General features: G+C 46.4%; 2 protein-coding genes and 1 long non-coding RNA gene across 5 annotated transcripts; 2 read left to right on the plus strand and 1 right to left on the minus strand.

Annotated features, from left to right (window-relative positions):
- Positions 1 to 13,716: 13,716 nt before the first annotated feature.
- On the minus strand, positions 13,717 to 16,319 carry LOC122461857. The gene is made up of 2 exons (XR_006284072.1): positions 15,940 to 16,319; positions 13,717 to 14,329 (listed from the first exon to the last, which is right to left on the minus strand). It is a non-coding gene; the product is annotated as an uncharacterized LOC122461857 (long non-coding RNA).
- A 19,827-nt stretch (positions 16,320 to 36,146) lies between these two features.
- On the plus strand, positions 36,147 to 47,161 carry LOC102946376 (small ubiquitin-related modifier 3). The gene is given in 6 exon segments (XM_037909118.2): positions 36,147 to 36,191; positions 37,992 to 38,021; positions 38,023 to 38,064; positions 38,066 to 38,122; positions 43,531 to 43,602; positions 45,653 to 47,161. Coding segments are annotated over 6 exon segments (309 nt in total). The 3' UTR covers positions 45,716 to 47,161.
- Positions 47,162 to 52,962: 5,801 nt separating this feature from the next.
- UBE2G2 (ubiquitin conjugating enzyme E2 G2) lies at positions 52,963 to 106,338 on the plus strand. Of its 3 annotated transcripts, none has more exons than XM_037908681.2 (6): positions 52,963 to 53,358; positions 78,515 to 78,550; positions 78,645 to 78,690; positions 99,590 to 99,708; positions 101,802 to 101,942; positions 103,988 to 106,338. In XM_037908681.2, exons 1-6 carry the CDS (start codon positions 53,316 to 53,318, stop codon positions 104,098 to 104,100), a joined length of 498 nt encoding a protein of 165 aa, XP_037764609.1. In that variant the 5' UTR covers positions 52,963 to 53,315; the 3' UTR covers positions 104,101 to 106,338. The 3 variants fall into 3 exon arrangements, with proteins under 3 accessions (XP_037764609.1, XP_037764611.1, XP_037764610.1); XM_037908682.2 differs by lacking the exon at positions 52,963 to 53,358 and adding an exon at positions 54,020 to 54,065; XM_037908683.2 differs by lacking the exon at positions 78,515 to 78,550 and having other exon boundaries at positions 53,138 to 53,358.
- Positions 106,339 to 139,611: the final 33,273 nt, after the last annotated feature.

Consider the following 139,611-nt stretch of genomic DNA (forward strand, 5'->3'; position numbering starts at 1 on the left):
AGGTAGGAAGCCTGTCCTGGCCCCGGTGCGTGCCGCTGCCACCCCGGAGCCGCTCCAGGTAAGTGACACCGGGCCGGAACCCACACCTGTTCTGCACCACATTCCAACCCCCCTGCCCTTAGCCGCACCCTCCTGCACTCCACACCCCTCTCAGCACCACTGCCCTGAGCCCCCTCCTGCACACCACGTCTCCCCAAATCTGTCTACCCCAAGTTCTTAACTAGTAGCCACTTGGACTTTTCCCATCTGGTTTATTACCCCAAAGGCATGAAACCAGCCCCTGTGTTCTCAGTTCACTTTGGTGCACACACTCCACACTGTTTGCACACTAGAGAACTGCTTGGGGGTAAAAACAAAAAGTTTGTTTAATAGAAAAGCCACAGCTTCAAAGACACGAGTAAGGGAAAGCAAACCTAGCTAAGTTACACAGAAAATGAACATAAAGATGCTACTTCAGGCTTTACACTTTCAAGTTTAAATAAAATCCCTTTTCTAATAAAAGTTGCCCATTTCCTTAAAACTATTTCCTAGCATGCCCTCTACCCATAGGAGGCTGCCAGTGACCACTGGATTCCTCCTACCTTAAGTTCTGGATAAAAAAACCTCAGATGCAAGCCTGCTTTTGAAAGGCCTTTTTTCTTTTAGACCATGATGATCCATGTTCATTGAGTGGAAACTTCCTCTTGACTCAAGAGCTGGGATAACTCAGTGCTTTTCCATTCACTCCTATGGCCCTTACTTATCTCTTCCAGCGCTGGACAATGTTAGTTGGAGCTAGTTTCATGTAAATGCCCAGTTGCAAGGTACCCCTTGCTGCTGTGAGGTGGTTGAAATGATGAGCATGATTTTCTAGATGCGCTAATACCTAGATCCATAACCACAGTCCGCATGCATATTTTGTAATGACCATCCTGTTCAGAACATTACAAGCTTTCATAAAAGACCTTCCTCAAAACACTTTGCATACTGTGTTATCGTAGGTTTCAGAGTAACAGCCGTGTTAGTCTGTATTCGCAAAAAGAAAAGGAGTACTTGTGGCACCATAGAGACTAACCAATTTATTTGAACATAAGCTTTCGTGAGCTACAGCTCACTTCATCGGATGTATACGATGAAGTGAGCTGTAGCTCACGAAAGCTTATGCTCAAATAAATTGGTTAGTCTCTAAGGTGCCACAAGTACTCCTTTTCTTTTTGCGTTATCGTACTATATCAGTTGGTTCAAATTACTCATTTTGGGGGGCTTACATTTACTGTTCTTCCCTTGGGTGCCTAGAGCCTGATTGTCACAGAGGTGTGTGGGAAACAAGTTCTCTTCTGGGAGGTGTTGAGTGGTGCAGGGGAAGGGTAGCTGACCCGCGGGCCACTGTACCTTCATGCGTTGGTAAACTTAAGCTTTGTCTACACACAGGAAACTGGCTGGTATAGATACTCAGTATAATTTAGCAGCTTCCCAGGCAGCATGTACCCAGAGCCCCAGGTGGGCAGGGCTAAACTGTGCTGCCGTGGTGTCACTCTGTTGTTACTCAAGCTAACTTTGATCTAGCTAGATTAAAACATGGTTTGTGAATTGCTTGTCCCTAACACTGTTAGTGGAAAAGCTCTCCTTTGTCCATTGATCACTGGAGGGAAAGGACTACAGACTCTTCCATTTTATTTAAAAAAAAAAAATCAACTAACCTTTGCTCCTCTTCATTAGATTGTGACAAAATCATTTACTGGATTCATTTCTTCCATTTGGTTTTTTGCTACAATGTAAAGCAAGGAAATTTTCAGATTGGGCTTTTTGTGTGTCATAATCCAGAAACATAATTTGATAGTCCATATCTCCCCTCCATGCTTAATCTGGCAGCACTGGGGCCTGTGTTCCTTTGATGCTAGAGAAGCTGGGAATGGGCAGCATCAAGCTTATACTAGCAACTCTTGCCTCCTCACCTATGGTTGGGCACTCTTGTTTCATATCCAGCTATCACACTATGTTATGGCACTTTACAGGCAGAATACAAAAGGCATGTCCTAAGGAGAGTTGATGCTAACATACAATTAATTACCTTGGTGTAGGAAGATTAGAGTGGCAGATATACAGGCTCAGGAGACAGACATGCACGACTCATGCCTTGGGCACCCCTCTCCAGATATCATGCAATAAACAGGCATTTTCGGAGAGAGACACTTGCCTCCCTAACGCTTTTTCCTAGGGGAGGGTGAACTGGCCTAGGAGCCAGAGGATTTCTGGTCTTACCTCTACTACTGAGCATTGGAAATGATTTTTTTTGGGGGGGGTGTCATTCATAACTCTTATGACTGACCCTGGCTGCATCTCCCCAGCCTGGGAGCTTGGTGAATCTTACAAATGAGGTGACCTTTGTCCAGCCTGTTACTTCAGACAGAGCTGCAAATAAAACCCAGGTCTCTAACTCAGTGTGATGGGGTGTATTAACCCTGAACTGATGATGGAGGGGTTAAAGAAGTTCTTTGGGAAAGGCTGGCCCCACCTCTTCAGCCCTATCAGTCAGGTTAGGGTGAAATAAGGGCTTAAAAGCTCTGGGTGAGAGCAGACAGTAGCTGTACCACTCAAGTTTTTTCAGTGTGCAGACAGTACAAGGTGCCCATCAGCAGCCTGAGGATTGTGACACTAGCCACATAGCTTTTCAGACAGCACGTACCTGGTGTGTGCTTGGCTGTCCGGTCTGGAAATGCTCAACCATGTTCTGCTCTAGAGCCTGGCCCTGCGATCTCCACCATTCCATTGCTACCTCCTAAAGTGGTGTAAAACCACTAGAAAAGAAGGGCTCAGGTCCCCCTCTAGGGGCTGGGGGGCAGTGGATAATTGTCCACTTTAGCTACAGTTGCTCCTTCAGCATTATGGGAAGATATCTGTGCTGTGGCTCGGAAGTGCCTGGGTGCAAAGCTTTCTGATCACCCATGTGGAATGCATATGCATGAGAGGGCAGAAGATGTCTGCATGGGAAAACTTTATTTTTAGCACTTTCTACCTCTGAAGGGCTTGACTTTGCCATTTTAAAACAAACCATGTTAAAAGAATGTAATAGGACCGTGAAATCATTGTAATTATTGAAAACTTTGCTCGTGCACAATGTCTTTAGAAGTGAAGCTGGATGTTGTGTTAACACTGGGCTCGTTTAAGGGAACTGTCCTATTAAGAACAGGGTGGAGCACTTGCTGGTAGGGTTTGCAGGAGCCAGAGCAGGGTGAGTTTGCCTGTGTGGCCAGAGTGTGGGAGACTCTGCCTGGGCATACTCCAAAAAGGGGAGAACTTGGCAGAAGTTAGAAAGCAAGTGTCGTTCTTGAGGGCACCCTGGGAGCAGGAGCTGTTGTTCAGCATGTTGCCAGTAAGCCACAAAGCCTGTCCCTTCTCCTGTTGCTATCAGAATGCAGCCCAACTCAGCAGGGATTAGAAGCTGTTCTTATCCAACGGCTGGGCAGCGGCATCTCAGATGAGTTTGTCCTAGTCCCAGCTCCCATGTCTGCACGACTTGGCAGACTCGGCAGAGAAGGGACTGTGGTACCACGCTACTCCAGGGAATGCGTTCCCTAGATGCAGGCTGACAGGGTAGTGGGGGTGGTGAGGACTTGCCGTGCTAGTAAATAGGACTCGATTCATCTGTATGCAGTTCAGATTCCCCAGCCTAGCTGCATCTGGGGCTGGGAGGTCAATTCTTCCTCCTCCAAAATCTGAACAGTCTCCCCATCTGAAACCTGGGTAGGTCCAGAGGCCTCCTGAATGTCATTATGGCAAAAGCGAAGTTGGCAGTTCCTCAATCCAGGAGGAAGAAGACTACTCCTGGGGAGGCGCTCTGACTCTTATGCCATCTTCCTTGACCTTGTAAGTTTATGTATTTAGGCAGATTTCTGCTGGGGGGCATCCACCTACTGACTTCACAGAACATCATCTCTAGGGCACCACTCTGTTCCCATCCAGCCTTGTATTGACCGCGTGCCTATCCACGTGCTCTTCGATTTGACCTAGTCCTTCTTGCCCCCTACTCCCTTTTTCAGAGGATAAGCCATGTGTCTGGGGGGGAACGACCATCTTGTGGCTACTTTCTACTTGCTAGAGGTCAAATAGGCCAATGCCTTTCACCTGCCCTAAATCCAACTCCCTTGTAAAGGGTGAAGCTTAGTTATATGCAAACTAGCTTGCTTGATCTGCATGGAGTGGCCCAAAACTTGGTAGCTATGGCTACATGCATCTGTGATCTGTTCAGTCTTCCTGGTTTGTTGCACAGGGGCCCCTTGCTCTCAATTCTAGAAGTATCAGTACCTTAAGATAGTCCCGAGAGGGGAAAGAGTCTGTTACAAGGTAGGGTGTGAATCAGAAGTCACAATCTAGTACCCACCTGACCAAAAGCATCATGCCAGCACTGCAGCCTCTTGGAACACTGCCGCTTGTCCTTTTATCATTGTCATTTTCCCACCCCCCCACTTCACTCATACTCAGTTGAATTGTAACTTCCGCTCCACCGTCTTTTCATCCTCCTCCATTCCTCTCTCATCTCCTTCCTGTTTAATTTCCATCTCCATAGTACTAGACTCCTTTGGTCTCCTTGATCAGCACTCTGCCTAACCCCCTCCCTCCCCAAGCACCATTCTTCTGTTCCCTGTCCACGATTTTGTATTTACTTCCAGATCACTAACAAAAGCTACTGAATAGCATCTGACCTAGCCCTGATCCCTACAGCAACCTCATTAGAAACACCCATTCAATGATAAATCCCTACTGACAACCACTTTGAGATCTGGCAGCCAGTCCTCAAGCCAGTTAGCGTGTGTATTGATAGTATATAGTGCTCACTGTTTAATCAGAGTGCAGTGTTGTTTTTTTAAAGTTGATTTTGTTGTATCATGCACCACCAAATACTTGGCAGTATATTTTATATGTGAGCAGGAAGAACAGACCCACCAGGATATAAGCAGGAAGGGTAAAAGAAACTTAATAGTGATTAAGACAAGAACTGGAATAAAGATGCTGTATGTAAAAAAAAAAAGAGGTATATTAAAAGAATAGAAAAGCTGCAAGAAGAGATTATGCAAAATGTTAGCAGTTAAGATGCACACAGCCAGGAAATTAAGACAATCCCTCTCCACAACCTGCTGTTTGTTAATAATTTTGGCAAATGAGAGTTTAAAGCAAACTCATTTTAAGCATCACCTGAAATCAACATGCACTGGATTTAAAGACAAACCATTGAATTTTTTTTCAAGAACAAATTAATTGAATTACCCACCGAAAAGAAAACGATAAAATCTGATTTTATTAGTAGCAGTGATCCCTCAAAAGTATGTATCAAGCTAGTTTGTGCATTGCAAAAGCAGGAAAGCTAAACACTGTCAAAAACAGATTTTACTAGTTGCGAGAACTGTGGTGTTAGTAATGTTGAAAGAGAAAGCAAAACACTTTAGCCCTTCTTTCTCTATCAAGGGCCATGGCTTCACACAGAACACAAGTCATGTTAGAAAATGTCAAAGAACAACGTGTGCCTATAATAAAATGTAACCACTTCTCTGTTCTGCACTTAGATGAGTGGACAGTCATGGGAAACACTGCTAACTTTTTGACATGTGTGTAAAGCTACCAAGGCAACAGACCCGTCAAAGAAGTTTTCCTGTTTTGGGAACCTTTCCCCACTCTTACCGCTGCAGACGGTGTTCTCAAAGCTCTGAACAAGGTTGCTGCCTAGTGGGCGTCTGTGCCTGCTCTGTTGAAGTATGTACAGGTGGTACCCAGGCGTTGACTAGCTGCCACAGCGCATGGATTGCTTGTGTTGGGGCTATCGCTCCATGGGCTGAGTGGATTGAGCATTCTTATATGGGTCCCGCGATTTGCCGGGGAGTAGCAGTAGCACAAGCACACAGATCCCAGGCTGATATATTTTCTCACTGGCCTGGGTCTGCTGGTATCATAGGAGGTTCTCCCTGGCAAGTCGCCCCACAGGACCCAGACATTCCCACATCTGCTGGATGTACTGTGGTATGCTTTGGGAGTGTTCTTCTCAGCCTCCTTAAGGAGATCTAGGCTTACTTGGGCGCAGTTGGCCATACAGTAACTCCAGCGTGAAAAGCCCGGCAGTGCCTGTAGCACCTTCTGCACCCCACAGAAAGGGTACAGCAAAAGCCTGGCTCAGTGTTTGGGGTCTGTGTTCATGATTTTTTTCACCCTTTGTTTTAGGGTCTGATTAAACTTCTCTACCAGCTCATACATATGGAAGGGGCTGGACTGAACTGAGGTTTGGCAGGGTCTGACCTAGAGAGCTGCCACACTTCCTGTAGTAAGCGGGTCATGAAGTTTAATCCCTTGCTGGGTGAAGACCGGGGACAAACCTACCCATCAACAGACCTACGCCAGTTCCTTTGCTATTGGCTGGACTGTCATGGCTGACAGGATCACACTGAGTCACCACTCAGGCAGCTGGCAACAATTCAGCTAAACTGACTTACCCTGCAGTGACTCAGTTCTCGGCAATGCAGTGGCAGCCCATCCCTAAGTAGAACCCAGGTCAGATGATGCCCCAGCTCAGGTATTTTCCCCAACCCCACCAGAGCTGTAGCCAATCTGTCTAACAGCCCTACCTGAACAGGGACCTTCCTGCTACCTCGTAGGGTAACAGACTCACTAGACTTCCAACCTGATCCAGTTTCTGCTCTAGCCCTGTCCTTGCTCTACTCTGACCTTGCTCCAGCCTTCTTACTGACCCCTTCCAGCCCTGCCTCTTGGCCTCCCCCGCCCAATCCTCACTACCCAGATTCAACCTTTGGCCTGCACCTTGATTCCACCTATAGTACTGATTGAGCTTGCATATGGGCTCTGATCTTAGTTCTGACCCCAGCCTGTCCCAATTCCAGCACTGCCCTTGGCCCCATCCTAAGTCTGGCACTGACCTCTACTCAAACCCGTAGGCCTTACTACCATGAGCTAGTGCCCAACACCCTGCCTCAGTTTCCCTTTGAGTCCCCAGAAATATCTTACAGCAAAAAGGTCTTTAAAGTAATATTCCTCCTCCATGAAGGTCTAGTTTGAGCCTTTCCAGAAGCCCCTTTTGGCCCCTCTCCTTAAGTCCAGGATTTGACAGCAACTGGGTGCTGGTTGATTTCTTTCCCTCCAGCAGCTCTCTCTGGCTTGGAGTCTCCTTTTGACACCCCTGCCCAGTCATCAAATCATTCTCTTAATCCTTCCCAGGTGGGTCTAATAACCCCAAACACCTGTTGGTACTGGCTAGGCGAGAGGGGAGCCTTGCCTCCCCCCATAAAGCTCCTAGTCCTGGGCCCTCACAGAAAAAACCCAGACCAGTGTTCCTACTCCTCCCCTCTCCCAGAGGATGACTGTCCCAGGAGAACCAACTTCCTTCTCTCCCCTCTCTCCCCCCCCCCATGATTGCTTCAAGGCCTTCTGTGGAAGAAGGTAATTATCTCCTTCTGCCTTTCAGGGCCAGTACCCCATTACAATCCTGAATCCACTAACCCTGACACTGTTTGCCCCCTACATTGTACTGGGGGCCACATATGCCCGGTAACACCTATCGTCTGCTGAGGCAGTCAGAGACCCACAGAGCTCTATGGCCTCATACCCAGTGTAGTTGCACTTCATAAGGAGGAAGGACTGACTAATATGTCCTGGCTTCCTACAACAGAAACAGATCATTGAGTTGCTAGTTTTTGGTTAATCCTCCAGAAGTCCTCCACAGATGCCTGGGTATAGTTCTGATGAAATGTCTCAGGGCACCTTGTGGGATCCAGTAAGTGGCAGTCTCTTGCTCTATGGGTTCTCCTGATTGCCCATGGTGGGTCCTCTGTGCGCTGGGCCTGTGGCCATCTGGCTTGGGCTGATCAACCTTGCTGGGCCAACCTGTGGCCGGACGGTCTTTGGCAGTTTGAACCGTGACTGCTAGTGAGCTGGGATTATGCTGCTGTGTCTGAATAGGAGCCAGAAGAACTAAGCATTGCTTTAATGCCACCAAGTCTACAGTGTCCATTGCAGTGTGGGCCTTTTGACAAAGCCTAATCCTGGCACTGGGCAACAGTCCAGGGTGGTGACCTGGAAGGGGAAGACTCTGTCCAGGATTGGTGGTGATGTCCCTTGGGACACTCCTATCCTGTCAAGTATAGCGGCCTTTAGGCTATCCTCTAAAGGCTGGTAGGTGGTATGGATTTCTCTGGATTGGAAAGGTACAAGCCATACAGCCCAGATCTCCTTAGCCCACTAGGCCATTACTGCTGTCCACTTGAACATGATAGGCCTCTGGATCATCACCTGGCCCCAGCTTGGAAAGGGCCAGGCCAGTACCTAGTGTTGCTACTCTGATGGGGCTAGGCTGGCCACCTGCTGGAGCGCTGACTCTTGAAACTCTCTCTTGCTGTTGGCTATGTTGCTGCTGTTGAATCATGGGGCCTCTTGTTGTCCCTTGAGAAACAGTCACTAGGCCTCAGCCTGGGCCTGTCATCAGGCAGGAGTGGCAGGAGCTCTTCCATCAGCCCCTTCTTCCCAAAGGGGAATTCGGACATCCTACTGCTGGTACCAGTTGTCACAGGGTGGAGTGAGCCAGAGGAGCTTTTTGCTAAATGACCCTGCCTCATCTTACAGCAATCAAATGACTATTGAACCTAGGGTGGCCAGCCTTGTGTTGACTTTGACAAAAAAGGTGCAGTCTGAGTTAGGCTCTGGCCAGGCTTCTTGGGTTACAACACAGAGATCAAAGAATCATAGAAGATCAGGAGGTCATCTAGTCCAACCCCTGCTCAAAGCAGGACCAACCCCAACTAAATCATCCCAGCCAGGGCTCTGTCAAGCCGGGCCTTAAAAGCCTCTAAGGATGGAGATTCCACCACCTCCCGAGGTAACTCATTCCAGTGCTTCACCCCCCTCCTAGTGAAATACTTTTTCCTAATATCTAAACTAGACCTCCCGCACTGCAGCTTGAGACCATTTCTCCTTGTTCTGTAAAGTAAAAGAAGCAGCTGGAGACAAAAAAGCATTCTTTAAACATTGGAAAGTAAATACTACTGAGGAAAATAGAAAGGAACAAACTCTGGCAAGTCAAGTGTAAAAATATAATTAGGCAGGCCAAAAAAGAATTGGAAAAGCAACTAGCAAAAGACTCAAATTGTAGTCCTCCCAGGGTTCAGGTCCTTAATTAGTGCAACAGGGGCTTGTCACAGTATTCCTTGGCTGGAATATCTCTGTAGCCCTCCACAGGCTCAGTTCTCAGTCGAGGGGCCTATCTCAGTACCCTCGCTGGTTTCCTGTAGCTCTCCCTGGGCTCAGTCTTTAACGAGGCCCACAGTCTTTAGACAGTCCTGGCCCTGGTATGGGACCGTCTTTATTCTCTCTAGCTCCAGCTCTTCAGCTGAATCGTTCAGTTCAATCAATCTCCTTCTGAGGGTATCTCAGTTCAATCACTACCAACCCTCTTCGGGGTTTTCAATCCCTTCTCCTGGGCCTCTGTAAATTCCCCATCTTCAAGACTTATGTCACTTTCCTAATGGCTGGTGGGGGGGACCCCAGGCCCACCCACTATTCCAAGTCCCATCCCAGGGACCCCATCAGTAGCAGCCATCTGCTGTGTCCTTTTTCTGTATGCTACATTTCCCTGGGCCACTTCCCTGCAAACCCTGATACCTTCCTTTAGCCTTAGCTCAGGGCAATATTGTACTCAGTCCCAGGAGCCAGCCAGGAGCTCCTTCTTGCTCCTCCAGTCCCTGCTAGCAACTTCTCTGTCCATGCTTGTACAGGTCCTTCAGCCAGCCAGGAGCATCACCCTCACTCCTCTGGCTCTAGGCAGCAACTGACTCTCATTGATACAGCAACTCCTTTTATAGGGGCCTGCAACACTCTGACTGGCTTCTCTGTGTAGCCTCCCTGATTTGCTGCTTCCACCACAGCCTCTCTAAGCTGCTTGGAGGACGTTCCTCCACTGCCCTTTTTCTGGGAAGGGATGTGGTAGGACCCCAAGGACCCCCAGCAGGGCCCCTGGGCCTTGTAAACCCAGTCACAAACTTGTTGCCAGGGGATGTTGTAAAGGCAAAAAGTATAACTGGGTTCCAAAAAGAATTAGATAAGTTCGTGGAGTTTAGGTCCATCAATTGCTATTAGTCAAGATGGTCAGGGATGCAATCCCCTACTCTGCGTGTCCCTAGCCTCTGTCTGCCAGAAGTTGGGACTGAAGGACAGGGATGCATCATTTGATAATTGTCTTCTTCTGTTCATTCTCTCTGAAGCACCTGCCATTGGCCACTGTGGGAAGACAGTGATAACGAGATGACTGGTTCTGTGGATGAAGGGAAAGCAGTGGACGTGTTGTTCCTTGACTTTAGCAAAGCTTTTGACACTGTCTCCCACAGTATTCTTGCCAGCAAGTTAAAGAAGTATGGGCTGGATGAATGGACTATAAGGTGGATAGAAAGTTGGCTAGATTGTCGGGCTCAACGGGTAGTGATCAATGGCTCCATGTCTAGTTTGGCAGCCGGTATCAAGTGGAGTTCCCCAAGGGTCGGTCCTGGGGCCGGTTTTGTTCAATATCTTCATAAATGATCTGGAGGATGGTGTGGATTGCACCCTCAGCAAGTTTGCAGATGACACTAAACTGGGAGGAGAGGTAGATACACTGGAGGGTAGGGATAGGATACAGAGGGCCCTAGACAAATCAGAGGATTGGGCCAAAAGAAATCTGATGAGGTTCAACAAGGACAAGTACAGAATCCTGCACTTAGGATGGAAGATTCCCATGCACCGCTACAGACTAGGGACCGAATGGCTCGGCAGCAGTTCTGCAGAAAAGGACCTAGGGGTTACAGTCGACGAGAAGCTGGATATGAGTCAACAGTGTGCCCTTGTTGCCAAAAAGGCCAATGGCATTTTGGGATGTATAAGTAGGGGCACTGCCAGCAGATTGAGGGACGTGATCATTCCCCTCTATTCGACATTGGTGAGGCCTTATCTGGAGTACTGTGTCCAGTTTTGGGCCCCACACTACAAGAAGGATGTGGAAAAATTGGAAAGAGTCTAGCGGAGGGCAACAAAAATGTTTGGGGACTGGAACGCATGAGTGATGAGGAGAGGGTGAGGGAACTGGGGATGTTTAGTCTACGGAAGAGAAGAATGAGGGGGGATTTGATAGCTGCTTTCAACGACCTGAAAGGGGGTTCCAAAGAGGATGGCTCTAGACTGTTCTCAGTGGTAGCACATGACAGAACAAGGAGTAATGGTCTCAAGTTGCAGTGGGGGAGATTTAGGTTGGATATTAGGAAAAACTTTTTCACTAGGAGGGTGGTGAAACACTGGAATGCGTTACCTAGGGAGGTGGTGGAATCTCCTTCCTTAGAAGTTTTTAAGGTCAGGTTTGACAAAGCCGTGGCTGGGATGATTTAATTGGGGATTGGTCCTGCTTTGAGCAGGGGGTTGGACTAGATGACCTCCTGAGGTCCCTTCCAACCCTGATATTCTATGATTCTATGACAGGATACTAGGCTACATGGAGCATTGATGTGACCCAGTATGGCTGTTCTTATTTATCTTATTATGCCCCAGCAGATTTATGTACTCTGTTGGAAGACGAGAGCTGATTTAAGGCTCAGAACAGAGAATGGGAAGGAGTCCTTATGTCTGGCTTGGCTGAGTACCAGGAACATCCTCCATTCAGTAGCCAGAAATCTTGAAGTGGGGTAGGAGGGAAATTAGTTGAGTTGGGAATAGAGCTGGGTGCTCTATTTTGTCCATCCTGCAATAAAATTCCCATTCTGTAGCAAAATGAGTCCAAGACCTTTCCTGAAAAATGAGACTGAGGGTAAGAGAATAGCCAATAGCCTAGTGGTTAGGGCTCTTGTCAAGGTTCCTCCCCCACTCTGAACTCTAGGGTACAGATGTGGGGACCTGCATGAAAACCTCCTAAGCTTACTTTTACCAGCTTAGGTTAAAACTTCCCCATGGTACAAATTAATTTTATCCTTTGTCCTTGGAATATCCACTGCCACCACCAAACTCTAACTGGGTTTACTAGGAAACGTAGTTTGGACACATCTTTCCCCCCAAAATCCTCCCAACCTTTGCACCCCACTTCCTGGGAAAGGTTTGGTAAAAATCCTCACCAATTTGCATAGGTGAGCACAGACCCAAACCCTTGGATCTGAGAACAATGAAAAAGCATTCAGTTTTCTTACAAGAAGACTTTTAATAGAAATAGAAGTAAATAGAAGTAAAGGAATCACCTCTGTAAAATTAGGATGGTAGATACCTTACAGGGTAATTAGATTCAAACCATAGAGAATCCCTCTAGGCAAAACCTTAAGTTACAAAAAAGACACACAGACAGAAACAGTCATTCTATTCAGCACAGTTCTTTTCTCAGCCATTTAAAGAAATCATAATCTAACGCATACCTAGCTAGGTTACTTACTAAAAGTTCTAAGACTCCATTCCTGTTCTATCCTAGGCAAAAGCAGCGTACCGACAGACACAGACCCTTTGTTTCTCTCCCTCCTCCCAGCTTTTGAAAGTATCTTGTCTCCTCATTGGTCATTTTGGTCCGGTGCCAGCGAGGTTACCTTTAGCTTCTTAACCCTTTACAGGTGAGAGGATTTTTCCTCTGGCCAGGAGGGATTTTAAAGGGGTTTACCCTTCCCTTTATATTTATGACAGCTCTCATCTGGGAGACCCAGCTTCAAGTCCCGACTGCAAATCAGGCAGAGCAAGATCTTGAAACTGGGTCTCCCAGGTGAGTGCTCCTAACCACTGGACTAGTGTCTATTCTGGGTTCTTGTGTTTTCGCTCCGGTTTTGACCAGAGATTCCATCCTGGATCTGAGAAAACTTATGTTTCTGTGAAAAAAATTTAGTTTCAATGAATCAGCATTTTCTGATCAAAAAAACATTTCATCCAAAAATTCCCAACCAGCTCTAGTTGGGATATGGAAAGGATAGGTTCTGTAGGAACAGAAAGACCTGGACAAAAGAGAGAGACTATTGAAAGGGAGTACGGGTTAGGCAACTCTAAGAAAAAGACACTTTCTGTAACTGAAGCAGGGACGTTAAAACAGTAAATTTAGCATTGGAAAGAAGGCAGAGGTAAGCTAAAGAATAAAGCATTAGGTCAGACATTAGCAGGAAAAGAGGAAGGAAATTGTGGTGGGAGGGTGGGTTTTGATTTAGCAATCACAGTTAAAAAGAAACATTTGCTTGCTGGCAACTATCCATCAGCTAGAAACAATGACCAACATCATCACCTGCATATGTTCCAAATTGGTTTTCTTTCCCTGACCGGCTTTACCCCCCTTGTTCTAAAGGACTGTTTTCTGGGAGATAGGGAGCTCTTCTGTGTGAAGGGAAAAGCCCCTCCAGTAGTGACATGCTTAGAATCACAAGCTAGACTAAACCTGACTTGGATCTCTCTGTGTTGAGGTGTGGTGGAATCACTGAGTCACAGAGCACCTGCTTCAGAATCCAGGACTCTTAGCAGCAGCACTGAATACATAACAGACCATAATAGATTTTCAGCTTATCAGGTTACTCTTTTTTGTTGTAATGGACTGGGTGTGGCAGAAGTTCTCAAACTGCACCTCATGATTTGTCCAGGGAGAGATGTTTGTTCCCATCCTTGTTTCCTGCTGCTAAATTATATAAAAACATTCCTCCTATTACTCTTTTAGGTAAAAACTGTTGTAGTTGCCCAAGAGATGTTATTAGAGATTTATGAATGAAAAGTGATGCATAACAGCTAGGTATTATTTATTATTAGTCAATGGAAGGGGTGGTTTGTACAATTATGAATGGGGGGAGGTAGCTCAGGAGAAAAAATTCTTATGAAAATAACCTTGGGACAATGGTTTATGTGTATCACTAGACAGACAAGATGGGTGAGGTAATATCTTTTACCGGACTAACTTCTAATATCCTGGGACCCCCCCAGCTACAACTATGCTGCATACAACGTATGTGTGTCACTGTCCTCTACTGGAGAGAATCAGAACTGTTTCACTAAGTTATCATTTACTGCTCAGTTTCTTAATTATCTCAAGAAGTAGGGGCCTGTGCTTTTCGAGCAGCAGCTCTAGTTTGACTCCAGGAAGTTCTGAGAGGCCATGTTGTGCAACAGAGTGACAACGGCGGAGTACCTGGAAGACCACAGATTTCCTATACCATTGCTTACAAATTGTTATACTGGTTAGGGTTCAGTCTTGTCTGGCCCTAGCTATCTTCATTGCTAAAATAACTGACCTGTTTGCAGGTGACCTCTGTCATCCCATCACTAGCGGCTGTACCAATTCAAGGAATGCTTTTTAAGGATAACTGCTGCAAATCATATGGTACACATGCAGTAATTCCTAATAGAAAACAGGTAGAAAGACTATTTCTGTTAGGATCCTGGATGGTGGGAAATTACTTTGGCTGCTATACAAAAGTCATGGGACCAGCAGTCAGTCTCTCTTCCTCACCAAAAGAGAGCAATTTATGGTGTAAGCAAGCCTGGGATTGCTAACCCTGTCCCTTATATGTAACTCATATTAATTCTACAAGGGAAGTGCATTGCATTGACATGTGTGAACTACTGCTTGGGTGTGCACATATATATACATACATGCATATGTATGTGTGACGGGTTGTGAGTATACATATATTCACTCATGCATTCATAAGTATGATACTATGTATGCATTTGTGTGATTTTGTATGAAGTCTTTTCATAGATTCCATGGCTAGAAGGAACCACTGTGATCATCTAGTCTGATCTCATGTCTAACATGTCTTGTATATGCATTAGCATGTTATGCATATCCATTCCTAGGAAAATACGCCCCCAACATATGTATACATACGTGCAGTTTTTTTGTACATGAACATGTGTGCTTTTGTGTATGAGTCTGAATTGTTTCAGGGCATTTATGTGTACACATTTAGTATGCCTGTATGTTACTGCTGTATATGCACGAGTATGTGGTTCCTTTGTTTTTGTGAGCATATACAGTTGTGTGTTTTGTGTATCTGCATATATGCAAAGCTGTGTATGCATACATGTATGCTCATTCACATTTCTATGTTTTTAGGCAATGTAGGAGAAAACAGAACGTATGTATACTTTGTGCACGTTTTCTTTCATGTGCGCGCACAGGTTGGGATGTGGATACAGCTTGAGTATGGATGTGGGTTTTAAGATGGCTGTTTAGAGCATATATGTTTGTTCATGTTTTTTCATGTACAAGCACATTTGTGCCTGATTTCCTGTGTGCATGTGGTCATACATGTTTATGCAGGTACCTGCATCACTGTGTATGTGTTCATTTCTACATATATGTAGTGTCCATTAGCTATGCATATGGGTAGAGCTATACACTTCCATGAATGTAGGTGCGTGTGCTGGGGGGGGGGGGGGGGGAAGGAGTCATGAGCACACACACATAGGGATCCAAATATTTGTATACCCATATGCAGCCTCAGTTTTTCCATCTTTAAAATGCGGGTAACAATACTGATCTCAACCTGCTGGTGAAAAGTGTTATTGCAGAGCTGTTATTGCATTATCTGTACTTGTACCCCTGGGTGTCTCAGACAGGGGAGCTACCACTACCCAAACTACCACATACCTTACTTGCTGCCTCCCCATGGCAAAGGTGCTTCTGGCTAGCAGTTGTGATTGTGGCAGCCCCAGGCCGTATGACAGGCACTAGAACAGCAGGGCCCCTTTCGCCCCTCCCCCACTCTCCCTGGGGAGCTGACCCCGAGGCTCTGTGCTGCCCCTCCCCATAGGTTGTGTGGAGAGCTCTCCTGCTCCCTTTGCCCCTCCCCCAGGGCTTTTTGGGGAGCTGCCCCCATTCCCTTGCCCATCCCCCAGGTTCTGCAAGGAGCTGACCCATGGGGCTCTGGGCCACCCCTCGCCCCAGGTTCTGCGGGGATCTCCCTCTTCCCCCTTACCCACCTCGTTCTCAACACCACTTACTTCGCCCCTCCCCCCCGTTGGCGTCCTCCTCCGCCGTTTCCGGTTCCCCGATGACGCACTTCCCAGCGCTACCTGCCTCCGCCCCTAAAGCGCGCCCCCGACGAGGCATTGATCGCGAGCGCGCCTCGTGAGCGCGCACCGGCACGTGGTCCCGCCGGAGCCAATCAGAGGCCTGGGATTTGGGGGGCGAAGCGCGTTCTCGCGGACAGTTGCGGCGGGAGAGACGCGGGAGCTGAAAGCGTGACTGTGCCTGTTCCGCGCTCCCGCCAGGCCGGACCCGTCCGACGCCGCCATGTCCGAGGAGAAGCCCAAGGTAACGGCTGGGGCCGCCGCAGGCTGCGCGGGGCCACCGGGCCCACGCCGCTCCTCCGCGCCCGGCCCGGTGCGGGCTCCCCGCCGCGCCGCTCGGGCCCCGCAGGCTCTCTGGGGCTCGCCGGCCACGCCCCACAGCGGAGAGACCCGGGGTCCCGCGAGGGATGCTGGGAGCGCGGCCTGGCTGCGGGTCGGGCTTCCCTGGGGTCGGCGGCGACGTCGCCGAGAGGCGCTGCGCCGGACGGAGGTGCTGTCAGGGGGAGCGTCCGGTTCGCTTCGCTCTTCTCGGCTCGCCCCGCCCCCGCCTTCGCTGAGCTCACGCTGCCCACCTCGGCAGCGCGTTAACTCCTGGCCTGCGGGGTCGCTCCGCAGGGGAGGCAGTTGTGTAGTGAGTAGGGCCTGTTTTAATGGACCTGGGGCTTCGTGGTTAAGAAGGCAGGTCAAAGATCTACACCTTGCACTGGCAGCAGAGAGTGGTGAGGTCAGGACGGACCTCGGTTTCTGGAGGCCTTCATTCCACGGTGCTAAAAACTGGCCCCAGAGCGGAGTTGTGCACCGCAGTCTTCATCCTGGGTCTGTAGGCGGCCTTTCTAGCTCTCTTGGGCCCATGCCACAGAGCGCCTTGAAGATAAGACCTGAGACTTTGACCTTGATTTGAAAATCTGTATGCAGCGACTAGTGAGCGGAGAAAGGGTTTGAAGTGCTAGCAGTAGCCTGTGTTGTTGAGGAAGACTCATTGCAACATTCCCTGCTCGTGGAGTTTGGTAAATGCTGAAGAATACGTGCCCAAGTACGTTGCATTGCTCTAGTCCAGCTGAGAAGCGACAAAGCTTGGCCAGTTTACATGCTTTCATTGACGTGCCCTGACATCGTGGGATTGCGATGTTAGTTTGAGAAATATAACCAATTTTACAAACAGCTACTATACATCTACAAAAAATAGAATATTAACAATTGGAAAAGTGAACTTGCCGCCACTTTATCTGGAAAACCACATGACAGCTATATTGCCATTCAGGGGCTTGTCACTGAAGAAGAAAAGATTTTTACCAGAGGATGGAAAGCTGAACCGATAGAGGTGGGATCAGTTGATGAGCCAGCCTCTTCCTGGTAGTCCCAGCAGTGCCCAGGGAACATACTTGATACAGGCTCCACCTGTGCCTCTTTAGTGGAGGCATGGCCAGTGGGTACTTACTAAGTTCTTTGATTCTGAAACATGTGGAAGCTTCTGAGTTTCTTGCTCATGGTTAAAAACAAAATTGTGGTTCACCAGGACCTTGATAGTTCTTTGGGTATTAAGAAAAGCAGTTTAGTATGATTGAGCCTTCACTGCAGGTTGTCCATATATTGATAATTCTGGATGCTGCCTTGTTTAGACTCGCTATTGCTATGACTGTCATCTCTCTGAAAATGTGAGTAGAAGAGACCAAAGGGCATTACTTACCACAATCAGTTGTCCTAAATTGTGAAGTAAATATAACATGGGTGAGCTGAACTAAACAGAATTTAAAGGTAGGTCTCTTTGAGATTAACAGAGGGAAGGTATTTTTTTCAGAGATAATTCTTGAATGAGATGAGCCACAGATTCTGTGCAGAAATGGTGTTTATGTACTACCAGATTTAAGTTGAAATCCCATGTTCTTTGTACCCACAAAGAACCTTGAATAGAAACTGAAGAACTTCTTGTTGGCTGGAACTAGAACAATCATTCTTAAATAGATGATATATGAGGCACTGTTAGATTGTTACTTTATGGGTTGGTGAGGAGGCCAAAAAGAAAGGGTGTGGGAATTACTGAGAAGACTTGCGTGAATAATCTTCAGAGCACATCTGTCACGAGGTACGGTTCAGAAGGAGAAAGTTCTTCAGTCTTCCTGTGAAGATGGTGAGTTCCTTGGCTGAAAAGATTTTGTTCTCTAGAGAAGACACCGCAGAGGTGCTTTTGGCTGGTGGAGGAAAAGAGATGTGGCAGCTGAAATTTTCCCTTACATTCCTGAAAGAGGATTGGTTGGGCAAGATCTCATTCAAGTCTGAGGAATTCGTTGGTGTCTTTTGGGGGGTTCCCCTGAAAAGTGTTATCTCACCAAAGGGAGCTTGAATGACAGAGGTGAGGCTGGTGGGCAAAGGAAAGTATCCTGAAAAGCCTGCAGTCATGGTGCTGTTTCCGTTGGTTGAGACATACACCTTCAATTGGTCAGTTCAGTCCATAGTCTAGGAGTACTCTTGGATTCCTCACTGATGCTGAGTCTCACTTGCCAACATTTGCAAGCAGTGCTTTCTTCCATCTCTAGCTAGGAGACTCTGTCCCATCCTGGTGGACAAAGACCTGGCCTTAGTTATTCATGGCTTTGGCACCTCTCAGCTGGACTACACCAACATGATATACCTGGGCGTGAAACCTTCAGAACTTAGGAAACTTTTCCTAGTGCAGAAGGCTGCAGCACATCTCCTCAGCAACACAGGCTACCATGAGCACATCACATCTGTATTCTGTTCTCTAATCTGGCTTCCCATAGACTAGAGAATCAAGTTCAAGGTCTCAATCGTTATCTTCAAAGTGCTCTTTGGCCTGGGCCCAGGATATCTAAAAAATTGTCTAAAGCTCAGGTATGAAGACCGTGGTCAACAACCCCAATCCTCTGGCACAGTGGAACTCTCAACAATAAGAGTAAAGGTTGTCTGTGCGGGAGACCAAGCTTTCTCGAGGAGTTGTCTGAGACATTGGAATCAGCCAGCCCACCCCCCCCCCCCCCCCACGACTAAGTACTACCACAAACCTCACCACTTTCTGTTCCAAGTACAAGGTGCATTTCTTTCACCTTGCCTTCTCTACTATAAACACTTAACAACACATATTAAAAAAGCAGTGGGTGCGGGAGCAGACACTAACTCCTCACTTAACGCATTCCTGAAAAATGCAACTTAAAATAGGGGGGGTTAGGTTCCAGGGAATTTTTTTTTGCCAGACAAAAGGCATTATATACATAGACAGTATAAGTTTTTAAACAATTTTAAATAAGCAGTTTAATACAGCTACTATACCGTAGTTGGGAGTGCCCCTGCCTTACCCCACATGCAGACAACAGCTCACTGCAGACAACAAGGCAGCTGAAGGTGCCATTGTAGACTAGGAAGCACCTTGTACAGCAACAGGGGCAGCTTCCCCTACTGTGCAAGCACAGGCACCGCCTTTGGAGGGGGGGCTCAACCCCCGGCTCTGCCCCGGGCCCGCCCACTCCACCCCTTCCTCCATGTCCCCACCATTGCCCCGCCTCTTCCCACCCCCGCTTCACCTCTTCCCCGGAGCACGCCGCATCCTCGCTCCTCCCCTCCTCCTCCAGCCTCCTGAATGCCGCAAAACAGCTGATTGCCACAGGCAGGAGGCAGGGGAGGGAGGGAGGAGGTTGCACGCTGCATCCTCGCTCCTCCCCTTGAACGCCGCAAAACAGCTGATTACCACGGGCAAGAGGCAGAGGGGGGATGATGCGTGTTGCATCCTTGCTCCTCCTCCCCCAGCCTCTTTAATGCCTCAAGACAGCTGATTGCTCAAGGGGGGAGCGGGGGGAAGGTGCTGATCCGCAGGGTCTGCTGGCGGATGGGAGGCCCTGGGGGAGGTGTAGGGGAGCTGACGGGGGGGGGGCTGCCAGCCCACCTTGTTACAAATTGTGCAATGCTCTCTCATAAAGTCGCTGCTGTTCTGGAGAATCCTGCAAGCTGTGGACAAAGCAGGCGGCCAAACGATGTTATAAGGGAGCATTGCACAACTTTAAATGAGCATGTTCTGTAATGGAGCAGAGACGTAACATTGAAACAATGTTAAGCGGGAGGACCTTAAGTGAGTTACTGTACTCCCCTGAACATACTTCTCCCTTGTGGAGAGGATGAGAGACAATATATGACAGGTGTGTAGTCACATCACTTCGTATGCTACTGGAAGGTATTTGGATATTACCATGATCCGTGCATTTTAAGAACCTATATAGAAAAGAATGATACTGTCCTTGGAGGTCTGTGTCCAAAGCTCTAAGCCACATATTGTGGCAAGCTAGAATGTAGCAGGGAAAGGTTTTAGTGGAAAAACTAGCAATGATGTAGATAGTTATACAGGAAGCAGAGTGCTAACTTGTAAGTCTTTAGCTTTTTCTTGACTTTCGCAGGCAACCTTAGATTTAGGGTGGTACATGGACTGTATGATAAAGACATGTGAGCAAAGACTGGAGATTTAAAGTAATTTTGTAGGACAATGGGCAAATATTCAAAGCCGCATCCCAGTGTGCTTTTAAAGTTTTGGTCCACAAAATCCATAATGGTCCTTGTTCCTTCTATTGGGTTTAGAAACTTCATGTGCTGGAAGCAGTCTTGAGACGAAGAAAGGGAGAATCAATCTAGGGACCAATGAGGACTGGACTTGACGAGCTATATTTGGTATAGCTTTTCTGTGGCTCTGGAGATAGATATTTTCCTCTCTGGACTGTACCCTTCAGAACCTGGAATCTTTTCTAGAGACTGTTTTGGAGAAGATCACTTTCTCTCTTACTGCTGCTCGTTTGGAGGAGTCTGCCATTTTAAGGAAAGGGTGAAATCTCCACCTGGTAGTGGAGGATCTGACCTGAGCTATGGCACTGGCTTACTTGGAGAGCTCACCTGTCTTCTTCTGATAACTTGGGTGAATGTTTCTGATAGTTGTATGATTCTTAAGATGAAGAGCGTGATTAGGACTTTGCATTCTCTGTACTTAAAGGACAGTCATTGCTCTTTAAAAATCTTAACTGAATTTATCTGGTGCTTATCTGGTAAGGTGGTTGAACTAGTGAGGCTGTGTTTGATGGAAACGTCTGTGTTCTGCTTTGGTAGATACCAGGACTATCAGGAAAGAAAAGGGCAGGATTATGTCTTGACTGTCAGAAGTTATCTTGTTTCTAATAGTAGTAATGTTTGGCTCAAATGTTTAACACCAACAAAAGATGTGAAATAAAGAGATGACTGTTTCAAGTTTCCAAAAATATTAGAAAATTATTATAGTACCCAATTATGTGCTAAGATATTTTTGTTTTGTGATAACACCTAGATGTCAATTGAGAAAGGGGTCCCATTTTTCTAGGTAATTTACAAACATAGTAAAAAGAAAAGGAGTACTTGTGGCACCTTAGAGACTAGTCTCTAAGGTGCCACAAGTACTCCTTTTCTTTTTGCGAATACAGAGTAACACGGCTGTTACTCTGAAACCATACAAACATAGTGATAGTCCCGGCCCCTAAAAGTTTGTAATCTAAATAGACAAAGGGTAGGGCAAAGGGATATAAAATACAAATAGGGTGAATCCAGTGATGGTTTGAGAACATGTTAGTGCCTTGGAGGTTTTTAGTGGGGGGGGGGCATTGTGATTAGGTGGGTTGAGGTTAACAGAAAGAGGAAAGGAGATGGAAAACACAGGAGAGAGAGAGAGAGGGGAGTGTGGAGGGCAGATGGAGTGAGATTTAAGAGAAGAGACCATGAGGGAGGGGGGTAGAGTAAACAACTAATCAGCAGAGGAATGTCCAAAGGCAAAACTAGAAAACAGGTTATGTCTACACTACACACACCTTGTGGTGGTGTGTAGGGTATGTGTTACTACATACTGCTGTGCAAAGCAAGCTGTGTCCATGCTGCAGCGTAGCTACATATGTCAGTGAAGGCTTTGGCAGGGGTAGGAAGTGCGGAAAGGCTTGGCTCTGCTGCTTCTCTACTGCCAGAGTCTTTCACTGCCATGGGGAAGGACCTCAGCTTTGGGGAGGCAGCTGCAGGACAGGTAGTGCTTGGGCGAACAGAGAGCCATGTTGGGTACGCGCAGGGTTCAGGCATATTGTTAACTGACCTAAGCAGTGCCTGTCCATCTACGGTGCTAGTTATTAACAGTGCTAGGGACGTATGTCGTCTATGTACTTTACACGCCACCAAAAGGAGTGTGCAGTGTAGATGTACCTTTAGATGACATCATCATGTGTCCGATAGTGCCAGCTGCAGCTGCTTCTTTGTTTGTTGCCAGCTGAGACTTTAGCTGGTTCTATGCAGCTTCCCCAGAGCCACATGGTTGTGGGGAGGGATAGAGCCTGGTGTTCCTAGCGGCAGGAGTTGTCTGTCTAAGGAGTGCTGGGAAAGGGAGGGAACCTGTTGGCTTTACTTGGAGCTCATCTTCCCCTCCTCCAGTGTGTTGTTTTACCTGCTGCAACTGCTTCTGCTAAGTGCTTATCAGAATCCTGCCCCTGAGAGCTTGCAATCAAAATAGATGACACAGAAAAAGGAGTGGGGTAAATGGAGGCAACACAAGTTTCAATATTCTTTCATATTCTCCTGGTTTAGGTTTTGTACCCCTCTGTGAACTTATTTAAACCCTATGTTCATTAGCACCTTTTCCTGGATCCAATTTTTATTTGTAATTTAAGCCTGTCTCTTGATAGGAAAGGGAAATGATCCTTGCCTCCTATGACTACACCTTCCCCTAACTTTCACGTGACCACCTATTCTTATTCCAGCTCTCTCCCTGTACCTTGTAATGGTCCCTGACCTCTCCACATAAATCAACAGTTAAAGCTAGTGGTTTCTGATCTCTCATACCACTGCGTGTGCACTCCTGCTGCCACTGACACATTGCAGTGCCATAGAGCAGCTCTCTTCTCTGTCTTCGTGAAGACAGAGTTTGGCTGACCTCCTCTCTACTGTTAGCCTGCAGTACAGGGTCTTTTCTGGGAGGTGGCGAGCACTGTACTCTAGTGCCCTGAAATCATCTCCCATGTCTATCTAGGGATTTGGGGATGGGGTGGGAGGAAGGTTATGAAAGACTGCCATGAACAAGAAAATATTTGGAAATGCTTTAACTGTATATTTTCAAAGATAGCATTTAGTGAGTAACACTTCAAAGCACAGGTTTCAGAGTAGCAGCCGTGTTAGTCTGTATTCGCAAAAAGAAAAGGAGTACTTGTAGCACCTTAGAGACTAACAAATTTATTTGAGCATAAGCTTTCGTGAGCTACAGCATGTAAAGAATTATAAAATGAGTTCTCTTACTGTTGGAGTTGAAATAACGCCTTATGATCTAAGCATTTAGGGTGGGAATTTCCAAAGCACTTAGCATTAATGTAATTCTGCTTCTGTTGAAGTTAATGAAATTCCCATTTAACTTTGTAGTTGAACCTAATTAGGATTTATTAGAATTATTTTATCATATTTTATATTATTTCTATGGCACAAACAGGTGCTAGTCACTTACAAAACACGCTGACTATTTTAATGGAAAGTTAGTGAATGTTGTATAACTTGTAGATCTTTGTAGTGTCTTATAAATAGGATCCAGCTAATTATAGTAACAAGGAACAACCACCATAGTTATGGTTGCGTCACGACTTCTGTTTAACGATCGACCTTTTGAAGTCCTCTAAAATCATCATGGTTAGTCAGATTACGTGGAAATTTGGTGTGCTTAGAGGGATGTAAAGTAGGGTTAGTGACCCAAATTTGGGGACATTTGGGATAGAGATCCCGGAGATATATGCCCTGGGAAAAATAGCCATTTTCCAAAACGTTCTAGGTGGCGGTGGGGGGTGGGTTGGTGTGTGTCCCGCCCCCCCCCACTGAGCTAGATCTCAAGCTATGAGACCATTTTCATCCTCACCACATCCAATGTGTCAAGTTTTACCCAAGGTAGTACATAGCACCCATCAATCTTTGGGGCACCCAAATGTAAAACGGTATTTAAGAAAATGGACATTGTTCACAGGATGCATGCACCAGTACAGAAAATGGCTAGAGGGCTTCCATTTCCACCATTTTAATGTTAACCTTAAAATCAATTTTCTGTTTAATGTTCTAAGTGCTCTAAAATCCATATTGTTAATCAGATTGCCTTAAAATTCAGTGTAAGTGATGGGACATATGGTATAGTGATCTAAATTTGGGTCCATATGACCACGGGGTTCCCAAGATACAGACTCTGTGGGGGAAAACAACTTTTCTTAAAGTTGATACATCCTTGCAATGCGTTTTTGCTCACAGATGGAGATCTAACCAGGTCTCAGACTGTTGCACCAGTATCTCAGGTTTCAGAGTAGCAGCCGTGTTAGTCTGTATCTGCCAAACCGGACAGTCTCTACGTAAAAGAATAAATGGACATAAATCAGATGTCAAGAATTATAACATTCAAAAACCAGTCGGAGAACACTTCAGTCTCTCTGGTCACTCGATTACAGACCTAAAAGTCATAATTCTTCAACAAAAAAAACCTTCAAAAACAGACTCCAACGAGAGACTGCTGAATTGGAATTAATTTGCAAACTGGACACCATTAATTTAGACTTGAATAAAGACTGGGAGTGGAGGTGTCATTACACAAAGTAAAACTATTTCCTCCTATTTATTCCCCCCCTACTGTTCCTCACATGTTCTTGTCAACTGCTGGCTCACCTTGATTATCACTACAAAAGGTTGTTTTTGTTTTTTTCTCTCCTGCTGGTAATAGCTCACCTTACCTGATCACTCTTATTACAGTGTGTATGGTAACACCCAGTGTTTCTTGTTCTCTGTGTATATAAAATCTCCCCACTGTATTTTCCACTGCATGCATCCGATGAAGTGAGCTGTAGCTCACGAAAGCTTGTGCTCAAATAAATTTGTTAGTCTCTAAGGTGCCACAAGTACTCCTTTTCTTTTTACCAGTATCTCAGACACTCAGGGGCTACTCCAACAGAGTGCGTGGCACTCACCAGCCCTTTGGCAGAAATCACATTAAAACATTATTTGAAAAAGAGTTTTCTTTTCCAGTTAGGCACACTAAGGCTCCCAAGCCTGTTCGTACATCTAATAGATTACGTTGAGCATGTGGAGACAGAGGAGTTAATAGGCTTGTTAGCCTTCAAAGTGTCCTACCAGCTGGATAGCTCAAGATGACAAATGGTTGTCCTTTGAACCTGACCCACCTCAAGATTACATGGGTGTGTACCTTACCTCTGTATTTCCTAGTTTTCTGAAGTTTTAGTTTTGCTGAGTTCAATGGTCTGGAGAGACAAAAAATGTCACCAGGCAGCCTTAAGTCTGTGTTAACTAGGTGTTTTGCTATTTAGGGCATGGCTACACTTGCAGATGTAGAGCGCTTTGAGTTAAACCAGCCTTTGTAGAGCGCAGTAGAGAAAGCGCTGCAGTCTGTCCACACTGACAGCTTCAAGCGCACTGGCGTGGCCATATTTGGGGCACTTGCAGCGGCGTTGGGAGTGGTGCATTGTGGGCAGCTATCCCAGCATGCAAGTGGCTGCAATGTGCTTTTAAAATGGGGGGGGTGGGGGTGGGTGGAGTGTGACAGGGAGTGTGTTGTGTGTATGGGGGGGGGTGGGTTTTGGGGGGGCTGAGAGCATGTCAGCATGCTGTCTTGTAAGTTCAGACAGCAGCAGACCCTCCCCCCCCCCCGGCCCCTCTCTCTCTCTCTCTCTATCAGCATTCCACACTAATGGCTTGCTTTGTCCTGGAGCAGATAAGCAGCCGGCTGGGCTGTCAGAAACGGAACTTTCAAAGGGCATTTCTGCATTCCTACAGCCGATTCCAAACAAAGACAAGAGTGGCCACTTGACTTAAGGGGGTTATGGGACGTTTCCGTTTCCGGAGGTTGATCAGAGCGCAGTAAAGCAACACCTCGTTCACACTGGCGCCATGGCGCTCCAGCGAGGGCGCAGCAAACACTATTCCACTCGCCGAGGTGGAGTACCAGCAGCGCTGTAGCCGCGGAGTCAGAGTGCTCTACGTGCCTTGCCAGTGTGGACGGGTAGTGAGCTCGTGCACCTGGGGCTCCTTTATTGCGCTGTAACTCACAAATGTAGCCAAGCCCTTAGTGTGCTTTAAAGTTCAACTCTTGTAAGCGCTCTAAAATCCGGTTACTTTGATTGTTTTGGAATTTGGCATGCTGCATGGGGTACCATTAGTGATCCAAATGTGGGGACATTTGACTGACGAGTCCCCACGTTAAGACCCTCTCTTCCAAAACTGATTGCCCTCTGTTGCCTTGTACTGGTAAATTGAGAGGTATTAATGACTTGATGAATCACAGATCTCATTGAGATTGATGGCTATCACTTTTCAATTAACATAATTAAGGATAAGTTAATCACAAACCCTTCCCCCACCCTCCCTGGCTAAGCAAAAGGAGATTTTGAGTGCTTGGAGGTCGCTGCAATATGTGAGTTGTGGGTGGCAATTTTATTTTTTGGGGTGGGGGGAGCAATATAATCAAAGTTTTTGGAGGGAAAATTAGATATGTGAATGTGTGCTGGGAAAAGAGAGGTATTAGGAGTGGGGCAATGGGGGAGGGAGTTTGGGGCTGCAGTGAGGGGAGGGGTTTTATGGGGAGAGGGATATATGTGAATTGCTGGTTGGCAAGCCATGGATTGATTGATTGAGAAAATCTGAGGGGTAGCCGTGTTAGTCTGTATCCACAAAAACAATGAGGAGTCTGGAGGCACCTTAAAGACTAACAGATTTATTTGGGCATAAGCTTTCGTGGGTAAAAAACTTCTGTATCTAAGCTTATGCCCAAATAAATCTGTAGTCTTTAAAGTGTCACCGGACTCCTCATTGTTTTTGAGAAAATCTGTGTATTGTTAGCCTCTGGGGGAAGGGTGAGGCCAGGTAGCTACTTCATGATCTCAGGACAGATTAATGTGTTTTGTTTTGTTTTTTTTCAAAGAAACATAGCTCAGAGATTTGGAACTGACAGCATGGCTACCTTGATTGCTGAGGAAAAATATATGTGTGCTGCCAGAGATGCTAATGTGTGGTTTCTGGGCAATTCCTGGATCACAATGTTGGAGAAGTTTGCAGGAGAGTAGTAAGTACACCATGACATGGAGATTACTGATTGCAAGTTGATTTGGGTGGAGAGAGAAAAAAGAGGTTGGCATCATGTTTTGCCCACTGTGCAGTGTCTCACTGGTGACTTAAGAGGTTGTGATGTGTCAGACATGGTGATTCAGTGAGGCAGAAATTATTTGGGCCTTATTCCTGGTGTACTGCTAACACAATGTATGAGTGCAGATTTGGACTGCATCAGTGACTTGTGCCCAGGAGCTGTGATAGTTTCCTTTAATTTGGCTGAGCCTCTGAATAATCACTACAGTGACAATATGAAAACTATTAATAAGTGTTGGAAGAACATTAATTGGGAAATTGGAGGGTTCATGGCTAACTGAAAAATTTGTATTGTGTGACAGAAATATTTACAAGGTCTGACACCTCACTGTTTCTTGTAGTTGGGGTACCTCTCTTGCACAAGGGTCAGAGGATTTTTCAAATGTACAGAGGGTTTTAGGATGTATGATCAGTACTTTCTTACGCATGTTTCAGCACTTTTGAGAATGACTGTGTAGGAGGTTGCATTATTTTATTTTTTTTTAGATTTAACAGAGTTTTAAATGTTTGCTTAGAATCATAGAATATCAGGGTTGGAAGAGACCTCAGGAGATCATCTAGTCCAACCCCCTACTCAAAGCAGGACTAATCCCCAATTAAATCATCCAATCGATTTTTGCCCCATATCACTAAATGGCCCCCTCAAGGATTGAACTCACAACGCTGGGTTTAGCAGGCCAATGCTCAAACCACTGAGCTATCCCTCCCCCCCGGTATATGCTTGTATATAGTTGGTTTGTAATAAATGACTGTGACGTTCCCCTTGGGTATTATCTGGACTGGTGATCTGCTAGGCCTCTCCAATCCTTGACTCTGGGAGCCAGCCTTACCCTGCTCTGCTGTGAGAACCCCCACTCCTGGGCTGTTCACACACAGCCTCTGGCATGTAAGCTGCTCCCAGCTACTTGCAAGCGAATGACTAGCCAATATCTCTGGTCCCAGACACAACCCTGGGAACCTCTGTCTTGCAGTGTCCAGTTATGCCTGCTGGACACTGCAAGCTTATATAAGTTTGTAAATTTAACAAAGAAAAGGATATGTACCAGGCTTGTACTCCCCAGAGGAGTCTTTGACACGCTGCAAACCAAATGCACCGCTTCAGGTAGAATAAACAGATTTATTAACTATAAAGGTATATTTAAGTGATTATAAGTCAAAGCATAACAAGTTAGATTTGGTCAAATGAAATAAATGCAAAATGCATTCTAAGCTGTTCTTAACACTTTGTGTCCTTTAAAAATTTAGATGCTTCTCACCACAGGCTGGCTCTCTCCCCTTTGATCAGCGCTTCAGTCTGTAGGTGTAGGTGAAAGAGAGAGAGCATGGCAAAATGTCTCTCCCTTGTATCATGTCCTTTCTTTCCTCTTGGCTTTGCCCCCCGCCCCCTTTCAGAATCAGGTGAGCATTACCTCATCGCAGTCCCAAACTGCCCAAAGGAAGGGGGTGACTCCCTCGAGGGTCTAACAGATTCTTTTGTTGCTGCCTAAGACAGTGTCAGTTGTTCCTGTGAGGCTGGGCTGGGTTTGTCCTATCCATGCCCTAATGAGGTGTGAACTGTCTCTGTTCTTGGAGAGTTTTTGCATGGGCTTGCTTTAAGCCATGAGGATACATTTTTAGCCTCATAACTATATACATAAAATTATAACCTATAACCTTACTGTAACAATTACTATAACATCACTATAACAACCATGCTCAGAGCATTATGAGCCTTCCAAAGACATCCAACATGACAAACTTTGCATTGGATACCACATAATTATTTTATAAAGATGAACATGGGGGTGTAAGGTGTTCCCCCGAGGTACAGAGCGTCACAATAATTGTTCAGCAATTAAAGTGCTTGCGGTCTATTATGCACCTGTATAGGCGAGCATGTTCAATTCAGAGTTTGAGGACAGTGGGATAACTCAGTGAATGACAGTTATTTCACTGAAATTCATGTCATAAAGGAATGTGACGCTTAACTTTCACATTTGAAGTAGTTGTGAGCCTTAGCACAGGCTGAGTGGGCCACGTTATAAACTTTGATTTACTGAGGAGTTCCTCCATCGCCCCCCACCTTCCTCCTCCTGCCTCCCTCCCAGAAAAGTTGCATCAGGACCAAGGAGCAGCAATCCAAGCTCATAACTCATAGAATCATAGAAGATTAGGGTTGGAAGAGATCTCAGAAGGTCATCTAGTCCAATCATCTGGAGTTCTTTGCTCCAGAACTCAGAGATGGCGAGTTGCATGGCTGGGATTCTGTGCAGTGTAGACAGCATTAATTTGTTTATCTAGGCATGCAGTACTGGGTGCATTATATTATTTAGGCTTGGTAGGATTCGATTTAAATTGTTTTAGTTCTTAGTAAACGTCGTTTTGCCTGATGCACTGAACTTGACAACAAAAATCTGTTGGCCTCTCTGCACTGTTTGCTTGTAGGGATCTGCGTCACTGTTCCTGTGGCTGCACAGGGAGCCCTCTGTGGCGCTGTTGCCACAGTCCTGCTCACTTACTCACTTGCTGTCTGGGGATGTGGTGTCCTTCCCCTAGCAGGAGTCATTCAGTAGCATGGTGGCCTCCCCTGTGGCTGGGAACTCATTGTCCTTGCAGTCCAGGCTGGGGGGTCACTGCTCTCCCCTGCCGGGACCATAGTCCTTTCTATACCTTGCTCCTGCAGGGATTCAGTACCTTGCAGCTGTTCAGGGAGGCCCTTGCAGCACCACTGTAAAACTGAAAATGTATTAAATTGTGCCAAGCTTAGTGCTGTTGTAGGGGGAAAAGGTCTTTGCATAATATTTATGTGGGATCTACTCCTTTCTCTTGACTGGGACATACAGGCTCCCATAAAGCATTGTCTTATTGCTAAGCACGGTGTCTGTCCCTGAGGGATAACCATTGCCTTCCCGAAGGCGTTTGATGGGCAGTTAAAGGCTGAGGACCTGGAATTCAAGATATTCCTCACCCACTCCAGGGGACCCCCATCTGACAGCTGCTCCTACTTGAAATAGTCAAACAAATGTCTCTCTAAAGTAAACTTTAGAAAAGGGTGTACAAAATTTCTCTTACACTTTTAGAGACTTGCAGACAGCTAGACATAACATAACAGCCCAAAACAAATCCTGGATATCCACTAATGGGACATTTACCTGTTTCATATAATTCACCGGAATTCAGATTGCATGGGGAGGAGAGGAAAAGAGGGATTAGAATCCGAGAGAGAGAGATTAAGTGCTTTGGACATATTACTGCATCCTCTGTACTCCATAGCAATGGATTGCAAGGTACCAGATCTAGTTAGAGCAATAATTTTTATTCTGTTGTGATTGAGTCTTTATTTTGACTTGTTTGATAAGTAAGGAAATTTATTTCAGTGGTATACAGGGTTATGCTCAGAATAAGGAGTGTCTGCACAGCCACGGGCGTGAGGGAGACAATGGGAAATTCTGGCTGTGTGTGTATGTTTGTGCAGAGCTACTGATAAAATTATTGCTGTGATGCAGCTCAGAATAGTCTGTTGGTCAGTCAGTTGTTACCCAAGGTAGTGCATGGCATCTAGTAAGTCTTTGGGGGACCCAAGCTGTGAACAGTATTTAAGAACACATTCACTTCTTTGCTTGCATAGATGTGCAACCTGGAAGGAGCACAATGTGCATGTGCCAATAAAGAACAAAACCAAGAGGGTTTCTGTGCAGCCACTTATGCTTGTCTGGGTAGGCTGAGAGAATGCGCTAATGCCATTGCCTCTGGTGAACGCCCCACCAATGACATTTTTAGTCTGAACCTTTGTACACCTGTGCAATAAAGATTTAATTACTCATTTTGCTTGGTAGAAGCTGTCTGTGTTATAGCAGATTTATATATTATGGGGAGGTTTACTGTGAACACAGTAGGATAGTCAGTAGCCGGTCTAAACAAATTTTTATGTTTTATCCGGTGGGGGAAGAGCCAGGGACGGAGGCCTGAGTGGGTTCAGAGCAACTTTTTTTTTTTGGGGGGGGGGGGGGGGGGGGCGTGTCCTTTAACAGTGTTAGTTGGAATCCTGGGCCATGAGAGTGAATGGGTTGTTAAAAGGGAGGTGAAGAGCTTGTAATATTATTCTTACTCCTGGGGGGATTCTGCACACAAAAAATTCAAAATTCTGCATAATTCTGCATATTTTATTTGTCAAAATAATGCAGTATAATCACACCAGTTTCAATTGTTTTAGTAATTTATTTAAATTAGCAAGACAGAAAAAAGTCACAATAAACTATTCAGCATTTCCCAAACACATGGAAGGTAAGTTGCAAACAGTTGATAACTAATACCAGGCCATTCCAATTATAATCCTGGATTTTAATTTAAATTAGATTTCAGAACACCAAACAGCAAAAAAAATTTTTTAAAAAAAGTAGAATGTCATTTTAAATTGCTGAGACTTTCACACATGAAAGTCATACCGTTTTGCTAATCATTGTCCTGGACCTGGCTGGGTACTTTGGGAAGTGCTTGGTTCTGATTTTCCTGACATTTTGGGCACGTCTACACTGGCAAAGTTACAGCGCCGGTCAGAGAGCACAGAAGGAAAACCGCTGTTGTGTGTTCACACTGACAGCTGCCTGCGCAAGTAGCGTGCTCACACTTGCAGCGCTATTTGGAATGGTGCACCTCTGGGCAGGCTATCCCACAGAGCACCCTCTTTCTCTTTTGCCATTAAGACTTGTGGGAACGCGGAGCGGGTCGCGGGGCATCCTTGGTCCAGTCCCAATGCCCCTTGATGCGTTGCTTCGCATCCCAGCAATCCCTGTGCTTCTGTCCATGTTTGGCGTTATCTTTCAATGGTTTCTGTACGGCGTGCCCTGCCTCTTTCAGGCTGCAAGAATGGATCCCTAACTGCTGACCAGTAAGCTGCTCGCTCTGACCAACACGTCACGAGTGACAGTGGAGTTATTCCTTAAACTACAAAGGCAAGAGGAGTACGAAATTGATCTTGCCATACGTTGTAGCTACAACAAGAAATTGCTTGTGGCATTCACGGAGGTGCTGACCACAGTGGAACACCGCTTTTGGACTCTGGAAACAAGCACTGAGTGGTGGGATCACATTGTGATTCATGTCTGGGATGATGAGCAGTGGCTGCAGAACTTTCGCATGAGGAAAGCCACATTCATGGGACTTTGTGAGGAACTCGCCCCAGCTCTGCGGCACAAGGACACAAGAATGAGAGCTGCCCTGTCATTGGAGAAGCGTGTGGCGATTGTACTGGTGGAAGCTGGCTACTCCAGACTGCTACTGATCTGTCACTAACCAGTTCGGAGTGGGAAAGTCGACTGTTGGAGTCGTGTTGATGGAAGTTTGCAGGGCCATTTATTGCATCCTGCTCTGAAAGACCATGACTCTGGGCAACGTGCGTGACGTTGTGGATGGCTTTGTATAAATGGGCTTCCCTAACTGTGGAGGGGTGATAGATGGCACTCACATTCCAATTCTGGCACCAGATCACAAAGCCACCGAGTACATTAATCGCAAGGGGTATTTCTCAATAGTTCTCCAGGTGCTTGTGGGTCACCATGGGTGTTTCACGGACATTCATGCAGGCTGGTCCAGAAAGGTGCATGACGCATGCATCTTTTGGAACACTGGCCTGTGCAGGAAGTAGCAAGCAGGGACTTTCTTCCCGGACCAGAAGATCACTGTAGGGCAGTGGTTCCCAAACTTTAACAACCTGTGAACCCCTTTCACTAAAATGTCAAGTCTTGCGAACCCCCTCCTAAAAATGAATATTTCCAGGGATTTTCTCCTTTATCTGAGAATAAATTATAAAAGCAGTGATCTTGAAATATAAATGTATTTTTATGACATGCTTATTACACACTATTTATTATTAATTACTTATCATTACAGTATTTTTATTACATTATGAAAACAGCAACACTCTTCCAAGATCTCACTTTTGTAGCTTATATCACTTTGAAAAGCCTTTTATAAGAAAAGGCTCCTATGTTTCATCAAGGAGTATCAGACGTGAAACAGTATGAAGGTATTTAAGAAGCCAACTCAAAGAGTTCCTCCGACACAAGCATTCAGGTCTTGAGCAGTCCAGTACAACAAAGCTTAAACTTGTTCTTCATCATAATTTTAAAAACAATACTAGCTGCCTATTTAATTTTTAAAATATCCACCTCCCTTTCTTATAAGGAGTCTTGAAGTTTAAATCTCCTCAGTGTGATAAATATGCTTGCTTTGATCTGCTTAGCTCTTGGAAGTCCAGGGGCTACGGGCTGCTGGCCCCGTGCTGCCTGAGGTCACTAGGGACAGCTCTGTCCGCCATTAGGGAATTTTTCCCCGAGAACCCTCTAACATTTCACGCACCTCCAGGGGTTCTCGAACCCCAGTTTGGGACCCACTGCCGTAGGGGAAGTTGAAATGCCCATTATGATCCTGGGACACCTGGCCTACCCTTTAATGCCGTGGCTTATGAAGCTGTACACGGGGCAACTTGACAGCAGCAAGGAGCAGTTCAATAACAGGCTGAGCAAGTGCAGAATGACTGGGGTGTGCATTTGGCCGTTTAAAAGCCTGCTGGCAATGCCTGTATGGGAAGCTGGACATGGCTGATGACAATATTCCTATGCTTATAGCTGCATGCTGTATGTTCCATAATATTTGTGAAGGGAAGGGTGAAAGCTTCAGTCGGGGCTGGACCGCAGAGGCTTAGCGCCTGGAGGCTGAGTTTGAACAGCCAGAGACCAGGGCTATTAGAGGGGCACAGCATGGGGCCATAAGGATGAAGGATACCTTGAGGCAGCAATTTGAAGCTGAAAGCCACTAATATTTGCTGCTGTGCTTGGGATTGCAGTGCTTGTAATGCTAGGAGGTGGCTGGTGCACATGATGCAATAAGGGGGTTTAACATAATTGCATGTTGCTTTGCAGTGCTCTTTTTGCTTTCACTTAATAGAATAAAGATTGCTTTCAAACCAACGCAATTCTTTTATTAAAAGACAACAACCAGAGGAGAGAGTCAAATGACAAAAATACAGCAGGGAGGGGGGTGGGGGAAGGTAGAAGGGAAGGTCTCCAGAGGAGAAGGGGTCCCAGGATGGCTACAGATTTGTGTATGTCCAGGGATCATACCCAGCCTTCTCCTTTGGAGTACAATGCAGCGGGTGCTGTACTTCAGCAGGGCCAAACTGCAGAGGGATGGGTGTTGAGTGCAGTGGGTAGGGGGAGTCCACACTGCTGGACTGTGAGGAGGGAGGAGTGGAATGCTGTGGGTAGAGAGTGGAGCCAGGAGGTTGATAACAGTGTGTTGGCAGTGTGGATTGTGGGGGGGGGAGGGCATGGGAAAGAGTTTTGTAACAGCGGCTGCAGGGGAGGGCAGGCACGGAACTGCTCGGTTTGAAGAGCTAGTATCACCTGGAGCATGTCCACTTGGCACTCCATAAGGTTTAAAAGCCGCTCCATGGCTTCTTTCTGGTGTGCTGCATTCCCTTTCCGTCCCTCTTCTCGCTGTCCCACTACTCCTTCAATTCCTGTTTCTCAGCGGCAGAATGCATCATAACCTCATGGAGAAAGTCCTCCTTAGTTCTTCGTGGCCACTTTCTAATTCTGCACAGCCACTCTGCCACCAGTAAGGGAGGCTGGCCTCTCAAGATCATCTCTGTGAAGTTTAAATACAACATTTTACAGAAGCAGCATTTTTTGCAACACAGACAACACTGATTCAGTGCTTTAAAACACAGCCAGTACTCACACACCTGTCACTAACTGGCTGACCCCAGGCAAGCACACACGAAGCACAAGACCCCCAAAATGGCGAGTAACCACAGGGCCACGGTGAATCACTCTTCCCGAACCTTGCTGTACACTGGGCAGGTGGCTCCTGAAGGGGGGCTTGATGATCATTCCTGTCCCCACACTTTCCACAGGATGTGATCATTATGGAAGATATCTTGCTGCTGAGGGTGAGCAGGGAATCTAGGGAGGGCCTTCTCCAAGGCTGCAGCTTCTGCCCTGGCCCCTATGTGGCTTGCTTGTGTGCAGCAATGGTCCCCCCCCATGACGGCACAGTGGCGCGGGAAAGTCACCATTAAAGGGGCAAGAAACAAAGCAGCTCTGCCGAGGAACCTGCAGCAGTGGATTGCCCGGTATCTCCATGAGAGTTCTACTGGAGATCGCTGAGGGAGATTCCCATGAAGTGAGGGAGTCTTATCAAGAGCCTGTTCTGCTGCTCAGAATAGGCATGCAGTGGGAGACAAGCCTGCTTTCTGCAACCCTCCTGCCCCCAATAAATTGCTTCAGCAATTCTCAAAATCAGATCCACTTACCAGGGGCCTCCTCTCTTGTTTCCACTTTGGCACGATCAACTGCTGTGACTGGCTAGGCTCCTCCGGAGTAGAAAAGAAAACCTGACTGCATGCATCTCTGGCCTCCAAGCCATCCTCTGCCTCTGGGTCCCCCTCCCCCTCTTCATCCAAGATTTCCTCGTCCTGGCTCAATCCACTCTCGAATGGCACATGAGCCAATGAAGTATCCACAGGGGTCTTTGCAATGGAGATGGGGTCACCACTGACTATCGCGTCCAGCTTCCTTTGTAGAACCAGCAACTTGTGGGCGAAGCACTGGAGCAGCGGTTTGCCTCCCACGCCTTATGGTAGGCGTTCCGCAGCTCCTTCACTTTTACCCTATACTGCAGTGTGTCCCAGTCATAGCCCCTTTCTGTCATGCATCATGAAATCTGTCTGTAGGTATCCTAATTCCTACGGCTGGAGCGCAGTTGTGACTGCACCACTTCCTCTCCCCAAATGCCAGTGAGGTCCAGGAGCTTGGCATTGCTCCAAGTGGGGGATCGCCTGGTGCATGGAGCAGGCGTGGCCACCTGGAAAGATGCACTGAGACCACTGTATGTATCACCGAGGAAAGAGGAAGGGGACTTTCAAATTTGCAATGTATGGGGTGGGGATGAAGGTTGGTCACCTGAGGGCAGGGTCAGTAGAGTTCAAATCGATGACCAGAGAGGCGAGAACAGGTATTGTGGGACACTTCCCGGAGGTCAGTCACAACGCTGTAGTTGCCATGGTGTCTACACTGGCACTGCAGTGCTGTAGCCCCGGTGCAGAAAGCTCTACGCCTCTCGTCGGATTGGTTTTTTTAGAGCGCTACAACTGCGCAGTTTCTGCGCACTAAGTGGCTTGGCAGTGTGTGCACCTCGGGAGTTACAGTGCAGAAAGCTGCTTTACTGCGCAGAAACTTGCCAGTGTAGACGGGCCCTTTATTGACTGCTTGGTAAATGTTTTATTTGCCTTCAAAGTCTTTTACTTACCCATTTAAATAAATAAATAAATCCTGAACTGTAATCTAACCCCACTGTGCCACTTCAGCACAGGAAAAAAGTGAGAGAACACACAGATCTTCCTAGCTGAGGATCCCCTTACTATCATTTATAATAAGACTCCTTTACATCACTCTGGCCTTAAAACTTTCACAAAATTTTATGCTCCTGGGAGAATTGACTGAGAATGGGAACAGTTGACTAACAATAGGAACAATTTCTGCCTCAGAGAATGAGGTCAATTAACCATCAACAGCAACTTTAACAACTTTGCTACACAGTCAGGCTGCTACATCTGTGCCTCAGTGAATGAGATCAGTTAACTCAGGGAAAGTCTTCACTGGCAATGTTAAAGCATTGCTGCAGCACTGCTTTAATGTGGCTTGTGTAGTCGCGGCATGGTGCTGGGAGGGAGCTTTCCCAACACTCAAAAACCCACCTCCACGAGGGGAATAGCTCCCAGCGCTGGTGCACTGTCTACACTGGCACTTTACAGCGCTGAAACTTGCAGTGCTGGCGGGGGGGGGGGGGGGGGGGGGGGGGGGGGGGGGGGGGGGGGGGGGGGGGTGCTGGGGTGGGGGGGGTGTTTTTTTCACACTCCTGAGCGGAAAGTTGCACTGTAAAGTGGCAGTGTAACAAGCCCTCAGCAGGCTGTTTCATTTGTGCCTCTAGCGTTCTTCCTGCATAAAAAAGCCTACCCTTACATGCCAGGGAGCTGCAGTTGCAGAGAGAGGGACAGAGTGTCTCTCTCGCTTGTTGGCACGCACGTACGCCCAGCCCTGCTCCCTGCCCCCCGCCACTCCCAATGTGATCACCCAGGCACGCACGCCCAGTTTCCCTCCCCCTCTCTGGGCTGCTTCAAGCATGCTGGAAGAGGGGTGTGTCCCCCAGCAGATTTTTTTTTTTTTTTTTTTTCATTTTTCTGCGCAGGGGGCACAGAAAAATACAGGCCATATGAAGTCTGTGCTTTCACAGAGGTGCAGAATCCCCCTCCCGGAGTAATTTCAGCAGCTGTGGGGTTGGCAGAGTAAGTATGTGTGTTAATGGGGCATATTGGAGCATTACTGAAAGAGAGCAAACTTAAAGTGCCCATGAACACTTAACTATACATTTCCTGGTTTTCAGACTTTTGAGTTTTGCTCAACTCAGTGTTCTGCATGACATATCATTAAGCAGCCTTAACTCTGTATTATTAGTGTTTTGCCATTGAGTATAAATAATCTACTAACTTCCCCTCAGGATGGTCTGAGTTTGCAGACGTACATGTTGGAATTTGTTCAGTTTTTAGTAATTTGTTCTAAAGTTTCTTGCTTTTACCTCTTTGGCCTGCAAGTCTCAGAGGCAAACACAAAACTTCAGGTTTTTTTCCTTTGTGTGCTGTGGAGAACATCAAACCTTTATACATAGGAAGGAATGCTTGTTTTGCAACAGTTTGCTGAAGTACTATCAGTCTTTTCCAGATTCTTAGGGTAACTTTTATTCCTAAATAGTGATGTCCATCTTTACATTTTGTTTTGCAGGAAGGAGTAAAAACAGAGAATGACCATATCAAATCTAAAAGTAGCTGGCCAGGATGGATCCGTGGTGCAGTTCCAAAATAAAAAGGCATACACCCCTAAGCAAACTAATGAAGGCTTATTGTGAGAGACAGGTACATGTTTAACACAGCTTTTATATGTTGTGGTCCAGTATTACTAATAAATTCATCATGCTGCCTGGGAGTCAATAGGATCACTTATCTTATGAAAGACCTTGTCATTATGGAAACTTTTCTTTTCATAAAATGTGTTAAATACCAATGTTCCAGAGAATGAGTAGACCCCATTATATGGGAGTATGGTAGAATATGGATTTTGGGGCCTAACTTTCTCTCTCTGGTTTGAAAAATTTAGTTTCAGTTGTACTTTAATCAAAATGACTTTCTCCTCATCCAGTGCTCCTGGTTCTCTAAAATTGGTACTAGGGGCCAGAAACTCCTGAACTCTAATCTCGACTCTGACACTAATTCCTTCTGTTGCCTTAGATCTCTTAACCTCCATGTTATAACATATGTAAAATCCTTATGCACCTGACAAGTGTGAAGTGAGGTTTAAGAAGTTTGCAGAGTGCTTTTGAAGATGAAAAGTAGTTGTCTGTCTTTTCCTTTTGTTTTTTCACTCTGCTCCCCGCCCCCGCCCCCACCCCCCCCCCCCATATTTTTTGCTGTCTCTCTATCCCCCTGCATCACTCTGCTGTGGTAGCTTAGGCCTGGTCTACACTACGAGTTTATGTCGAATTTAGCAGCATTACATCGAATTAACCCTGCACCCGTCCACACAATGAAGCCATTTTTGTCGACATAAAGGGCTCTTAAAATTGATTTCTGTACTCCTCCCTGATGAGGGGATGAGCGCTGAAATCGACATCGCTGTTTCAAATTAGGGTTAGTGTGGATGCAATCCGACGGTATTGGCCTCCGGGAGCTATCCCACAGTGCACCATTGTAACTGCTCTGGACAGCACTCTGAATTCGGATGCACTGGCCAGGTGTACAGGAAAAGCCCCGGGAACTTTTGAATCTCATTTCCTGTTTGGCCAGGCGAGCTCATCAGCAGAGATGACCATGTAGAGCTCATCAGCACAGGTAACCATGCAGTCCCAGAATCGAAAAGAGCTCCAGCATGGACCGAACGGGAGGTACTGGATCTGATTGCTGTATGGGGAGCGAATCTGTGCTATCAGAACTACATTCCAAAAGAAACGAATGCCAAAACATTTCAAAAATCTCCAAGGCCATGATGGACAGAGGCTACAGCAGGATGCAACACAGTGCCACGTAAATTTAAGGAGCTCAGACAAGCGTACCAGAAAACCAGAGAATCAACGGATACTCCGGGACAGAGCCCCAGACATGCTGCTTCTATGCTGAGCTGCATGCAGTTCTAGGGAGGGCCGCCACTACTACCCCACTCCTGTCTGTGGACTTCGATGATGGGGTACTCTCCGCCATGCCTGAGGATTTTGTGGACAGGGAAGATAAGGAGGAGGACGAGCTTGAGGAGAGCACACAGCACACACGTTTTCCCCGACAGCCAGGATCTTTTTATCACCCTGACTGAAATACCCTCCCAACCCACCAAGCTGGAGAGGGACCTCTGTGAGTGTAGCTTTTTAAATATATGCATGTTTGAAAAGCAAGTGTTTTTTAATAATTAATTTTCCCTGAAGACTTGGGATGCATTCGTGGCCACTATAGCTACTGGAAAAGTCTGTTAACGTGTCTGGGGATGGAGCAGAAATCCTCCAGGGACATCTTCATGAAGTTGTCCTGGAGGTACTCTAAAAGCCTTTGCAGAAAGTTTCTGGGAGAGCACTTTATTTCGTCCTTCATGGTAGGACACTTTACCACGCTGCTAGTAGCAGTAATCTGATATCACTGCATGACAAAACCTGGCAGCGTATGGTCCCGGTGTTTGCTGGCATTCAAGCAACATCCATTCTTTATCTCTCTGTGTTATCCTCAGGAGAGCGATATCGTTCATGGTAACCTGGTTGAAATACGGAATTTAATTAAGGGGACATTCAGAGGTGGCCGTTCCTACTGGCTGTTAGCCTGTGGCTGAAAGAAATCCTCCCCTGCAGTTAGCCAGAGGTGTGGGGGAGAGGGAGGGCACTGGCGCTGAGCTGTTCTCGTTTGGCTAGCAGTGATCTTCCCTGATACCAGCCACGCGGTGAGGGGAGGGTAAAGCGATCATCACAGAGAATTGGATTGACGGGGGGGGGGGGGGGGGGGGGGGGGTTAGTTTGGTTTCTGCTGCTGCAAGTTAACATGAAAACCGCAGCACCAAGTGGCCAACTCAACAGGCTTTGCTTGATATGGGAAAGGAGGGCGCTGCTGTTATGAAGGTTGCAGAAGCCGAAAGACTATGGCTTATCATGGCCACCTGTAAGCCAAATTCTGTTGCCCGGCACTACATGTGTGTGATCTCTAACACCAAAGCCACAGGCACTCAATATAAGATGCAAAATGTGACCTTGTACCGAAATCACATGTGCTATGTAATGTGAATAGTGTTGTTCACTGTGAAAGAGTATAGCCATTGTTCTGTAAAATGTATCTTTTTTAATACTTCACTCCCTTTTCTTCCTCCCACAGCTGCAAATGTTTCAAGCCTCCCTCCTCCATCCCAAAGGGTATCTCAGATAAGGTGGCGAAAAAAATGCACGTGTGATTAAATGTTCTCTGAGCTCATGCAGTCGTCTGGCACTGACAGAGCTCAGCAGAATGTGTGGAGGGACACAGTAGCACAGTACAGAAAAGCGGCCAATGAACGTGAGGACAGGAGGGACAATCGAGATGAGAGGTGGCGGCAGGAAGATCAGAGGAGGCAGGATGCAACGCTGGGGCTACTGCGCGATCAAAAGGAAGTGCTCCGGCGTCTGGTGGAGGTTCAGGAACGGCAGCAGGATCACAGACTGCCGCTGCAACCCCTGTTTAACTACCCTGCCTCCTCCCCAAGTTCCATAGCCTCCTCACCCAGATGCCCAAGAACATGGGAGGGGAGGCTCCAGGCACCCAACCACTCCACCCCAGTGAACAGTCCAAGCAATAGAAGGCTGTCATTCAACAAGTTTTGAAGTGATGTTTTCCTTCCCTTCTGCCCTCCTCCCACACCCCACCCAGGCTACCTTGTGAGTTATCTCCCTATTTTTATACTCAATTAATAAAGAATATATGGTTTTTAAATGATAGTGACTTTATTTCCTTTGCAAGCAAGCTGTGATCGAAGGGGGGAGGGCGGGTGGCTTACAGGGAATTAGAGTCAACCAAGGGGGTGGGTTTCCATCAAAGAGAAACAAACAGAAGCGTCACATGGTACCCTGGCCAGTCATGAAACGGGCTTTCAAAGCTTCTCTGATGCGCAGCGCTTCCTGCTGTGCTCTTCTAATTGCCCTGGTGTCTGGCTGCGTGTATTCAGTGGCCAGGTGATTTGCCTCAGCCTCCCACCACGCCATAAACGTCTCCCCCTTACTCTCACAGAAATTGTGGAGCACACAGCAAGCAGCAATAACAATGGGAATACTGGTTTCGCTAAGGTCTGAGCGAGTCAGTAAACTGCGCCAGCGACCCCTTAAACGTCCAAATGCACACTCTACCATCATTCTGGACTTGCTCAGCCTATAGTTGAACAGCTCCTGACTACTGTCCAGGGTGCCTGTGTATGGCTTCATGAGCGAGGGTAATAAGGGGTAGGCTGGGTCCCCAAGGATAACTGTAGGCATTTCAACATCGCCAACAGTTATTTTCTCGTTTGGGAAGTAAATGCCTTCCTACAGCCGTTTAAACAGACCAGAGTTCCTGAAGACATGAGCATCATGAACCTTTCCCGGCCATCCCACGTTGATGTTGATGAAACATCCCTTGTGATCCACCAGTCTATGTACTGGCTGCCCTGGTGGTCCGGTCCCAAGATAGGGATATGTGTTCCGTCTATAGCCCCACCACAGTTAGGGAATCCCATTGCAGCAAAACCATCTACTGTGACCTGCACGTTTCCCAGAGTCACTACCTTTGATATCAGCAGCTCAATGGTTGCGTTGGCTACTTGCATCACAGCAACCCCCACAGTAGATTTGCCCACTCCAAATTGATTCCCGAGTGACTGGTAGCTGTCTGGCGTTGCAAGCTTCCACAGGGCTATTGCCACTCGCTTTTCAACTGTGAGGGCTGCTCTCATCTTGGTATTCTTGCGCTTCAAGGCAGGGGAAAGCAAGTCACAAAGTTCCATGAAAGTGCCCTTACGCATGCGAAAGTTTCGGAGCCACTGGAAATCATCCCAAACCTGCAACACTATGCGCTCCCACCACTCTGTGCTTGTTTCTCGGGCCCAGAATCGGCATTCCACGGCATGAGCCTGCCCCATTAATACCATGATCTGCAAATTGTCGGGGACCGCGGTTTTAGAGAAATCTGTCTATGTCCTCATTGCTCTCGTCACCGCGCTGCCATCGCCTCCTTGCCTCGTTTTTCAGGTTCTGGTTCTGCATAAACTGCACTATAATGCGTGAGGTGTTTACAATGGTCATAACTGCTGCGGTGAGCTGAACAGGCTCCATGCTTGCCATGTTATGGCGTCTGCTCAGGCAATCCAGGGAAAAGGGCGCAAAATGATTGTCTGCCGTTGCTTTCACGGAGGGAGGGTTGACTGACGACATTTACCCATAAGCACCCACAACAAATTTTTGGCCCCATCAGGCACTGGGAGCTCAGCCCAGAATTCAAACGGGCAGCGGGGACTGTGGGAACTGTGGGATAGCTACCCACAGTGCACCACTCGGAATGTTGACACTTGCCACAGTACTGTGGACGCACGCTGCCGAATTATGTGTTTAGTGTGGATGCATGCACTCGACTTTATACAATCTGTTCCCAAAAATCGACTTCTTTAAAATTGGAGTAATTTCGTAGTGTAGACAAGGTGTTACTCTCCCTTCCCCCACTCAACAGAAAGCTACATACTGCCAGGTGCAGGGGGCATGTGCTATTCCAAAATACAGTAGAACCTCCGAGTTAAGAACGCGTTGGGAATGGAGGTAGTTTGTAACTCTGAACAAAACATTATGGTTGTTCTTTCAAAAGTTTACAACTGAACATTGACTTAATACAGCTTTGAAACTTTACTATGCAGAAGAAAAATGCTGCTTTCCCTTTATTTTTTGAGTAGTTTACTGTATTTGTTGGGGGATTTTTTTTTTTGTTTTTGTTTTTCCCTCTACTGCTGCCTGATTGTGTACTTCCTGTTCCAAATAAGGTGTGTGATTGACTGGTCAGTTCAAAACTCTTAGGTTTTACTGTAGATGTCCTGCTCATACAGTGCCTGCCCTGGGATATCAGACTAACTTAGAATTTTGACATCTGTTTTGATTCATATACTACGACATGCGTATAGCTCTTCTGTAACTTTAAATCTTCTGAATTCTGATTTTTACACATTATAGCAAATACTTACTCCTAATCATAAACTTATTTTATTTGGATTCCATATCTCCATATCTCATGTTAATTATTTTAACTTCCAGGGTTTGTCAATGAGACAGATTAGATTCAGATTTGATGGACAACCAATTAATGAAACTGACACGCCTGCACAGGTATGAAAATACGTTGTAATAACTGTAGCAGAACTCTGTATATTTTTAGATGTGTCTGCACCTAGAGAAAACTATTTTAGGGGGCATTTTGATAGAAAACTATCTCTGTTGTAGGCAGTTCCCAAAATGTGCGGTAGGATTCCTTTTTCTTTAAAATTTCTCATAATTGTTACCACTGGTGGAGCTTGACCCAATTAGCAAGTGAGAGTACTAGTGTAGACATGGCTCCAAATAGCTGCCAGAGTTTTAAGGATTGTCTTACAAACCATGCTCAGAGTAGGTCTAGACAATACCATGATTAAAACGCAGGTGGCTGCTGGTGCCTTGTCTACACTACCTGAAAGGGGGTTCCAAAGAGGATGGCTCTAGACTGTTCTCAATGGTAGCAGATGACAGAACGAGGAGTAATGGTCTCAAGTTGCAATGGGGGAGGTTTAGATTGGATATTAGGAAAAACTTTTTCACTAAGAGGGTGGTGAAACACTGGAATGCGTTACCTAGGGAGGTGGTAGAATCTCCTTCCTTAGAGGTTTTTAAGGTCAGGCTTGACAAAGCCCTGGCTGGGATGATTTAACTGGGAATTGGTCCTGCTTCGAGCAGGGGGTTGGACTAGATGACCTTCTGGGGTCCCTTCCAACCCTGATATTCTATGATTCTATGATTCTACACTAGTGCTACCACCATTTCTGCCACTGCTGAAGCTGAATCAGTACTGGCAATAGTGATAAATTTCAGGGAGGAGAATTCCTGGTATGGACAAGGCCTGTGGTAGGGAATACAAGAAACAAAACCAAGACATATTCTGGATTGTGTGGATTGGACTAATGAGCCCTCCTTTGGGGTTGAGAGAGAACAATAAATCACTGACCAAACTGGTTTGTTCTGGCTGTGGGAATGCCCTGCAAAGCTATTTTGTAACTGGATGTGAAAACTATCAGCCTAGATTATCTCTCTCAAAAGGGACACGCTGACTGCAGCTCACTGGAGTGTACCCCAGGATGACTTGCTGAAAAGCCTAACTTTTTCTGTGCCCACAGAGTATAACCCTTGTAGAATTAATGGTACTACTCATGTGAATAAACTGTTCAGTGGTGAGCAGTTAGTCACATGAGTAAAGGGGTTCACAATCTGGCCCTTTGAGATTAGTTCCAGACCCTTGCTGTTCAGAAGACAAATTGAACTGCACAGTGGTTCAAAGTGCACTGCTGCAGAAGTTGGCTGGGAGTGGAATGAAGTTTGGGGAGATCTGTAGATTAAATCAACAGAAACCACACCTTTAGCAGTTAGAGAGGAGGAAACAGAGCAGAGAATCTTGTCCCAGACTACTTGGGGAAGTATACTGAGGGTATGTTTACACTATGGCGGCACAGCTATAGCGCTTCAGCCGTGCCTCTGTAACATTGTAGATGCTCCTGATGTTGACAGAAAGGCTTTTTCTGTTGATGTAGGTGATCCACCTCTCCGAGAGGCGGTAACTAGGTTGATGGAAGAATCCTTCTGTTAACCTAGTCATGTCTACACCAGGGTTCATTTTGACCTAGCTATGGTTCTCAGGGCCTGAAATTTTCCACTGCCCTGAGTAACGAAGATAGGTTGGTCTAATTTTTAAGTGCAGACCAAGCCTGATACTGTGGGGAGCAAGGGTGTGAATGGAGGGCCAGAGTTGTGCCTGTCGAGCAGGAACAGTCTGTGCTGTGTGTTGACGCTAAAGGAAAATCATAGACTGACATGAAGCCCTTAATGCCTTCGATCTTAGACCCCACTTTACTGCCTAAATCTGGGATCTTGTTCCCCAACGCAATGTCAGTCAGCCTGGAATGTCTTGGCTGAAGGGAGACCAAGACAACTTGTGACTGGAGCTGGGAAGACACTGTGGTGAAAGGGTGATGTTGCTTTCTAGTTGGCTGGAGAGGGGAATTTAATAAGCATTAAAGTTTAAATTTAAACACTGCTTTTTAATGAGTAATGCTATTAACAATGCAAGAACTAAATGCCCTTTTAAAATATATAGCTATGTATATGTTAAAATATTTCTGCATTAATCCAACAGCTGGAGATGGAAGATGAAGATACTATTGATGTGTTTCAACAGCAGACAGGTGGAGTGTGTTAAACGTGATCCTTTTGGGAAGAGGAATTGAAAGACCCTTGTCACACCTCACTTTCTCATCTGTCCTTGGATTTGCTATTAAATAGTAATGAATGAACATGCCAGTCACACAGGATTCTTCTAAAACTTTAGAGGACATTTACCAAAATTGTTCTGCTGTCCCTCTGACATACTGCGTGTGCAAGTCTAAACTGTATCTGCAGGGATTAACCTACATCTTAAATTGGGCCAAATGGAATTAACTTTTCAGTTTAAGTAAAATATGGGTTGTCTGTCTGCTGTTACCTTGTTTATATAAACCTGTGGCCTAAGTAACCACCTATATTCTAGGACACGAATTGTTCATTCCTGGCTCTTGTTATATTATTGCCCCACTGCATAATTCTAATCATGTAAATATATCCTCACTTCAGTAGTGAGTTTAAAATCTGCTCCTACAATAGGGCAAGGGAAGAAAAGGTTATTGATTTAAAAGTTTTTACTATGTGTTGTAAACACAGTTATTATTGTAAAACTTAAAACCTATGATACAAGGACTGTACATGCAGATATGAGGCTTAGTATAGAGTAAATGTTTAAAATATTGCAAATGTACATGTGCTTTGTCATAATCTGATAAAATAGATTGAAATTTAAGTTTTAAAAAGCAAAAATGAAGGAATTGCCCAGAATTAATGTCAGCAACCAGAATGCTAGTCCAAACCTACTGGTGTTCATGACTGAACACTAGTGTATTATGTTCTGTAAGAATAAAAAGAAAAAAGTCCATCGTCACAGCTCACTATCCATTTATTAGGTGATGGACAAAAAAATGTGTAACTTGTCCCTGTCATCCCCTTTAATACAAACATAGAAGTTGTATCATTATTACTCACTTGGTACTAGTAAATATGTGGCCTCTGGTTTCTTTCAATACGTGTTTCTTATGGATAAATGTGGTCTTATATAAAACAAACCAAAACCCCTAACAGACAGACTCTTGATGAGCTTATGGCCAAGTTGTATGTGCAGAAGAGCTATTAAAAGATTGCTAAGCACAAAAACCTTGAAAAGGTAATTTAAGGTTCTTCTGAGAAATTTCTGCTCTGCTGCTTCCCAAAATGTATTGAATTTTAAATGCATTTATGTGGTGACTTTCAGTTCTGTATGATGTTTTGGGCTCTACTCCAAATGAAATTTTTAAAAGGTCATTCTATTATCCTTCAATAGGTTGTCCATTGCTGCTTGATTAGGTCGTTATCTGCCTTTTATATTTACCTGACCAATTTGACAACATTAGATCATCACTTTGCTTGAAATCTTGCTGGGAAAAGTCCTTATTTTCTTTTTCATTTTATTGTATATGGGCTAGGGTGGGATATTCTGTTAGAGCTCATAGTTTAGTCACCAATTTGTACATTATTTGTTGTCCTTTACTACTGTATACAGTAAATATAGTTTGGTACTCTGTCTCATGGCTTATGTTTAATGCTGCTGCATTTCAGATGGCTTTACTTGACATTAGGTCACTGAAGTGCCATTGCTTTATTTGTTACCATATCTTGCATTGAAATCCTCACCTCTGATAGTTCTAATCAGCTACACTGAACATAACAGGTACAGTGAATGCACAGTTCAGGGTACTTATACTCACAACCAACTAGGATTACAGTAAAGGCACACTCGTCTGGTAATCCAAACTCTACTATGGTTAACTGGTAAGGAATATCTTTTGTGTGTTTTGTTAATTACCTGAACCAAAAAATAATCGGGCAGGAGCGTTGGAAGATTTCCAGGTTTCTCTGTAAACAGCAGCTGTGCTGAGTTGTTCAAGAGGCCAGCTCAACGTAAGTGAGAAACATACCTGTAACTGAACTTACTGAGATGCCAGTATGACAGCAGTACATTGTTAGGTTTGCTTCTAGGTACAAATACAGAGCATTGAGGGCACATAAAGACAAGTGATCCCACCTAACTAAAAAAAGCAACATCTTTCATTGCTTGTGTGTCAGACAACTTTCACCATCGCCAATTTCCCAGTGAAACAGTGTGCAGTAGCTATTCTTTCTCTCTCTGAGGCGGCTTCTAAAGGACAATTGCATGCAGCTTTTCCCTTTTGATGAATTAGAGTATTTCCCACAGTGCGAAACACATCACCAGACACTAGACATGTTCCACTTCCTCTGAGATAAATTTGCAGAGTGAAATTCAGCACTGGTGTTTCCCAGTGTAGAGTCAGCTTTGACATTTTACACACAATGTACCATACTTGTCACTTGGATGTATGTCATTTTTTGTCTTCAGAAACAGCTCCTGTAGCCCTAAGCAGGGTAGCTAGAACTTATCTGGCCTGAGAGGGACTAGATCATTCAAAAATGTGGGGGAAAGGAAAACAAGTACTCAAAACAGGCCCATTGTGCTGAGCAGACAGTACTATCTGTGAGGTATACTGCTTTCTCAGGGAGGTGGGGCTCCCCTTTTCCAAGGTTTCACCCCTGAAGGGGGGACTGAATCATTCAGGAAGCTGAAGCTTGGAGTCTACTCTGTAGCCTAGATCTCTGAGAGCAGCAGGAGGAGAGTGGAAAATGTGGATCAGGAGAAGAGGGAACCTGTCTTCCCCTATCGCTCAGACTACTACTCCACTTAGTGGATTCCATCTAGCTGAACTGGTCTACAGGCTCATGTGACTGCAGCTAAGCCACGCATGCCTGAGCAGCAAGACAGCTTACAGCTCTCAAGTTCTGCAGGTATGCAATAACCAAAAACTAGGGGACAGTTTGAATTTCCCATCTTTCAGTGAGATGTTACATTTTACAATCTGTGTGTGCCTGCAGGGCTCTCTAATCTATCTAGCAAAGCCATAAGAGAAGCCACTGGTTGGAAATAGAAACTAGACCAATTTAAACTCCAAGAAGAAAAGGAGTACTTGTGGCACCTTAGAGACTAACAAATTTATTTTTCTTTTTGTGGATACAGACTAACATGGCGGCTACTCTGAAACCTGTCATTAAACTCCAAGAAGGCACATGCTTTTTACAATGCAGGTAAATTAACTATTGGACCAAAATACCAAAGGGTGAGATGGATTCTCCATCACGTGAAATCTTTAAGAAATGCTCTACTTCACCCAACATACAAGAATCTGAGTGAAAATTTGTGGCCCGTATTATGTAAGAAGTCAGAAGGGTGTTGGGTGCTAGCTCACCAGCCCATACATCGAAGAACACACTCCATCCTCAGGATTCTACACCCTGTTCTTCACAGCTTCAGTTTTATGTCTTTAAAATGAAACTGTCCACGACCTCAGTTGTGTTCCTTCCCCCTGAACTGGAGTCTTCTGGAGGTACCCAAAAAGAAAAGAAGGACTTGTGGCACCTTAGAGACTAACCAATTTATTTGAGCATGAGCTTTCGTGAGCTACAGCTCACTTCATCGGATGCATACTGTGGAAACTGCAGAAGACATTATATACACACAGAGACCATGAAACAATACCTCCTCCCACCCCACTCTCCTGCTGGTAATAGCTTATCTAAAGTGATTATCAAGTTGGGCCATTTCCAGCACAAATCCAGGTTTTCTCACCCTCCGCCCCCCACACACAAACTCACTCTCCTGCTGGTAATAGCCCATCCAAAGTGACCACTCTCTTCACAATGTGTATGATAATCAAGGTGGGCCATTTCCTGCAGGAATCCAGGTTCTCTCACCCCCTCACCCCCCTCCAAAAAACCACACACACAAACTCACTCTCCTGCTGGTAATAGCCTATCCAAAGTGACCACTCTCCTTACAACGTGCATGAAAATCAAGGTGGGCCATTTCCAGTACAAATACAGGTTTTCTCACCCCCCCCCCTTTTTTCCAAAAAAAAACACACACACAAACTCACTCTCCTGCTGGTAATAGCTTATCCAAAGTGACCACTCTCCCTACAATGTGCATGATAATCAAGGTGGGCCATTTCCAGCACAAATCCAAGTAAGTACCCACTTACTCCCTACTAAATTGCATCCGGCAGGCTACCTGCCTGGGAGTCAAGGTAGTTTTTTTTTCTTGGCCTGCCCTCTGCAGTTTTCACCTTGGCAGATCATCTCCCCTCCCTAAGAATTGTATACAAATAGGGTTCTTTTCCCCCACACCAGAATCTCCTGCAGGAGTCTGTCTACTCTCCACAGCTGTCCAGCACAACTACTTGCTGGCTTTTTGGGGTACCAGATGATCTTCAAGTTGTCACCTGACCCCTGGTCTCACAGCATCAACTGTGCAGTAGCTGATTAGTTACAGGTGGGGCCCAATGCCCCTTGAAGGGCAAGCCACCCTCAAACCGGTAATTTCTGGGCTTGAAGCCTATGACTATTAATAAGACAATCTTAAAACCTTGTACACGTTCCAAATTCAAACCTGGTCTAACTGGTGCAGGTAATGGAATTAAACTGGGATCAGCAGTCTAATGCGTTCAGTGAAAGAGGCTAAAGTAGAAAGGCGTGTGTGTGTGTGTGTGTATTTAGCCATTCTTTTCTGATGCTAAATCCTCCACCTCTGTAATTACAGTCTTCTGCATAAAAGGTGCTTTATCAATGTGAGTTATTACAAAAGGTCATGGACATTGCCAGGGTTCCTTCCCCACTTTGAACTCTGGGGTACAGATATGGGGACCTGCATGAAAGACCCCCTAAGCTTATTTTTACCAGCTTAGGTTAAAAACTCTCCCAAGGCACAAATTCCGCCTTGTCCTTGAACAGTATGCTGCCCCCACCAAGTGATTTAGACAAAGAACCAGGGAAAGGACCACTTGGAGTCCTATTCCCCGAAGCCCTACACCCCCTTTCCTGGAGAAGGCTTGAGAATAATTTCCTCACCAATTGGTACACGTGAACACAGACCCAAACCCTTTGATTTTTTATTTCTTTTAAGGACCTGATGGATCTTAAGAACAGAATTTTATTTAAAGAAAAGGTAAAAGAATCACCTCTGTAAAATCAGGATGGTAAATACTTTAGAGGGTAATCAGATTCAAAACACAGAGGATTCCCCTCTAGGCAAAACCTTAAAGTTACAAAAAACCGGGATAAACCTTCCTCTAGCAAAGGGAAAATTCACAAGTTGAAAAGAAAAGGTAATTTAAAGTGCCTTGCCTTATTTATTTACTCTTTGTAATATCAGAGACTTGTACAGGATGGTTTATAGGAGAAGGAGTTTTTTGACCTGATGCTTCTCTGCTTTCCCCAGAGAACACACCAACAAAGCCTTCCCCCACACAAGGTTTGAAAGTATCTACTTTCCCCATTGGTCCTTTTGGTCAGGTGCCAACCAGGTTATTTGAACTTCTTAACCCCTTACAGGTAAGGAGGAATTCTAGGCTACCCTTAGCTGTATGGTTATGACAGACATTTTCTCCCAACTCCCATAAGGCTGAGTCAGCAAAGGAATAAAGAATGCTCATGAAGCACTCAAATGTGCTGTCATGAATTCTAAGGAACAGCAGGAGCAGGCCCTGGAATCACAGAGACCAAGTAAATAGAACATTTTTTGATTTATTTGCACGTATAATGCAATGCTTAGCTGCAAACTGCTGAACTCTGCCAACCCAGAATGTTCCAGATTATAAAGGTGCTGGAGTTAGATAGTGTTGCTGTACCTTCTTAAAGCAAAACACACCCACTGCCCAGCCCATGGAAAAGGCATATAGTGCAACCCAATCACAGCCACTACTCCAGCCTGTGGCAGATAGGGGGTTCAAGCCCCTGAACCCAGGTAATCATCGATCCTATGGACCTTCTCCTGGGCTTGCTCTGAAGTCTCCCCTTCACGCCAGCCTATTCTGAGCTGAGGCTGAGCCCTGCTATGGTGTATAACATGTGCAAAAGCCCTCAGCTATAGCCATTCTGCCCCTGTACACAGCATCACTGGTAGGGCTCACGTGGTGTGCTGACCCTCAGCACTGGGCACATTTCCCCACAGTGCTTGGTGTGTTAAGAGTGTAGGCCTGCCTAGTGTACCTCACCTCTCAACTTCCTCCACATCACATTCTCCCTCCTACCATGGGCAATACTCAAGATTATAGCAATAGCTCTACTATAGTCTGGTTTGGCAGGGTTCCATTTTTAATCGATAACTGTCTGTAGATGTTGATTTCAGCTGACACACTGACATCACTAAAAAGAGGATCAATGGGTCACAGTTTGTGTGCCTGCAGGGCTCTGTGGCCACAAAGGGAGCTCTCTGCAACCCTTCTGCCATGGGAATGGCTGAGCGGGTCTGTGATAATGGAGCTGCAGAGGGCTCCCTGCAGGCACAAGGTGTGGGAGAAGGCTGCGGTCCTGGGTCGTGGTGGGTCAGAGCAGAGACCCCCGGCTAGGACTGCAAGGAGAAGGAAGAGATCCCAGGTGCGGGGGAGGCCACCCTGCTACTGACTGGCTCCTGGGGCAGAGCAGGGAGCCCTTTGCAGCCCCGCTGTCACCCATCTGACGGTGTCACACCAGCTGGGAGTACCAGGGTCTCTGTTCTGCCCACAGGACTGCAGCCTTCCCTGCACTTTGCATCTGCAGGAATCCATTGTCACTGGCTCTGTGGCCATACAGAAAGTCCTTTGCAGCTTTGCTGTCACAGCCCTGCTCACTCACTCACCAGCCTGGAGTGTGGAAGCCATCCCCGGCAGGAACTGTTCGCAGTTGGGCGGCCTCTCTGCTTCCAGGGGCTCATCCTCCTCCTTCCAGTCCTGGTTGGGGGTCTCGGCATCCCACCACCAGACCCATCAGGACTGGACAAACTAGCAGCCTGGGGCAGGGTTACCAGATAGCAACTGTGAAAAAATGGGACAGGGGGTGGGGGGTAATAGGCGCCTATTTCAGAAAAAGTCCCAAAAACCAGAACTGTCCTTTTAAAAACAGGACATCTAGTCACCCTAGCCTGGGGCCGTGGGCAGGCAGCACTGGCAGCAAAGGGCTGGCAGGTGTGATGGGTGGCAGCGGGGCGCATGGCAGAGGCCCATGGCTGCCAGTCCCCTTAGCACGCGCAAGCTACCAGGGCCACCACTCACCCAATCCGCTTATGCTCCAAACAAATCCCCCAGCTGCTCACTGGCAGCCTCTGGGGTGGGGGAAGAGGGAGGCCTGGATTGCGCGTCCCTCAGCTCAGGCTTCGCATTTCTTGCAAGGGTGAGGCCTGGCACTACGGGACCCACTGCGTCCCCTTAACTCGGCCCTTTGGAGCACCCACCCCCTGCGTTCAGACACAAGGCTGGGCGGAACCCTCCGTCCACTCGGCGCCCAACGACTCCTTCCCGCAGCGCCAGCACCACGGAGCTGGATTAACTACGGGGCCGAGGCTGTGGAAGCGGGGGTGGGGCATCCGCGGGCCGGGCCCGTGCAGCGGCCGCGGGGTGGAGTCTTGATGTCCCCCCTCCCTCCACCCTGGGTTCTCAGTCTCCAGCAGCCCCGCCCCTAGCGCGTGCGCCCGACGGACCCCCCAGCACCAGCGAGAGGGAGCTGCGCGCTGGGCCTGGGCGGCCTTTCTAGCCGCGCCGCCCGGCTCTCTATGGTGCGCTGCTGCCTCGGACGCGGCTGGCGGCGGCGGGGCGCGCTCCAGCTCCTCACGGCTGGCGGCTGCGGCCCGGCCGGGCATGGCGGGCACGGCGCTCAAGCGGCTGATGGCTGAGTACAAGCGTGAGTGAGCGGGCCGGGTTGGGCCTTCCCTCCCGCGCGGGGACCCAGCCCCTGGGGGCGGGCTCGGCATCGCTCCCCCAGCTTGGCGTGGCACGGGGGCGCCGAGCTGCGGGCCGGGCCTGCGCGGGACAGGGGCTCCAGGCGAGGCTCCTGCCGCCGGCCCGTGGGGCCTCTGTTGAAGCGGGGCAAGGCGAGGCCCCTGAGCGGAGCCGTGGGGCAGCGCTCCCTGGCCGGTCCGCCCGCGGCTGAGGAGCGGCCCCTTCCCTGCCCTGCCAGGCTGGGAGGCCCGGGGTGCCACGGCCCCCGGGAGAAGCTGGGGAGAAAGGAGCAAAGACGGTGGGGAAATGGGGTCAAAGCATACGGCTGTTTTGGCCGCCATGTGAAAATCATCCTAGTTCTGAGCACGCTCTGCCCGCTTAACCCGGCGGGGCTGGTTGGAGACGTGACCTGTCGGACAAGCTGCCGTTGACTGTCACTTGACGTGTCTTTTTAAACAGCTGAGCTCGGGTGAAGCAACGTTGGTATTGTTCACATCTTTCCCACTAGAAGGAGCAATGAGACTTTCACTTCACAGTTTATCCAGCGAAAGCCTCATTGCTTTCTGATGAATGATGGAAGAATCTGACTTCTGCAAATGCTGCAGGAGTACTGTACTTCAATGTGCTGTGATGATTAAATGGCCCCCTTGAAGACTCCATCCTCAACCGGTATATAAAAAGCCCCGGACAATTGTGACTAGAAATCTTAACGATCTGACAGGAGTCTGACCCCAGACAAATGAGTTGCTTGTCTCAGGCTGTCTGCACTACAAATTCCTTCGGTATAACTTATGTCACTTAGGGGTGTGAATAAGCCACCCACCGAGTGATGTAAATTACACTGACCTAAGCGCCAGTGTGGACAGCGCTGTGTTTGTGTGAGAGAAGCGCCCCCCTTCCCCCCGCCGCCAATTTAGCTACCACCTCTTGTGGAGGCAGGAATTATTAGGCTGATGGGAGAGCTTTCTCCTGGTGGTTTAGAGCTGTGGCTGCTGTAGTGTAGACATAGCCTCAGTCCCTTTCATAGTGTGCAGGTATCCATGTCCCAAAGCTGCATGATGACCAGGCACTTATCAGGGCCGTTGTTGGCGCTCAGTGAGGATGAGGATTGTATGGGCATGAAGAGTGAATTTCTCTGATCTCTTTTGTCTGCTGCTTATGGGCAAGAGTGAGGTCTATTTGTGCTTCTGTTGATTTTGTTGCATCTGATAGTGGTTAAATTGAGAGCCCTAGATACCAAAGTTCCCTTCAGAAGCATTAGATATGCTTCTGATCTTGGGCGGGTGGAGCGGTGGAGGATTAGTCCCTGCTTGCATTTGGGAGCTTAGATGTTCCTCCTTTTAAGTAGATCTCCAAATTTAAAAAACTTGGGCGCTTCTGTTGTCTAAAACGTCTAACTGAATTTTGGTTCATGCAAATTTGAACTTAATAGCATTAAAAAGACTTGGGCATAATAGGGGTAGGCATTTGTGGCCAGGTCCCGGAGGAGCCATGCTGCGGTTGCTCAGTTAGGGCAAACTGCAAAGAATAGTGCGGCAGTCCCCCAGATTGGTGGTTATTTCAATACTTAGTTCCACCAAGATAGCAACAAAACACTTCTATAATACCTTACTGGTTACCCAGAAGCCAAAATGCAGTTCCCTTAAAGCAATCCAGCCTTTGGCTTCCACGCAGACAGCCAAGTCAAATATGATGAGGATTACTGAAAATCTTGTTCATCATATAAAAAGTTCTACCAATCCCAGATGATCAGCCATATTACCCATCAAGTTAATGAATATTTCAGATCTTACCCAAATACACGCTTACAGCCAATCCTTTAGTATCTAACATCTAAAGGTTTTATTTATAAAAAGAAAGAAAGAGGTGAGAGTTAAAATTGGTTAAAAGAATCAAATAAATACAATAATTGCAAAATTATTGGATTAGGTTTAAAGCAGTGATGGCATAAACTGCTAACTAGTTAAGTCTCTGGTTGCTCCCAAGTAATTGGAAGGTCCTCAGTACCTTGGTTGTAATGCTCACATTAGTATAAATCCATAGTCCAGAGATCAGAGCAGGAAAAAGGCAAAATGGAGGTGTTTTCAGGGCCTTCTATAGCTTCTGCCATGTGGGGGGAAACTTCATTGTCTCAAACAAAGCCCTTGGCATAGTTTGTGGAAAAATACAGGCACACAAGATGAAGTTTAGTACCACAGGGTCTAGTCCAGAGGTGGGCATACTATGGCCCGCAGGCCACATCCAGCCCGTGGGACCATCCTGCCTGGCCCCTGAGCTCCTGGCCTGGGAGGCTAGCTCCCGGCCCCTCCCTTGCTGTCTCCTCTTCCCTGCCGCCACGCGGCACAATGCTGTGGGCGGTGGGGCTGCAGATTCCAGTCTGACCTGATGCTCTGTGCTGCGCGACGGGGCTGCCTGTCCTGGTGCAGCCGCGCTGCCAGCCACCGGTACTCCAGGTAGCGTGGTAAGGGGGCAGGGAGCGGTGGGGGTTGGATAGAGGGCAGGGGAGTTCAGAGGGTGGTCAGGAGTGTGGATAGGGGACTGGGCAGTCAGAGGGTGGGGAACAGGGTTTGAATGGGGGCAAGGGTGGCAGTCAGGAAGGAGAGGGGGAGTTGGATGGGGTTGCGGGGGCCGGTTAGGAGGCAGGGAGCGGGGGGGATGGATTGGGCAGGGGTCCTGGGGAGGGCAGTTAGGAAGGAGAGGGGGGTTGAATGGGATGGTGGGGGGCAGTCGGGGAGAATGGGTGGTTGGATGGGGCAGGGGTCCCGGGGGGCAGTCAGGAATGGGAGGAGGAGTTGGATGGGGTGGCAGGGGGCAGTTAGGGGCCGGGGGTCTGGGGGCGGTCAGGGGACTGAGAGTGGGGGACAGGGGATGGGATAGGGGTCTCCGGGGGGCCATCAGGGAACGGGTCGGGGGGGCAGATGGGGCTGGAGTCCCGGGGAGGCTGTCAGGGGGTGAGAAGCGGGGGGGGGGGGGTGTCAGATGGGGGCGGGGGCCTGTCTGTTTGGGGAGGCACAGCCTCCCCTAACCAGCCCTCAATGCAATTTCAGAAACCTGATGCGGCCCTCAGGCCAAAAAGTTTGCCCGCCCCTGCTCTAGTCACGTGCCCTTGCATGAGTCAGAGCAGCCATTACCCGTACACTAGATAGAAGGTCCTCAGGAAAGTCCATTAGGTGGGGATAGGCTTCTTCTGTGGCCTGTTGTGTTCATTGATGGGCAATCACTCAAACTCCATTCACAATGTGCTGGCTAGACTTGATATAAACTGCATTGTGGGTGTTTAGATTCATAGATACTAAGGTCAGAAGGGACCATTATGATCATCTAGTCTGACCTCTTGCACAATGCAGGCCACAGAATCTCACCCACCCACTCCTGCGAAAAACCTCTCACCTATGTCTGAGCTATTGAAGTCCTCAAATCTTGGTTTAAAGACTTCAAGGAGCAGAGAATCCTCCAGTAAGTGTCCCGTGCCCCATGCTACAGAGGAAGGCGAAAAACCTCCAGGGCCTCTTCCAGTCTGCCCTGGAGGAAAATTCCTTCCCAACCCCAAATATGGCGATCAGCTAAACCCTGAGCATCTGGGCGAGATTCACCAGCCAGATACCCAGGAAAGAATTTTCTGTAGTAACTCAGATCCCACCCCATCTAACATCCCATCACAGGCCATTAGGCCTATTTACCATGAATATTTAAAGATCAATTAATTACCAAAATCATGTTATCCCATCTCCTCCATAAACTTATCGAGTTTAATCTTAAAGCCAGATAGATTTTTTCCCCCACTGCTTCCCTTGGAAGGCTATTCCAAAACTTCATTCCTCTGATGGTTAGAATTCTTCATCTAATTTCAAGTCTAAACTTCCCAATGACCAGTTTATATCCATTTGTTCTTGTGTCCACATTGGTACTGAGCTTAAATAATTCCTCTCCCTCTCTGGTATTTATCCCTCTGAGATATTTATAGAGAGCAATCATATCTCCCCTCAACCTTCTTTTAGTTAGGCTAAACAAGCCAAGCTCCTTGAGTCTCCTTTCATAAGACAAGTTTTCCATTCCTCGGATCATCCTAGTAGCCCTTCTCTGTACCTGTTCCAGTTTGAATTCATCCTTCTTAAACATGGGAGACCAGAACTGCACACAGTATTCCAGGTGAAGTCTCACCAGTGCCTTGTATAACGGTACTAAAACCTCCTTATCTCTACTGGAAATACCTCGCCTGATGTATCCCAAGACCGCATTAGCTTTTTTCACAGCCATATCACATTGGCGGCTCATAGTCATCCTGTGATCAACCAATACTCCAAGGTCCTTCTCCTCCTCCATTACTTCTAATTGATGCGTCACCAGTTTATAACTAAAATTCTTATTAATCCCTAAATGCATAACCTTACACTTCTCACTATTAAATTTCATCCTATTACTATTACTCCAGTTTACAAGGTCATCCAGATCCTCCTATATGATATCCCGGTCCTTCTCTAAATTGGCAATACCTCCCAGCTTTGTATCATCCGCAGACTTTATTAGCACACTCCCACTTTTTGTGCCAAGGTCAGTAATAAAAAGATTAAATAAGATTGGTCCCAAAACCGATCCCTGAGGAACTCCACCGGTAACCTCCCTCCAGCCTGACAGTTCACCTTTCAGTAGGACCCGCTGTAGTCTCCCTGTTAACCAATTCCTTATCCACCTTTCAATTTTCCTATTGATCCCCATCTTTTCCAATTTAACTAATAATTCCCCATATGGCACGGTATCAAATGCCTTACTGAAATCTAGGTAAATTGGATCCACTGTGTTTCCTTTGTCTAAAAAATCTGTTACTTTCTCAAAGAAGGAGATCAGGTTTGTTTGGCACGATCTACCTTTTGTAAAACCATGTTGTATTTTGTCCCATTTACCATTGACTTCAATGTCCTTAACTACTTTCTCCTTCAAAATTTTTTCCAAGACCTTGCATACTACAGATGTCAAACTAACAGGCCTGTAGTTACCCGGATCACTTTTTTTCCCCTTTTTTAAAAATAGGAACTGTGTTAGCAATTCTCCAATCATACGGTACAACCCCATAGTTTATAGATTCATTAAAAATTCTTGCTAATGGGCTTGCAATTTCTTGTGCCAATTCCTTTAATATTCTTGGATGAAGATTATCTGGGCCCCCTGATTTAGTCCCATTAAGCTGTTTGAGTTTCGCTTCTACCTCAGATGTGGTAATATCTACCTCCATATCCTCATTCCCATTTGTCATGCTACCATTATCCCTAAGATCCTCTTTAGCTTTATTAAAGACTGAGGCAAAGTATTTGTTTAGATATTGGGCCATGCCTAGATTATCCTTTACCTCCACTCCATCCTCAGTGTTTAGCGGTCCCACTTCTTCTTTCTTTGTTTTCTTCTTATTTATATGACTATAGAACCTTTTACTATTGGTTTTAATTCCCTTTGCAAGGACCAACTCTACTTGACTTTTAGCCTGTCTAACTTTATCCCTACATGTTCTGACCTCAATAAGGTAGCTTTCCTTGCTGATCTCTCCTGTTTTCCACTCCCTGTATGCTTTCTGCTTTTTCTTAATCACCTCTCTGAGATGCTTGCTCATCCAGCTTGGTCTACAACTCCTGCCTATGAATTTTTTCCCCTTTCTTGGGATGCAGGCTTCCAATATTTTCTGCAGCTTTGATTTAAAGTAATCCCAGGCCTCCTCTGCCTTTAAATCCATAAATTCTTCAGTCCAATCCCTTTCCCTAACTAATTTCCTTAATTTTTGAAAGTCAGCCCTTTTGAAATCAAAAACCCTGGTAGCAGATTTATTTTTGTTAATCCTTCCGTTCAGTTTGAACTGAATTAACTCATGATCACTTGAACCAGGATTATCCCCTACAACCATTTCTTCTGTGAGGAGCAAACACGTTTGAAATACAGGAACATAGTCAATATTCATAACTTCAGATACAAAAATAATATATGCATACAAATAGGAGAACCATATTCAGCAAATCATAACTTTTCCACAGATACCTTACATGACCTACCGTATAAACTCGTTCATTAGCCCATTCGTTTATAAGCCGACCCCCCAAAATGGATAGGTAAAAATGGCAAAAACTGTATGACCCTTTCATAAGCCAACTCTATATTTCAGGGGTTGGCAAACTTTAGCTCCTGGCCCACATGGGTAAGTCGGTGGTGGGTCGGGACATTTTATTTACTTGGAGCATCTGCAGGCATGGAGCCCCTCAGTTCCTAGTGGCTGCGGTTTGCTGTTCCCAGCCAATGGGAGCTGCGGGAAGCAGTGTGGGCCGAGGGACATGCTGGCTGCCACTTCCCGCAGCTCCCATTGGCTGAGAACGGCGAACTGTGGCCAAAGGGAGCTGAGGGGCTCCGTGTCTGCGAAAGTTCCAGGTAAACAAAATGACAATATATTAGATATTCAATTCAATAGAGCTTAAAATTGTCAAATTTTGATGTAGACCCATTGATAAGCCAACCCCGCTCTTCAATGCTTCACTTCTTTACCAAAAAAATTTGGCTTATGAACGAGTATATACGGTACTTTGTATAAGATTTGCTGTATTTATATAACAATGGTAGCAACAATGGTCATATTTGAATCATATAACATCAGAACATTCTTTGTGTATTGTTTGCACAGCTCTGCCAGTACATCTCAGTCATGACCTGCAACATATGCTATTCCAGTTCTGAGTGTTCCTTGAGAAGAGGCATCCGAACTGTAATTGAATGTAGTCTTGTGAACAATTAATGTAATCTATAGCAATTAATTTACTGTGCAATGATTTCACCTATGGAGACATGAGCAGAAAAGTTTGGCACACTGTGTATCCCAGCTTCTCTGACGTTTTAAGTGATGTAGTTTATTATCAAAACTAAGTTCCTCTTGGAAAATTATAACCGTAAGTCTGACATGTTTTCTCTCCGAGGCATGTAATTGTCAGTCCTTGTAGACCATTAATTGATCTGTCTTCTGACATTTGAACAAACAAAGTTAAACTGCTTATGCAGACAATAACTCTCCTAGCTAGCCTCTTTTTTTCTTAAGCTTTTGTTCCAAAAAGCAGAGGTAAATCTAGACCATAAATACTCTTCATGCCTTTTGCTGATGTTTTATGCTAATGATGTACAAGTGAACACCCAATTATAGCTGTCCTCTAGTATTTTTCTTTAGCCCAAAATAGTTTTCAAAAGTAAAAATATTGTAAATGTTTGTTCATAATCTTAAAGTTAGATCCCCTTATTGTGCTTTTCTGCTTTTATTGGATGTGGATTATTAGCTAACTAGTGTGTAAACTGAAATTAAGAGAGACTGCTCTGGGGAAAGCTTTTTATGAATATATACTTTTCTCACTACTTTAATCTGATTTCTCCCCTCCTCCCAATAATTTGTTCCTAATTATGACAGAAATACCTGTTTGGCGTTTGGCTTGTTTTTTTTTCTAGTGTACTATCTCTGAAATTCTTTCTTTGATTTTTTTTTTATTATTATTTTTAATTTTGTTTTAGTCCCTTGACTTTTTTGTATTGAGATCTAGGCCTTGATACTTCAAACACCAGCATGCTTATCTTTACTACTGAGAGTGGTCCCATTCATGTCATAGGGTAGTGAAATGTGCGCATAAGTGTTCGTAGGTTCGGGGCCTTAATCTGATTTTTGTAAAGTAGTAACTTCCCTTCCAGCATCTCTGGTCTTGTAAAAGAAGTTAAATCATTCCTTTTTTTAGTTTAGTCAGTTGTCTGCTAGAATAGTGCAGTTATGCTCGAGCTGGTGCTTTATTTACATCTGTACTTAAAGGATTATAACGCTCATGCAACCTTGTTTTCAGTTTTTCATAATGTTCAGGGACTTTAATATGTTGGGCTGAAATTTTTCCAGAAATGGTCTCTACCTGTATTTGTATTTTTTTTATAGTTTAATTTAAAAAATTGGTTGCCATTTCTGAATGAGCAAGTAAAAGATGACAACAGCAAACTTTCCCCATTTTTATATGTTGTAAATAAATTCTTGAAACAATTTTTTGAAGAGCTCTACTGACAAAATGGCTGGGGTAGAGAGTTCAAAGTTTTGTATGGCAATGTTCCTTTTTGAGTTCTGGTGAACATTTAGTTTTATTTGGCAGATAGGAGGGTTTCCAAATTTTCTATGTATGCAGGTAGAATTTTTAAGAACCTATATTCTATGCAAAGCTGTATGTATGCGTACTGGGAAGATGCACGTTTTCTAAAGAACACTGCCTCATTAACTGTGTACGTTGAATGAAGCTGAGATCCTGTTCCATTCTCTGCATGTTGGTTTAAGCCATTATAATTTTTTTGCCCTGTGTGTATGTCTTTCGCTGCTTTGGAAAACTATGGGCTTGGCTACACTTGTGAGTTACAGCACATTAAAGGAGCCCCGGGCGCACTAGCTCAATACTCGTCCACACTGGCAAGGCACGTGGAGTGCTCTAACTCCGCGGCTGGCCTGCTCCTGGTACTCCACCTCGGCGAGTGGAATAACGTTTGTTGTGCCCCCGCTGGAGCGCCACGGTGCCAGTGTGGATGCCCTGGTCTGTTAGTGTGCTCTGATCGGCCTCCAGAGGTGTCTCACAGTGCCTGTCCTAGCCACTCTGGTCATTACTTTGAACTCTACTGCCCTGCCCCCAGGTGACCAACCGTCAGACCCACCCTTTAAATTCTCTGGGAATTTTGAAAATCCCCTTCCTGTTTGCTCAGCCAGGCATGGAATCCTCTCGGCGAACCTTTCCAGATGACCATGCCTCCATGCACCAGGCGATCCAGCACCTCGCCATTGCTCCATACTGGGGACCTCATCAGTGTTTGGGGGGGAGGAAGCTGTCCAGTCCCAGCTGCGCTCCAGCCGTAGGAATTACAATACCTTCAGGCAGATATCAAGGGACATGATGGAAAGGGGCCACGACTGGCACACACTGCAGTGCAGGATTAAAATGAAGGAGCTGTGGAATGCCTACCACAAAGCGCACAAGGCAAACAGCTGCTCCGGTGCTGCCCCTGCGACCTGCCGTTTCTACAAAGAGCTGGACGCGATACTTGGGGCCGACCCCATCTCCACTCCGAGTACCACCATGGACACTTCAGAGCCCAGTTCAACAAGGTGGGAGGAGGAGGAGGAGCAGCAAAGTGGGAGCGAGGGTGCTGAGGCAGAGGAAGACACCCTGGAATCCCTAGATGCATGCAGCCAGGAGCTGTTCTCAAGCCAGGAGGAAGGTAGCCACTCGCAGCAGTCGGTGTTGGGGGAAGGACAAACACCAGAGGAGGTTCCCGGTAAGCGGCTTTTATTTTGGGAAGGAAGTTATTTGGTGCGGGCTCTTGGGGCGAGGAGGGTTAGGGCTGCATGCATGCCTAGATGCGGAATAGGGCCTTGGTGTGCTCTCTCTCACATCTTGGTAATCTGTCTCAGCGATCTCTTCAAAGGTCTCATCCAGAACTTGGGAAATGTGCTTGCACAGGTTTCTCGGGTGAGCCACTCTGTTCCTTGTCCCAGTAAAGCTAACTTGTCCTCGCCACTGTGCCGTGAGGGGCAGGGGGACCATAGCTGCGCACAGGCAAGCTGCATATGGGCCAGGGCGGAATCCGCATTGCAGTAGAAGACCCTCCCTTGCTTCCCAGGTCACCCTCAGCAGCGAGATATCCAGGACGAACTCCTGTGGAAAATGTGGGGGCAGTGTTCAGTATAGGGGCCCCCTGCCGCTGTTGGCTCTCCCCAAGGCACAGAAACCCAGAGGACAGTACAGCCGTGAAACAATCAGTCACGCTTGACCCTGTGCTTACTCACCATTTTGTGGCTCCTGTGGGTTATGTGCACTCGCTTAGGGATGGGCAAATTATACTATTGTGTAGACTGTGCTTGCCCTTAAGTATGAGGGAATCATTGCTCTGTCTGGTGTGAACAATGCTGCCTCCGTTAAGTGTTGCATTTTGCCTTTGCAGATGCAACCTTGAGATCTCAGCCATCCATGTTATCACCAGCCGAAAGACTCCATGCAACGTCTTCCTTGCTTCTACGTGGGCTCTTTCTGATTCTTTGAAGTAATGCAGCATTCAAGTAATGAAAATCAAAAAGTGCAGGAGTGGCAGGACAGTGAAAGGAGGATCAGCCAGCAGAATGAGGACTGCCGGCACAAAAGCACGGTGCTCTGGCAGCAAAGCACGGATCGGCTGATAAGCATAATGGAGCGCCAAGCGGACTCGATCCAGGTGCTCGTAGCCATGCAGGAGGAGCATTACCGTGCCTGGCCTTCCCCCCCCCCCCCTTGCAGCCCTTGTCCCAAAACTCTTTCCCTTGTGCCCCCACGTCACCTCCAACCCACTTTCCCCAACATCCGGGTTCTTACCGCCACCAACTGCCTCCAACACCTGTAGCTTCACCACCCAGCCCTGAAAACTATGACCCTTACCCACTGCACTCAACCCCCATCACCATGCAGTATAGCCATCCTGAAGTGCAGCACTCATTGCACAGCACTCCAAAGAGGAAGGCTGAATATGATAACAGGACACATGCAAATCTGTGGTTGTACCGTTCCCCACCCCACCCCCTTGCCCTGTCTGTTTCCCAAGCAGTTGTTTCTTTTCAATAAATGGATTTTTTGGCTTTGAAAATATTCTTTATTATTGCATAAAGTAAAAGATACCTTAGCCCAGGAAAGAAACAGGCTCTGCAAGTCAGCGTAGCAAACACAGATTCCTGTCAACGTTGGAACCACTGCACTTCGCTCCCGTTCAGGGCACCAGACATTACTGGTGGCTTTCAGCCTCAAATTGCTCCCTCAAGGCATCCCTAATCCTTGCAGCCCCACGCTGGGCCCCTCTAATAGCCCTGCTTTCTGGCTGTTCAAATTCAGCCTCCAGGATTTGAACCTCCGAGTTCCATGCCTGAGTGAATCATTCACCCTTCCCTTCACAAATGTTATGGAGGGTGCAGCACGTGGATAGAACCACGGGGCTACTGTCATTGGCCAGATCCAGCTTCCCGTACAGAGAGCTCCAGTGGTCCTTTAAACGGCCAAAACCACACTCCATCGTCATTCTGCACCTGCTCAGCTGTTGTTGAACCTCTCCTTGCTGCTGTCAAGGCTCCCTTTGTAGGGTTTCATGAGCCACGGCATTAAAGGGTAAGCGGGGTCTCCAAGGATCACAATGGGCATTTCAACTTCCCCTACAGTGATCTTCTGGTCTGGGAAAAAAGTCCCGGCTTGCAGCTTCCTGAACAGGCCAGTGTTCCAAAAGATGCTTGTGTCATGCACCTTTCAAGGCCAGCCTGTGTTAATGTAAATGAAAAGCCCACAGTGATCCGCAAGTGCCTGGAGAACCATCGAGAAATACCCCTTCTGATTAACGTACTCGGAGGCTAGGTGGGCTGGTGCCAGAATTGGAATGTATATGCCATCTATCGGCCCTCCGCAGTTAGGGAAACCCATTTGGCAAAGCCATCCACAATGTCATGCACATTACCCGGAGTCACCGTTCTTCTGAGCAGGATGTGATTAATGGCCCTGCAAACTTGCATCAACATGATTCCACCGGTCAACTTCCCCACTCCAAATTGGTTAGCGACCAATCGGTAGCTGTCTGGAGTTGCCAGCTTCCAGATTGCAATCGCCACGTGCTTCTCCACCGTCAGGGCAGCTCTCAATCTCATGTCCTTGCGCTGCAGGGTGGGGGCGAGCTCATCACACAGTCCCATGAAACTGGGTTTTTTCATCCGAAAGTTCTGCAGCCACTACTTGTCATCCCAGATTTGCATGAAGATGTGATCCCACCACTCAGTGCTTGTTTCCCTAGCCCAGAAGCGGCATTCCACGGTGGGGAGCATGTCCGTGAATGCCACAAGCAAGCTTGTGTTATATGCGTTACTCGAGTCGATATCGTCATCGGAGCCCTCACTGTCACTTTGCATTATAAGGAATAACTCGACTGCCAAATGTGACGTGCTGGCGAGACTCGTCAGCATACTCCTCAGCAGTTTGGGCTCCATTCCCGCAGCCCGAAAGGGAAGACAGAGCGCACAGTACAAAAAACGTTGAAAGATGGCGCCAAATATGGATGGAAGCACAGGGATTGCTGGGATGCGAACAGATGCATCATGGGGCGTTGGGACAGGACCCAGAATGCCCTGCCCCCCACCCTGTTCCCACAAGCCACAGTGCCAGAATGGGAAGAGGTGCTTTGTGGGATAGCTGCCCATAATGCACCGCTCCCAGTGCCGCTGAAAGTGCCACAAATGTGGCCACGCCAGTGCGCTTGTTCCTGTCAGTGTGGAGAGACTGCAGCGCTTTCCCTACCCGCGCTCTCTGAAGGCGGGTTTAACTCGAAGCACTCTACATCTGCAAGTGTAGCCATGCCCTCAGTCAGTGTTTGCTTCCTTGAATCATATGGGCATTGTGTGCTTCAGACTCTGGACTGGCCATTCTGCTAGTGCCAGTCAAATAATTTCAGCTTGTTCCGTGGTTGGGCACTGTCATAAACATACAGCTAAGGGTAGCGTAAAATCCCTCCTTTACCTGTAAAGGGTTAATCAGTTCCATTAACCTAGTTGGCACCTGACCAGAAGCACCAATGGGGAAAGAAGATACTTTCACATCTGGGGGGGAAAGGTTTTTGTTTGTGCTCTTTGTTGTTCTCTCGAAGACAAAGAGAGAGACCAAGCAAGTAATCCAGCTCCTACTAAATGATACATCGAAAATTACAGAAATAGTAAGTAATAGCAAGGAAATGCATTAGAGTATCTTTTGTTTTAGCTTGTCAATTTTCCCTATGCTAAGAGGAAGGTTTATTCCTGTTTCTTGTAACTTTAAAGTTTTGCCTAGGGGGAATCCTCTATGTTTTAAATTGTATTACCCTGTAAAATTACCTTCCATCCTGATTTTGGTATAACTGAATTGCTCGGGGTATGTGTGTGTGTGAATTTTTTTATACCCCTGAGCAATATAGTTATACAGGTGTAATTTTATAGTGTAGACCTGGCCTAAATATCCTGGATTTTGTGCTGTGTTAAATCTGAAATTGGTTGAATGTCATTTTTGAGGAAAAGCATTTTTTTGGTTGAAGCACGTGAGAGTTGGTAGATTGGAATCCTCTTCCTGGGGCTGGTCTATGCTACAAAGTAAGGTCAGTTTAACTATATTGCTCATGCCATGTGCGATGTAATTAAGCCAATCTAAGCCTTGGCATAGAGACTGGTAGGAATTCTTCTGTCAATCTAGCTATCGGCTCTTGGAGAGGTGGATTTACTACAGCAGTAGAGGAATCCTTTCCATCTCTGTAGTGTCCACATTACAGTGCTACTATGGCGCTGCTGCTGTAGCGTTTCCAGCGTAGCCATATCCCCAGCTTTGCCAGTAATGTGCTATCTGATCTTAGGCAGCTCTTTACACTCCTGTGTCTGAATTTCCACATCTGTAAAATGGAGGTTCTTTTATATCATTAGAACCGTAGAACTGCAAAGTAGTCGTGTTTAATATTAGAAAGTATTTCCTTTTAAAAATTGAGGCATTTAATCTGTGGAATTTATTACCACTAGATATAATGGAGGCCAAGAGCCTAGTAGGATTAAGAAAAAAAATTAGACATTTATATGGCAGAGAACATCTATGGTTACGTTAGACAGGATTTAAAAAAACAATTAGAAGAGATATAAGCCTTTATGCTTCAGGACATAAGCCAACCTCATTTCAGTTTGCACGCTCTTGCAGTCTGCTCTTAAAATTGGAAAGGTTCCATCTGGAGCAAAAAGAAAAATCCAGCATTGCAGCTGGACAGGTTGTGGTTAGCTGCAGCTGCTCATTAAATAAAGAGATAAATATTTAGGCAAGGCCCCTGCAGCTGGTTAACATGGTTAGTATCAAAACCACTGCTTTGAAAATGCCCCTTCCTTTCCTAAACATAGTATTTGGGGCTTTTCCTAGTCAGTTATTGAAACTCAATCCCAAGAGAGAATGTGTTCAAAAATGTAGGAAATTGCATCATAAAACACTTAAGCTTATCCAAGTAATGATAATGAATTCACTTACCACGAGGGAACTGTAATAAATAGGATGGGTGAGTTTAGGACAGAATGTTTCTACCATCTCTAATAGAGGCTTAATAGCAGGGTGGATTTGATTTAAATCAAACTGATTGAAATCATGATTTCAATCACGAGTCAGGAAGACTTGATTTAGTCATGGATTTCGACATAAAAGTGCATTCTTGTTGGTTGTTATAACCTTAATACATATACTTCACAACTCAGAGAAAGATGTAGGTTTCATTTTTAGAAGGTACACACTATACATTTTTTAAGTGATTTATTTTGAGAATTTTACAGATTAGTTTTACAGCTATATCAGAAAATGAATGATTGTTTGGTTATCTCATTTATCAAAGGTAATTGAAGCAGATATTTATGAAGTCATTGGGAGGTGAACTACCTCCAATTCAATAGGTTGATCATTAATATTTGGAGGATTTTCTTGCCATGCTGTATTAGGAGATCACCAGACAGACATTTAGATTGTTTTATTTAACTGAAACAACAATGTTATGTATTCTGGATTTTTTGTCTTCAACAGCAAACATATAATATTATAACAAAACAAGCATATGAATTTTTGAATTTAAACATTCAAGTTTTTTAAAATCAGGTTTGTTTTGGTTAAAATTGTTTTTAACTAAAATAGTTAAATGAAATATTTTTTAAAAAAAATTAAATCGACCGTCAGCCAGGTCAACACGAGAAACTTAAAATATTGGCTTCTGCAGCTAACTCAGTCCTCTTCACTGTCATTTTCCTGTTTGTTCATAATCTGGAGAAGAAGCTTTCCTGCTTTTTCAGGTCCCAAACGATTTCTCAGTTTGGAATGAATTAGTCCAAAGGAAGAAAATATTTTTCTACACGGGCAGAAGAAGCTACTGTTGTTACAAGTGAGATTATCACTTCAACAGTCTCTGAATCCAAGTGCTTAAGTGACTGCCACCAGTTCACTGGTATGACTTTCTTTAAAACATCATCAGCAAACATATATTTCTTGAATGGTTCATCCTTAGCTCTGAGTTTATTATAGTTGGCATTATGGAGAGATGATTGCTGGATGTCCATGTCATAGCCAACTCCTCTTCTTCAGCAGTTAAGGTTTGACCCTCGTACCGAGTATTGAGACTATTTGCAAGAAAATGAGCTGGAGATAGTGCTTGTCCCATTCGTTTTTTTAATGCTTGTAATTTAACTCTGTCATTGCATATTTCTCTTTTTAAGATCTCACTCAGTTCCTTCCAGATTTCAACGGCATCAGCAATAAAACAGGTATTTCCCTGCATTTTGGTCAAGGCTACAGAAATAGGCTTCAGGATACTCAGCATGTGTTCAACATTTCTCTTAAGCCCAATGTTGAGAACTTCGGCTGTGACAGTGCCGTCTATCTTTTTACAATTTTGTTCACAAACTGTCATCAGATTAGTCCAGTTCTTGATATAGTGCTCAAAATAGTCCACTACTGAGTTCCATCACACACCTTGTGGGAGAGTTATCTTGGTTCTTCCCTCTTTTTTCAGAGCAGCTGCTGCAAAGTGGTTGTTACGGAAGTATTTTGCCAAAAACATTAGCCTTTATTTCTGGAACACTGAAGTCTTTGTTCTAGGAGGTGCATCAAATGAGCACTGCAAATGTATATTATTGTGAAGAGAGTCCCAAGATGATGATGTCTTCTCACCTTGTATACATTTGCAATATTGTCTGTGACCAAGCTGCATACTAGACATTTAAATTTTTTTTCAGAGTTTGTTATAGCTTTTACTGCTACTTCTTGTAAGTATTCTGCAGTGTATGCATTTCCTGATGTATCAGTTGTTTCTGTAAGGAAGACATTCCCTTCTTCTGTTGTCAGACAAGCACATACAACAGGATCATTGTGGATATTGCTCCATCCATCAAGACTCAGGTTAACAGTTTTACCCTCTAGACCTTTTGCATACTGCTCAATTTGTCTTTCATACACTTTATCCAGCAATTTGCCTGCGACATCTGCTCTGTTGGGTGGACTGTATCCTGGTCTTAATGACTGAACCATGTTAATAAAGTGTGGGTTCTCGATCATACGGGAAGGAGAGTTTCTTGCATAAAAAAACCAGGCATTTTTTTCATCAATTACCTCTTTTTGTAATCTTCTGGTTGTTATCACAAACTTATCTATGGTTGTTTCTGGATGATGGAAATTTTTTTTTCTTTGACAACTGCACAAGTAAGTGTCTCTGATGGTATCTTCTAGACTGAGCACTAAGTCCCATTGGGTATATGGAAAGATTAACCTAAATAATCTATACAGAAGCCCCAGGAACCCTATAAAATTGGGTCCCTAATACATGAACTATTGGAACTCATTTACAGAACTTTCCTTAAATATTTCATGAATATATTGTCTCATACTATAGAATTAGAATTTTTAATCCCTATTCCATGATGAGATATCTTTGAGCTATAATGTGTCTTAATTAAAACTGTCTTTAGATAGGTTTTTCCCTCAAAAAGCATTTTATCAAAAAAATCTGATTTAAATAAAAAAAAAATAATTATTTTTATCCACCTTGTATAATAATGAATAATATTTGCTATGTAACAGCTAAGGGTATGTATACACTATGAAATTAAGTTGATATTATAGAAGTCGATTTTTAGAAATCAGTTTTATACAGTCGATTGCGTATGTCCACACTAAGCGCATTAAGTCGGCGGAGTGCGTCCTCACTACGGTGGCTAGCATCGACTTACAGAGTGGTGTACTGTGGGTAGTTATCCCACAGTTCCTGCAGTCTCCGCCGCCCATTGGAATTCTGGGTTAAGCTCCCAGTGCCTGATGAGGCAAAAACATTGTTGCGGGTGGTTTTGGGTACATGTCGTCAGTTGCCCCTCCCTTCATGAAAGCAACGGCAGACAATCGTTTCACACCTTTTTTCCATGCGGACACCATACTGCTTTCAGCAGACGGTGCAGTAGGACTGCTAACCGTTGTCATCCACCGCTTCCACTGCAACTCTGCTCTGCTGCTATTGTCTCAATAGTGAATTTCTCCATGTTGTCTGTCATGGGCTCCCGGCTACGTGTGTTCTTCCTCGGGAAATGTGCGCAGTGTTTAACCTTCGTCCTCCACCTCTTCCGCTGCAACTTTGCTCTCTTGCTCTCATGAATCCACCTCGCAGGTCATCTCATCGTTCTCTATAAATATCTATTCTCGTGGCATCTGTCGTCAGCCACCGCTTCCGCTGCAACTCTGCTCTCCTGCAGACGTCATACCACGGCAAGCATGGAGCCCACTCAGATTACCGTGGCTGTTATGAGCATTTAAACACCTCGTGCTTTATCCTGCAGTATGTGCAGAACCAGAACCTGCAAAAGCAGGCGAGGAGGCGATGGCAGCGTGGTGACGAGTGATGAGGACATGGACACAGACTTCTCTCAAAGTACGGGCCCCGGCAATTTGGACATCCTGGTGGCAATGGGGCAGGCTCATGCTATGGAACGCCGATTCTGGGCCCGAGGAAAAAAGCACAGAGTGGTGGGACCGCATAGTGTTGCAGGTCTGGGATGATTCCCAGTGGCTGCGAAACTTTCGCATGCGTAAGGACACTTTCATGGAACTTTGTGACTTGCTTTCCCTGCCCTTGAAGTGCAAGAATACCAAGATGAGAGCAGCCCTCACAGTTCACAAGCGATTGGCGATAGCCCTCTGGAAGCTTGTAATGCCAGACAGCTACCGGTCAGTCGGGAATCAATTTGGAGTGGGCAAATCTACTGTGGGGTCTGCTGTGATCCAAGTAGCCAACACAATCACTGAGCTGCTGCTGTCAGGGGTAGTGACTCTGGGAAATGTGCAGGTCATAGGGAATCCCACTGCAGCAAAACCATCCACTAACTGTGGTGGGGTGATAGACGGAACGCATATCCCCATCTTGGGACTGGACCACCTTGGCAGCCAGAATGTAAACTGCAAGGGGTACTTTTCAATGGTGCTGCAAGCACTTGTGGATCACAAGGGACGTTTCACCGACATCAATGTGGGATGGCCGGGAAAGGTACATGACGCTCGCATCTTCAGGAACTCTGGTCTGTTTGAAAAGCTGCAAGAAGGGACTTACTTCCCAGACCAGAAGATAACTGTTGGAGATGTTGAAAATGCCTATAGTTTATCCTTGGGGACCCAGCCTTCCCCTTAATGCCCTGGCTCATGAAGCCATACACAGGCACCGTGGACAGTAGTAAGCAGCTGTTCAACTATAGGCTGAGCAAGTGCAGAATGGTGGTAGAATGTGCATTTGGACGTTTAAAAGCGCGCTGGCGCAGTTTACTGACTCGGTTAGACCTCAGCAAAACCAATATTCTCATTGTTATTGCTGCTTGCTGTGTGCTCTACAATCTCTGTGAGAGTAAGTGGGAGACATTTATGGCGGGGTGAGAGGTTGAGGCAAATCGCCTGGCCGCTGATTATGCGCATCCAGACATCAGGGCGATTAGAAGAGCACAGCAGGGTGCGCTGCGCATCAGAGAAGCTTTGAAAACCAGTTTCATGACTGGCCAGGCTACGGTGTGACAGTTGTGTTTGTTTCTCCTTTATGAAAACCCGCCCCTTGGTTCACTCTACTTTCTTGTAAGCCAACCGCCCTCCCCCCTTCGATCACCGCTTGCAGAGGCAGTAAAGTCATTGTTGTTTCAAAATCATGCATTCTTTATTAATTCATCACACAAATAGGGGGATAACTGCCAAGGTAGCCTGGGAGTGGTGGGGTAGGAGGGAAGCACCAGGTGGGGTTGAGGGGAAGAGGGAAGGACAAGGCCACACTGCACTTCAAAACTTATTGAATGCCAGCCTTCTGTTGCTTAGGCAGTCCTCTGGGGTGGAGTGGTTGGGTGCCTGGAGGGCCCTGCAACCCCCCCACCCCCCGGGTTCTTGGGCTTTTGGGTGAGGAGGTTATGGAACTTGGGGAGGAGGGCGGGCGGTTACACAGGGGCTGCAGCAGCGGTCTGTGATCCTGCTGCCTTTCTTGCAGCTCCACCAGACGCTGGATCATATCCGTTTGATTCCCCAGTAGCCTCAACATTGCATCCTGTCTCATGTCATCATGCTGCCGCCACCTCTCATCTTGCTCGTCCCTCCTGTCCTCGAGTTCATTTTATGCTTTCCTGGACTCTGCCATTGTTTGCCTTCACACATTCTGCTGAGCTTTTCCGTGTGGGAGGACAGCATGAGCTCAGAGAACATTTCATCGCGGTGCTTTTTTTTCGCCTTCTTATCTGCTCTAGCATCTGGGACGGAGATGATAGGGGGAGTGTTGAAACATTTGCAGCTGCGGGAGGGAAAAAAAGGGAGAGTAGTATTTAAAAAGACATTTTAGAGATCAATGAGTAGACTCTTTCATGGTGAACCAAGCTGTTAACATTACGTAGTACATGTGCTTTCGGTACAAGGTCGCATTTTGCCTCTTATATTGAGGGCCTGCCGGTTTGGTGTGAGAGATCACACGCAGGGCTGGGCAACAGAATTCGGCTTGCAGGCAGCCATGGTAAGCCACAGTCTTTCGGCTTCTTCAGCCTTCATAACATGTGGGAATGGTTTCAAACAGCAGCACTCTCCTTTCCCATACCAAGCACCCATTGGGTTGTCCATTTAAAAGGAGGGGCTGCAGTTTAACGTGCAGCACAAACACAACTAACCGCTCCCCCCGCCCTCCAATTCTCTGGGATGATCGCTTCACCCCTCCTCCCACCGCGTGACTAGTATCAGAGAAGATCCCTGCCAGCCAAATGCGAACAGCTCAGCGTGAATGGCCTCCCCCCCAGCGCGTGGCTAAAAGCGGGGCTGATTTCAGCCACAGGCAAACAGCGCAGCAGGAACGGCCACCTCTGAATGTCCCCTTAATAATGTCCCTGGAAGATTTCCGCTCCATCCCCAGACACGTTAACAGACTTTTCCAGTAGCTGTACTGGCCGTGAATGCATCCCAAGTCTTCAGAGTGAATTAATCATTAAACACGCTTGCTTTTAAACCATGTATTATATTTACAAAGGTACACTCACCAGAAGTGCCTTCTCCAGCTTCATGGTCCGGGAGCCCAGGTTGGGAGAGTATTGGCTCCAGGGTGATAAACAGTTCTTGGCTGTTGGGGAGAATGGTTTCTCCGCTTGCCTGTTGTGCGCTATCCTCCTCCTCCCCAAAATCCCCATCCCTGTTGTGTGAGACTCCCCCCTTGCAGGTGTCCACAGCCAGGGGTGGGTTAGTGGTAGGGGCACCCCTTAGAATTGCATGCAGCTCATCACAGAAGTGGTATGTCTGGGGCTCTGACCTGGAGCAACCATTTGCGCCTCTGGTTTTTTGGTGGGCTTGCCTGAGCTCCTTAATTTTCACGCGGCACTGCTGCAGATCCCTGTTATAGCCTCTGTCCATCATGCCCTTGGAGATTTTTTTCAAATATATTGGTATTTCATCTTTTGGAACGGAGTTCTGATAGCATGGATTCGTCTCCCCATAGAGTGATCAGATCCAGTACCTCCCGTTCGATCCATGCTGGAGCTCTTTTTCGATTCTGGGACTGTATGGTCACCTGTGCTGATGAGCTCTGCATGGTTACCTGTGCTGATGAGCTCACCACACTGGCCAAACAGGACATGAAATTCAAAAGTTCCCGGTGTTTTCCTGTGTACCTGCCAAGTGCATCTGAGTTTGAAGTGCTGTCCAGAGTGGTCATGGTGGAGCACTCTGGGATAGCTCCCAGAGGCCAATACCGTCGAATTGCGTCCACACTACCCCAAATTCGACCCGGCGATGTCGATTTCAGCGCTCATCCCCTTGTCCGGGAGGAGTACAGAAATAGATTTTAAGAGCCCTTTAAGTCTGCAAAAATGGCTTTGTCATGTGGACAGGTGCAGGGTTAAATCGAACTAATGCTGCTAAATTCAACCTAAACTTGTAGTGTAGACCAGGGCTAAGTATCTTCATCCATAGGTCTCAGTACTTTGCAAAGGAAAGTAAGCGTCATTGTCCCTGTTTTACATATGGGGAAACTGACCGATGGAGGGAGTGACTTGACCAAAGTCACACAACAGGGCTACAACAACACTGAATACAACAATAGGGAAATGGCAGAGTGGGAAATAGAATCGGGTTTCCTGAATCTCAGGCCAGAGTCCTATCATTTGCCTGCACTAAGGGGAAAAGATGTATTTCTCAAGTAGTCTGTCTTTAATAGTTTTGCATACCTTCAAATTAATTGATAAATGTTTAATAAAGTTTTCAGAAGGTGTATTGTTCAGCAGATCATTTGAGAACATAATCAGGCTTGATTAAAATGCAGATTCTTGGTATGTTTGTACGCTCGCTATAATGAAGTCAGTTTATTTGACCATAACTATTTTATACCTAACAAAATGACCCTAAACCTGAGGGGGAAGCAGAAAGAAGCTTTTGTGGCGGCTGAATGATATTGAATAAATTAGTTCCCAGGAGAAGGGGAATATAGTTTCAAAGACTTTGGTTTTAACTGGATTATTCTGGAGAATTTGGAGGGAAACTGCAGGGGGTGCTTGTAGGACCACTAGGGGCAGCTGCTCTGCATGACAAAGGAACTGCAGAGAAGTTTAACTGTCCATGAAGAGACTGTCTGGTTGTGGTCACTGCATGATATCTCTATAACTCTTTCTATGGACAGTTTCATCCTGAATGATCATACATCAGTGACTCACAATGTGTATGACATTAGTGACTGTTGCTATAACAACAACAGTCCTCCAGGGCAGATTGAATTTTCCTCCATGGCCGATTGGAAGAGGCCCTGGAGGTTTTTCGCCTTCCTCTGTAGCATGGGGCACGGGTCACTTGCTGGAGGATACTCTGCTCCTTGAAGTCTTTAAACCACGATTTGAGAAATTCAGTAGCTCAGACATAGGTGAGAGGTTTTTCGCAGGAGTGGGTGGGTGAGATTCTGTGGCCTGCGTTGTGCAGGAGGTCAGACTAGATGATCATAATGGTCTCTTCTGACCTTAATATCTATGAAACCTTTTCTAAAAACTTGGGCATTGGCAACATGCATTAGTGGTCATTGTGTGTACCAGAAATGTTCAGGGGAGACACTGTATTTGCATATGAATAGATCTTTCAAATGGGATGGTTATTTCATTCTAAGCTTAAAAACAAATTAGAAAATCTGAGCTCTTAACACAAACAAAATTTAAGAGTGCATAAATGGCTCCAGGGATTAGTAATGGTTTATGGAGCCTTCTGCCTCTGGCTGCAGTGGCTAGTGATAAGATACAATAAAAAAATCATGGGCTTGTGTTTTTACAAAACCTGCATTTGGGATCTTGTTCAAGCTGTGTCCTTTTAAAATCATGTAATTTTGATTGCGATCTTGTTTTTTAGTCCACTTCAGTTCTGATGTAATTTTAACAGCTAATGCTTCACAAGCTAACATAAAAACAGCCATACTGGGTCAGCCCAGTGGTCCATCTAGCCCAGTATCCTGTCTTCTGTCAGTGGCCAATGCCAGGTACTTCAGAGGGAATTAACAGCACAGGTAATCATCAAGTGATCCTTCTTCTATCAACCATTCCCAGCTTCTGGCAAACAGGCTAGGAACACCATCCCTGTCCATCCTGGCTAATAGCCATTGATGGGCCTATGCTCCATGAACTTATCTAGTTCTTTTTTGAAACCTGTTATAGTCTGTCCTTCACAACATCCTCTGGCAAAGAGTTCCATAAGTTAACAGTGAGTTGTGTGAAGAAAAACTTCTTTGTTTGTTTTAAACCTGCTGCCTATTAATTTCATTTGGTGACCCCCTAGTTCTTGTATTATGAGAAGGAGAAAATAGCACTTCCTTATTTACTTTCTTCACACCCGTCATAATTTTATAGACCTCTATCATATCCCCCCTTAGTCACCTCTCTTCCAAGCTGAAAAGTCCCTGTCTTATTAATCTCTCCTCATATGGAAGCTATTCTATACCCCTAATCATGTTTGTTTGCCCTTTTCTGTACCTTTTCCAATTTTTTTGAGATGGGGCGACCAGATCTGCATTCAAGATGTGGGCATACCATGGATTTATATAGAGGCAATATGATATTTGCTTGAGATTAATGCTGTATAGCATTTGAAAGCTGGGATTCCCAAATGACCTTTAAATTGTATAAACTCTAGCAGTGTGAGAGAATCCTGGAAGTGCAAAAGAGGGGTACCCTCTCCCCCCAAAATAATCCAAGCATAAAATGGCTATCAGAATGATGTGAGTTCAAGATCCTGCAGCTTTCCTCCCTCAGGACTAGATAGGCCTAACCCCACACAGCTGCCTTGTGCTGCTTGCTCCCCTAATGTGATGCACACCCATTTCTGTTGAGAGCCTAGCCAGGTGAGGTGAAGAGTTGAGTTTGCATCTTCACAAATACCTTATTTTGTCCCATAGGATTTCACCCTCACTGTCCCCAATACCTTATGTTGGTACGGTTTTCTTTGGGGTAGGAGGGCTATACAGTGCATCCGTCACAACTTCTTTCATAGCTATTAACTCCTAACTAGGCCCTGACTGAGCAACAGAAGTCTCATTCGCTGCTCTGTCAGCACAGAGTCTGAGATCTGAACACTGTTCTCCCTTTCAGAAGTGGAAAATCCAGCCTAGAAGGATGCATGTAACTGTGGGAAATATCAAAAGTATTCTGATGTTGAGTTGATAGAGTCAGAGCTTCCACAGGCTGTGTATAATACCATACGTTGGTGATGTCATTTACTAACTTGACGTTGAACTGTACTTGGCAAGACAAAGAGAAATAATTCTTTGAACCCCTTGGCTTGACTCTTCCCCTTTGAATCCTATTCCTTAATGGCTTTCCTTGTATTGTTTTTTATGCAGAGAGCTGGCGGGCTAGAGAGCCTCTTTTGTAAATTCCTCTTCCAAGTGTTCCACAGAGCTAAAATAATTCAAAAGACTGTGTTTCAGGGTATACCTAAGCTTTTCAACTCAAATCAGGGTAGCTCGCTACGAAGTTTATTCTGATCAGAAATTAGTTAAATTGCTCTCACATCCTCTAGATATTGGAGACTTTCTAAGTGATTACTGCAGTAGGACATGTTTCAGAGTAGCAGCCGTGTTAGTCTGTATTCGCAAAAAGAAAAGGAGTACTTGTGGCACCTTAGAGACTAACAAATTTATTTGAGCATAAGCTTTCGTGAGCTACAGCTCACTTCTTCGGATGCATGGAGTTCTTGCCTCAGGATGCTCATCTTATGGGAGAGTCTGAAATCGGGGCCATGGATTTAAGTCTACTATAGCTTGGTGAATCAGGAATTGTCAGCTGTCTATGAAGCTGCAGATGAACTGTGTCGTGATGCGGTAAAGGTTTGCTTTAATCAGGCTGTGACTGTCTGGAGACAGGAAAGACTCCTTGACTAGTCAGCCAGTTGTTCAAGGCTGTTCTGTGGTTCTTTTCTCACATTTCTTAAATTGTACAGATAGGATGTAGTCCTCAGCAGCTGCAGTACAGCATGCAGCTATTCCCATCAAATCTTTCTGCGTCCGTTCCTCCTCCTCGCTGTATTCTGGCTTGTGCTTGGGGTAAAGATGTCATCAGTTTTGAATTAATGCAGCGAGGCCATGGGAGTAAAGTCTTTCCCTGTTCATTGAACTTTGATAATTCTGTGTGCTAATTCAGAATATCCCACCCTGAAAAAGCGTGCATGTTTTCTGTGTTTGGGTGGAACAGTGGTTTTTCCCCTTAAAGTTCAAATTGTTGTGTATTGGGCTTTCAGGAAAAGTTTTTAAAGCCAGGTTGGCTAGCAAGTCAGTGATTGTGTTAGTTCATGAATTGGTTTCGTTCTGTGAGCTTGATGTGTTGGTGTTTCTTCTCTGGAAGACTCAACTGATGAGGAGAGTAGACAACCAGTAGGAGGAATCGGAACATTCTCAAGTTTTTCCTGATATCTGATCGGCTGTTGCTGCTTGTCAGGAATTAGCATGCTGAGCTACAGCAATCCAATTGATAGGTTAAATGTCTTATTCTTTGAATTTTAAGTAATATAAAGAAACTACTATATCAATAACAATCTTCTTTTAATTCTGAATTTTAGAGTTAACCCTGAATCCACCAGAAGGAATAGTAGCAGGTAAGGAGCTATATAGAACTCATGTGATGTAGGTATGTGTCATTAACTGTTGTTCGTAAAGCAATGATGTATCTTTTTTTTTTTCTTTAAATAGGGCCTATGAATGAAGAAAACTTCTTTGAATGGGAAGCCTTGATCATGTGAGTTGATACTCCTTTGGAGTTAAACTTCATCTTACATTTAACTTTTTGGACTAGCTTGTCATAAAGGAGAGCATTAATACAGAAAATCTTAATTCAGTCTTGTATATTCTTGCGTAAAAGAGAACTCCATGCAATCTGCTCAGTCTGTATTCAAAGGGGGAAGTTGGGAACCTCTCTGCCATCAGACCATGATCTGGATTTGAAAATAGAACACTTGCACTTGAGTCGTCTTATGCTGATGGTCATATTGTTGAAGGAATAATAAAAGTTTGTGACGCTGGCCCAGTGAAGTAGTGTGCTGGGTGTAGTGGCATACCCCAGGGATCATTGCTGGCACTACATCTACTTAATGTGTACGTAAATAACTTAGAAAACAATGAGTTGCCTGATTTGCAGACTGTGAAAACAGGTAACTAAATTCAACAAAATAGGGACAGATTTCTCACATTATAAGCAGAAGAAGACAGTTTGCCAATGTTACATCTGTTTTCCTTTCGTCTCCAAAATTAATTTTCTTTTTGTCACCTCCAGCACTTAACCAAGGTGCCAGAATGATCTGGCAAGCTCCACATTTACTGTTATGGAGCATACAGGGTCCATAAGCATTGTTTGTAGAACATATAGATGCTTACTTAGGGCATGTCTACACTTGCCATTTAAAGCGGAAAAAGTCCCTTTTTTGTACAAAAACTATGGAAGTGTCTACACTTGCCAGTGACTTTTTGCAGTGAAACTAAGTTGTTACACCACAAAAAGAAAACCACCTCCACGAGAAGCGTACAGCTCTTACTGGTGATGCTTTTGAGGTGATGTGCAAGTGAAGATGCGTTCTTCTTGTTTACACAGCTTTTAGCTTCTGGAGTGTATCCCACAATGCCTAGGTGACCACTCTAGCCAGCAGCTCTGCTGCTCCGATGCCAGGTAAACAGACATCCACTCCTCCCACTGTAAAGCCCCCAGGAACTTTGAAACTCCCCTTCCTGTTTTCTTGGCAAGTACTCTCTTATCTGGCCCGGTGACAATGCCTGCTCCATGGAGCAAACGAACCCCTGCATGGAGCAATGCTGAGCTACTGGAGCTTATCGGTGTTTGGGGAGAGGAGACTGTGCAGGGACCCAGGATGCCCCCATCACCTCTCCCCCCCAACCCCCTTCCCACAAGACCCATCATCAAACTGGAGAGAGCTGCACTGTGGGATAGCTGCCCTAGAGCGCAGTGATGGAAGTGCTGCTAATGTAAACACTGTCTGACACCTCAGGAATTAAGTGAGTACACAAACCAGTGCTTTACTTTCACTCATTCCCTGTCACTGGTGTAACTTATAGCGCAAAAACTCTGCAAGTGTAGACATACCGTTAGCTTTCTGGGAGGAGCTCAGATAATATAGGGGTAGGCATGGTGTAATCAACGCCTTAAACTTCATCCAGAAGTCAGTGTGTAGCCCATGAAGATCACATGGCACAGATGTAATATGCTGTGTGTGGAAAGCTGCTCTGTAGGCAGGCTGCCTTGTCTGGCAATAGCTGTGGCTTTGGGATAGTATGAACATGTAGTCTGCAGACCATGTTGTAATCGTCCAATCTTGAGTTGACAAAGGTGTGGTTAGGCATAGTGAGGCCTTACATCTGAAAGGAAAGGATGCACTTTCTTGCCAATCGTGAGAGAGGCTTATAGCTTTTAACTCCCTAGGGTGGTAAATATCAATTTAAAAAGTTAACCAGTTAAATTATTAAAATTATACCATTTAACTGCTTAACCATTAACCGAGGTCGCTCTGGCAGGGCGGCTGGGGCTGGGATCCCACTGGCCTGCCCGCTGCTCCCGGGGCCACTCCAGCCTGCCGGGGCTGGGGTCCCTCTGGCCCACCGGCCCAACACGGCCAGGGTAAACAGTTAAGGTCCAGTTAATGGTAAGCCTAATGCTTACTGGTTAACCTTTTACATTCCTAAGGGTATGTCTACACTACGAAATTAGGTCGAATTTATAGAAGTTGGTTTTTTAGAAATCGTTTTTATATAGTCGATTGTGTGTGTCCCCACACAAAATGCTCTAAGTGCATTAACTCGGCGGAGTGCTTCCACAGTACCGAGGCTAGCGTCGACTTCTGGAGTGTTGCACTGTGGGTAGCTATCCCACAGTTCCTCCAGTCTCCGCTGCCCATTGGAATTCTGGGTTGAGATCCCAATGCAAAAAACATTGTCGCGGGTGGTTCTGGGTACATGTCATCAGGCCCTCCCTCCCTCCCTCTGTGAAAGCAACGGCAGACAATCGTTTTGCGCCTTTTTTCCTGAGTTACCTGTGCAGACGCCATACCACGGCAAGCATGGAGCGCGCTCAGCTCACTGTCACCGTATGTCTCCTGGGTGCTGGCAGACGCGGTACTGCATTGGTATACAGCAGCAGCAACCCATTGCCTTGTGGCAGCAGACAGTACAATAGGCCTGAAAACCATCCTCATCATGTCCGAGGTGCTCCTGGCCGCCTCGGTAAGGTCAGTCAGGAGCGCCTGGGCAGATATGGGTGCAGGGACTAAATTAGGAGTGATTCGACCAGGTCATTCTCTTTAGTCCTGCAGGCAGTACTTGGTACCATCTTATGGTGAGCAGGCAGGAGATGTGGATGGCTAGCAGTCCTATTGCACCGTCTGCTGCCAGCCAAAGATGTAAAAGATAGATGGAGTGGATCAAAACAAGAAATAGACCACATCTGTTTTGTATTCATTTGCTCCCCCCTCTCTCCCTCCCTCCCTCCGTGAAGTCCTGCCTGAAATACCAGAGGGAGGGATAGCTTAGTGGGTTGAGCATTGGCCTGCTAAACCCAGGGTTTTGAGTTCAGTCCTCGAGGGGGCCATTCTGTGTGACAGTTGTGTTTGTTTCTCCTTGATGTAAAGCCACCCCCTTTGTTGATTTTAATTCCCTGTAAGCCAACCCTGTAAGCCATGTCGTCAGTCGCCCCTCCCTCCGTCAGAGCAACGGCAGACAATCGTTCTGCGCCTTTTTTCTTGCCATACCACGGCAAGCATGGAGCCCACTCAGATCAGTTGTGCAATTAGGAGCACATTAAACACCATGCGCATTATCTAGCAGTATATGCAGCACCAGAACCTGGCAAAGCGAAACCGGGCGAGTAGGCAACATCAGCGCGGTGACGAGTGATGAGGACATGGACACAGACTTCTCTCAAAGCACGGGCCCTGGCAATGTGGGCATCATGGTGTTAATGGGGCAGGTTCATGCTGTGGAACGCCGATTCTGGGCCCGGGAAACAAGCACAGAGTGGTGGGACCGCATAGTGTTGCAGGTCTGGGACGATTCCCAGTGCCTGCGAAACTTTCGCATGCGTAAGGGCACTTTCATGGAACTTTGTTACTTGCTTTCCCCTGCCCTGAAGCTCATGAATACCAAGATGAGAGCAGCCCTCACAGTTGAGAAGCGAGTGGCAATAGCCCTGTGGAAGCTTGCAACGCCAGACAGCTGCCGGTGAGTTGGGAATCAATTTGGAGTGGGCAAATCTGCTGTGGGGGCTGCTGTGATGCAAGTACCCAACGCAATCAAAGATCTGCTGATGTCAAAGGTAGTGACCCTGGGAAATGTGCAGGTCATAGTGGATGGCTGTGTTGCAATGGGATTCCCTAACTGTGGTGGGGCGATAGACGGAACCCATATCCCTATCTTGGCACTGGAGCACCAAGCCGGCGAGTACATAAACCGCAAGGGGTACTTTTCAATAATGCTGTAAGCACTGGTGGATCACAAGGGACGTTTCATCAACATCAACTTGGGATGGCCGGAAAGGTACATGACGCTCGCATCTTCAGGGACTCTGGTCTGTCACAAAAGCTGCAGGAAGGGACTTTATTCCCAGACCAGAAAATAACCGTTGGGGATGTTGAAATGCCTATAGTTATCCTTAGGGACCTAGCCTACCCCTTAATGCCATGGCTCATGAAGCCGTACACAGGCAGCCTGGACAGTAGTAAGGAGCTGTTCAACTATAGGCTGAGCAAGTGTAGGATGGTGGTAGAATGTGCATTTGGACGTTTAAAAGCGCGCTGGCACAGTTTACTGACTCTGTTAGACTTCAGCGAAACCAATATTCCCACTGTTATTACTGCTTGCTGTGCGCTCCACAATATCTGTGAGAGTAAGGGGGAGACATTTATGGTGGGGTGGGAGGTTGAGGCAAATTGCCTGGTTGCTGGTTTTGCACAGCCAGACACCAGGGCGGTTAGAAGAGCACAGGAGGGCACGGTGTGCATCAGAGAAGCTTTGAAAACCAGTTTCATGACTGGACGGGCTACGGTGTGAAAGTTCTGTTTGTTTCTCCATGATGAAACCTCCCGCCCCTTGGTTCACTCTACTTCCCTGTAAGCTAACCACCCTCCCCTCCTCCCTTTGATCACCGCTTGCTGAGGCAGTAAAATCATTGTTGCTTCACATTCATGCATTCTTTATTAATTCATCACACAAATAGGAGGATAACTGCCAAGGTAGCCCGGGAGGGGTGATGGAGGAGAGAAGCACCGGGAGGGGTGGTGGAGGAGGGAAAGACAAGGCCACACAGCACTTAGAAGTTTAAAACGTATTGAATGCCAGCCTTCTGTTGCTTGGGCAATCCTCTGGGGTGGAGTGGCTGGGTGGCCGGAGGCCCCCCCACCGCGTTCTTGGGCGTCTGGGTGAGGAGGCTATGGAACTTGGGGAGGAGGGCGGTTGGTTACACGGGGCTGTAGCGGCAGTCTGTGCTCCAGCTGCCTTTCCTGCAGCTCAACCATACGCTGGAGCGTATTAGTTTGATCCTCCAGCAGCCTCAGCATTGAATCCTGCCTCCTCTCATCATGCTGCCTCCACCTTTCAGCTTTAGCCCTTTCTTCAGCCTGCCACCTCTCCTCCCGGTCATTTTGTGCTTTCCTGCACTCTGACATTGTCTGCCTCCACGCATTCATCTGTGCTCTGTCAGTGTGGGAGGACAGCATGAGCTCAGAGAACATTTCATCGCAAGTGCCTTTTTTTCGCCTTCTAATCTTCACTAGCCTCTGGGAAGGAGAAGATCCTGTGATCCTTGAAACACATGCAGCTGGTGAAGGGAAAAAAAAGGGACAGTGGTATTTAAAAAGACACATTTTCTAGAACACTGGCTAAACTCTTTCACGGTAAACCTTGCTGTTAACATTACATACATAGCACATGTGCTTCCGTTTCAAGGTCGCATTTTGCCTCCCCCCACCACATGGCTAGCCCCTCACCCCTCCTTGTGGCTAACAGCGGGGAACATTTCTGTTCAGCCACAAGCAAACAGCCCAGCAGGAACGGGCACCTCTGAATGTCCCCTTAAGAAAAGCACCCTATTTCAACCAGGTGACCATGAATGATATCACTCTCCTGAGGATAACACAGAGAGATAAAGAACGGATGTTGTTTGAATGCCAGCAAACATACACTGCAATGCTTTGTTCTACAATGATTCCCGAGTACGTGCTACTGGCCTGGTGTGGTAAAGTGTCCTACCATGGTGGACGGAATAAGGCTGCCCTCCCCAGAAACCTTTTGCAAAGGCTTTGGGAGTACATCCAGGAGAGCCGCAAATGCCAGGGCAAATTAATCATTAAACATGATTGCTTTTAAACCATGTATAGTATTTTAAAAGGTACACTCACCAGAGGTCCCTTCTCTGCCTGGCGTGTCCGGAAGGCAGCCTTGGGTGGGTTCAGGGGGTACTGGCTCCAGGTCCAGGGTGTGAAACAGTTCCCGGCTGTCGGGAAAACCGGTTTCTCCGCTTGCTTGCTGTGAGCTATCTACAACTTCATCATCATCATCATCTTCTTCTTCGTCCCCAAAACCTGATTCCGTGTTGCCTCCATCTCCATTGAAGGAGTCAAACAACACAGCTGGGGTAGTGGTGGCTGAACCCCCTAAAATGACTTGCAGCTCATCATAGAAGCGGTATGTTTGGGGCTCTGACCCAGAGTGGCTGTTTGCCTCTCTGGTTTTCTGGTAAGCTTGCCTCAGCTCCTTAAGTTTCACGCGGCACTGCTTCGGGTCCCTGTTATGGCGTCTGTCCTTCATGCCCTGGGAGATTTTGACAAATGTTTTGGCATTTCGAAAACTGGAACGGAGTTCTTTGTATGTCTGAAATAACTTCTAACTCCTGCTGGTGATCTCCCACAAATCAGTCTGAGCTCAAAGTGGATAGTAATCTCTCCTTGGGATCTGACCGGTTACGCAGGTGCCAAAGTAACCCCTGTTTAGGGCAATGAGCTTCTGCTGCTCCGAGCCACAAAACAGCTCTCAGAGCTGATCTGTGAAGGGTAAATCTGACCCTCCCAATGGCAACCCATACTTCCGTCTATAAGATTCCTCCCAATGCTCCTCAGGGAACAGGAGGTGACTTCCCTTTCCCCTACCTTAATCATAGCCAAGAGGGCCAGGTAGCCCTGAATGACAGTGCACCTTGACAGCATTGGAGTAGAGGGGGTATAGCAGGCCACTCCCCCATCTAGACATGGAATGGTAAGATGAGAGCTCTGGACTTTCAGGGAATGATGTCCCACATGGAAAGTAGTGGTATGAAACTTACCCAAAATGCATCCTTTTTCCAGTGAACTGTGATCTGGGTTGGTAATAGTGAGGCAGACTCTTCCTAACAAAAAGTTCACACACCCTGAAAGAGTCTGTGTAGAAGTTATACCTTTTGCCAGCATTTCTGGATGCCTTTTAGGTATGTGTAACATCCGCTGGCATTAGGCAGCAGAAATAACTCCCAGGTGTGCGATATTTCAAACAGTCATGCTTTCCAGTATTGCATGCACACAGGCTGAAAGTTCTCTGACAGTGCAGCTTTTAACTTCCATGTGGCCCCTCTAAAGGGCCAGACAAACTCCCAGATAAACTTCATTCAGCTATAAATAAATGGGTATTAATCCCAAACTGGGATGGGCATGCACTAGTTATAAAAACTAAGGTGGTGGTGCTCAGTGGTGGAATTGTAGGCTCTGCAAGCAACCTGATGCCTATTCACCATCCCTGCTAACCGGCCTTTACAGGGATACACTTACAGCATGACTTAAACTTTAAAAACGTTGAAATTATTGACATCAAATGAAAACGGAATACTGTCCGTTACCATGGTTGTAAGAACTTACCTAGCCTGTTTTGGTGACTGGAGCACTTGAGGTCTGCAGCCCATGAAGTGGGTGAAGGTGATATTTTTAATTAAAGAATGGGATCTCTGACTTGTTCTGGAAGGAGAAGAATATTGGTTTGAAGTGATACAATCAATTAGTACCCCCTGCCTTAATAAAATTTTGGCCTGGGAAGCAGGCTTATAATTTCAAGATTTCTTTGATATCAGTGGGAATCAGCATTCTTAGAAGTATGATCTGTGTAGTTGTGAAAGGTGAGCACTCACTAGTATTCTCTAAACAGTGTGATGATATGGTTGACTTTAGAAATCTCCCAGGGTTTGACAAACTCCTTGGAGTGAGGAAGTACTGATAACTCAATTTCTTTCCCAAACAGGTTTCAGAGTAACAGCCGTGTTAGTCTGTATTCGCAAAAAGAAAAGGAGTACTTGTGGCACCTTAGAGACTAACCAATTTATTTGAGCATAAGCTTTCGTGAGCTCACGAAAGCTTATGCTCAAATAAATTGGTTAGTTTCTAAGGTGCCACAAGTACTCCTTTTCTTTTTCCCAAACAGTGAGAGCTGTCATGGAGGACACACAATGGAGAAACTTGAAAGTGTATTGTTAGGCATAAAATATTTTTGTTTCCCTTGTCACTATAATGCAGATGTAAATAGCCAGAGACTTCTTGCTGGCACTGAAAATGAACACCCTTTAAAGTGAAAACTCTCAAGTACGTTTAGCTTGTGGTATTTCTGTCAGTGCAAATTAAGCATTATTACTGTTACATTTATTTGTTTGGCGTGTGATACTAAAATTGCATTTTAACACTGGATAGATTTTGAAGCTGAATTGCAATAAAAGCAGAGATTCAGGTAACTTAGTCCTCAAAACTGTTTATTATAAATAAATGTGACAAAATCTTATAGAAAGTTTTAATTACTTTTACAATGAAAGTTCAGTTAGTACTTTATATTTGGATGTAAGCTTCCCCCTGCATTGTGTGCAACCACAAAATTGCAACTTTGTGCTGATGCTGCATGATGTCCAGGAAACTAAACAGACTATGAAGTGCCACTAATTAGTCTAGCCCTGTCCAAGAGAGATACAATGCAAAAAGTAAACGAGCAGCATAAATGGTGAAATGGCAAACAGGAGGCTTGACATTTTTTCATTTTGACTAATTTAAGGGGCCTTCTGTAGCACACGTGAAGGACCCACCAAGCATAAATACAAGATTTACAGCCGGTTAAAGTAATAGGGAGATGTGTAAGTGGGAACTCTTGTTTCTCTTCTAGAAAGCTAGGAACATTATTTTTAAAATGCTGAATTCTTTCAACACTGTGTTTACACAATGCAGCACTGCTGTAATAGTTAAGTTTAAGATCTTATTGCTTTGAACTTCCCAAGTAGCTGTTTTTCGGTTCCATAAAGCCATGTGTGTTTACCTATCCCAGGCGATTGTATTAAGAGGTGTCTTTCTGACGCACAAATATGTATGAAACGGATCAGAGTGCACATCTGTAATGCTGTTGTGCCACTCGAATACAGCTGAGTTAATAGAGGTCTGCAGGTTGGATCTTTAGAAAAGGGGTGATTGGTTCATGCAACATAGTGATAAATTGTTCCAAAATGTCAAAGGATTTAATCAAAATACTGGATAATATTTTAACGCTGTGTGGGGTCCAAGAATTTATTGTGCAAGTTCATGAATTTAATATTAACATTTCAGGGCCTTTTTAGTATTCTGCCTTATGAACTTCAAAAGCAGTGTACCATGAAAGCTTATCCTTGTGTTAAAGAAACAGCTTAGCCCACCAAAATGATACAGAAGCACTCGTTAAGAACTTTGTTAGCCTAAAGATTGCTTTTTTTAAATATAAACGATACAAATTTAAGCCAATTTTTCAAAAATCTGTCTTGAAAAGTATTTAGATCTGTGTTTAGACTTAGGACTTTTGTTTGGAGAAGGGCTTTTTGTATCATGGAATTGCCCTTTATCAGGATCTGATGAGGTGGTGGTTTTTGGTAATTTTCCAGCTGTCACAAATACAAAAGAAGCCATTTACAAATGTACAGAAAACAGTGATTATAGAATTGCCTATCTTCTCATCAGTTTGTCTCACCCTACTATTTTGGCAGACACCTGGATGTGGGTTTTCTCTCCATAGTGTTTCTCCTCCCACCATAAATAGCATCTTATTGATGGACTCCAGAGTTTCTTCTGCTCATGTTGTATATTAAACCAGCAGTTTATCTCTTCCACCGTACACACACAACCCAACAGAAAAATATTTCCATTTATGATGATCAAAATGTAGAGAGCATTTTTCTTATTTTTCCTACTTGAGAACTTAGAGTTTGATTTAAGGATCTTTACTTCGTATATTTTGACATGTAGTGTTGACAGTTTGGGCTTGAATGGTTATAAAGCTTTAACCATTTGAATCTCAGCATCTATTATATTTAAATAATTGTCTGACCCTCCCATAATTTCCAGCAGTTGTGATGATATAAATCAATAAAAATAAACATGTCAGATTTATATTTTAAAAATCAAATTCTGCACAGTCTTTTTACCCTATAGAGCAATAGGCACTACACCCCATATTGTCTTTCTCAGCAGCTTTTCATGCATTTTGCTCAGAAAGGGAAATATAATAGAGCGTTGAATGCTAGAGCTCTAAGGACCTGTGAACAGTTGCCCAATACCACCGTCTGTGATTTCTGACAGAGAAGAACTGAACTATTCAAGTATTTTAATTTATCAGTAAATCTTCTGAAGGATGGTGTAAGGCTATGTGGTCTCATCTAGCCTCTCTTAGAACTGTTTGTAGTCAGTCGTAATGTCCTCCGAGTCCTAAATATCATAAATTTTGTTAGGAAGTTTTAACAATCAGCACCAGTGATGCTGGGCGGAAGATGATCTCTGCTGTTTGGCTGCAGAGACCGCCATCTGAGGAGGACTATTGTTGCTTGTGACATTCTATACCTTGGGGGAGCATATTGTAACCCCCATATTCCTCATTTTCATATAATTGTGCATATAAAGCATGCCTTGTATGGTATCGGGGAAAGGTTATGATCTTCTGAAAGTCACTTCTCTATCCATATATTTGTATCATTAATGCATATGAAGTTATGAGAATTGTGTTGTATGGTGGTCACTAAAACATGCCATAAATTGAGGACTCAGCCAGATATTCGCTCCCCAGAGGCAACAGCAAGGAAAGTAACCAACGCCCGGGCTGGGTGTCAAACAACCCATCAACAGCCATTGTTCAGCAAGGGAGCTACAATGCAATGACTCACCTGCATGAGGCCACACCAGGGGAATTGCTCAACCTTGCTTGGAGAGACTCAGCAGTACCCCCCAGATATGCCTGGACTTGTGCTCCCCAAGCACATGGACTGAGGGTATAAAACAGACAGGGTGGACACATACTTGGCCCTTCTCCTGCCCCCACCTTTGCTGCAAACAACTATGACACTGAGAAGAAGACAAGACTACAACAGAGGAGACTGGCACAGATTTAAGGAACAAACCTGTTTATTAAGGAATGCAATATCCAGTGGGTTGAGGAAAACTGCTTAAATCTAGATGTTGCCCAGTCTAATAGAGTTGAGAGTTTAGACTGCATGCTTATATTTTATTTTAGTTTGGTAACCACTCTGACTTTTTGCCTATCAATTAAAATCTATCTTTTGTGGTTAATAAATTTGTTTGTTTGTTCTAACTGCAGCAGTGTGTTTTGGTTTGAAGTGTGTCAGAGACTCCCCTTGGGATAACAAGCTGTTACATATCCATTTCTTTGTTAAATTGACGAACTCATATAAGCTTGCAGCGTCCAGTGGGCATAACTTGACACTGCAAGACGGAGGTTCCCAGAGTTGTGTCTGGGGCCGGAGACATTGGCTAGTGTCATTCGGTTGCACAGTCCGAGGAGTAGCTTACATGCCAGAGGCTGTGTGTGAACAGCCCAGGAGTGGGGGTTCTCACAGCAGAGCAGGGTAAGGCTGGCTCCCAGAGTCAAGGATTGGAGAGACCTAGCAGATCACTGGTCCGGATAACACCAGGGGAACGTCACATTGCTAATACCATATTTCTAGAGCTCTGCTTCCCTTAGTTACACTGGTGGTGAACAGAGGAAAAATACCCTGTTAAATGGAATGGAAACAGTCATTGCCTCCTTCAGAAAAGCACACCTACAAAACTCCTTGAAAAACACAATAACTCATCCCAGGCCTCCAGAAGCCAACGTTACCTGCTGCCTCATCACCAGCCAAACGTTCCCAAGCGAAGTAATTAACGACGGTGCTCTGCCAACATCCTAGCTGCCTCACAGACAGGGTTCAGGCCCAGACACAGCCCAGAGATCGCTCTGGTGCACTAAAGGACGATCACCACATAACCATGGGCACTGGACCACTCTGCTGCCTTTGACCCAATGGACCTGAAGGTGCTACTAATCCCGCTCCCTGACATAGGAGGAGCAGATGGCCCAGCTCAACAGTGGCTCTGGTTGTTCCTCTCCAGCAGAACAAGAGTTGTGGTAACTCTTCCTCCTCTCTGAGGGCCTTCACCTTTGGGGTACCACAGGACCCAGACTATCCCCGTTTCTCCAGTATCTGTGTGAGACTACCGGTGAAGAGAGCGAGATCCCATGGGCTCAGCTGCCTAAAGTGTGGTTATAGCATTCAACTCTAGATCTCATTTTCAAATGATGCAGCTGCTGCCACTACTAATGTGTCAGAATGCCAACACGAAATTAGCTGTTGGATGAAGAGCAACTGGTGCAAGCTGAATCCAGGCAAGACTAAAGTGTTGCTGGTCACAAGGAGGGAAACACTTTTTGAAGAAGTGACCAAGACATTCTCTGCCTTCCATTGAAGGCTCACAGCCACCATTTGTCAAAGAGGTGTAGCCTCAGGGACCTATCTGACTCTGCTAAATCTGGATGACCAGGTACCATCAGTTTCCATGTATACCAGTAGCTTCATCCTTTCCTTCTGGACAAGAACCTGAATGTGGTGTTTCATGCATTTGTCTCCTGCAGGCTGGATTACTGTAACTTGTATCTAAATGTGAATACTATGCAGAAGTTAGTACAGAATGCATCTGCCCGCCTTCTCCGTGACTCAGGCTGTCATCACATCAGGCACCTGTTCCCATCCCTTCATTGGTTCCTGGTCAGGTCCTGATGCCAGTTTACAGCCTTGGTCCTAATTTTCAAAGCAATTAATGGATCAAGTCCCAGCTACATGAAAGACCAAATTTTGATCTGAGAACCACCATGACGGCTGTTCTCTTCTGGGACAAGGCAGATCACAAAGCTCAGGACCGAGCACAGAGGGCTGGGAACAAAGCATTTTCTGGTGAGTGAGTTCCAGCAATGGAACAGTCTTCCAGAGGAGTTCAGGTGAATCCAGAGTCTGACCATCTTTAGGAAACATTGCAAAGCCTTCCTCTTCGAGAGAGACTTTCCACCATAAGTGAGGCTCACAGCACTCTTCCCCCTTCTAGTCCCAAGTCCCTACCCACCAATGGGAGGAGGGAAACCTACATCTAATACATCCCAGAGTGATGTTTGCTTTTTTTTTTTTTTTTTTTTGCGCAGGACTCATTGACTCATATTTAGCTTGTGATCCACTATGACCCCCAGATCCCTTTCCACAGTACTTCTTCCTTGGCAGTCATTTCCCATTTTGTGTGTGTGCAACTGATTTGTTCCTTCCTAAGTGGAGTACTTTGCATTTGTCCTTATTGAATTTCATCCTATTTACTTCAGACCATTTCTCCAGTTTGTCCACATCATTTTGAATTGTAATCCTATCCTTCAAAGCACTTACAAACCCTCCCTGCTTGGTAATCTCTGCAAACTTTATAAGTGTACTCTTTATGCCATTACTGTATCTAAATCATTAATGAAGATATTGAACATAAGTGTACCCAGGACCAATCCCTGTAGGACCCCATTTGATATGCCCTTCCAGCTTGACTGTGAACCTCTGATAACTATTCTCTGGGAATGGTTTTCCAGCCAGTTTGAACCCATCTTATTGTAGCTCCATCTAGACTGTATTTCTATCGTTTATGAGGTCATGCAAAACAGTACCAAAAGCCTTACTTAGATATACCACATCTACCGCCACTACCCTACCCCCATCCACAAGACTTGTTTCCCTGTCAAAGAAAGCTATTAGGTTGGTTTGACACGATCTGTTGTTGACAAATCCATGCTATTACATCTCAACTTATTATTTGCTAGGTATTTGCAAACTGATTGCTTGATTATTTGCTCCATATAATTGTTTGTTTTGTAGCTGGATCTCCTCAAGCAACAATGCTTTGTCCAGGGCCTTGTGATTTCTGTTGTTCCAGAGGAGCACAGCTTTCTGAGAAAGTTAAAGATGTGAGATTTGCATGATCAAAAGGTAGTTAGTTATTAGCCATGTTTCGGCTCTGTGCAGTATCACAACAGTTTAGGTTGAGAAATGGTGACTTCAAGCTGAAACTACGGGGATGCATGTAGGTGGGCAGAATGTAGTTCCCGATGTGAACTTTGCTGAGGGGAACTCCCAGGATTTATGTGTAGCAACACATCTTTTGTGATAGTTGGTTTTGCACTTCATTTGAAAGATGCTATTTCCAGCAGCTCCCTAACACCACACTGGAGCATTGGATCCATACTGTACTGACTAGAAGGAAAGAGTGCCAGTCACTGTGGTGCCTTAATAACGTCCGCATCATCTGGGTTTTTCCTGGAGGTGTCCAACTACTCAACACACCCGACATTGATTAGCATGGGAAGTCAGACAAGATCATAGAATAAGGTGTTGAAGCTTCAAGTTTTGTGGAGTGCTTCGAGATCCTTTCCGTACCAGGTAGTGGGATTACCAAATAGCTGCTTAACTTTAGTGCTCTTGGCATACTACTTGAATTTAATGGGATGCTGTCAAGTTGTTTAGGTCTAAAATTAACACCCTTATGCATTTCATAGTAGAAAATCCCATCTTGGTTTCACTTCGTGGTTTCCCTTTGAACTTGATCCCCGCAGCAACAAATGACTAAAACAAAAACAATTGGCCTGTTTAACAGAGGTCCTGAAAATGAGGCATATATGATCATGCATTAGCATATCTGAACAGAGAAACCCCCAGGGTTTCCTGTTGCTTTTAAAAGGGAATGTGAGGCACCAGAAACTCCACACACTTTCAGGAGTTTAATACATAAATGTATTTAAACTGTAACCAGAATAAATGTCAGCTCATGGTGTTTATTGCTGAATTACCCTGACTAAGCATGAGGAAGACAAACATGACTGTAGTATAATTTTGATTCTCACTGGCTATTGATGCGTTTCTCTCATTTTAAAGTAATCTGAGGAGCAGAAAGCGCAGGTCTAGTGCCTGTGTTTATCGTTTTCACTAACCCACCTGTCGAGCCTTTCTAAATCCCCACACTTTTGAGGAGCAAGCCTACTCAGTTTTTCTGGCTTGTAGAACTTGAGCTTCCGTCTACAGGCCAACTAAGAGGGCAGGACAGCACCTGGGGGCTATAAAGGACAGGGAGAATCAGGTACAGAAAGATACCCAGTGACTGATATTCCAGGATCAGAGAGCTGGACCCAGAGGAACTGTGAGAGGGCCAAAGGGAGTGAAGGATGCTCTCTTGGCAGGGATGTTCCCTGCTAAATATGCTCTCCGAGCACAAAGACTGTGGGGGTTCCCACTGGGAAGAGTGGGGTGCACTCAGGGTAGAAGGGCTGGACTGGCTGTCCTGGGATGAGGATAGGAGAGGACTGTACCGGGAAGCCGGGGCCTGGTGGGAGATGCCCAAGCTGTATGTTGCATGTACTGTTTGAACTATGTGGGGGGAATTCTGGACTATGGTTGTGGGACTTTTGTTGTGAATTATGTGCACAGGACTTCTATAATAAATTAACCCCACAAGGGCCATCTGCATTAAGAGAGGCTGTTTGGTGGGATTGTGAACAGGGAAACTGAGGCAGATGCACCTGTCATGCCACGGCCTGTCGAAGCGGGGTCACCCTATGACACTTGGTTATTTTGTGAACTAGATGCATATGATAGAGAACACTTTCACATGAGCTCTGATGTATGTAATTGCACGCAGCATTATGTATGCCTTGGATATGTCACAGAACAAGAGTCTGAAAGCTGAGAGGTGTGGGGACTCCATATACAGCAGTTATGCTTCCTGAAGTGTTCAGTATTTTGTCTCAAGTGGTAAGAAGTCCTGACATGTAGTTGATACTGATAGTTCGACTCTTGGTCGGTCAATTAGGTGAGTCCCCACCTAGTCCCTATCTTTTAAATGATTTTTGAGCTGCTATGTTTGACGTCCCTGTGAGCAGCACAACAGTATCTTCAAAGAAGCAAAAGCGCCATACCTGCTGGCTATTCTCCCCTGACGTGCAGACATTCAAATCCTGGAACATGCCTTGGAGACAGATTACGTAATTAGCAGGATGTGTGTGGGTATAATTGAACAGAGTGTTACAACCTTCCTAGTAATTTAATGTGCAAGCTTTGATATTCCCCTCCCTCCCAACTCCATGTTTGGTTTTAAGTTTATGGGGAGTGGGATAAGAGCAGGTTAACTCTTTGTGCTCTTTAGAAGAGCTCAGGAAACATGTAATGGAAATCCTGAGGTTTCTTACTAGACAAGGGTTTGGGTGCCTGCCTAGTGGTGACTGTAATAGCACAAGGCAGTTGCCATGCTGAAGTGGGAAAGACTTCTGTTGATACATGGTTATCGCAAGGTGCACAGGCTCCTGCACAAACCCACCGCGTATCAGTGTGCTGACTGCTGACTAGATGAGGCATGGTAGGGGGTAAGAGGAAGGAGAACTGCAGCTGCTCTGGCCAGCTTGTGTCTTGTAACGCCTTGTTTCCATCTGCTTCTACCAGCCTGCAGGCTGCTGCTGTATTGTGGGGGTAGCTCTTACACCTCCCCCCGACTGGACCTGCCAGTAATGGCCCACAGAAGAGCTAGGGCAGAGGTTCTCAACCTTTTTCTTTCAGAGGCCCCCCCCCCCCCCCAACATGATAGAAAAACTCCAGGGCCCACCTGTGCCACAATAACTGGTTTTCTGCATATAAAAGCCACGGCCAACATTAGAGGGTAGCAAGCAGGGCAATTGCCTGGGGCCCCATGCCACAGGGCCCCCATGAAGCTAAGTTACTCAGGCTTTGGCTTCAGCCACAGGTGGCAGGGCTCAGGACCCTGGGCTTCAGCCCCATGCAGTGGGGCTTCAGCTTTCTGCCCTGGGGCCCAGGGAGTCTAATGCTAGCCCTGCTTGGAGGACCCCCTGAAACCTGCTCACGGCCCCCCAGAGGGCCACGGACCCCTGAATGAGAACCACTCAGCTAGGGGATGCCAGCAGGACTAGAACTGCCAGTAGGAGAGGAGTGTCCCTGGGGGAAGGGAACAAGGAAGCTGCCCGCCATGTCCATGGGGAACAGGACGTGTTGCAGAGCAGCAGTTGGGAAGAGAGGAACAGAATAAAACACTTATTGGGTATATACAGCTGAAATGCCCTATTTCCTATTGTGACTTTTTCATGGCTGGAGTTGCTACAGGGATCTTACGTGACACTGAGGGCTAGTTGACACTAGAAGAGCTACAGCAGTGCAGCTGCACCGATCTAGCTGCGCCACTGTAGCAGTCTGGTGAAGATGCTGTATGCCAATGAGAGAGCGAGCAGAAGAGTGCAAAGGGGGACTGGATTTTGAGGTGTCTAGTGAGAGAAATAGCATCAACATGAGACGTATTGAGTTTTTGCCATGTCGTCCCATTCTGTGCGTGTGCCAAGTGGTTTGAGTGGGCAGGCTGTGCAATTAGACATTCATGCAGAGACTCAGGCTGAAAAGGTTGATAACCCTGTGGATCCATGGCCTTTTCCTCCATGCTGCTCCAGTCACCTGCACCTCCAGCTGCACAGCTTGCTCCCATGCTGTGCTCTCTTTGTGTGCCTCAGGTGGCTGCGTGCGTGTGACCTTTCCAAAGGAGTTAACTAGGCTTGTAGGACTAATTGCTGCTGACTGTGTGTAGTGCCCTTACTCCTCCATTTATGGCATAATATTTGGGGCTGTGTACCACCTGCAGTAGGTGTTCTTATTCTTTCCCTTTCCTGCAGGCCACCTTTGGGTGGCATGCTTCCAGATACCTAGGTGGTCTGAAGGGCCCAATGCTGGTTGGATGTTGGTATGGTATTAGTAGCTGGGAGTCTTTGGCTGCCATTTTTAGGTTAAGTCAAACTCATCAGCCACCATCTGTGCTGCGTAATGGAAAGCACAAAACTTTGCCCTACCTCTTTTCAATCTATGTGCCTCGTCTATGTCATTCCTGTCAGGTGTATGTATCCCCTAAAACAAGAAAAGGAGGACTTGTGGCACCTTAGAGACTAACACATTTATTTGAGCATAAGCTTTCGTGAGCTACAGCTCACTTCATCGGATGCTTTCAGTGGAAAATACAGTGGGGAGATTTATATACACAGAGAACATGAAACAATGGGTGTTACCATACACGCTGTAAGGAGAGTGATCACTTAAGGTGAGCTAATACCAGCAGGAGAGCGGGGGCGGGGGGGAACCTTTTGTAGTGATAATCAAGGTGGGCCATTTCTAGCAGTTGACAAGAACATCTGAGGAACAGTGGGGAGTGGGAGGGGGAATAAACAAGGGGAAATAGTTTTACTTTGTGTAATGACCCATCCACTCCCAGTCTCTATTCAAGCCTAAGTTTATTGTATCCAGTTTGCAAATTAATTCCAATTCAGCGGTCTCTCGTTGGAGTCTGTTTTTGAAGTTTTTTTGTTGAAGAATTGTCACTTTTAGGTCTGTAATCGAGTGACCAGAGAGATTGAAGTGTTCTCTGACTGGTTTTTGAATGTTATAATTCTTGACGTCTGATTTGTGTCCATTTATTCTTTTACGTAGAGACTGTCCAGTTTGGCCAATGTACATGGCAGAGGGGCATTGCTGGCACTTGATGGCATATATCACATTGGTGGATGTCAGGTGAACGAGCCTCTGATAGTGTGGCTGATGTGATTAGGCCCTATGATGGTGTCCCTTGAATAGATATGTGGACACAGTTGGCAACGGGCTTTGTTGCAAGGCTAGGTTCCTGGGTTAGTGTTTTTGTTGTGTGGTGTGTGGTTGCTGGTGAGTATTTGCTTCAGGTTGGGGGGCTGTCTGTAAGCAAGGACTGGCCTGTCTCCCAAGATCTGTGAGAGTGATGGGTCATCCTTCAGGATAGGTTGTAGATCCTTGATGATGGGTTGGAGAGGTTTTAGTTGGGGGCTGAAAGTGATGGCTAGTGGTGTTCTGTTATTTTCTTTGTTGGGCCTGTCCTGTAGTAGGTGACTTCTGGGTTCTCTTCTGGCTCTGTCAGTCTGTTTCTTCACTTCAGCAGGTGAGTATTGTAGTTGTAAGAATGCTTGATAGAGATCTTGTAGGTGTTTGTCTCTGTCTGAGGGGTTGGAACAAATGCGGTTATATCGTAGAGCTTGGCTGTAGACAATGGATCGTGTGGTGTGATCTGGGTGAAAGCTGGAGGCATGTAGGTAGGAATAGCGGTCAGTAGGTTTCCGGTATAGGGTGGTGGTTATGTGACCATCGCTTATTAGCACCATAGTGTCCAGGAAGTGGGTCTCTTGTATGGACTGGTCCAGGCTGAGGTTGATGGTGGGAAATTGTTGAAATCATGGTGGAATTCCTCAAGGGCTTCTTTTCCATGGGTCCAGATGATGAAGATGTCGTCAATGTAGCACAAGTAGAGTAGGGGCATTAGGGGACGAGAGCTGAGGAAGCGTTGTTGTCTCTGTTCTTGGTTTTCTTAGAGCAGTGATCTCCAACCTTTTTACACCCAAGATCACTTTTTGAATTTAAGGGCTACCCAGGATCTACCCCGCCCCATCCCTGAGGCCACACCCCTTCCCCACAGCCCCGCCCCACTCACTCCATCCCCCCTCTCCATCGATTGCTCTCCCCCACCTTCACTCACTTTCAGCGGGTTGGGGTTCAGGAGGGTGTGCAAGCTCTGGGTTGGGGCCGAGGGGTTCGCAGTGTGGGAGGGGGCTCTGGGCTGAGCCTGGGGCAGGGGGTTGGGGTGCAGGAGGGGGTGAGGGGTGCAAGCTCTGGGAGGGAGTTTGGGTGCAGGACAGGGCTCTGGACTGGGGCAGAGTGTTGAGGGGCAGGAGGGGATGTGGGCTCTGGGAGGGAGTTTGGGTGCGGGAGGAGGCTCCGGGCTGGGGCAGAGTGTTGGGGTGCAGGAGTGGGTGTGGGTGTTGGCTCTGGGAGGGGGGTCAGGGCTGGGGGTTGGAGTGTGGTCTCCCTCTGGGCAGCACTTATCTCCTGTGGTTCCTGGTTGCGGTGCAGGTTGGCTGCCACTAAGGCAGGCTCCCTGCCTACCTCGGCCTCACACCACTCCAGGAAAGCGCCAATGCATCTTTGCGGCCTCTTTAGCGGGTGTGAGCGGCACATGGCTCTGCATGCTGCTCCTCTCTGCAGTTGGCTGGAAATGGGGAGCTGTGGCCAACAGGAGCTGCGGGGGCGGTGCTTAAAGGCAGGAGCAGCATGAGGAGGGAGACCTCTGCCCCTGCGGGGTGGCGCTGGCAGCTTCCAGGAGCGGCGTGGGGCCGGCGCAGGCAGAGAGCCTGTCTTAGCAGCAGCCCCACTGCAAAGCCAGAGATCACAATTGACTGGTGACCAGTAATCAAATACCAGCAGTTCTCTGCTTGTAAATATCCTACAATAGCACACCCCAGGGTGTTCATCAGAGAGGAAACTTCTCTACTACAAACTTCAGTTCCCAGAGTCCACTTGGCTGTCAAAAGCAGTGTGAAGAGGACTTGAAACCTAAGGAGAAATAACTTAACAGTGCCATTTCAATCACTTTTCCCATGCTTGTAATGACTCAGATAGTGGTCTCATGGGGCAAACCATGCTTTGTGTGCCATGGTTGTGAGGAAGGGAACCAGTCATGGGTCCAGCCCTCACATCTTTGAATGGAAACATTGCAAGCCTGTGTTTCATACTTCAGGAGACAAGCTCTGAACAGCAGTGACTGATGCCGGGAGTTGATATATCACCACCTTTCTCCTGAAATGTAAACTTGAAAACAAATATCAGACTTTTTCAGAACAAGTTTCAACAAGATCTTAGTCATTAGCCACCTTTAAATGGGGGATATTGGTGGTAATGCTAGCCACGCCAGGACAGGAGAAGTCTGTTGTTCAAATGGACATTAGCATGTGTTGCACAAGAATAGTGTCCTGCACATTATAAGTAACCTGCTGCTACTGATGTGCCATCTTCTGAAATGCTTTACTACTTGTATTGCAGTAGCAGCTGGCGGCCCCATTCAGGTTCTGTGCCCTGCTGTTCTCAGTGTTATAAACGCACAGTAAGAGAGGTCCTGCCCCTAACCGCTTACAGTCTTTTACAAATAATCATTTTGTTACTCTTAACTTTTGGGATCTTTTTTTTTTCTGTCCCCTACCATAACTGTATTATTTGAATTTTAGTGGAATCCCAAGTGCGTGCATAATAATTTTCTTAACACTTTGACTCTTATTGCAGGAGTACTGATAGGCCAATATACTCTTCTTTCCGATTTCTTTTTGATGTTCACAACACCAAGGTTAAATTGTATTTCTCTGATTAATCCTCTTAATAAGTGACTACTGCAGAGAGAGGGATTTACACTGCAGTCAGGTACTTAATTTGTTTCACTTGTTTCTAGGGGCCCAGAGGATACCTGTTTTGAGTATGGTGTTTTCCCAGCTATCCTGAGCTTCCCTCTTGATTATCCTCTAAGTCCTCCAAAGATGAGGTTCACATGTGAGATGTTTCATCCAAACAGTAAGTTTGATTCAACAGGTGTTTGGTTTTTTTTTAAAGACTTTATTTTAATACATAATTTTTTAAAGGGGCAACTGTTGTAGGAGGACATCAGGTGTTTCCACAAAGGCTGTTGTCTCTCATTTAACCCCAGATCTGGAGTGTGTGCTGGGAGCTCTCCTAACCAGTGGACAGTTTCATGTCTTTCTGGAACTGTCTTTTCTCCTAATCTAACTCTCTCTTATCGTGCTTTCTTGGTCATGGTACAGCAAGGGTCAGGACTGAAAAGTGAGTCTGTCTTGCATGGGGATCATTGCAGGAATTCTTGCAGTTATACTACATCTGAATTCTCTGATGCCGTATGCCTTGTGGTGTATGGCTAGAAAAACAATCTGAATCTGGGGTAGACTCTCTTCTGTGCTGTTCTGTAACTTAAATGTTGCTAATATGAGGAATCTTTTTAAGGGAAGAAAAAGTAGCATTTGCTGCAAAAGACGGGGGTTTAATGAGATTCCTCATGTGACATTGCTGTGAGGCCAGGTGCCTCTGTTCAATATGTGGCACAGCTCAGATTCTTGGATGTGAATTTCAGCAGACCTTTTTTTTAGTCTTTTAGTGTAACTCCAATCTTTTTAACTGTTCGCTGTATCACAACCAAACTGTTTTTATGGGACTCCTCTCTGCAGGTAGGGGTTTAAAAATGTTCTACTGAATAATACTAATGCTTGTGTCCAAAAGCTCATATATTTTAAAAACCGCACCAAATGCTATTCCAGCACTCAGTTCTCATTTTCTGAACAGGCCCATGGCGTTCTGCACAAAGCTGTTGGTTACTGCTTTAATTAGTTATTAAAGCAACACAGAAAACATGTGTGAACCTTTTATTATGACTCAAATTATGTGCCTGGACCCATCCTCTGATTCATTAAAGTCTGACAATACTAGAGGGAAAACTCTGGTCGCACCTGCCCCGCATGTTCCCCACCCCTAGTACACAAGCTCTGGAATGTCAACCACTTTAAGTTCTGGCTGAGATTTAGGTACCTGACATGAAATACGGTTTAAACAAGCCATGGAATTTGTGCAGCTCCTGATCTTCACCTACTCTGCCCTTCCTGTACACTAGGGTATATTATTCCGTCAGCAAGAGGGGTAGTTTAATCCACCCAGCTCCCATTGCCCTTGTCTCCGACTGATTGTCAATGTTCTTAGACCCTGCCTGTCACCATGGGAACTGATCTCCCAGTTGACTCCTGTACAGATGCACCTTTAATGTAATGTAAGGAAAGTTCTGCAGGGACTGAAGTTTTCAAGAAGCCTGGGTGACTTAGTTGTGTGTGTATATGTATGTGTGTGTATATATATATATATATATATATATATATATATATAGGGCTAAAATTTTCTACACTGCTTTGAAAATCCAGCAAGTCAGCATAGCAGTGACCAGCAGAGGATGGAGTTCTTGGAGTGTCAGAGTATCTTGTGTCCAGTTGCAGGGAGGAGACTAGCAGAGGATTGTGGTGAGATCCACTCTTAATATCTCCATCTCTGTTCCGGAAGGAGTACGCTAATGAAACCTGCGGGTGAGAGTAATTTGGAACGGGTGGTGAGGACAGGGCAAAAGTCTGTAGGGAGGCTAGAAACATGGGCAGAAAATAACGAAGTGCGGTTCACTTTGGAAACTACGGGGTAACGATTCTCTGGAGGTACAGTAATCCATATTGCAGAGTCCCTGGGAGAGAGAAACTTGGGCACTAGTGATGCTGAAAAATGTTTGGCTCTAATTTGCTGCCTACTTTCACTGTAGAGTATTATTTTTTTCTCCTGTGCATGAGATCTGATTTTTACAACCTGCCTCTGTGACCTGGGCTACAATGATGGTAAAGTTAGGTTCTCCCTTCTTAGTTCAGGGAAGATAACAAAACACCCATAACTTGTCCTGTTGCCTTCTGAAGGGAAAGTGTCCCCTTGGGTTCAGCAGCGGCTGTGTGGAGGCAAGGGCTGAGCAAGTCTGGTCATCTCTGCACATAAATAATTGCTGGGCTGAGGAGCCCAAAGGGGCAAATGCATCATTTATAAAAAGCTTTTCATCTCCTCTGCTTCCTCTTCAGTTTACCCAGATGGGAGAGTTTGCATTTCCATTCTGCATGCTCCCGGGGATGACCCCATGGGGTACGAGAGCAGCGCTGAGCGGTGGAGCCCAGTGCAGAGCGTGGAGAAGATCCTCTTGTCAGTGGTCAGCATGTTAGCAGGTAAGGATTAGTGCCTCATCTGGAGTTGCTCAGCTAGGATAGCATTTCTGAAGCATGGTTAATGTCTTTACTTTGATATTTGTCTTTGTTGGGCAGTCAAAGGTCTCAGATCTTGTTCTGCAACAGCAAGATCTGTCAGTGCCATAACAGCCACCTACTGCTTTATTAATGTATCGGTACCCTCAAAATACCTGGACTAGATCAGCAAATTGGTGGCTCCAGGTTTGCATGCAACCTCACACTGCTTCTCTCCAGGCTAGTGGCACTGCCATGTAGATCTGTGAGGCCCAGTTACTGCTCTCTGCTATCGTGTGTGAAACCAGGGTTCAGTTTTTGGTTCTCACTCTGATAGGTCACCGAAGAAGTCAGTGTTTCAGGGACAACCCTGCAAGCCCTGTAGCTAATGTAATAATATTTCACACAGACTTCTACCCTGGAGATAAGTTTCTAAAGTTTGGCTATCTAATAACTGGAGAAGATAAAAATGTGTCCCTTGAATAATTGGTACTGAGTGATAAAAATATAATTTAGGTGCTTAGATGCTGCTATGATGAAGGCTGGCTAAGAACCTAGAGAGGTATTCTGGATGTATACACTCAGGGAAGAAATACTACCGTCGACCATAATCACAGCAATGACCATCAGGATGTAAAATCCAAGGTTTTAGGAACAGAAAACCTGAATGAACAGGACGCAAAGCACTCTACTTGTTCCCATTTTTAACATCAAGACTGTTCCCACATCAGCTCAATTACCAGTTATACATTAAACATCCTAAGGCTTAATACAGTGATGTGTAGGCCTCAAAAGGTTTGGGTTGTGTCACCATCTTACCCAGGCTTTCCAATGCTCCAATAGCTGCCTGGACTCTTCCATCCTTGTGACTTTGTTTCCCTTTTTCCCCTGCCACAAGACACACCTTTGAATATCCTTTGTGTAGCAGAGATTCTGAAAACCTCTTTCCTGGACCCTGGCTGCTAGCAGATTCAAACTGTGTGCTCTGGAGTTGTGCCTACCAAAGACTGGAAACTGAAGGCAGCTGGGGCCTAGTGGAGAGGTTGCGAGAGGTATAGGGTCCCACAGTCTGATCCAGGAGTGGTGAGAAAGGTCTGGATGGTAACAGTCTTGGAAGAAGCTAGGTTTGGAGATTGGTGATCCTCAGGTTAGTGTTTCTGTGCTCTGAACTGGTCAAATCATCCGTAGTTGGATTAATTTGGATCTGAAGTTCATGTACAGTCACAAGAGACTTCATGAGCTTTATTCCCCTCTTGTCATGGAATGGCTCCAATTCCTTGTGATCAAACCATGAAAGCAAAATGGCAGATGCAGGAGGTAGAGGCTGGGAGTCAGGACTCCTGGGTTCTATTCTCAGTTGCCATTGTCTGTATGATCCTTAAGAAGTAATTATGCTCCCCCTTTCACCACTGTTCTTTATTAATTTTGGGTAAGTCTCTGTACCTTAGTTTAGCTGACTGTAAAATGAGTTGCCAACCTCACAGGGGCTTAAATACTGTTTGCAAAGTTCTCAGATTCTTGAGGCTGAAGAAGTGAAGGTTGCTCTAGAAATGAATGTTGTGTGTGTTTCTGTGGCACTCTTCCCCCAGGTGCAGGAGAGGACCTGCAGTGGTGGGGCTGAAGAGAAATCTGGGTTTTCATGAAACTCCAGAACCAGAAAGGGATTTGCCAGGCGGCAGCCTGCAGTGTTAGAAACCTCCACTAATCTTCTGATTGCCTCATTGGTGACAAAATACTATCTTAAGTGCTGAGGTTCAGCTACTAAGAAAGCACCAATACCAATCACTTAAGCTTCTCCCCCCAGAAAACCTCTTGCTGAAACTCTTCTCTGTTTTCTATGAGATATGTGGAACAAGGGGTGGGGTGGGCGCTGCACATATAGTGGGATTTCCTCTCCAAAGGCATCTACATTCCCCCTGGTGCGGATGGTATCCCAAGCACACAGGGGGATGAATGTGCAGAGGCAGCATTTGAAGAACCAAAGTCCTCGGTGAGTAACCTGCCTATCTGTTGTGTCTTTCTCATTTCAGAACCAAATGATGAAAGTGGAGCCAATGTTGATGCCTCCAAAATGTGGCGGGATGACAGAGAACAGTTTAACAAAATTGCCAAGCAGATTGTGCAGAAGTCCCTTGGGCTTTAAAAACAAAAGAGAAAAGAACGAAACTGCAGTGTTTTGTATTTCTCTCCAGCTGACAGAGAGCAATGCTTAGTGCTGATACCAAAAAGGCAGATTTTGCAAAATTGTTGGCCTAATTCTTCCTCTTTTTTCTTTTTATTATTCCCCCCCCCCCTTAAAAAGCCTCTGGCTCAGACTAAAACATGTAGCAAGGGGGTACATTATTAGAACTCAAAAATGGAGTCAGTCCTATTGCAAAGGCTGTTCAATGCTACCTCATTCTGTTGTATTGAAAACATGGAGACTTTACAAAGCATGAATTTGAGCCTAGCACAGTCTTATACTCATTTTCTGCAATCCGCTCCCTGGTCTCATCAAGAAAATGCACAAGTGATTGTGCATTGCCGAGCAGTGGAATTGATCTTATGCTCCCCAGTCAGTGATTCAGAGCAAAGGTTAGTGAACGAATACTTAAGTAGCTAGGTGGTCAGCATATTAATGTTTGCAGGTATTCCCAGAGCTTGTTCCGGAGAAGAGGAGTTTTAGGTGACCTGCTACAACAATCACCTTTACGTTTCTGCTTAACATCGTACCCAAAAATGTGTGCAGAAACAGAGTCATTTTTAATTGTGTGATCTCATTGGGAAATTGGAAACAGCAATGATATTCAACACCAGAGTTCACAAAAAGGTAGCTCAGTGAAAGAGGTTCTAAAACAAGAATACCTTCAGGTTGTTTTAATGTAGGTAGCGATTTTAAGTTTTTTAGCTAAGGCGTCTCAAATTCTAGATGGCCAGTTTCATCGGTGGCTGATGCTCGTGGACCCAGCTGTCTAGAATAGCCCAATATTTTTTGTATCATGCTGTCAGTCTAAATCTAGCCTTTGAATCTGCTTTTGCAAAGAAGAGATCTCAATGACTGCTGTAATTACTCCCTAAAAATATTTATTGTAACTTCCAGTTTAAATCAGAGAGGTAGGTCAGGAAACCCAGTCTTTTCCTAAACATTTTGGTCAGCTGTTTTGTTAGGTACCTGCATCCCGAAACGCAAGGTAGGTCATCTGTGCTCTGAAAATCGTGGAGCCGGGGGAGAAAGGGGCTCAGCTAGTCCTGCTGGGAAAGTAAAATCTTTCCAAGATATTGTGAGATGATCTGAAACCCTGTTCTGCCAATACTTGATAGAGTAGAGTACTGACTTGAACACTTGTCATGACAGCCCAGGTCACCCAAACTTCAGGTAGGGAACGTGGATTTTGACGGTGATCCAATTTAACCCTTACTTTAACAGGAGTTGCTATTTCTAGATGCTAACTGCTCTTGCATACCTAAGTCAGTGCTGGGGGAGATCCTTATCACTGATGCCATCCTCTAGAGAATGGAAGGATGCACACTTGCAACATTGTTCTACTGACCTCTGTATGGTATGCAGCAGGACAATGAAGAACTTTCAAACTCTACTCATTGTAGTGCCCAGACTATAAAGCTGGTGTGGGGCACCTTCTAGTGTTCTTGCTTTACAACTGAACCTCTTGTCTAGGTCTGAATCTTCTGTAGGCATTTCCAGCAAATATGCTTATGCTGCAAGCAATAACATAAGCCTCTGTTGTGTGTGGAATCAAATATTGTTGACTATCTTAAACAGGCTAGGATAGGAGTATCTTTTTTTGAATGAAAAGAACCAAGAAATCAAATTATAGGAATAATTACATTATTGAGAGAGCTTTGCTGAAGTGACATATGTATATTGCTCTCATTTCAGTATCTGGTGGCTTGCAGTTCATATTGCATACACACATGTGCTGCATGTCACTCTAGGGCGTCGTCTTTATCCATCACTGAAGAGACTCTGGGCTGGGATAACTTGCTGGATTTACCTCCATTATAGGGAGTAATTCCTATAGGTTTGGAAGAGGACTAGTTTTGGGGGCAGGAAGATGATGGAGTAGTATTGTACCCAACTAGTATTTGCAAATGTACATGAAGATGTAGCTTTTGTATGTGGAGTGAGGGCATTTTATGCACTGGATAGATGCGGTGTAGCTTGTGGAGTACCATAGTCACATTAGGAAACAGCTTCCTAAAGGAGGGGGCTGTATGCCTGATTCCAGACAGATTGATCACAATCAAGAAAGGGACATGGCAGAATTAGTCTTGTTTTAAAAACAAAATATTTTTATTCATGTGTATTCAAAGATTCATTATCCTTATTTTATGGTGGAACTTAATCTGTATATTGAAAATAAAGTGATATTTTCTTCTTTCACAAAAGCATAAGAATGAATTTCTACTCGGTTGTTTCTTTCAGTAGATGAAAAGATAGATAGCCAGGAGAGTACAGCTTTGACTTGGGCCCCATGTGGGAAAGGATATAGTCCACTATCATTAAGCCCACAGGAGAGATATTCAAAGACACAAAGGGGCATAAGAATTGCCAGGTGGGCTCAGACCCAAGGTCCAACCGATCCAGTATCCTGTCTCTGACAGTGAACAGCACAAGCTGTTTTAGAAGAAGGTGCAAGAATCCTGTCCTGCACTGGGCATGAAGGTCTCCTTGTGATCTCTAATAGCAACAGCTCAGCTTAGGCATGAGGTTTAGTGTCCATTCCAGGATTTGTGTTTGCACTTACGACTATGGAAATGGGCAATTCGATGCTCATTTCACATTGACTTTCAGTGGGAATTGGGCATCCAACTCCCAGTTGTCTTTGAAAAATCGCCACATCCCCCTGAATTTGTCCTCTCAAAAAGAAAATGGTATTTTTAGTGACATGGAACACACTGATTTCAAAGAAACTTGTTAGCATTGAAAGGCAGGGCAGATTTGCTACATCAAAATGGCTTAAATCATGACTAAAATTAGTAGTAAAACCACTTGATTTAAACCACCAATTTTAATAACTTCTATTTAGATTTTTAAAAGTTATTTCTCAGTGATTGGTTTGAGAACTGAAACTTGCCTTGTTCGGGTAATGGGATCTGTTTGTTCTGATTTCTCATGTTTATGCTGTGGCCAAAATAGGTGAATGTTATTTACTGTACTACACAGTTTATTTCTCAAAATGTTTAAACTTCATTTAAACATAACACAGCACATTAGAATAGTTTTGTACTAGTTGCAAATGATGAAAAATAAAACTTGTTGATTCAAATACTGTAGGTGAATCAAATTACTGCACAGTTGACACTCTTCATCCAGAAAGATCAGAGTACTTCACAAACTTGAGGCGTGCAAAGGGTCATTTGCCCATTGCCGAAATGCCTCACCTGTGATGTCACAGCCATTCTGTGCCAGCAACTCTGCACCTTGTAGACTTCTTACAGCTTAGGAACAGTTTATAGAATTATATTTGATAAAGCTGCTGCTGTGATATTGGATGGTCTTCAATGAGAGGAGAAATCTTCTTTCCCTTTTAAAAAGAGATTCACATTCACAAGTGCTGTAATACTAGCCCCTAGTAACAGTCCTGATCAATTTGCCTTTTTCAGTGTCTGAAACAATTCAATCGGAACTTGTTCTCTGGGGAGCGTCAGAACTGCAGGTATCGTACGGTGATCTATACATGCAAGTAACTTCTTACTTTTTAATAATTTTACTTCTCTCTTTGGTGGATTGTTTGCTTTAGGCTTTATTAGTTTAAAAGGATACTAGCAGCATCCTTTTTAAAGGTCCCCTCTCCTCTTTGGCATAACACACACAGTGGGAAATGAGAAAAGAAGGACTTGTGGCACCTTAGAGACTAACCAATTTATTTGAGCATAAGCTTTCCTGAGCTACAGCTCACTTCGTCGGATGGGGAATGAGAGGTTCTTTGAAAATACTGTTGTACTAAAAGGTGTTGGAACCACATTAAACAGACTCAGCTGGAGGGCAGAGCAGACCCGGGGGGAGAAGGGGTGGCGGAGAGAGGAGAGGGAATGGATTCTCACCAGTTTCTTTGACCAGTTCTGACTTCATAATCAATGTCATGAATTGAAGGCATATGCCTTTAAAATGAAGCAAATGTGCTCTCTTTAGCTTATTCCCTGGGTAAAATCTCCACCAGTTGTAGAGTTTATCTTGTGACTTACCATACTTTCCTCTTTCCTTGCCAAAGAGCCCTAGCTCAGTAAGTGTGGCGGTGAGAAGAGACTACGCTGCATGGGAATCTGAAAGTACAGGCATTGTTCATTGAGGTACCCAGGATTGGACATCTTGGCCCTTAAGGAAAGCATCTAAAGTGACCTGATTTTTCTGGGGCCCTGAGCATCCTTACCTTGCTCTGAGGCCAATGGGAGCTGCTGTCTTATTAATTTGAGCAGATAAATAGAGACTTTAGGATCCAAACTTTAGGCATCCAGCTTTGAATCTGGGGATGGGACCTTTTCATCAAGTCAGTGGAAGAGCTCGGGGTTGAGTATCTGCCATAGCAGACCCATACCTTGGTGGTGTGAGCAATTTCCTAATCACTGTCTTTTCAAGTGCTGTCCATGGTACTGTTTAGATTGTAAGCTTTTTGAGGGAGGGACCATCTTACTAGGTGCCATAAGGTTTGCTTCAGTCTATCATTGCCTTTAGGAATCCCACAGGAACATCTAGCCGGCTGATGGGAGGTGCTGGTCTGGCTGCAGACTCCAGGACTGAAGGCAAAACCTTCCCTTGTCCCTTTCCCCCGCCCTTTGGCCCACTGGTTAACCTGTTCTCTCTTTTTTTTTTTTTTTTTAGTACCCTTAGCTTGATTTATACACTTTTCCCTGCTACCTTCCCGGAGGCCAGCAGGTCTCCTGCTACCTTCCCGGAGGCCAGCAGGTCTGGTTAACCTAATAGAAATGCCTAGCTCAATAGAGCTAATGGTGTGCACGCCAATATCCCCATTGGCCAACCCCCACCTCTGGGGCTGCTGTCCATCTGGCTCCTGTTTTGGCTCCTCCTCTCCTCCGTTCTAGCCCTCTCCTCCTCCCCCTGTGAGTGGTTAGAGAACCCTGCTCCGCTTCCCATGAGCCCAGAGCCAAGCAGGGCTCCCAGCCACTGCTGCAGGCACCGGATTTTCACAGCAGCAGGGCACCAGTACTGGCACCAGGATCCTCAGGGACCATAGGGTTGAGCTCACCACTCTCCAGGCTCTGGCTGGCATGAGAGGGCAGGGTGCGAGGGAGGGATAGGAAGGATTAGCTCTTCCCCTTCACCTGAGGAAATAGGCTCCCAGAGCTTGGTGGGGGGAAGATCCACCAGGACATGTGACAAGCTAATGAGCCTTCCATATTCCATTTAATGGATCCACAAGTGTCACTGGGTTATAATAAATACCCCACACAGCTCCTTCCTGTATCTGAATCCTGCTTAGAATGGGTTCCCCATTGTATCCTACCTCCTCCTGTGGCCCCCAGCACCACCTGGGAAATCCTAAAGCACCCATTTACCTCCGGGTGCCCATCCACTCTCTTGATCAGTCAGTCGATTCCCCTGCTCTCACCTCTCCTTGATACCTTATCCCCTAATCTTCAGTGCTGGTGCCAGGATGATCCATCACCCTCTAGATGAACCCCTCTGCCCCACTAGCTTGACAATGGGTGGGGTTCCAGACACAGCGTTGGCCTGGCTCTTACCATGTAGTTGGTAACCACACACCACACAACAAAAACACTAACCCAGGAACCTATCCTGGCAACAAAGCCTGTTGCCAACTGTGTCCACATATCTATTCGGGGGACACCATCATAGGGCCTAATCACATCAGCCACACTATCAGAGGCTCCTTCACCTGCGCATCTACCAATGTGATATATGCCATCATGTGCCAGCAATGCCCCTCTGCCATGTACATTGGCCAAACTGGACAGTCTCTACGTAAAAGAATAAATGGACACAAATCAGACGTCAAGAATTATAACATTCAAAAACCAGTCAGAGAACATTTCAGTCTCTTTGGTCGCTTAATTACAGACCTAAAAGTGGCAATACTTCAACAAAAAAACTTCAAAAACTGGCTCCAATGAGAGACTGCTGAATTGGAATTAATTTGCAAACTGGATACAATTAACTTAGGCTTGAATAAAGACTGGGAGTGGATGTGTCGTTACACAAAGTAAAACTATTTCCCCATGTTTATTTCCCCCCCTACTGTTCCTCACATGTTCTTGTCAACTGCTGGAAATGGCCCACCTTGATTATCACTACAAAAGGTTTTTTGTTTTGTTTGTTTTATTCTCTCCTGCTGGTAATAGCTCACCTTACCTGATCATTCTCGTCACGTTGTGTATGGTAACACCCATTGTTTCATGTTCTCTGTGGATATAAAATCTCCCCACTGTATTTTCCACTGCATGCATCCGATGAAGTGAGCTGTAGCTCACAAAAGCTTATGCTCAAATAAATTTGTTAGTCTCTAAGGTGCCACAAATACTCCTTTTCTTTTTGTGGATACAGACTAACACGGCTGCTACTCTGAAACCTTCTATTATCTAGAGAGTGTTTGGTATAGTGTGAGAATAGAAATATTCCTGCATTCCAGTGCAATTTTGTCAGGACCTCTTGTTGAATTGGCAATATTGATTAGGATCTAGGGACTAGATCCTCAGCTGGTGTAAACTGGCAAAGCTCCTTTGATCTCCACTGTGTGATGGAGCAGAATATTTGAGATACAGTATGTGATTATATCATTAAAGTCGATAGTGCAGTGTACTGATAGCAGGGCGCAAGGTAAGGTTGCTTATGCACCACTTTTGAGTACTTATCTGTGCAACCTGAATGTTTTCTTAATGTAGTTTTTGTAGCCTTGTTTGAAAGGGAAAACAAATCCATGATCTGTCACTATTTGGCTAGACATGGTCACTGTACCCTCCCCACACGCAATGTACTGTCAGCATCAGATGCTCTACTATGCACCTTTGAAGGTTTTGTTCAATTCACACTTTAACAACGTGCTGTGGCGGAGGCACCTTCGCAGCTGTTAGCCAAGCATGTGCTGCACAGCCTCCCTGTGCTTAAAACAAGTTGCTTTAACAATCACGCACCAGATACTGCACATAGAACCATAGGACTGGAAGGGGCCTCGAGGGCGTCTAGTCCAGTCCTCTGCACTCCTGGCAGGACTAAGTATTATCTAGACCAGGGGTTCTCAACTATTTCTTTCTGAGGCCCCCCACCCCTCCCCAACATGCTATAAAAACTCCATGGCCCACCTCTGCCACAATAACTGGTTTTCTGCATATAAAAGCCAGGGCCTGTGTTAGGGGATACAAGCAGGGCAGTTGCCCAGGGCCCCATGCCACAGGGGCCCCCATGAAGCTATATTACTCAGGCTTCGGCTTCAGCCCCAGGTGGCGGGACTTAGGGCCAGGGCTTCAGTCCCATGCAGTGGGGTTTTCGCTTTCTACCCTGGACCCAGAGGTGAAAGCAAGAGCCGGTGCGCCATACCAGGGTGGATCGTCGACCCAAGGCGCAATTTAAAGGGCCTGTGGCTCTCAGCAGCAGCTGGAGCCCCCGGCCCTTTAAATTGCTGCCAGAGCCCCGGGGTAGCAGTGGCAGGGCTGGGGAGGCAATTTAAAGGGCTCAGGGCTCCGGCCGCCACTACCGCCCAGGGCCCTTTAAACCACTACCAGAGCCCCTGGCTGCCGCTGTTACCCCAGGGAGGGGGAAGGAGGCACTTGCCAGTACAGGGTGGGCCGGGGCGGGCTCTGACCCCCCCCCGCCCCGCCCCGCTCCTTCTGCCTGAGGCCCTGCCCCTTCCGGGGGCCAGAGCTGGCCCCATACCAGTAAGTCCCTAGACTTACTTTCACCCCTGCCTGGACCCTAGCAAGTCTAACACTGACCTTACTTGGTAGCCCCCCTGAAACCTGCTCGCGGCTCCCCAGGGGGCCCCAGACCCCTAGATGAGAACCACTGATCTAGACCACCCTGACAGGTGTTTGTCTAACTTGCTCTTAAAAATCTCCAGTGATGGAGATTCCACAACCTCCCTAGGCAATTTATTCCAGTGCTTAACCACCCTGACAGGAAGTTTTTTCAAATGTCTAACCTACACTGCCTTGCTGCAATTTAAGCCCGTTGCTTCTTGTCCCATCCTCAGAGGTTAAGAAGAAAATTTTTTCTCCTTCCTCCTTGTAACAACTTTTTATGTACTTGAAAACTGTTATCATGCCCCGTCAGTGTTCTCTTCTCTAGATTAAACAAACTCAGTTTGTTCAATCTTCCCTCATAGGACATGTTTTCTAGACCTTTCATCATTTTTGTTGCTGTCCTCTGGACTTTCTCCAATTTGTCCACATCCTTCCTGAAATGTGGTGCCCAGAACTGGACACAATACTCCAGTTGAGATCTAATCAGCACGGAGTAGAGCAGAAGAATTACTTCTTGTGTCTTGCTTACAACACTCCTGCTAATACATCCCAGAATGATGTTCACTTTTTTTGCAACAGCGTTACGATGTTGACTCATTTAGCTTGTGGTCCACTATGACCCCGAGATCCGTTTCCGCAGTACTCCTTCTTTCCCATTTTGTATGTGTTCAACTGATTGTTCCTTCCTAAATGGACTACTTTGCATTTGTCCTTATTGAGTTTCATCCTATTTACTTCAGACCATTTCTCCAGTTGGTCCAGATCATTTTGAATTTTAATCCAATCCTCCAAAGCATTTGCAACCCTTCCCAGCTTGGTATCATCTGCAAACTGCGATTCTCAAATCTTCATAACTCAGTCAAATCACAACTGATTTTCACCAAAACACCCACAGCACTGCTTCACAACAAAGGCTATTTCACTGCCAAATTTCAACACTGTATCTCCATTGCTTTGTTGTTCAAACTGTTCAAAAACAGGTGATAAGATTAATTTTACACAGGAAAAAAAATGGTTCTCTCCCTTTAGTCGCAAAACCAGTAGAATGATGTCTGCTCAAAGTTTAGAACAAGAATAATCCAAAACTTTCTGACAGAGACCAAGTGTGGAAAATTTCATCCCACAAAAGCAAAGCTTCAGGAAGTTCTGAGCGGTTACAACGGAATTGCCTAGGTGACCTTAATTCTAAACTGCCCCTAGTGCTCCAACTAGAATGAAACCACTACAAATTAAAGGAGGCTGACACCCTGTCACTGCAATGGGGTTAGAAATCCATTACAGTAAGTTTGCTCTTAATCTTGTAAGATGTGTCCAGACAAATACCACAGGGAGAGTAGAGTGGCTTGAGCTAGGAACATGCAAAAATGGTGCGCTTAATGACCATAGCCACAAGGTGGTGCCTAATGCTCGTCTCTCTGACGGAAGATGTTGAGAGGAGTTCATTGAGGAACAGAATAAAAGCTCTTTTGTGTTACAGAATCAGTGTAAGGGGAAGCAGTGGACTGTATACACCGGCTGGTTTGGTTCTGGACAGACCCCACCCCCATCTCTGAGCATTGGTTTTCTCAGCAGTCTTCTGTGAAGCTGGCCATTGTCCTAAGGCACAGGTGGGCAAACTTTTTGGACCGATGGCCACATCTGGGTGGGGAAATTTCATGCAGGGCCATGAATGTAGGGCTGGAACAGGGGGCTTGGGTGTGGGAGGGGGTGTGGGGTGCAGGAGGGGACTCAGGGCAGAGGGTTGGGGTGCAGGAGGGGGTGCGGAGTGTGGGAGGGGGCTCAGGGCAGGGGGTTGGCGTGCAGCGGGGTACAGAGTGTAGGAGGAGGCTCAGGGCAGTGGTTGGGGTGCAGGAGGGGTGTGGGGTGTGACATGGGGCTGGCAATCCCACGGGTGGGCCCCATGGGGCTGGCAATCCCGCGGGCCAGATCCAAAACCCTGACGGGCCGGATCCGGCCCGCAGGCCGTAGTTTGCCCACCCCTGTCCTAAGGGGTCTCAATTCTCCACTTGTGTACACGGGAGTGAATCAGGAGAAATTCTGTGGAGGCTAATGGAGTCACGGTGGTGTGAAAATGGCATAAGGGAGAGGAGAATCAGGCCCATCATCTTAACAGACCAATCCACAAAGGTCAGAAAGTCCCATACTGATTGGAACACTCTACCGGCTGTGAGCTACTTTGGCGATACGGGTAGCTGTACGCCCAGCTGAGCTGGCTGCTCGGGGGCAAAGGCTAGTGAACAAATTGCAGAGGCAGAAGTGCTGGGATGGTTGGGATTAGCGGACTTATAGGGACCTGCTTTGACTTACACCCTGCAGCACTCGAGGAGTTGGTGAGGCAGCTAAGCTTGGCAGCGTGGTCTGAAAGGGAGCTGCTTTCTGCAGCATGTGTCAAAAGCAGCCCCAGGCTAGACCCGATTCCCTCCGGGAAAACACAGTGCTTAGCTTGAGGTTTGGCTGTTGCTAACATAGAATGCCAAAGCGCTCCAAGGGACCCACCATCGTCTTCCTGCTGTTGTCTTAGCAAATCCCAGGGTAACTGATACGCCATGTTTGGCTAGAAAACATTGGCAGGTCGGAATGGCAGAGTTTCTCTCTCACACAGTCGCACTCGTTTGGTTGCGATGGGGGAGAATCAAGCTTTTTGACTTTTGTCTGACGTTTAATTTGGTCCTTCTTGCTGGCAAACGGCTTGTTCATCATCCCTCAAACTTCCCCGACTTTTCCACTGGTGGGCGATGAAGAAAATAGATTGCAGTTGTCACAGTTTCAGGGTACCTGCACCTGTACCCCTGCCGTGGCCCATTCCAGGAGTGCCCGGTCAGGTCATCGGGCTCCAGCCCTCACCTGTCTCTGGTCACCTTTGTCCCACTCCCTTCGGACCAGGGGTTTTAAGGCTACACAGCCCCATGCCACACACTGTGATGTCCCCAGCAAGCCAATCTATCTATGGGCCAGCACTTGTGCATTGCCTTCTCTCCAAGGGCTCAGCCCAATGGGTGCCAGCAGTGACAAGTGACCACACAGAGTCTGTTCAGTCTTAAGGTAAAAGCATTACAGAGGAAAACATACGCAAAACAATAGCCATTCCCTCATGCTTACTCAGAGCCCTCAGCTCCAGCACAGGGCTCAGCAAGAGTTGGGGGTCTCCCCTACTCCTCATGGCCCTGTCAGCTTGTTGAATCAAAAGGAATGCCCTCAGTGTGTTTAAATTCAGCCTTTCTATATCCCAAGTTCTTCCTTTGGCTCTTGGTCTCTGGAAAACCCAGAATGACCCATTGTATGCACACCACCATGGAGGTGGCACCTCTCTGGGGTTCTTTAAGCTCAGCATCTCACCTTAGTCCTCTTCATTGATTCTAGTTCCTGGAGGAGCTGGGGGTAACTCTCCCCCATGGAGGAGAACACACTCACGTATAAACCCCTCCTAGAGTTAATACAATGCCCAAAAGATATTGCATGGGTTGCAATGTCTACCACAGTCATTAAGCAACACTCTGAATGATTTTTGTTGGAGGCTAATTCTGTTCTGACCAGCTCAGCTTCTGATCTCAGACACCAGTGTAATCTGGAGTAACCCCACTGCAGCCCCGGAAGTCACTCCAGATTTACACTCCTGTCACCCAGGTCAGAATCTGATATCAATGGGAATCACAGGCTCCATCCTGCTTCTGTTGACATCAGTGGGAGTTTTTGCCATTTACTCCAGTGGGAGCAGGACTGGGCACTGTGTCTGTGTATGTCGCTTTCTACTGCCTGGCTACAGCTTACAATGGACATAGGGCACCTTCTGTATGAGATACCAAAGCAAGAGGTTCCTTTAAGTCAAGTGGCAGGGCCCTGTCTTCCAAACCCAGCCCTGCAGGTGCCTGTGTATGCCGCAACGGACAGATGACAGGAAGTGCTAGTCAATATACATACTTGCAGGATTCATCGTTTACAGGGAAAGGAATATCTTTTACACCCTTCACCCACCTTTTATTTTAAGTCTGGTCATTATTCTTCAGTTCCCAAACCAGTGACAAAATGTGAGATCTCTGAAACCCATTCCTCTTCTGGCTGGGCCTTTCTGATCTCAACTGCCTGGGCCTACAGAACATTGCACAGGACAAAAAACTATGTAGAAATGTCTGTCTGTCAGAAGTAGAATTGTCCAGAATCTAGAGAACTGGCTATGTGGCCAGTTGAGGATTTTCATTCTGTGTCAATGGTTTATTCATTATTTGTTGTTTCCAATATTTCTGTGTCTTTGCACTATTCCACTGACTATATTTTAAGTCAGGGGTTTCTGCATTATGTCTCCCTCATTTATATCTCTCTGATTTATAGAATCATAGGACTGGAAGGGACCTCGAGAGGTCATCTAGTCCAATCCTCTGCACTCATGGCAGGACTAAATATTATCTAGACCATCCCTGACTGGTGTTTGTCTAATCTGCTCTAGTAAAATTAAACTCCAGTAAAATTCATGAAAGGAAAAAGAATGCTGTACTGTAAAGATTGTAATATTTGGTGCCAATGCCCAAAATTTCTCCTGTTCTTCCACTATTAAGGGAGTCCCAATGTGTTTCCCAGAGTCTTCTCAGGGTTCCAATTTTTAAAAAATTCATTCTATCAAGAATGGCATTATAAGCTGCAGTTATATCAGCTGCATTCTGTGCCATTAATCGAGGCAGGTGCATTCAAATCTCTATAAATGAGAGAGATTCAGTGCCACATTTGTAAGGCACAAAAGACTGGCATTAGGAAGAGAAAACTGAGTCCTGAGCTGCTGAAAGAATTTAAAATATTGTAGTTAAAGTGAGATGTATTTTTCTGATGTTCTTAAGAGGTCTAATTAGCTCAGGCCTGCTCAAAGATTGACTCCTTCCCATGAGACTCTGTTGACAAACAGCCCGTTTCTTCAGGCTGGAGTTTCAGCAGAGAGTCACTTTTTGCTCTCATGGCAAATTTCCCTCCTTGCTGAAATCATGGTAGAGGCCTTGAGGGCATTCAGAGCCCTTGCAACTGTCGCTCTGCTCCACACATCAGACCCACTTGGGATCCTGCCATGTTAGTTGTCTCCATCTTGAGTAGCAGATGATTTAAGAGGCAACGGAAATGCCTCATGTGACTTTTTAATGTGGATTCCGCCCCATGTGATGTCACTGAAAAGGAAGCTAAGATTAGAGGGTATGCTCATATAGTATTGCTATTAATGATGTGTATCATTCCAGGGCGTGTGCTTCTGTTCGCAGTGCATGTGTATACTGCTGCAAAGCACTACCAGAAGAGACAGCTCCCTGTGTATCCCTCCTGGGAATGCTGGGTCCTATCATTTTAAAGGATGTGTGAATGGGTTCAGAGGCAATACTGATCACCCAGCCCCATGCCCAGACCTAGTGCAGAGGTGCTGAGATATCATACAAGAAGCATTTCCAGTGTCACCAGGGAAGTGCTAGAAATTGTACCGGGTGGGTAAGAAGGAGGGGCTTGTGGGTAAAGCACTGAGCTGGGATTCAGGAGATCTGCGTTCAGCTCCTGGCTCTGCTGCAGGCTTACTGCGTGGCCTTGGGCAAGGCGATTTCATTTTGCTGTGCCTTGGCTCCCTGCCTGGGAACTCGCTGAGACACTCACCAACTGGATAGGAGTGTTGGTGGCTGAATCAATCCATTCCTGCCTGCAAGGTGCTCAGATAACATAGTGAGGGGCTTACAGTCAGAGTCTAGATGGATAGTCTGTGCTCACAAGCTGTCCAGCCCACCTTGATCCTCCTAAGCACAGATACAAACCTGAACCTCTGACGCTTATGCCCATCATGGGTAATTTCCCAGTATCTCTGCTCGCATGCAAAGTAATCCAGTGGGTCTCATTCCCCACAGCCCTGCAGCTCATGTCATCATTAACACCTGTGCCAAGTGGGCACTCCTAATTCGTTGGCATTGGCATCTGCTTTCCACAAGCTGCGTTCATGGCTGCATCAGGGCAGGCTAGTGGGGAATCGGCCCAGTAGCTGGGCGTCATGGATCCACAGGATTGGTGCTGTGGCCCCAGCTTTGGAACAGCCTCTGGGAGGAACCCTTTCAGTGTGCCAGACTCCCTAGGGGTCTCACTCTTCCTCCAGGGTAAACCACATGGCTTTACCTCCTCCTTTGGCTGGAGCTTCACACGGTGAGCTGTGTTCTGAGTTCCACTGAGACAGACCCCTGAGGGAGACTTGTACAATCTTAGGGAGCAGCACACCTCTGCTGTCAGCATCTGCTGGGCCACTCTGCCAATGCTGTACAACAGGAGAGTTTATTAGTCGACTGGAACACAGCTTGGAAGCCCTTGGTTAGCATGGAGAAAAGAAAGTTACAGCAGAGTCCATGCTGGTCAGCACAGAGCCCCAAGCTCTGTCCCGCTGACCTCTGTGTGTCCCAGTTCAGGTGTGTGCCCAGAACCTCAGTAGCCAACCTTTAACCACCCCCGGCACCTCCCCAGCTGTTTGTTCTCCAGCGGGACAAACACTGCGTGGTTCCCTGCAGAGAGGTGGCCATCCATGGTCATTAGTTGCTAGGTATCCAAGTCCCGGTGATTGGAGTTGCCACTGTCTTCTCAAAAGCTCCATTGATAAGTTCTAGACAGCTAGCAGCCATACACATCTTAATCTCTGACTCTCTACAGGGAGCAAGCATTCCTTCCTACTCCCAAGATAACACTAAGGCACATGGGGGAACTGAGGCACACACAAGCTTCATACAAATATTACAAAAAATCCCTGCTTTGTCACACTGGGAGGTGGTGGGCTTCTAGGGGCCTCTTGCAAGCACAGCTGGAAGAAAACAGAGTTGTGTCATGTTGAAATTAATTCCCTAAAACTGAATGTTCTCTATATCCCCAGCCTTTGCTACAACAGCAGTTAAAATCAGGGAACACCCTGTAGCAGTCCTTTATAAGGGAGGAACTTGGCAGGTGTCCTTTGTAAAAACCCCTCAAGAAATAGAATGTAAATGTCAATAATTGCAGTGCTGAAGGATATGGCAGCATAACAATATAAAGCAGGGAAATTGGGTGTTACGCACAATATAACATAGGAACAAAGCTTTTATGGGCCGTTTATCTGTCAAGGCTCACGTTATAGTATTGATGGCAGGAGATTTTTCAGCTTTGCTTTTTCTGAACAAATCGCAGGGTCAAGTCAAGGCCCCTACAGAAACAGTAGGGATAATTATACCTGGCTGTTATCCATGTGCCTCTTCTGAATGGCACCACTCCTTATGGACTGGTGGTCTCCAGCTGGTTGCCTATATTGCCTCAGATTTGGCCTCCTGCCCCCATTGTGGTGGAGGTGCAGCAGGGAAAACCTGAGGGGGCAGCGGGGTGGCCAATGCTGCTCCTTCTCCCTGCTACCGTGAGACTGGCTCCGGCACTGGGGCTCCCCCTGGGGATCGGCCTGGCCTCACTCGCTTCCAGCAGCTTGAGTCTCCTCTGCTGTGGCTGCAGGATTCGCTCAGCGACACCTTCCACAGCTTCTACAAGTCCAAGGAACTGTGTTGAGGGCCCACCCAGGGGAGGGGCAGCTGAGAGCCCTGGGGGCAGACACGAGGGGGTTTGGCTTAAGGCCAGTGAGTGGTTAATCCAGGCCTGGGCTGGGGCACACTGCAGCTAGGCTGTGAGAGTGACTCTGGCACAGCAGGGAGCCCTGCCCAGCATGGCGATGGCCAGTAGATAATGCAACAGAGCCTGGAACTCACCCTCCCAGCTCATACCGCCAGGGGCCTTCCTTTGGGATGAGGAGCCTGTGGGACTCCCCCAGACCCTGCTGGGCCCTTGTACTAATCAAGGGGTTGTCTCTGCTGACCTGATGGCGGTGCTGGGTCCTACCTGAGTGCAACGACCATTTCTGAGGTGAATTCCTGCCTCCTCAAGGGCAGTGGAAGGGAACTAAGCGCCTGGAGCCTAGCAGGAGGTGCGCAGTGTTCTCTAAGGCCTGGCGCTTGGGGCCCACACCACGAGCTCACTGACCCAGGAGCTGCCGGTGACACTGTTTTATACGTACTCGGTAAGTGCTGCAAAAGAATAGCAGTGGAGAAATACCACCCCAGCCGAAGGAACCTCTGCTCTCTGCTGAGGACAACGTCATGCGGTAAGGACCCTGTGTCTCTGGTCAGTCGAGATTAGACAATGTTTGCAGAGAAGCCGACCTCCAGACTTGTTGCCTTGCAGCCTAGGAAGCGATTGATGAGTTCCTCCACAGATAGTAGGGTTTATAATGCAGAGAGCTCCCTACTGTTACAGCGATCCAGTGCACTAGCCCTCTGGCGTGTGCAAACCAGCGTGTAACAGCTGAGGTCCACACAGCACAACAAGGAGATAATGGTCCCTTGGTAGAGCAGCCCTTGGGATTACTTGGGGCCTGATCCTGCTATTAGATCTGTGTGGGTGAACCTGTGCAGGCAGGTGGTTCCGCATTGACTTTAATGGGATTCTGTGCAGATGTCAGGCTGCCCCCATGCAGATCCAGTTGCAGGATCAGGGCTTTATATTGTAACCCCTCTAGGGCTGGGTATGTATTTTCTAGGCAGCCTCTAGCACAGCTAAAGGAGTGCAATAGACCGGTTTGCCCTGAAGGGCAGGAGTGTAATAGACCGGTTTGCCCTGAAGGGCAGGAGGGCCTAGGCCCAGCCAACCCTGATAACCAGGGAGTCACACCTGGGTTGGATCAGGTAGTTCCACTATAAGTAGGGTCCTAGCAAATTCACAGCTGTGAAAAACATGTCACGGATGGTGAAATCTGGTCTTCTGTATGCTTTTACCCTACACTATACAGATTTCATGGAGGAGACCAGCGTTTCACAAACTGCGGGTCCGACTCAAAAGGGCAATTGTGGGGGGTTGCAAGGTTATTGTAGGGGGGTCGTGGTATTGCCACCCTTACATATGACCTGCCTTCAGAGATGGGTGGCTGGAGAGTGGTGGCTGTTGGCTGGGCACCCAGCTCTGAAGGCAGTGCACCACCAGCAGCAGTGCAGAAGTAAGGGTGGCAATACCATACCATGCCACCCTTACTTCTGCACTGCTGCCTTCAGAGCTGGGTGGCCGGAGAGTGGCAGCTGCTGGCCAAGGGTCCAGCTCTGAAGGCACCAGCACAGAAATAAGGTAGCAATACCATCTCATGCCATCCTTACTTCAGCACCTCTGCTGGCAGTGGCTCTGCCTTCAGAGCTGGGTTCCTAGCTAGCAGCCGCTGCTCTCCAGCCACCCAGCTCTGAAAGCAGCACCTCTGCCAGCAGTGCAGAAGTAAGGGTGGCAATACCGTGACCCCCCCCCCCCCACAATAACCTTGTGACCCACCTCAATCCCCTTTTGGGTCAGGACCCCTACAATTAGAACACCATGAAATTTCAGATTTAAATAGATGAAATCATGAAATTTATGATTTTTAAAATCTATGACCATGAAATTGACCAAAATGGACCCTGAATTTGGTAGGGCCCTAACTATAAGAGCAGCAGGATGGGGCAGCACAGGGCTTGTGGGAGAGCTGCTGGGACTGCCAGAGGCAGGGGGTCCGGCAGTGAGCTGGGAAAGAGACCCCTGAGGATGGTGCCTGTGATCTGCAAGGTTAACTGTTCTGCTGTTGTTTTCAGTTTTAGTTTGCTGCGTGGAAGTTTCTGCTGTCTGGAAGGGCCTGGAGACTGTTTGGTGTGATGCAAGTGGAAGGAATTGTTAGAAAGGTGCTGCAGAGGCAGTCCTACCCATGAGGGGGTGGCTGGGTAACCCCTATTGTAAGTAGTGTAGTCAGCAGGATGCAGTAGCTTGCTCCCTTAAAGGAGGACGTTAGTGATGTAGAGGGCTCTCCAGGAGCAATTGCTGAGATCAAGGGGTGGAGGGTGGGGGCTTTGCAGTCAGAGAGAGACTGCTAAAGGGTGGAGTTAAAAATGAAGCTTGGCTTGGGCATGGGCAAGGCTTTGGGGAGGGGTAGAAACACCCAGCTGGAACTCGTTTCCCTTGTTGGGAGAAGGCAAAGGAAGCCAGGCCCCGTGTCTTCTCCAGCAGTCCAGAGGGAGACTGTACTCCAGGGAGTGGGGAAGTGTCCCGGCTGAGGCTCACCTGGGGCTCTTTGTTTATTTGGAATCTAGTAATAAAACCAGACCCGAGAAGGGCTGTTGCTAAGGGGGCAAGGTTCTCCTTGGGTAGGACTTGTCCTGGGGTGGGCATGGTTTTTCAGGGGAGGCACAACAGGGCAGCTTGCACTGAAGAGTAGGAGGGCTTAGGCCTAGCCAACCCTGATGACCAAGGAGCCACACCTGGGTTGGATCAGGTGGTGGTTCCACTGTAAGAGCAGCAGGATGGGGGCAATGCTCTGGGGGGACTGGTAGGTAGTCTCAGTAACTCACAGAGGCAGGCAGTGACCCTTGGCAGAGACCCTGGAGGACAGAGCCTACAATCAGCAGATAACTTACGTTGTTCTCAGTTTTGATTTGCTGTACTAGGAAGAAGAGCTGGGAATTAACCCAGAAGGGCCTGGGGGTTGTCTGGGGTGAGGAGCGGGAGAGGGAGCTACAGGAGGAGGAATTGTTAGCAGCGTGCTGCAGACACACACCCCTGGTGACCAGGGGATGCCCAGGAGGTGGCTGACTAGGGTTGCTAGGCATCTGGCTTTCAGACGGAATGCCTGTTTAATGGCCAGTGTGTGGCGCAGCAGGGTTGAGGCAGGCTCCCTGCCTGCCGTGGCTCCGTGTGGTTCCCGGAAGCGGCCAGCATGTCCGGCCCCTAGGCGTAGGGGTGGTCAGGGAGGCCCCACGCACTGCCCTCATCCCAAGCACTGGCTCAGCAGTTCCCATTAGCCAGGAATCTCGGCCATTGGGAGCTGCAGGGGCAGAGCTTGTGGGTGCAGGCAGTGTGCAGAGCTGCCTGGCTGCCCCTATGCCTAGGGGCCGGACATGCCAGCTGCTGCCCAGGAGCTGCCCTAGGTAAGTGCCGCCCAGCTGGAGCCCACACCCTTAACCCCTTCCTGTGCCCCTACCCCAGCCCTGAGCCCCCTCCCGCATCCCAACTCTCTCCCAGAGCCTGCACCTCCTCCTGCACTCTGAACCCCCCTGCCCCAGCCCTGAGCACCCCCCCCCCCACTCCAAACCCCTCATCCCTAGCTCCACACCAGAGCCCGTACCCTCAGCCAGAGCCTTCACCCCTGGGGTGGAGCTGGGGGTTGAGTACCTCCTGGGCCTGGAGGAACCCAGCACCTATGATCATGGATACCCTAATATCTCAGGCTGTGGCCTCTCACTTCCTTCCTAAATCTGCATGATAGAAGTCTGCACAGTACTGTCACTCCTCTTGACCTGTGTGGTTAGCTAGTATTCGGGGTCTTGTGGGTTATTTATGTTAGGAGGAAAAATTGATGCAGCAATCAGGTATTTCTTTTGTGCAATTCTGTTTATTTACAAAGATGTTTCTCTGAACACAGTAGGAACTAAACAGGAAGCAGCTTTGTTTGCTCAAAGCTCCAACCCTTTTTCCAGCCAGCATCCTGCCCTGAAAGCTCCCTCTCTTCACCTTTTCTCAGGGCTCTGTTTCCTGTGCCTCACGTGCTATCTGCTCAGTTTTCTGGCTTGTTTTCTCGTCCTGCTCTCTGGCTGCTTCTGCTCCCAGATACAGACTTCCTCAAACAATATCCTGCACACCTCTCTGCCCACATAGCTCAGTTTCAGACTGGCCTTGCATGTGACCTGCAATTTGAGTGGTGGCTGACATTGGCCCAGCTTTCTTACCCTAAAAAGGAGCTTAACTGCTTCTTGTATTTATCCTTAAGGAGGGTGGCCCTCCGGCCTATCCACTTCAATGTGGTTTCTCCCACCGTGCACCAGAACAGGAGATAGAAAACTGGTCAAGGTGTTCGAGTTGCAGCCAGGAGTCCCTTGTGACACTGCACAGAAAAAGATGCTGGTAAATACTTCCTTTCAGGGTATATTAGACTTGTGTGCCTGCTTTCAGGGCTGGTTCAGATTTGTGTGCTGATTTTCCAGGTACTTGAGGAATATCTTTGAAATTAAGATGAAAATTGGTTGTAAAAATAATTCAGGTGTCATTGTGTCAGAAGCATCCTTTTTTTGTAACCTTCCTTAGCCGGCCTGATTCTTGCCTTTACTGCAGCTGCTTTGCAAGGAGACATGGAGAGTAAATCAGAATGCTGTGGATGGTGGCTGAGTGCTCCAGGGCAGGGCAGCTGGCTGCCAGGGGCAGTTGTAGAGCTCTGCAGGGCAAGAGATCCTTGCAGCTTGTGAGTTCTGCAAGGCAGTCAAGCCTGGGGAAGCCAGGGATGCTGCAGAAATTCCCTGGTGTAAACAAGAATTATCTAACTGATCTGAGACAAGTCAATTAGAGCCCATTGATATATGGTTCAGCACTCCCAGCGGGTAATTACAGACAGGGACAGCTATTTGGCTGCTTCAAGAATGTGTCTATCTAGTGGCTAATTCATTTTCTGAGTGTCTGAAAATGTCTTTCATGGCTGGGATCAGGCAGGATGCTTTCCTTTCTTGCTGCTGCACCAGGTGTCTCTGTTCTCACTTTATTTGTTGGTTCAGCCAATAAATCAATTGCTCTCCATGAGCTGTTAGCAAAACTGGCCTGAGCAGCGGTGAGTGACATAAATTAGACCATGGAGAAATCTTGCTTTGCAGAATAGACCTGTTTGTTTTTTTTCAAAAGGATTGAAAAGCCTAAGGACAGATATCATTGGTAATATGAAAAGATGGGGGCAACAATGTGAAAAGCAAATAGAAAGTAAAGGCAGAGAAGAAAGCTGTTCAGATTCTGAAAGTGAATTCAGATTCTGCCCTCAGTCGCACCCTATGCAGCGTTGCTGCATAACGCAGCTCTTGGTGTCTCTTCATCCTCCTGAGGACTTTCCAGCGCATGGAAAGGACTTTCCAGCCCTTCTCAACAAAGAAAAGCAGTTACCAAATTGGTGCTCCCAGCCCATCCGAGTTTGCATTGGCTCTTTCCTATCCTATTTCTATCCTGGTGCTCCTACAACAACTGCTTTTAACTCCCCAAAGCTTTTTCTCTCGCCAGTCGTCCCCGGACCATTCCATTCCATTGTCTAGGAGCATCCTGAGTGGAGCACTTCCTTGTCAGGCATTAGGGCTGAGTTTAGATAGGTTAACTTGCCCATGAACCTGTTAGGCCAGTTGTCACCAGTTTCCTTGGGGCGAGCTCCTTGAATGAGATAGCTAAAGTTCTAACACTCCCTGCCAAGGCAGTGGAGCAGTGCCTCCATCAGCACTCTGTGGTGGGAGTGGGGTTCTGTCTGTACCTGGAGAGTCCCATACCATAGTGACACTTTGAGCTACTGCTGCCCAGGCAGGAAGACTGGCTCTGGCTAGATGAGTAGGGGTGGCAGGCCTCTTATCCCATCCTAAACAGCATCAGATGGTGCACAGTTAGTTGTTACTAAGGGTGAACTCTTGCACTCCGATAGTTCTCTGAAAACATCCACTCCGTGTGCATTGGCAGTCAAAAAAGTGAACAGAATGTTGGGAATCCTTAAGAAAGGGATAGATTAGAAGACAGAAAATATCATATTGCCTCTATATAAATCCGTGGTACGCCCACATCTTGAATACTGTGTGCAGATGTGGTCACCCCATCTCAAAAAAGGTATATTGGAAAAGGTTCAGAAAAGGACAACAAAAATTATTAGGGGTAAGGAACGGCTTCCCTATGAGGCGAGATTAATAAGACTGGGATTCTTCAGCTTGGAAAAGAGACGCCTAAGGGGGGATATGACAGAGGTCTATAAAATCATGACTGGTGTGGAGAAAGTAAATAAGGAAGTGTTATTTACTCCTTCTCATAACACAAGAACTAGGGGTCACCAAATGAAATTAATAGGCAGCAGGCTTAAAACAAACAAGGAAGTATTTCTTCACACAACGCACAGTCAACCTGTGGAACTCCTTGCCAAAGGGTGTTGTGAAGGCCAAGACTATAACTGGGTTCAAAAAAGAACTAGATAAGTTCATGGAAGATAGATCCATCAATGGCTGTTAGCCAGGATGGGCAGGGATGGTGTCCCTAGTCTTTGTTTGCCAGAAGCTGGGAATGGGCGACAGGGAATGGATCACTTGATGATTACCTGTTCTGTTCATTCCCTCTGGGGCACCTGGCGCTGGCCACTGTTGTGGCGCTGGCCACTGCTGGCCAGCTACTGGGCTACAGCCCAGGCTACTGGGCTAGGTAGACCTTTGGTCTGACCCAGTATGGCCGTTCTTATGTTTTGCCACCCCCTTCATCAGGGCTGGGATTTCACCACTGGTGCCAACTTGAGAGGCTTCCTCCAGTATGACAGGTTTCAGAGTAACAGCCGTGTTAGTCTGTATTCGCAAAAAGAAAAGGAGTACTTGTGGCATCTTAGAGACTAACCAATTTATTTGAGCATAAGCTGAAGTGAACTGTAGCTCACGAAAGCTTATGCTCAAATAAATTGGTTAGTCTCTAAGGTGCCACAAGTACTCCTTTTCTTTTTCCTCCAGTATGAAACTCTGATCATTGAGCAGAATGAATGTAGCGGGATTTTTTTATTTTTTTTAAGCGATCAAGGCACTTTAATACACTCATCTGGTGGATCATAAAGACCTAGAATCCACTTGCTAAAACAATAACACTGTAAAAGTCCATAAAAATTTTCTCCACCTCCTTCTGGGTCCATCCTCGAGGACCCATCTTGTTGTCCCCACCCATCCTCACTACACAGCCTTGAGAAATGTGGAATACATCATTGAAGTCAATGGGTTTTAACTCTGAAACCTAAAGAGGGCAATTTCATTTGCTTCTGAGGAAGGTCCATCTGCTGGGATCCAAGTGAAGGGATAGGAAAGGGTGTGGGTGGGAGCTCATTTAGAAACCCAGCCCCCACTCCCATTCAGCCTCTGGGTTCTCAGGCTGTCAGGCTGATGAGAAACCCCCATGTTCAGGAATTGGGACTAATACGTCTGCCTCAGTCAGAAGGAAGAATGTCAGGCTCTGGCCTCAGGTACGTTCTGCTTTGGTTTATTCACTGAGGTCAGATAAGCTGTCCTTTTTTCTGTGAATAACTGGGATGTGGCACAAGTGTCCTGTCCTTCCCTCCAGCAATGATGCATCTTACATTGTGAAGGAGGATCTCTGACTTCAGTGTGTCTTTTAGACCCCCCAAAGCATGCTGTGTGTCAAGTTGGGCCCAGAGCAGCCACGGATGTGTGCCCAGGGTATGCTCAGCCTGCAGCGTGGTGAGACCACAAACACACCCACCTAGACATGTCTGGTGAAGCCCTTCTCATGGAAGTGGGACTTACGGGGATCCTTGAATCACAGCTGCTGTCATTTGGCAGTCACTTAGAGATGATCCTTGTTTTTCCCTCTAGCACAGGTCAGTCAAACCTGCAATTGACTTTAAAAATCATAGGCTAATTACAGGTTAATCATTAGACTCAGCCAATAACCCATAAGCTGCTCTCTGTGCCCTTGGGCATTGCTCGTGTATTTATGCATGCTGAGCCTTGTATTTTGTGCAGTGATTTGAGGATTTGGGGGTGCTTTAATTTATAAAGAGCGTAAAGTCCTGAGCTGACATGGTGTTCATCTTTCTAGATCTCTGCAGAGTTAAGCTTGCTTTACATCATTTTATGACTTCAGAAACTTCCTGCGAATCTGGGGTGGTTTGACTATGTCTGCAATAAACATGTTTGTCTTCAGGGTCCGTGGAGCCGATTACATTGTGCCTGAATCTCTGGCTCAGCATGTAGAGGAAGAAGTAGCTTCTGTTGGTGAGATAGGCAAAGATTACCATTTAGTGACTTCAGCTGTCTGGGGGATATTGCTAACTGGCTAACGTTCACTCTGAGCCTCCAGGTTCCTCCCTGGCAGACCTGACCCGCTCCATTGTCCACCACTGGGCACTCGCCACTGCTTGTGCTGTGGCTTGGTCCCGCCACCTCTCCCTGCTGCCACCTTTGGAGTGCTGGTGTCCGCCCTAAGGGATGGTGCCTAGAGCTGTGGAGAGGGACACTGAACTGCTGCTGAAGGAAGAGATGCCTCCCTGCCTGCCCTACTTGGGGAGAGGCCCAGTGGGGCAGCAGTGAGTGGGGAAGGAGGAAGTCTTTGCTGCCAGCTCAGCAGCTCGGAGTAGCCAGGAGGGAAAAGTACAGGGTGACCTTGCTCCTGGCCTGCTGCCCTGCTGAGGGTGGGGGACCTCAGAGGTGTGTGGCGGTGTCTGTCTGGCTATTCCTGTGGCTGGGCAACACTTGGGAGGGGTAGAGCATGTGGTGCATGTACCTGCCCTTGCCACCCTCCCTGCCACATCCTCTGGGATAGCTGGGGAAAGGCAACTCCCTTCTTCTGGCATGTGCTGGCCTGGGGTGCTGGCTGGGGGTGTTGGTGTGGGGTGCTGGCAGAGGTGAAAGTAAGCTGGTACGCTCCAGTACGGCATACTGGCAAGAGCTGGTGCACCATACTGGGGCAGCCCAGCTTCCCCGGGGCAATTTATAGGGCCTGGGGCTCCCAGCAGTGGCTGGAGCCCCAGGCCCTTTAAATTGCCTCCAGAACCCCGCTGCTGGAGCCCTGGGGTAGTGGCTGCAGGGCTCCGGCAGCTATTTAAAGGGCCTGGGGCTCCCCTGCTTCTATGGCCCGGGCCCTTTAAATAGCCACTGGAGCTCCACCGCTGCTACTCCAGGGCTCCGGCGGCTATTTAAAGGACCGGGATGGTAGAAACAGGGGCGCCGTGGGCCATTTAAATAGCCCCTGGGGTAGCGGGGGCTCTGGCAGCTATTTAAAGGGCCAGGGCGGTAGAAGCAGGGGCACCATGGGCCCTTTAAATAGCCCCTGGAGCCCCGGGCTGCTGCTGCTACCCCAGTGGGGGGTGGGGGGGGGCACTTACCTTACAGGGTGGGTTGGGGCTGGCTCTGACCCCCTCAACCCTGCCCCTTCCGCCCTAGGCCCTGCCCCTTCCGGGGGCCAGAGCTGGCCCCAGAGTACTGGTAAGTCACTCGACTTACTTTCACCCCAGGTGCTGGTTAGACAGAAGAGGGGAATTAGAGGCAGTGATGGGAAAGGCCGTGGATCCAGTGGCTGTGCGACTGCAGGCTTGGCATGCTTTTGTCAGCACTCTCTCCATCTTATTTGTGGGCCAGGTTCTGCTGGCACAGTGGGTCCCTCAGTGAGTTACTGGCTCACTTTCTTTGATTCATTTATCAAATGTTCTGGCAGCAAGGGTTCTGGGCAGCACACTCACAAAATTAACACCCAGCCACAGTCAGCTAGGTACAGGCTAGCTATTGCAAGCCCAGAACAGCATGTGAGACTGCAGACACAGCATTCTAAGCTGGGAGGAGCCAGCTGTGGCATGAGCTTCGGGGGTAGATGAGATGAATCCAGAGTCTTTTCACCTCTAGGAGACATAGCTGAACCTTGCTCTGCTACCGCTTTTCTGCCATAAACTGAATGATGTTCACATCAACTCCTCTGACCACCTCCAGGGAGAAGAACCCTATGAGCCAGAGTCTCCACGAAGTCCACTATGGATTTCACAGTGCCAGCCTAGTTGTTGAAGGAGGTAGTCTGATGCTACAGAGATAGGGAGCAGTACAGAGTCCTAAGCTGCTGTCCTTTATTAACCAGTGGGACTCGTTCACAAACACAAATCTGCCTCTTAACTAACTCCACTTTGCCAAGTGCTTGGGTAAACGGATGGGCCATACACCCTATTCCAAAAGTCAACAAATCAGACAGTGTTCTGTGGTAAACCACCCAGTTGCCCCTCCTTTATAGTTCCTGATGCAGAGCAATAAAGAGAAATCAGAAAAGGTGTACCAAGCTTCCTGAAAACGATACATTTTAGGTTCTCAGATTTTAATATTCTTTGCGTTTAAGGGCAGAAGGGATCATTAGACCACCTAGTCTGACCTTCTGCATATCAGAGCAGGACATTGACCTGTTACCCCATGTGGAGCCCAATAACTTATTTTTGGCTAAAGCCTCTTCCAGAAAGGCCTGGAAAGGTCTGGATCTGAAGACTCCAAGAGATGGAGAATCCACCAGTTCCAATGGCTAATCGCCATCTGTTAAAAATGCGTATGCCTTTCATTTCTAATATGAATGTGTCTGGTTTTAACTTCCAGACGTTGGTTCTTGTTCTCCCATTCTCTGCGAGATTAAAGAGCCCTTAAGTACCTGGTATTTTCTCCCTGAGAAGATGCTGATACACTGTCCTCAGGTCACCGCTCTTCAGATACCTGAAGGGAATAGTTGTCCTCCCCACCACGTGGCAGGGAGAAAGCAGGAGCTGTGCACAGATCTGGTGAGTGATGGGTTTTTTGGGTTCTCTGCCAATTCTCCCCCCGCCCCCAAACCCCAACAACACCTGTTTTAAGTTAAATCCAAAACACACATTTTCAAAACTTTTGGTGAATTGAAAAGTTAAAACTTGTTGTTTGGACCAAAATATTGGTTTAGTTTAAATATCTATTAATCTAAAGCAATATATTCAGACAGTAACATCCCAATAACCAGGTCAATCTAGAGCACTGGTTCCCAAACTTTAACAACCTGTGAACCCCTTTCACTAAAATGTCAAGTCTCATGAACCCCCTCCTAAAAATGAATATCTCCAGGGATTTTCTCCTTTACCTGAGTATAAATTATAAAAGCAGTGATCTTGGAAATATAAAATTTGTTTTTATGATATGCTTATTACACACTATTTACTATTAATTATTATTTATCATTACAATATTTTTATTACATTTTGAAAATGGCAACACTCTTCCAAGATCTCACTTTCGTAGCTTGTATCACTTTGAATAAGCCTGTTATAAGACAAGGTGCGTATGTTTCATCAAGGAGTATCAGATGTGAAACAGCATGAAGGTATTTAAGAAGCCAACTCAGAGTTCCTCCTACACAAGCATTCAGATCTTGAGCAGTCCCAGCAAACAATGCACGTTACAGCAAAGCTTAAACTTGTTCTTCATAATAATTTTTAAAACAATACTATTTTGCTGCCTATTTAATTTTAAAAACAGCAAAAAATATCCACCTCCCTCTCTATTTCTTATAAGGAGTCTTGAAGTTTAAATTTCCTCAGTGTGATAGATATGCTTGCTTTGATTTGCTTCGCTCTTGGAAGTCCAGGGGCTCCAGGCTGCTGGCCCCGTGCTGCCCAGGATTCCTAGGGACAGCTCTGTCTGCCATTAGGGAATTTTTTCCCAAGAACCCCTGTAACATTTCACAAACCCCAGTTTGGGAACCACTGATCCAGAGTGTTCACAAATTATTACAAAGCAGCTCCACTTCTATCCCCATTGTTGTGTTCTGGCTTATACATTCCAGCTGTGTTCACCGTAAGATCCTTTAATGCTCTGCCAGGTATGGCTGAGGTTCGTTTAAATCAGGTATTTCACATGCTGCACCACCCTAGTGGCTGAACAGAAAACTACAGATTAGCATTCCATTACATCTCCTCCCTTTATGGTCTATATTCCTCCTGTTTACAATATTTACACTATCATGCTGTCTTTGAAGTTCAGTATGGCTCAGTCTGCTAAGTGTCTCTGAATCGTACTGGTTTTCTAATTACATGATCTGGACACATAGCACTTTGTCATCTGGCTGTCCAGTAATTGCAGCAACTGGCTGTGGTTGGTTTGGAATCCTTGAGAAGTTGTTGTCATCTTGTTCTGCATCTGCCATCTGTGGAGTGTGCTCAGTTTGTTCTTTCTGAGGAAAAAACTGTAGGTGTTTCTAACTCTCTGTGATTGGTCTCGATCACTCAATCTGGGTGATGAAGCCTTTTTCTTTATAACGGCTGGATTTGTCCATCCTTTTTCCCCATCCAATTCAAGGTGAAGAGTCACCACATTCTACTCCTGGCAGCTCTCTAACTGAGTGATGTCTACTGTAAAAGTATTCATAAGCTGTTTTAGCCTTTTTTATCTCTTCTGGCTACTCTCTGCATAGCTGGCCGCTTTGGAAACAGGTTCTTTTCCCAAGTTGGAACAGTAATTCTCAATTGTCTTCCCATCAGGAGTTGTGCTGGACTATATCCAAAAGCTGCTGTTGGTGCTGATCTGTAACTCAGAAGAGCAAGGAATGGATCTTCCTGCTGTAGGATTTTCTTCACTGTCTGTACAGCTCTCTGAGACTCTCCATTTGCTTGTGGGTAACACGGGCTGCTAGTAATATGATCAAAATCATATTTCATTCACAGTGAGTTAAATTCTGCCACTGTGAATTGTTGTCCATCATTAATTCTGAAATACCAAAGTGAGCAAAAGCGCACTTCAGTTTCTCTAACACTGAGACGTTATGTCTTTCAAGTACACTATTTCTGTATTCCTGGAAAAATAGTCCATAACAACCAATTAATGGTGTGCTCTGAAGTCACATAAATCTGCAGCTAGTTACTTTCAAGGTCCCTCTGATAGAGGTGTTTGTACACTGTGTGGTTCAGCATTGTCTCTTGAGTTGACTTTTGTACCAGATCTCCTTTCAAATGTCCAATATCATCAAATCGTCAGAGTTCTTCCACCTTTCTCACTAGGCCCATCACGGCCGCCATTCTGCAGCTCAGAAGGTTATTGTTCTTTGATCTTTTTGATAACATGCATTCTGAATGCAAAGTTTTTTGTCTCTGGAAGTTTTCTGTGGTGAACTGGTCCATGGAGTTCAGAATACATCCAGGGCTAGTCAGAGCTGTGTCAGGTGACTTCAGCTCTGGGAGGGATTGAAGGTGATTGTAAGTCTCTTCTGAGATGACTATGACATCAGCTTCTGAGTCAATTTTAAAGTCAATAGTCTTGCCTTGAACATTTTGGTTTCACTCTCCAATCAGGCTGTGTCTTCAGATGTGATAGATCCCAGAAACAATGGCTCTTGATGGTCTGTAATGTGAGTCAGCTAACTCCCTGACTGCTTTGGTGTGGCAAACAGCTGCAAAATATTACACAATGAGCCTCTGGCTAGACATGCATCATCTCGGGATATGATTTTTTTCCACACCTTGAACATGTAGGCTGGAATTAGTCTCTCTTAGCCTGGAAGTTCTTTCTCCTTGCCTTAGGGGTTTTATGATGACGACTTTTATCACTCAAACATCTGTTTATAATTTCTAAGCTAGCTTCAGATTTTTCAAGATGCCTCTGTCTTTTGTTCTGTTTGACTAATTCTGACTGTTTTTGCTTTGGTCTCTGTTTAGCTCTGGTTAGGGTTAAAATTCTCTTCAGTAGTAGCTGCTGTGAAAGGTACTTATCTATTAACCCAATAACCAGCCTGTCTCTGATATTCATGTTTTGCATTCCCAAAATAAGTTTTCAGACAATGTATGCAGCGCTTTTATCACACATTCAACATTTTCCCCCTGGTTCTTGAATTCGCAGATAAACACATGCCCTTTCATAAAACACTTCACTTCTCCGATGTATAAAGTATGCATCAAACGTAGCCAGAACCCTTTTATGGTCATCTTTGTTACTGTCTTCAGTAAAGTCAAAGGATTTAAAGATATGTTCCTCTTGCTTCCCAAGAGTATAAATGAAAGACGATACCTGTATATCTCCCAGTTTCTTTGTGGAGCTTGTTGCAATTTGAAATATTGCAAACTACTGCTTCCAGTCTCTCCATTCTGAAGGTTTGTCAAAGCTGAAGTTCTCTGGGGCATTGAAGAATGTCATGTTGATGAGATCCTGCAACCTTTGTTACTATTCCTTCTGTCTGCAACTTTTGTTGCTGGTTTTTCTTCTGTTTCTGTTTTTGGTTTACTTCTAACACCATATTGTATTCTTCTGTACCAGATATGGATTGGTCACAGAGCTTGTTCATATACCCCAGATGCGTTCCTCATAAGATCCTTTAATGCTCTGCCAGATATGGCTGAAGTTTGTTTAAATAAGGTATCTTACACATTGGGCTACCTAGTGGCTGAATGGTATAATCTGCTTTAGCATTCTATTACAGCAGTGTTACAGCATTTCATTACACTAGAATTTGCAATGGTGATAATTAACACATTTAAACACAACTAAAATGTCACAGGTAGACCTGTCCAGTGTGTGCCAGGACATTTAGGTCAACTCCTCCTTGTACTGCAGCTGGGTAAAAAGAAGAAACCTTCCTGTTTCCAGTGTGATTATTCTGAGCAGGATTTTCTTGGGCAAATATATTCCCAAAAGAGATGCCAGTAGGGTATGTTCTGGAACAAATGTATTTGTTCCTCTGCTCTTTCTGTACCACAAGCACTGCTTCTATACCAAGGGCTTTAAGATGCAGACACTGATAAATGTTTCTAGCGCTCCGTGAGGTTGTACCGCAGACTAATAGGAAAGATAGCTCCGAGCCCCAGAAGTCTTTGGTTTTGAATAGCAGGGTGTCCTGGCTGGCACCAACCAGCCCTAGTCAGATCAGTGCTTGCGTTCTTGCTAGCTCTAACTTCGGTGCTGTTTGTGGTGTTGTGATAATATCTAAAGGGGAACCCTGGAGGTCACATATTCAGGAAGGAGTCCTAGCCATTGGCTTGTGTTCGCATGGACGGGGCCAATGCCAGGGTGCAGCATTCCACTCAGGATGAAGATTGGGAAACCTTCCCTTTGTCCTCAACCATCACAAAACCTGGTCCCGTTTCTCTGCTGCTCAGTGTGAACTTTGGGTGTTGCTTAGGGTGACCATATTTTCCCAAAGGGAAAATGGGACATTGTACAGGGCCAGCCCGTGGTGCTCCCTCCTCCCTTCCCACACAGGTCTGGTGTTGTCGCCACCCCCCACAAGTTTCTCCATGCCCCTCTAGGGGTCACATGCCACTTTTTTGGCATAACTGGGCATTTCATAGAATTATAGACTATCAGGGTTGGAAGGGACCTCAGGAGGTCATCTAGTCCAACCCTCTGCTCAAAGCAGGACCAATTCCCAACTAAATCATCCCAGCCAGGGCTTTGTCAAGCCAGGCCTTAAAAGCCTCAAAAGAAGGAGATTCCACCACCTCCCTAGGTAACACATTCCTGTGCTTCACCACCCTCCTAGTGAAAAAGTTTTTCCAAATATCCAACCTAAACCTCCCCCACTGCAACTTGAGACCATGACTCCTTGTTCTGTCATCTGCTACCACTGAGAACAGTCTAGATCCATCCTCTTTGGAACCCCCCTTTCAGGTAGTTGAAAGCAGCTATCAAACCCCCCTCTCCCATTCTTCTCTTCTGCAGACTAAACAATCCCAGTTCCCTCAGCCTTTCTTCATAAGTCATGTGTTCCAGTCCCCTAATCATTTTTGTTGCCCTCCGCTGGATGCTTTCCAATTTTTTCACATCCTTCTTGTAGTGTGGGGCCCAAAACTGGACACAGTACTCCAGATGAGGCCTCACCAATGTCAAATAGAGGGGAACAATCACGTCCCTCGATCTGCTGGCAATGCCCCTACTTATACAGCCCAAAATGCCGTTAGCCTTCTTGGCAACAAGGGCACACTGTTGACTCTCATCCAGCTTCTCATCCACTGTAACCCCTAGGTCCTTTTCTGCAGAACTGCTGCCTAGCCATTCAGTCCCTAGTCTGTAGCAGTGCATGGGATTCTTCCATCCTAAGTGCAGGACTCTGCTCTTGTCCTTGTTGAACCTCATCAGATTTCTTTTGGCCCAATCCTCTAATTTGTCCAGGTCCCTCTGTATCCTATCCCTACCCTCCAGCGTTTCTACCTCTCCTCCCAGTTTAGTGTCATCTGCAAACTTTCTGAGGGTGCAGTCCAAGCCATCCTCCAGATCATTAATGAAGATATTGAACAAAACCGGCCCCAGGACCAACCCTTGGGGCACTCCACTTGATACCGCCTGCCAACTAGATACGTAGCCATTGATCACTACCCATTGAGCCTGATGATCTAGCCAGCTTTCTATCCACCTTATAGTCCATTCATCCAGCCAATACTTCTTTAACTTGCTGGCAAGAATACTGTGGGAGACCATATCAAAAGCTTTGCTAAGGTCAAGGAATAACACGTCCACTGCTTTCCCTTCATCCACAGAGCCAGTTATCTTGTCATAGAAGGCGATTAGATTAGTCAGGCATGACTTGCCCTTGGTGAATCCATGCTGACTGTTCCTGATCACTTTCCTCTCCTCTAAGTGCTTCAGAATTGATTCCTTGAGGACCTGCTCCATGATTTTTCCAGGGACTGAGGTGAGGCTGACTGGCCTGTAGTTCCCAGGATCCTCCTCCTTCCGTTTTTTAAAGATGGGCACTACATTAGCCTTTTTCCAGTCATCTGGGACTTCCCCCGATCGCCATGAATTTTCAAAGATAATGGCCAATGGCTCTGCAGTCACATCCGCCAACTCCTTTTAGCACTCTCAGATGCAGCGCATCTGGCCCCATGGACTTGTGCTTATCCAGCTTTTCTAAATAGTCCCGAACCACTTCTTTCTCCACAGAGGGCTGGTCACCTCCTCCCCATGCTGTGCTGCCCAGTGCAGTAGTCTGGGAACTAACCTGGCTTGTGAAGACAGAGGCAAAAAAAGCATTGAGTACCTTAGCTTTTTCTACATCCTCTGTCACTAGGTTGCCTCCCTCATTCAGTAAGGGGCCCACACTTTCCTTGGCTTTCTTCTTGTTGCTAACATACCTGAAGAAACCCTTCTTGTTACTCTTAACATCTCTCGCTAGCTGCAACTCTAAGTGTGATTTGGCCTTCCTGATTTCACTCCTGCATGCCTGAGCAATATTTTTATACTCCTCCCTGGTCATTTGTCCCATCTTCCACTTCCTGTAAGCTTCTTTTTTGTGTTTAAGATCAGCAAGGATTTCACTGTTAAGCCAAGCTGGTCGCCTGCCATATTTACTATTCTTTCTACACATTGGGATAGTTTGTTCCTGCAACCACAATAAGGATTCTTTAAAATACAGCCAGATCTCCTGGACTCCTTTCCCCCTCATGTTGTTCTCCCAGGTGATCCTGCCCATCAGTTCCCTGAGGGAATCAAAGTCTGCTTTTTTGAAGTCCAGGGTCCATATTCTGCTGCTCTCCTTTCTTCCTTGTGTCAGGATCCTGAACTTGACCATCTCATGGTCACAGCTTCCAAGGTTCCCATCCACTTTTGCTTCCCCTACTAATTCTTCCTGGTTTGTGAGCAGTAGGTCAAGAGGAGCTCTGCCCCTAGTTGGTTCCTCCAGCACTTGCACTAGGAAATTGTCCCCTACACTTTTCAAAAACTTCCTGGATTGTCTGTGCACTGCTGTATTGCTCTCCCAGCAGATATCAGGGTGATTGAAGTCTCCCAGGAGAACCAGGGCCTGCGATCTAGTAACTTCCGTTAGTTGCCGGAAGAAAGCCTCATGCCCCTGGTCTGGTGATCTATAGCAGTCTCCCACCATGACATTGCCCTTATTGCTCACACTTCTAAACTTAATCCAGAGACTCTCAGGTTTTTCTGCAGTTTCATACTGGAGCTCTGAGCAGTCATACTGCTCTCTTACATACAATGCAACTCCCCCACCTTTTCTGCCCTGCCTGTCCTTCCTGAACTGTTTATATCCATCCATGACAGTACTCCAGTCATGTCAGTTATCCCACCAAATCTCTGTGATTCCAATCCCATCATAATTCCTTGACTGTGCCAGGACTTCCAGTTCTCCCTGCTTGTTTCCCAGCCTTCTTGCATTTGTGTATTTGTCTAGTTTTGCCAAAAAAATCAGGACAGGGCTTAAAAAAAGGACTGTCCTGGCCAAAATGGGACATATGGTCACCCTCGGGTTCCTCCCATCCTCCATTCTTCTGCCTCCATGACGGGATGTGAATTGCTGTTTGGTTCTGCCTTGCTGTCTGTGGTACGTATGCTTCCTGGGTCAAGCAGAGCTCATGTTGATGGGGTGCACCCTCAGCCCGCACATGGTCCCTATCTTGTGTCACAAATCTGCCTTTGCAAAAGTGCTGTAATGAAAAAGAGCCACTTAGAAACTCAAAGGAAAATGAGAGGCAGAAAAGACAGCAAGGTGAAGCCTTGAGAAGGGCTGTAGTAATGATTTCCAGAGGGACTCACAGGATTTCGCTGTGAGCATGTAAAGGATACACACGTCTGAAAACGGCAGGAGGCTTCATGGGGTTGCAAAGGGCTATTTCCTCTTAAGCAGAACACCCCCACTGACTTCATTGGCATAATTTGGCCTATGGGAATGGGGAAAAAGGAATGTGCCAATCAGCCCAGGTGCAGTGATGGAAGAGGTCACTGTAGGGCAACCAGTCCACTTCAGGTAAATGGTTAACCCTCCTGGGGTGGAAGGCACTTTACCTGCCATTAGCACAGCCTTGCAGCCAGAGTGCATTGCTCAAATTCTGGTGAGATTAGCATATGTTCATGGCAGTCAAGCAGAAGTACAGGTGTTCTGTCTGATGGAGATCTGCATTGTAATTTACAGCACCACTCGCTCCAGAGGCAAAAAAGGACGGTCTCAAGCCCCTTCTCTCTCCTGCAACGCACACCGCAATTAACAGCGCAGAGAGGCCTGAGCAGCCTCCCAGGTATTTCTGAAAGGCCTGACTTCAAAGGCTTTAGAAGGGGGAAGGAGGCTTCCTTTTGCTGCATTGCTGCATCTCATGGAGGAAGGGTTATAATTAGAGCTGAGCTCAGGGTGTGATCAAGGGATTGCTCATCATCCTCACACACAGTCCCCCTGTCTATTTATCTCCTGCTCTCTGTGAGGCAAAGCCTCTATTTACCGACGCGGGGCTCTATTAGGAACAAAGGCTACATTCTGTTTGATGTGAATTAAATGCAATCTATAAAAGGGAGGAAAAATGCCAGCTTCACCTCGAATAACCTGTTCTTTTCTTCTCCTTCACGAGCTCTCTGGTACTCCAGGTGGTTTTGCTCATCCCCTTTTGTGCCAGAATCAGGCTGTGCCACATGCAAAGAGAAACTGGAGAAAGGCGTTTCTGAGCTCTCCGTCTCCTTTCAGGCAGAGCAAATGTAGCCCTGCATCTCCCCCAGTGAAAGATTAACCCCAAGTCTCCTGCAATCCCTGTCACAAGGTAAGGGGCCAAATTCAAGAATGGATGCTGGAGAGTGATTTATTTTTTTCCTGTTGTCAGAAGTGAAAGTAAGCCAAGCCGGTCCGGTACTGCATACCGGCAGGAGCTGGTACACAGCTGACCGTACTGGCAGCGGGCAGCTTCTCCAGGCCAGCAATTTAAAAGGGCCCTGGGCTCCCGGCAGCGGCCGAAGCCCCTGGCCCTTTAAATCACCGCCAGAGCCCCAGGGTTCCCAGCTGCCGCCGCAGCTACCACTACCATGGGGCTCTGGTGGTGATTTAAAGGGCCCGGGGCTCCTGGCCGCTGCTACCGCAGCCAGAGCCCCGAGCCCTTTAAATCCCCGCCGGAGACATGGGGGTAGCGCAGCGATTTAAAGGGCCTGGGGATTTAAAGGCCCTGCCCCCCTTGCTCAGGACCCCAGCCCTGCGTAACGGTAAGTCCCTTAAGTTACTTTCACCCCTGCCTGTTGTGGAGCCTTAACAAATGTTCTTCCTTTTATGCATTGATTGGACTTTGGCATCTTAAACTAATAGCTCCACAGACAGCTATTTAATATCTGTGCCGAACTGGCACAGCAATCGATCATTGCCCAATATTTATGACCTCTTTGATATCTCCAGAAAACTGGCATACTATATTTGTGATGTCAGTTTCTTGGGGATACTGGCGTTTGATAATCATGACAGCCATATGTAAAAATGAGGCACTAAGCAATAA

The sequence above is a fragment of the Chelonia mydas genome, chromosome 9, assembly GCF_015237465.2.
Source record: "Chelonia mydas isolate rCheMyd1 chromosome 9, rCheMyd1.pri.v2, whole genome shotgun sequence".
In the NCBI taxonomy this organism is placed as follows: Eukaryota; Metazoa; Chordata; order Testudines; family Cheloniidae; genus Chelonia; species Chelonia mydas.

Bases quoted from the DNA above. Each gene is read 5' to 3' on its own strand.
- UBE2G2 (XM_037908681.2), top strand. From the start codon at position 53,316: ATGGCGGGCACGGCGCTCAAGCGGCTGATGGCTGAGTACAAGC. The intron at 78,551-78,644 runs GTAAGGAGCTAT...TTCTTTAAATAG, and splicing joins ACCAGAAGGAATAGTAGCAG to GGCCTATGAATGAAGAAAAC. The intron at 101,943-103,987 runs GTAAGGATTAGT...TTCTCATTTCAG, and splicing joins AGTGGTCAGCATGTTAGCAG to AACCAAATGATGAAAGTGGA.